General features: G+C 39.3%; 1 protein-coding gene across 1 annotated transcript; it reads left to right on the top strand.

The window, feature by feature from the left end:
* Positions 1 to 48,032: 48,032 nt before the first annotated feature.
* CTPS1 (CTP synthase 1) lies at positions 48,033 to 113,420 on the top strand. Its single transcript, XM_053704771.1, has 19 exons — positions 48,033 to 48,152; positions 56,806 to 56,979; positions 58,495 to 58,665; positions 58,762 to 58,862; positions 58,955 to 59,071; positions 59,619 to 59,702; positions 60,732 to 60,812; positions 61,000 to 61,151; positions 71,766 to 71,898; positions 72,093 to 72,181; positions 81,246 to 81,340; positions 81,487 to 81,549; positions 82,059 to 82,102; positions 108,053 to 108,149; positions 109,624 to 109,679; positions 110,960 to 111,056; positions 111,185 to 111,329; positions 111,413 to 111,498; positions 113,044 to 113,420. Exons 2-18 carry the CDS (start codon positions 56,814 to 56,816, stop codon positions 111,495 to 111,497), a joined length of 1,776 nt encoding a protein of 591 aa, XP_053560746.1. The 5' UTR covers positions 48,033 to 48,152; positions 56,806 to 56,813; the 3' UTR covers position 111,498; positions 113,044 to 113,420.
* The last annotated feature ends 30,759 nt before the right edge of the window (positions 113,421 to 144,179 follow it).

Raw genomic sequence — 144,179 nt, 5'->3', positions numbered from 1 at the left:
ATCCCTATATAGGCTAACTGTGCACCGCAGAACAAATACACTGCAGTTTATAATAAATATTCTCCCAACTTAGCAGGAAACTGAATGACACAGTTCCCAGCTATTGCAACGCTACCCTATCAATACTATTGAGGCTACACTCGAGTCACTTTGTGTTTTTAAAATACACACACTTACATGATTTTATACATTTTTTTGTGTTAATAAAAGTTATATTTTAATTCCAAAACTCCATCTATTGCTTCTTCTGTGCCAAATTTGATGTCTTATATTCCTTTGGGGTATCAAATCTTTGAGTCGCAATTCTTCTTGTGATTCAGATTAGGTTCGCAAAGTTTTCTGTTGTACAAGCACTCTAGCTCACTAAGTAGATTGATATTAAAACCTGACTGAGCATCCCCACTCTATCTCAGTAGTGCCTTTGCTATCTCCTTGAACTAAATTAACTATTAGTTATATTGTAGCTAGCTTAGGGTTTATTTTACATGTAAGTATTTAAATAGGAATTATTTAGGTAAATTATAGTAATTTTTATTTAGATTTATTTTAATTATATTAAAGTTAGGGGTGTTAGGGTTATGTTTAGACTTAGGGTTAGGTTAGGGGTTAATATATTTATTTAGTGTTAGTAATGTGGGAGGCCAGAGGTTTAAGGGTTAATAACTTTAGTATAGTGGCGGCGGCGATGTTGGGGGCGGCAGATTAGGGGTTAATAAGTGTAATGTAGGTGTCGGCAATGTCGGGGGGCGGCAGATTAGGAGTGTTTAGAGTGTAAACATAGATTTTGTTTCCCCATAGACATCAATGGTGCTGCATTATGGAGCTTTATGCTCCTTTATTGCAGGTGTTAGGCTTTTTTTTAGCCGGCTCTCCCCATTGATGTCTATGGGGAAATCGTGTACGAGCACATCAAACCAGCTCAAAGCAGCACTGGTATTTGTGTGCGGTATCGAGCTCAACGCAGCCATATCGCTGGGTTTTTGCAAACCTGTAATAGCAGATCTATTAAAGGTGAGCACTGGAAATAACTTGCAAGTTATTACCGAGCCACTCATAATGCAAAACTCGTAATCTATCTGAGAGTAATTGTAAAGAATTATACAATTAAGCATAAAGAACTTTAATTTGCGTTAGAAAATAATAGTTCTGCTTGAAATGAATTTTGATTAGATTGCATTTGCAACAGTTGAATTCTCATTCACACTAAATAACTTTATTCAAAATATCTTGAAAAATTATAAAAGAAAAACACACACACACAAATAGCTTGAGCTCAAATAGTTAAAAGCACTTAAACCAGCAGTAACACTGAGACTCCCATTCTGATAAGGTCGTTAAAAATAATATCAGCCAGCAGTGACTATATCAGACTATAAAAGCCCTTTCAATCCGAGAACTAAATTTAAATTATTTTGGTCATTATCATTTTAAGCTAACTGCTAGGATTCTATGTCTTTATATATACCGGGGAGATCAGTCTTTATGCATGGTAAGCAGAATTAAAACAACGGAGAGACAGAGCTGCTCCAAAGGACTCTATAGTCAGTGTTACACTTAAGGATGTTAGTGTCAGTGTCTGCTGTAGTGATCACACCATAACACTCTATTATTACTGCAGAACACAATAATTCAGCTAATGATGTTCTGTAAAAAAAAAATGTTCTTTAATTGATTTTTTTCTTTTGTAAACTACAATTCCCAGAATCCTTTGCCAGCTAAATCACTTCCTTCTAGTCAGATTCCAGAGATTCAAGAAGCTGCTATCCAGGTGATATACATCTCATAATCTAATCTCCTTGCTATATAAGGAGCTCTTATGCCGGTATTCACATAGAAGATTGAAAAAGGACTTATCCGAAACGCGTTGCTTTGATTTATGGTCCAGAGAGGCCACCGTAGTCTGTATCATCAGACCATTTCCACCACCCGGCTTTCTGTGTTGGAGCTGACGAGTGATCCACAGTCTGCATCGGGACCTGGCGTTGAGATCCCTGGAATAGAGAGCTGTTTACAGAGATCCTAAACTGTAATTTCAGATAGACATCTGTAAATATAATACTACCAGCATACTTTTAAGAAAGTTTTTCTCTATCTACATCTGCAGAGTTCTGACTCCACTTGTGAATTTGAGGTGTTAACTCCCTGTTGGAAGAAAATATCTGTTTGTCCATACATACAAAATTGGATATATTGTGGGCAACTCATATGAGAAAAAGAAATCCCCTTTAAAGAGACTACTTTGATCTTGCACAATAAATTTGCTCTTTTATGGATACTATATAGTACAGCAAATTTGCTGAGCCTCCTGCAAACTAACTTTGCCATTCTTTATCTAATGGTTTGGCTCTTATAACATTTACCAATGCTAACTATATTTGTTTGTGTTTAAACTGCTTGGGTTTTCATCTCAAATTGCTTGCCTTTAATTCCAACTGCTTGCTTTTTTAACCCTTTTAACCTTTTTAATCTCTATAATAGCTTCCTGAATATATGAATATATGAGTGTGTTCTAGGCAAAATTGTACGCTATATTTTTATCTTATATTTTACATGAATGCTTTTAAAAAGGAATATTCTTTTAATTACTTTTACCTTCTGGTATATTATAAATAAACCTTATACTTACATTTTTTTGATTGATTTGGTAATAATTAGCTTCAAGTGCACAGTATACTGCTGGTATTAGAGCGACAGACTACAATCACTTGCCTGGCCAGACTAGTGTATACGTTACCACTACACATTTCAGGGTCATGCCCCTTCCTCAGGTATAACTAACAGTCTCCCTACGCTCCCTTTTAAACTGATACAATTACCATTTTGACCAATGGGTCTATAGTCATCACACATGGAATCAGATAATCTATACTTAAATACATCTCTAGATGTTATGTACATAACAGTGATATTAAATCTTTAGATATGGCAATCTTAGTTGGCGAAAATTAAAAAAAATCTGTTCTAATAACCTTTTAGATATAAATATATACACATATCTCCAGAACATTTGTAATAATTGCACGTGCACTTTATTTTTATGCAAATTCCTTTTCTCTAAACATAGATATGTTAGTCATTTATATCAATATTTTATCGTTTTTATATATCTACTTGCAATGCCTAGTTCATCTTTCATACACTGATCAATGTCAGTATTGTTATTTTTCTTTATTTATATTTTAAACAAGCAATATCATGTTTGTATGTCCAGCCGGCTTGGACAGCGAAAATTGTATGGCAAGTTTCTATCAAATTATTTTGTCCCTAATGTCTAATTGTCTTAGAATAGACATTGCAAATAATACAGAAAAAAAAAATGAGAATTCATACATATTCTTTATCTTCTTTCCTGTCATGTTTTAGATAGTTCCATGTACATATGATAAAGCATTTTCAATATTCTTCCTACAAGTTATAAATCTATCTATGTTTTTTTGGTCCAACTACAACTTAACAGATAAATTTTAGCTAATACATTTTATCAATATATTTTATCGATAGAAACATCTGGACTTTTACAGACATATATATATATATATATATATATATAGATATCTAGTATCGTTATAAGAACAATACTAGATCAAAGTTCTCGTTGAGTCCTTTTGGCTGTATAGTATCTAGTCTGATGATCCATGAAGTCTCCCTTTGATTTAGTCTTCTTTCTCTGTCCCTTCTTCTTCTATTGATAGGGATATGTTCTATTCCTATGAACGCCAGATCTTTTCAATTTCTGTTATGCACCTGATTGAAATGACGGGAAACAGAATGTTTTAGATAACCTATTTTGATGTTATATAGATGTTCATAGATCCTTTTACGAAGGGGGCGTGTAGTACTCTCTATATAGTACAAATTGCAACTACATTTTAACATGTAGATTACGAAGGTAGAGTCATAGTTTAGAAAATTTCAAATTTTGTATTCTTTCCCTTGATAATTAAAAGACTGTGCTTTGTTGGGGCAATATATACAATAATCTCATCTCCCACACTTATGCCAGCCTTTAATTGCTGTTTTTTTTTTATATAATTTTGTTTTGGTCACAATCATTGTTATTTTCTTGCTGTTTTTTATCCCATTCTACAAATTTGGGAGTAAGGTCCGAAAGGGATAGAATTGTTTTTAAATTTCTTCCTTTCTTGCAGATGGTTTTATTTATTTTCGGAGCAATAGGTCCTAATAGGGGATCTTTACAGACTAAATGACAGTGCTTATTAATGGCTTGTTCAATTTACTTTTTATCTTCACTGTGCGTAGTTAACATTCTTTTATCAAATGTATTATCTCCTATCTTACAGATAAAGTATAGTCATCTATTTTATTAATTCAATGCTTTTTTGTTTTCATACTTACTAAATCTTTATTCTTTTGTAGCATTTTGTTTCGATTGAAATCCTCTTCCAATAGTGTTGTCTTGAAACCTTTCTCAATAAATCTTACCTTTAGACTTTCAGCCTGAGAGTGAAAGTCATATTCGTCAGTACAGTTCTTTTTAACTCAAATAAATTGTGCCTTAGGGATATTCTCTAACCATTTTTTGTCATGGCAACTGCTGCTGTTCAAATATATATTTTGATCTACCGATTTAAAAAAAGTTTTAGTTTTTATTTTAGTATCTTTTATTTTTTATAGATAAATCTAAAATTTGTTATTAAACAGTTATTATTTAAATGTTTTATTAAACATTATTTAAAGTTAATTAGTGAAGGATAGTCATTTTTCAAAATTAAAAAGACATCATCAATATATCTTTTGTATATAATAATGTCTTTCATATATTTCCCTTGACTCCATATATATTTATTTTCCCAGCTTGCCAAAACCAAGTTAACATAACTAGGATCAAAACAGGTCCCCATGGCGGTTCCTCATATTTGCCTATAGAATGTTCCATTAAAACAGAAAGAATTATTTTCCAATATAAATTTGATGCTTTTCTGTAGGAATTCGCTCTGTTTATAGCTTGGGAAACCATGGCCTAGATTTGGAGTTCGGCGGTAGCCGTCAAAACCAGCGTTAGAGGCTCCTAACGCTGGTTTTGGCCGCCCGCTGGTATTTGGAGTCATTGATTAAAGGGTCTAACGCTCACTTTTCAGCCGCGACTTTTCCATACCGCAGATCCCCCTACGCCATTTGCGTAGCCTATCTTTTCAATGGGATCTTCCTAACGCCGGTATTTAGAGTCGTTTCTGCAGTGAGCGTTAGAGCTCTAACGACAAGATTCCAGCCGCCTGAAAATAGCAGGAGTTAAGAGCTTTCTGGCTAACGCCGGTTCATAAAGCTCTTAACTACTGTACCCTAAAGTACACTAACACCCATAAACTACCTATGTACCCCTAAACCGAGCTCTCCCCACACCGCCGCCACTCGATTAAAATTTTTAACCCCTAATCTGCCGACCGCCACCTACGTTATACTTATGTACCCCTAATCTGCTGCCCCTAACACCGCCGACCCCTGTATTATATTTATTCACCCCTAATCTGCCCCCCACAACGTCGCCGACACCTGCCTACACTTATTAACCCCTAATCTGCCGAGCGGACCTGAGCGCTACTATAATAAAGTTATTAACCCCTAATCCGCCTCACTAACCCTATCATAAATAGTATTAACCCCTAATCTGCCCTCCCTAACATCGCCGACACCTAACTTCAATTATTAACCCCTAATCTGCCGACCGGAGCTCACCGCTATTCTAATAAATGTATTAACCCCTAAAGCTAAGTCTAACCCTAACACTAACACCCCCCTAAGTTAAATATAATTTTTATCTAACGAAATAAATTAACTCTTATTAAATAACTTATTCCTATTTAAAGCTAAATACTTACCTGTAAAATAAATCCTAATATAGCTACAATATAAATTATAATTATATTATAGCTATTTTAGGATTAATATTTATTTTACAGGCAACTTTGTAATTATTTTAACCAGGTACAATAGCTATTAAATAGTTAAGAACTATTTAATAGTTACCTAGTTAAAATAATAACAAATTTACCTGTAAAATAAATCCTAACCTAAGTTATAATTAAACCTAACACTACCCTATCAATAAAATAATTAAATAAACTACCTACAATTACCTACAATTAACCTAACACTACACTATCAATAAATTAATTAAACACAATTGCTACAAATAAATACAATTAAATAAACTAGCTAAAGTACCAAAAATAAAAAAGAACTAAGTTACAGAAAATAAAAAAATATTTACAAACATAAGAAAAATATTACAACAATTTTAAACTAATTACACCTACTCTAAGCCCCCTAATAAAATAACAAAGCCCCCCAAAATAAAAAATTCCCTACCCTATTCTAAATTAAAAAAGTTACAAGCTCTTTTACCTTACCAGCCCTGAACAGGGCCCTTTGCGGGGCATGACCCAAGAATTTCAGCTCTTTTGCCTGTAAAAGAATAAATACAACCCCCCCCCCCCCAACATTACAACCCACCACCCACATACCCCTAATCTAACCCAAACCCCCCTTAAATAAACCTAACACTAAGCCCCTGAAGATCTTCCTACCTTGTCTTCACCATCCAGGTATCACCGATCCGTCCTGGCTCCAAGATCTTCATCCAACCCAAGCGGGGGTTGGCGATCCATAATCCGGTGCTCCAAAGTCTTCCTCCTATCCGGCAAGAAGAGGACATCCGGACCGGCAAACATCTTCTCCAAGCGGCATCTTCGATCTTCTTCCATCCGGTGCGGAGCGGGTCCATCTTGAAGCAGGCGACGCGGATCCATCCTCTTCTTCCGATGTCTCCCGACGAATGACGGTTCCTTTAAGGGACGTCATCCAAGATGGCGTCCCTCGAATTCCGATTGGCTGATAGGATTCTATCAGCCAATCGGAATTAAGGTAGGAATTTTCTGATTGGCTGATGGAATCAGCCAATCAGAATCAAGTTCAATCCGATTGGCTGATCCAATCAGCCAATCAGATTGAGCTCGCATTCTATTGGCTGTTCCGATCAGCCAATAGAATGCGAGCTCAATCTGATTGGCTGATTGGATCGGCCAATCGGATTGAACTAGATTCTGATTGGCTGATTCCATCAGCCAATCAGAAAATTCCTACCTTAATTCCGATTGGCTGATAGAATCCTATCAGCCAATCGGAATTCGAGGGACGCCATCTTGGATGACGTCCCTTAAAGGAACCGTCATTCGTCGGGAGACATCGGAAGAAGAGGATGGATCCGCGTCGCCTGCTTCAAGATGGACCCGCTCCGCACCGGATGGAAGAAGATCGAAGATGCCGCTTGGAGAAGATGTTTGCCGGTCCGGATGTCCTCTTCTTGCCGGATAGGAGGAAGACTTTGGACCCTCTTCTGGACTTCTTCAGTGGATGTCTAGCCCCCGCTTGGGTTGGATGAAGATATCGGAGCCAGGACGGATCGGTGAACCTGGTATGGTGAAGACAAGATCTTCAGGGGCTTAGTGTTAGGTTTATTTAAGGGGGGTTTGGGTTAGATTAGGGGTATGTGGGTGGTGGGTTGTAATGTTGGGGGGGGTATTGTATGTTTTCTTTTACAGGCAAAAGAGCTGAACTTCTTGGGGCATGCCCCGCAAAGGGCCCTGTTCAGGGCTGGTAAGGTAAAAGAGCTTGTAACTTTTTTAATTTAGAATAGGGTAGGGAATTTTTTATTTTGGGGGGCTTTGTTATTTTATTAGGGGGCTTAGAGTAGGTGTAATTAGTTTAAAATTGTTGTAATATTTTTCTTATGTTTGTAAATATTTTTTTATTTTCTGTAACTTAGTTCTTTTTTATTTTTTGTACTTTAGCTAGTTTATTTAATTGTATTTATTTGTAGCAATTGTGTTTATTTAATTTATTGATAGTGTAGTGTTAGGTTAATTGTAGGTAATTGTAGGTAGTTTATTTAATTATTTTATTGATAGGGTAGTGTTAGGTTTAATTATATCTTAGGTTAGGATTTATTTTACAGGTAATTTTGTAATTATTTTAACTAGGTAACTATTAAATAGTTCTTAACTATTTAATAGCTATTGTACCTAGTTAAAATAAATACCAAGTTGCCTGTAAAATAAATATTAATCCTAAAATAGCTAAAATATAATTATAATTTATATTGTAGCTATATTAGGGTTTATTTTACAGGTAAGTATTTAGCTTTAAATAGGATTAATTTATTTAATAAGAGTTAATTTATTTCGTTATATGTAAATTATATTTAAGTTAGGGGGGTGTTAGTGTTAGGGTTAGACTTAGCTTTAGGGGTTAATACATTTATTAGAATAGCGGTGAGCTCCGCTCGGCAGATTAGGGGTTAATAAGTGTAGGTAGGTGTCGGCGACGTTGTGGGGGGCAGATTAGGGGTTAATAAATATAACATAGGGGTCGGCGATGTTAGGGCAGCAGATTAGGGGTACATAGGGATAACGTAGGTTGCGGCGGTTTACGGAGCGGAAGATTAGGGGTTAAAAGTGTAATGCAGGGGTGAGCGATAGCGGGGGCGGCAGATTAGGGGTTAATAAGTGTAAGGTTAGGGGTGTTTAGACTCGGGGTACATGTTAGAGTGTTAGGTGCAGACGTAGGAAGTGTTTCCCCATAGGAAACAATGGGGCTGCGTTAGGAGCTGAACGCTGCTTTTTTGCAGGTGTTAGGTTTTTTTTCAGCTCAAACAGTCCCATTGTTTCCTATGGGAGAATCGTGCACGAGCACGTTTTTGATGCCGGCCGCGTCCGTAAGCAACTCTGGTATCGAGAGTTGCATTTGCGGTAAAAATGCTCTACGCTCCTTTTTTGGAGCCTAACGCAGCATTTGTTTTAACTCTCGATACCAGAGTTAAATTTATGGTGCGGCCAGAAAAAAGCCCGCGGAGCGTTAGCAGCCCTTTTACCGCCGAACTCCAAATCTAGGCCCATATTTGTTAAATGTTTTTTGTATTCTTTTGATACCCTCTATATTATCTATCACTGTATATAGTGACTTAATATCTCCGGTTATCAGATACCATTTTGGATCCCATTCCATTTTTTCAAGTATATGTATCAGTTCAGTACTGTCTTTGAGGTATGATCTTGTTTTGGGATCCAAAGTTTGCAAAAATAGGTCTACATAAAGAGATACATTTGAAGTTAAACTGTCTATTCCAGAAATGATGGGTCTTCTGGGGGGATTATTAGTACTCTTATGTACAGGTAGCCCTCAGTTTACGCCGGGGTTAGGTTCCAGAAGGAATGGTTGTAAATCGAAACCGTTGTAAATTGAAACCCAGTTTATAATGTAAGTCAATGGGAAGTGAGGGAGATAGGTTCCAGGCCCCTCTCAAAATTGTCATAAGTAACACCTAAAACATTATTTTTAAAGCTTTGAAATGAAGACTTTAAATGCTAAACAGTATTATAAACCTAATAAAATAATTACACAACACAGAATATATAATTAAACTAAGTTAAATGAACAAAAAAAATTTGCTCAACAGCATTATAAACCTAATAAAATAATCACACAACAGAGACTTCACTTGCATTTTTCTGCAAACAGTTCTTTCTATGCATTCCAATCTGGACTGATTTATAGACAGGAAGATCTTGTTCCTTTGAAATCTGCTCGATAGCTCAGGTCTGGTTAAACTGATTTATTTCAGCTTGCTTGGCTTTGCTGCAACACAAGCGGACAGCTCCACCTACTGGCTATTTTAATCAATGCACTGCTTCTCAATGCTTTTCAATAGCAGTCACATGACTGGGAAAAAAAGTTGTTATTCTGAAACGGTGTAAATTGAACCGTTGTAAAACGAGGGCCACCTGTATTTTTGCAATGTGGTAAAATATGCGAATTCTAGGTTTTAACTAGAAGAAATTAGAATTATTGTTTATTTAATACCTTTGTGTTTACTCTAATTTCTAATAGTTTGAATAATTCTTCTATTAATTCCTTTGTAGGATCTTGTCTTATTTTTAAGTAACTTATGTTGTCTGTCAGGAGTCTTACGGCTTCTTTTTTATATACTTCTCTGTCTTGTATTATCACTACTCCCCCCTTATCTGTTTGTCGTATGACTATGTTTATATTGTTTTTAAGTTCTTTCATAGCTTGTATTTCATATTTATTTAGATTATTTTTAATATAATTTCTATTCTGTTCTATTGCTCTTAATTCTTGCATAGCTAGTATATTAAAGGACTCTAAATAGCCACCTCTATTTTGTACTGGATTTCATTTACATGTTTTTTTTTAATTTGTATTTAGCATAGTTTCATTTAATTGACCTATACTTTCTTTGTTGAGTTCTTCTAAAGTATATAGGTCTAATATGTCTATGTGATCTTTTCCCAGTATGTCCCATATTTTAACATTTTCAGTATTGGGATTTTTCTTTTTTTGAGCTTCCATATATCTCTCTATTGACAACTTTCTGATAAATTTCTGAAAATCTATAAGAACCTCTGTAATTTTTTAATATACCGTCGGTGCAAAGTTTAAACCTCTTCTCAATAGATTTATCTGGCTTATAGTAAGGCAAATAGAAGATAGGTTAAATATACCAAATTGTTTTAGATCTTCATTATTTAGTTCTCTAATTATTCTGTTATATTCTCTAGAGTGTTCCCTTCTTCTTCCTCGCTTACCTTTGAATCTGCGATTGTTTCTAAGGAAAATTTTCCTTTCTCTTTTAGATATAATACTTCTGTTCTCTTTTTTTTTAGTTTCCCGGATTGCCAAACTAGTTTTTTGCCCCTTTCATTTCATCCTGATGTTCTAATGGACTTTGTCCTCCATCTGCTCCTAAAATAGGGAGGTCATCATTAGTGAGATCCTCTAAAATTTTAAATTAATTTGTTGTATGATTGTGACTTTGTGTTTAACTTATTTGGAGAGCTTTAGGTGATTCTTTCATATAAGTGTTAACCTGTGCATTGGTTAATTGTGTCTTTTTGTGTTCTTTCTTTTTTTGATAAACTATGTCCCATTCACTATCCAAATCTACCGTGGAGGAATCTAATCTACTTGTGTTTGTTTTGAAAGGATATACAGTCATCTTAGTGTTTTTATCTACTTTGTGTTCATCGTGCCTAATACTTGTGTTTTTATGAAAAATTTAGTGTTTTTTGGTTCATAGGTGAATTGTTTTCTATCTTGTGTAGTCAATTTTTTTATTTTTATTCCATTTTTTCTGTGTGCTTTGTTTTTTTGTGTGTATTCTCTTGGCTATACCAGTGACCAAAACAAAATTATATAAAAAACCCCCCAGCAATTAAAGGCTGGCATAAGTGTGGGAGATGTGATTATTGTATATATTGCCTCAACAAAGCACAGTCTTTTAATTATCGAGGGAAAGAATACAAAATTAGAAATGTTATAAACTGTGACTCTACCTTCTTAATCTACATGTTAAAATGTAGTTGCAATTTGTACTATATAGAGAGTACTACACGTCCCCTTTGTAGTTGGATCTATGAACATCTATATAACATCAAAATAGGTTATCTAAAACATTCTGTCTCCCATCACTTCAATCAGGTGCATAACAGAAATGGAAAAGATCTGGAGTTCATAGGAATAGAACATATCACTATCGATAGAAGAAGAGGGGACAGAGAAAGAAGACTAAATCAAAGGGAGACTTCATGGATCCTCGGACTAGATACTATACAGTCAAAAGGACTCAACGAGAACTTTGATCTAGTATCGTTCTTATAACGATACTATATATATATATATATATATATATATATATATATATATATATATATATATATATATATATATATATATGTAAAAGTTCAGTTGTTTCTATAGATAAAATATATCGATAAAATGTATTAGCTAAAATTTATCTGTTAAGGTCTAGTTAGACCAAAAAAAGATAGATTTATAACTTGTAGGAAAAATATTGAAAATGCTTTATAATATGTACATTGAACTATCTAAAAAATGACAGGAAAGATGATAAAGAATATGTATGAAATTTCCTTTTTTTCTGTAATTACTTTCAATGCCTATTCTAAGACAATTAGACATTAGGGACACAATAATTAGATCGAAACTTGCCATACAAGTTTGGCTGTCCAAGCCGGCTGGACATACAAACATGATATTGCTTGTTTAAAATATAAAGAAAAATAACAATACTGACATATTGATCAGTGTATGAAAGATGAACTAGGCATTGCAAGTAGATATATATAAAAAAGATAAAATATTGATATAGATTACTAACATATCTATGTTTAGAGAAAAGTCATTTGCATAAAAATAAAGTGCATATGCAATTATTACAAATGTATATATTTATATATAAAAGTTTATTAGAATAGATTTTTTAAATTTTCTAATAGAAGAGAAACCAATGGCACTACTTGGATATAATGAACATTCCCATATAGTTATTTTATAATGTAATACAAATAAATCAGAAAGGGGACGGTGCTTGTACTGAACAAAGAATTCAAGACTAATCAGCAAGAAACTGAAAAAAAGAGTACAAATATAGCACTCGTAATGTCCAAATGTACTAGATACTATGGACCAAAGGTAAAAATGAAAAATTAAAACTTAACTTTTACTATATGAGCTTAAAAAAGGGGGGAACAAAAACAAATATGTGTTTAAAATATGCGAATGCCTGATTGGGATGGTGAAAATCAACAGAATAAGAAATCAACTGTTCCAATATCTCCTAAAGATTTAGGGTGGCTAGGATTTCTTCTCTGCGATTCAAGATATGGTCATTAGATAAAGGTATGATAATAATTTATTGGTTGTGTTAAAAACAAAGTGAAAATGTGTCCCAATAGGTGCAAGTATTTCTATTTGGCTCTTCTGGAAACACCAGAGTTGATATGCCAATTGATTATCACTGTGTAATTACTCAGATTATGGTCTACTAATATCAGAAATCTATATCTGTAAATATCATTATGGAAAATATATATATATATATATATATATATATATATATATATATATATATATATATATATATATATATATATATATATATATATATATATAGCCTCCAATTGAAAGCCCCTTATGGTATTCTCCTTATAGAAAACCTTCTGATAGAGAACCTTCTGAGGAGCGATGAATGCTCACTAATACTAATTGTCTATTAATTCATCATGGGTAGTGCCGATATTGAAATATCTGGTAATACCAGAGACCTATACCTTTTAAATACCGTGAAAATGGTAAACTTGGATGTAAGGTGCTTGGTTATTGCACCCAATAAAGGATTTCCAATAAAGTGCCTGTTACCTATTGTTACCGTTACCTATTAATACTGATAGTTAAATTGTGTCAAATCAGGCGTATCTATCTGGCTATACCAGAGACCTATACCTATTGAAATACCATAAGGATAGTAAAGCTTGAAAATAAAGGTACTTGGTAATTCTACCCAATAAAGGATTTTCAACAAAATGCCTGTTACCTCTTATTACCGTTACCTACTAATTTCAATAGTTATATCAAATCAGGCATATCTATCTGATGAAACGAGAGACCTATACCTATTAAATACCGTAAGGATAGTGGGCTAAAGGAAAAGAATACAGGATTGTTGCACTCAATAGGGGATTATTCAAACAAAGTACCTGTTACCTATTATTACCGTTACCTGTTAATACCATAAATAAAATTATGTAAAATCAGGCATTGCTATTAAAAAAATATATGGGAGAAGGGGAGGAGGGACGCCACTGACGCGTTTCGCCATTGTGGCTGTATCAAAGGGCAATCTCACTATCTTCTCGTGGGATTTATATACCCTAAGCTTCATTGGGATTGGCTAGATTCGACAACCTATCATAATGCCGTTAAAGGATTGGCTATTACACCTGTCAATCAAATATCAAAGACAGGAATTGGTTAATATAGTGTTTGTTTACGCCCATAGGTTTCCATAAAATAAATAAGCAAAAAAACGCTATATAAAATTATGTTACCACAGCGTTTCAACTATTATGTGTCATTCTAACATTAGGTTTCGTGTTATGTTAACTATTATGTTAATTCCCATATATAATCCCTTGGCAGTATTGTTACCACATATCATTGAGGTTATGCATTGTAAGTGCATTTTATTCACTTTTCTGTGTGTCCATTTATACATAAACAGAGTTGCACTATTATTGTGTACTACTTTTTTCTCCTTGTACTATTCGCTTCCAGTTTTGCCGAGACATCCTGATCTGGGAGAGACGCATATGCGGACATAGACACAGATAGAAGCAGATCGAGTTATCTAGGAGTATACAAGCTGTAACACAGTTCTGCATCATACTTGCCTCATACGATTGGGGTAATTATCTGTAAGTAGATCTCCTAAAGGGAACCTGCATGAGATTTTGGTCACGCTGTGTACACGGATTCCAGGTTATGTGAACTTTATCACTCCACCACTCACTGTGTAGTCTCCGGGCATCTGTTTCTATTAACAATTTTATTTTTATTTGTATCAGTGTATTGTGTATTGTATATTTTGTAATTATTCACGTTCATTAATTACCACAATTAATAGTTGCCAATACTTATAATCAGTTGCATTTTTACATATTTTTGCAGCGTTTTGGTTTCCTTATAGTGCAATCTGTATGATATTTAAATATATTTTTTATAGAAAGTGGTGATTTCTGTATATAGTGCTGGGTTCCTAACCAGTTTCCTTTCTTACTATTTTTTTACCTGTTAGGGATCTCTTGGAAAAGGCCCGCCCTATTGGTTAATAGGACCTATAGCAGCATATACAGTACACATGTACCCATTGTAAGTACATATCTTGTTATAACTACAAAGGTTTTGTATTTAAATAATTAGATATAGACAATTCCCATTATTTATATTTTTAGATAAGCCATTAGATACCTCATTATTTCATCATTTAGTTCAGTGTGTGTGTGTGTGTGTGTGTGTGTGTTTAGAAAGTTGTAAAGAAATGTTTGGTCCTTAATGCATAAATTAAATCTGCTTCTTAAGGGGATAACAATTGTGTGGGAGAGAAAAAACATTGTTGATGAAGTCTTGGAAGACAGCTGCAGCATTACAAAGATCAAAGGGTATAACTAAATACTTGGAATAGCTATTGGGGTATTAAAAACAATACTTTATTTGTCTCTTTTCTTGATCCTCACCAAATGTATAGACTTTAGTAAACTATCTTGCCCTGTATAGTGTAATTTTGTTTAAGTCCCTGTATTCATTGTAGGGTCTCTTAGAGCCTTTCTTCTTCTTAACAAAAAGCAAAGATTATCCTTTCGGCGGCGAAAAACTGTCAAAATGCACTGAGATATGAGGTGGCCTTCAAGGGCTTAGAAATTAGCATATGAGCCTACCTAGGTTTAGATTTCAACAAAGAATACCAAGAGAACAAAGCAAATTTGATGATAAAAGTTAATTGAAAAGTTGATTAAAAATGCACGCCCTATCCAAATCATGACTAGACTAAACTAGACTTTCCCTTTAATGTATTATCACTGTGCATGGGCATTCGGCAGCTTTGTTAGCTGCCGAATGCAGAAGTAGGCGGCGGCTCATGGTTTTGGCTATTTTCGGAGCTTGAATTATGTTTGTGAAAGATCACCACACTAAGGCCTAGATTTGGAGTTCGGCGGTAGCCGTCAAAACCAGCGTTAGAGGCTCCTAACGCTGGTTTTGGCCGCCCGCTGGTATTTGGAGTCAGTGATTAAAGGGTCTAACGCTCACTTTTCATCCGCGACTTTTCCATACCGCAGATCCCCCTACGCCATTTGCGTAGCCTATCTTTTCAATGGGATCTTCCTAACGCCGGTATTTAGAGTCGTTTCTGCAGTGAGCGTTAGAGCTCTAACGACAAGATTCCAGCCGCCTGAAAATAGCAGGAGTTAAGAGCTTTCTGGCTAACGCCGGTTTATAAAGCTCTTAACTACTGTACCCTAAAGTACACTAACACCCATAAACTACCTATGTACCCCAAAACCGAGGTCCCCCCACATCGCCGCCACTCGATTAAAATTTTTAACCCCTAATCTGCCGACCGCCACCTACGTTATACTTATGTACCCCTAATCTGCTGCCCCTAACACCGCCGACCCCTGTATTATATCTATTAACCCCTAACTTGCCCCCCACAACGTCGCCGCAAGCTACTTAAAATAATTAACCCCTAATCTTCCGACCGCAAATCGCCGCCACCTACGTTATCCCTATGTACCCCTAATCTGCTACCCCTAACATCGCCGACCCCTATGTTATATTTATTAACCCCTAATCTGCCCCCCTCAACGTCGCCGACACCTGCCTACACTTATTAACCCCTAATCTGCCGAGCGGACCTGAGCGCTACTATAATAAAGTTATTAACCCCTAATCCGCCTCACTAACCCTATCATAAATAGTATTAACCCCTAATCTGCCCTCCCTAACATCGCCGACACCTACCTTCAATTATTAACCCCTAATCTGCCGACCGGAGCTCACCGCTATTCTAATAAATGTATTAACCCCTAAAGCTAAGTCTAACCCTAACACTAACACCCCCCTAAGTTAAATATAATTTTTATCTAACGAAATAAATTAACTCTTATTAAATAACTTATTCCTATTTAAAGCTAAATACTTACCTGTAAAATACATCCTAATATAGCTACAATATAAATTATAATTATATTATAGCTATTTTAGGATTAATATTTATTTTACAGGCAACTTTGTAATTATTTTAACCAGGTACAATAGCTATTAAATAGTTAAGAACTATTTAATAGTTACCTAGTTAAAATAATAACAAATTTACCTGTAAAATAAATCCTAACCTAAGATATAATTAAACCTAACACTACCCTATCAATAAAATAATTAAATAAACTACCTACAATTACCTACAATTAACCTAACACTACACTATCAATAAATTAATTAAACACAATTGCTACAAATAAATACAATTAAATAAACTATCTAAAGTACAAAAAATAAAAAAGAACTAAGTTACAGAAAATAATAAAATATTTACAAACATAAGAAAAATATTACAACAATTTTAAACTAATTACACCTACTCTAAGCCCCCTAATAAAATAACAAAGCCCCCCAAAATAAAAAATTCCCTACCCTATTCTAAAATACAAATATTACAAGCTCTTTTACCTTACCGGCCCTGAACAGGGCCCTTTGCGGGGCATGCCCCAAGAATTTCAGCTCTTTTGCCTGTAAAAAAAAACATACAATACCCCCCCCCCCCAACATTACAACCCACCACCCACATACCCCTAATCTAACCCAAACCCCCCTTAAATAAACCTAACACTACCCCCCTGATGATCTTCCTACCTTGTCTTCACCATGCCAGGTTCACCGATCCGTCCTGGCTCCAAGATCTTCATCCAACCCAAGCGGGGGCTAGACATCCACTGAAGAAGTCCAGAAGAGGGTCCAAAGTCTTCCTCCTATTCGGCAAGAAGAGGACATCCGGACCGGCAAACATCTTCTCCAAGCGGCATCTTCTATCTTCTTCCATCCGATGACGACCGGCTCCATCTTGAAGACCTCCAGCGCGGATCCATCCTCTTCTTCCGACGACTAGACGACGAATGACGGTTCCTTTAAGGGACGTCATCCAAGATGGCGTCCCTCGAATTCCGATTGGCTGATAGGATTCTATCAGCCAATCGGAATTAAGGTAGGAATTTTCTGATTGGCTGATGGAATCAGCCAATCAGAATATAGTTCAATCCGATTGGCTGATCCAATCAGCCAATCAGATTGAGCTCGCATTCTATTGGCTGATCGGAACAGCCAATAGAATGCGAGCTCAATCTGATTGGCTGATTGGATCAGCCAATCGGATTGAACTATATTCTGATTGGCTGATTCCATCAGCCAATCAGAAAATTCCTACCTTAATTCCGATTGGCTGATAGAATCCTATCAGCCAATCGGAATTCGAGGGACGCCATCTTGGATGACGTCCCTTAAAGGAACCGTCATTCGTCGTCTAGTCGTCGGAAGAAGAGGATGGATCCGCGCTGGAGGTCTTCAAGATGGAGCCGGTCGTCATCGGATGGAAGAAGATAGAAGATGCCGCTTGGAGAAGATGTTTGCCGGTCCGGATGTCCTCTTCTTGCCGGATAGGAGGAAGACTTTGGACCCTCTTCTGGACTTCTTCAGTGGATGTCTAGCCCCCGCTTGGGTTGGATGAAGATCTTGGAGCCAGGACGGATCGGTGAACCTGGCATGGTGAAGACAAGGTAGGAAGATCATCAGGGGGGTAGTGTTAGGTTTATTTAAGGGGGGTTTGGGTTAGATTAGGGGTATGTGGGTGGTGGGTTGTAATGTTGGGGGGGGGGTATTGTATGTTTTTTTTTACAGGCAAAAGAGCTGAAATTCTTGGGGCATGCCCCGCAAAGGGCCCTGTTCAGGGCTGGTAAGGTAAAAGAGCTTGTAATATTTGTATTTTAGAATAGGGTAGGGAATTTTTTATTTTGGGGGGCTTTGTTATTTTATTAGGGGGCTTAGAGTAGGTGTAATTAGTTTAAAATTGTTGTAATATTTTTCTTATGTTTGTAAATATTTTATTATTTTCTGTAACTTAGTTCTTTTTTATTTTTTGTACTTTAGATAGTTTATTTAATTGTATTTATTTGTAGCAATTGTGTTTAATTAATTTATTGATAGTGTAGTGTTAGGTTAATTGTAGGTAATTGTAGGTAGTTTATTTAATTATTTTATTGATAGGGTAGTGTTAGGTTTAATTATATCTTAGGTTAGGATTTATTTTACAGGTAAATTTGTTATTATTTTAACTAGGTAACTATTAAATAGTTCTTAACTATTTAATAGCTATTGTACCTGGTTAAAATAATTACAAAGTTGCCTGTAAAATAAATATTAATCCTAAAATAGCTATAATATAATTATAATTTATATTGTAGCTATATTAGGATGTATTTTACAGGTAAGTATTTAGCTTTAAATAGGAATAAGTTATTTAATAAGAGTTAATTTATTTCGTTAGATAAAAATTATATTTAACTTAGGGGGGTGTTAGTGTTAGGGTTAGACTTAGCTTTAGGGGTTAATACATTTATTAGAATAGCGGTGAGCTCCGGTCGGCAGATTAGGGGTTAATAATTGAAGGTAGGTGTCGGCGATGTTAGGGAGGGCAGATTAGGGGTTAATACTATTTATGATAGGGTTAGTGAGGCGGATTAGGGGTTAATAACTTTATTATAGTAGCGCTCAGGTCCGCTCGGCAGATTAGGGGTTAATAAGTGTAGGCAGGTGTCGGCGACGTTGTGGGGGGCAGATTAGGGGTTAATAAATATAACATAGGGGTCGGCGATGTTAGGGCAGCAGATTAGGGGTACATAGGGATAACGTAGGTGGCGGCGGTTTACAGAGCGGCAGATTAGGGGTTAAAAGTGTAATGCAGGGGTCAGCGATAGCGGGGGCGGCAGATTAGGGGTTAATAAGTGTAAGGTTAGGGGTGTTTAGACTCGGGGTACATGTTAGAGTGTTAGGTGCAGACGTAGGAAGTGTTTCCCCATAGGAAACAATGGGGCTGCGTTAAGAGCTGAACGCTGCTTTTTTGCAGGTGTTAGGTTTTTTTTCAGCTCAAACTGCCCCATTGTTTCCTATGGGAGAATCGTGCACGAGCACGTTTTTGATGCCGGCCGCGTCCGTAAGCAACTCTGGTATCGAGAGTTGCATTTGCGGTAAATATGCTCTACGCTCCTTTTTTGGAGCCTAACGCAGCATTTGTTTGAACTCTCGATACCAGAGTTAAATTTATGGTGCGGCCAGAAAAAAACCCGCGGAGCGTTAACAGCCCTTTTACCGCCGAACTCCAAATCTAGGCCTAAGATCTTGATTTTCACAGATCTTAGTGTGACCTTTCACAAAAATAAATCTGACTCCGAAAATAGCCGAAATCCATGAGCCGCTGCCTATTTCTGCATTCGGCAGCTAACAAAGCTATTGAATGCACTTGCCTTATTATTAAAGCATTCTACACAGTATTTTTTGCCAGCTGAGTGGCATTTTAAAGTAGCCAGGTGAGGCTATTATAACAATGTTCAAATTAATTGTATAATTGAAGATAAATTGGGTTAATGATAATTTTTCAAAAGGAATTCTAAAAAAATGATTAGCTAATTTAAGCTTAATATTGGCTTAAATTTTAGCTGGGTGGTCAGTAAAATCAGCCATGTGGTATACACAGCTGGGGAGAACACTATCATATGAAGGTATTTAAAGTTAAAATGTATTAATTCTGGCTTAAAGGGACACAAAACACAAACATTTGATTTAATAATTCATATAGAGCATACAATTTTACAACTTTCCAATTTACTTATTATCTAATTTGCTTCCTTCTCTTTGTATCCTTTGTTGAACAAGCAGAAATGCATTGGGTGAGCCAATAACATGAGTCACATATGTGCAGTCACCAATCGGCAGCTCCTGAGCCTACCTAGGTATCCTTTTCAACAAAATATACCAAGGGAACAAAACAAATTATGCAATAGAAGTAAATTGGAAAGTTGTGTATAAGTACAAGCTTTATCTGAATCATGAAAAAAAATGGTGTTTCATATCCCTTTATGTGAATACATGATGAAGCCCCCACCACAAGAGATTATGGGGCAAAACGCACGTAGGTGGCAGTTTTGTGTGTGACAGGACAGACTACACAAAAGTTCTCCCTGGCCTTCTGCTGTGGCTGTGGCTGATTTTTCATGTCTGATGAACTGCAAGTGAGAGTGACCTTGAGAGCAGCTATATGTTGTGGTCCAAATTTTTGTATGACTGCACTTTAAATATGCTGCAGAGCTGTGAAGTTACTCATTGACCTTAAAGGGACAGTAAAGCCTTGTAATTGCAATACATTTCTGTTGTGCTGCTAAAGAATAACATATCAGCCAAGTCATAATGTTTTTAAAACAAATGAACATCCTTTTTTCTGCAATTATTTTTTAATAGCCAAACTCCACCCACCATTTGCCTTATTTGGAGGAGCCAATGTGGGCTCCAGTCAGCAGACTACAAGGCTAGCCACAGTCATAAAGGTAGCATGAAATGCATTTATTTTCAGTTGTTATCAGTTAAAGCCAATTAGGGACAAATATCTAGCAAAGTTAGCCTTGAAAAGTCAGCAGGGTCCATTTCAAGAAATTAGAAATTGCTCACTTTTCAGAGCCAAATTACATGAAATGGGGCAAAATGATGGAAATACATTACAAAGTTGTTTCATTATACATAACTATACAAAATCTTAAGGTGTTTACTGTCCCTTTAAGAACAGTCACGAGACTACAGTCAAGTGGAATATCAGCGCTAAATAAGCGACTAACAAACTCTGAGGATGGAGGGATGGAAGCTGTACAACTCTGCACAACGTGGGTACAGCCCTCATACTAACTGACAGCCTGGGCTATTGCTAATACTGACTTGTTATAACAGTATGGCCAAGTAATGTGTATGTGTGATTTAATTAATGACAGGACTGAGATGTATACATATTAGTGCCTTGCTGCATGTTCTTTATGAACAGTGCATGTATGCTTTATATATAACACAGCACACGCCCTCTATAGCTATGCTGTTTTTGTATTTTACAATAAATATTTCTCTATATATATTCTCTATATATATCTGTAAATACAATATATATTTATATGTTAATTGTTCATATAGATATAGTATAGATACATATTAAAAAAAATACAATTATATATATATATACTGTATATAAATATTTAAAAATAAAAAGAACATTTTCTTCTGTGTGATGAACAATGGAATGTAAAGTATTCCTGACTTAAGGTTTAGCTCAGTTGATCTAATGCAGTGTTGAGTGCGTGAGTGATAACTTTTAGGTCTTTTTTAATAGCACCTCAAAGAAGTTTATGGGTAGAAGAAGTGCGGTCACGGTATCCAAAGTCCTGAAGTTAGCACACCTTGGCCTTTTGCTCTCACGCTAACGTTTTACTTTTAGCTTGTGATACGCAAGCTAACCCGGCCATGATACATTTTTACTTTGAGCGCAGTTAGTGCAAGCGCGAAAAAGTTATTTAGCGTGCCACTTGTAATCTGGCCCGAAATATCCCCTTGGAGCTAAAACCAGCCAACCATTTATGCTTATATGAAGCAAAGCAGGAAAATATATAGGTAGAAACCCTTTATCCAAACTGCTTCGGATCAGGCAAAGATTTGGATTTTAGAATAGTTTGGATTTTTTGAATATTTTTATATTTGCATCTGTAAAATAGGACAGTTTGGAGTTGGGATGAAACCAAGTGTAAAAATAAATATCATAGGTCATTTAGGCAATATTTACATGCCATAATACATCTTATACATGCTACCTAAAATAGTTTTATATAATTTTTAATACTTTTGTATACATATTACCATCAGAAAGCTACTACAGTACTGTAATCAGAAAGGTAATATGTGTTAATTTAAATAAATATAGACTGTTATTTGCATTTAAAAACACAAAATCCAAACAAAAGACAGAGGATTGTGACTTACAGGTAGGCAAAAATAGTAATTTTTGATACTTTGTTTTTAAAAAAAATATGAATTAAAAAGTTTGGATTTTAGGGGGAGCTTCCGGGCAGCGACCAAGATGGCCGCTTATCTCAGAGTCTGAGCAAACGAGCTGATATATCTGCTGGATATCACTCATATGATCAACCATCCAGGATTTGTTTCTGACTACTTAGTTTAAGCTATACTGTACATTTTTGTATAAATATTATTTATCAACTTTGGCTCTGAGACACTGGGACAGAGAGTAGTGCAGCTGCGGCCTTCACCAAGACCGACTCCTACCCCCCCCCCCGGGACACCGGGTAATATAGCGACAGCTACCATACATATATGACATTCCAGTGAGACAATACCCCTAAAGATCCAAATCCTAGAATTGGTATAGCACTGGGTCAATTGGAAGAAATATTTAGTTTGTTTCGCAAGATCCAACATGGCTACGCTACAAAGCTTTAAAATGGAAATCACTCTCTGCAGCTGGAGCGGGCTCTCTACCAAGCTTTCTCAGAAACCCCAAATACTCACCGATGTTGGATCGGCAGTGCGCACATTCAGGGGAGCCCATTAATAGTCTTTTCTGCACGGACCCGCAAGATAACACTGACAAGCCATGGGTTACCGATTACAAGTCCTTACCTACAGCGCCATCCTCGCCAGAGGGATTGGTCAGTCAGGAACCCCTGCAATCTGTGATGACCGAGGATAAGGCAGTTGGTGCTGGAGTCCTGGCTGGGATAGGTAAAGCTGCGACCCCGGAGCCTTGATGCTGCTCAATTAGAGCGAGAGTGCCGATATTGAAGAAGTCGATAGGTCGGACTCAGAGAAAGACCCATCCGGGCGAAACTCACCTGCTTTCATATGTAAGCTGTTATGGAATCTCTGCAAAGGCTGTTACTGATCTAGGAGCCACAACCCCATGAGGACTAGATCTCCTTAATGGATTACTGCAGCCATCCTTATTCGTCTGGGTGCTGATTTGTATAACTCTAGGTGGTGGTGAGAAGGATCATGTGAATCCGTTTTTAAATGACTGGACTTACCTCTTTGCTGTCTCCTGGCGATCCGGGATAGGATAAACCCCTTGGGGTAGTCACACTGCTTGATGGAGTTGTCTGGCACATATTGTTATCTTTCGACGAGTGTACGTGGATACTTGGAACTTAAGCAGGTTTTGTGATTTGAGATGAGGTTCCCATGCAAACTAGGCCTTTTGTTTTATGTTTAAAAGACCCACTGTTACAATTTACTTGTTTATAAGTTTTGATTTATACATACTGATAACCTAGATAATGTATGTAGCACTGTTTTTGAAGTTGAGAATATAGTGTTTGCTTACAATATATAATACCTCTAGTAGGTTAAGACGGTCAATAGGTAGGTTTTGCTGTTTATACTATTATTGTGACTATTTTAGAGGATGCTTGCTGCTCATAGATACTTACTGGAGGAAAGTCCGCAACTTCAATATCTTAATATTGGTCATTATACTTGAACTAATACCGGGCTTCCAACGGCCGAGGCGGCAGACTTTGTATGTCTCATATTACCTGTATAATGACCACATGGTTTTGAGCTCTGGTTAATATTTATAAACTATAAAAGTCACATCACTTTTACCTTACATAGAACCTGACCTCCCATAAATGATGATAATGCATACGACCTGAGCTATAGTCTTCCTCCTACTACATAAATCCATATATTTCTAAACAATCAGAATGCTACAAGACCTCTTAATAATACAATTTCTAGTTAAATTATTTACATTTCAGGCCTTGATGATACCTACTCAGTAGGCTAGACGGACGACAATAATCCTTGAGCAAAACTCTATACTGTTTAACTTCAGCTCCTACCTCCATAATGCCACGTTTTAATATAAAAAAATAAATAAAAAAAATTCCTGGGCCATTTTATATAATTTTGGCATTTTACATGCTGTCTCTTACTAGTCCGTTTTCATATCACAGTTTGAGATATAAGGTAAAGAAACTTTTTGGATCAGTCGGGATCCAAAAGCGGTCCCCTACTGTTCATGGCTGTCTTCTGCCGTTTCATACCCTCTGTAGAACAGCGAGGTCCAAAAGTGGCCTCAGATATAATTTAGAAGACATACAATTACACCAGCAAACATGATGTTTACTGATTTCCGTTATTCAATGCCATATAACTATGTTATGTATATTTTGGTTAAACTTCTTTTACATGTATAACTTGAAACATTTTTGTGTATGGATTTTACTGAAAGGCATTATTTGTATGCTGTCAACTAAACCTCAATAAAAAAAAAAAGTTTGGATTTTAGAATTTGCGATTTGTATTTGTTTGGATTTGATTAGAGCTATTCATCCAGGCAAGTCAAGATACCTGTAAGTGATTGGAATCTTCTCATGATTCCATGCACAAATAATTAATCAAATGTATTACCAGTTCATATTAAAACTTTGCTTTTAGAGTACATATATAATTGAAGCCCAGCTAAGGCCATAGAAGTAAGGCTTTGTTTATGTTCCTGCTCCATGAGTTACATAAAAAATATAGGTTTTCAGTATTACATAGCGCTATGAGAAACCTACTTTATTATGACTAATTAATATATTGTTTGTAAACAATTGTCCGAAAAGCAGCTACATCGCTACTTGTTAATATTTTGTTCACAGTCTTGTAATAAATAAGTTAGTTCTGTGATTCTGTGGAAGGGGGGCAAAGAGCTGCGGGCAAGCCACAACTGTCTCACTGACATCATGGAGGAAAAAACGAGATGTAGGCTGACTTCAGTGTTGCTTTTGGGTATCATCACAGTGTTGAACCTGTAATGTTCCTGTTGAGATGAAACTAGGCTGAACATCTTCTACAAAGTGTTTGTAATCTAATGAGATGGAGAGCCTTCTGTGTGTGATGACTGTTATCTTTTTTCCTGCCAGTGTATCCCATCTTTAGCAACTAACAAACTATTAAAGGGTTAAAAAACAGAATTTATACTTACAGATAAATTTCTTTCTTTCTGGATAAGGAGAGTCCATAGGTATCCATAACATGTGGGATATATTTCCTGCCACTAGGAGGTCAAGAACCTTACAAGAGCTTTAATCCCTCCCACATCCTCTCCCCACTCAGTTTACGTATAGCTGAGCAGAGGAGAGATATAGAAAAGGTAGGAAAGACAAAAAGCGGAGAAATAAGAACTATTGCCTATCTAGTAAAAATGTGGGCTGGTCCTATGGACTCTCCTCATCCTGAAAGAAAGAAATGTATTGATAAGTACAAATTCTGTTTTATTTCATAAGATGAAGAGAGTCCATAGGTATCCATTTTATCTTGATGAAAAATCAAGAAGGGGTGATAAGAAGACAGGGCTGATAATTCAGGAACTCTTCTAGCAGAAGAAATGGGTAGAAGAGAACCTTCAATGACAATAACAATAGGTTCAAAGGGTGAATCTTGCAGAGCGGAAAGAACCAGATTTAAATTTAAAGGGGGAGAAATGGGTCTAATAAAAGGGTTCATTCTCACCAAGGCTTGGACAAAAGTATTTTGGCCAATTTTTGTGTGAAACAAAACTAATAATGCCAAAAACTGATGCTTTATCTAGTTTATCTAGAAGGAACTGAAGAATAGGTATTGTAAAAGATTTTCAAGAGAAACCTTTAGAAGAACACCAAAGTAAATAAGCTTTCCAAAACTTCTGCGAAACAGGCTTTCTGGCTTACAGTAAAATAGATAAGAGAATCTGAGAAACCTCGGTTTTTGAGAACTAGTCATTAAACCTCCACGCCATCAAATTCAGATTTGAGATCCGAATGATACAAGAGTCCTTGAGACAGCAGATCTTTCCTTAGGAGTAGAGCCCATGGAGGAAGAGATGACATTTGTATTAGGTCAGCATACACCAAGTTCTATGAGGAGCTATGAGAATTACAGAAGCCAATTCCTGTTTGATTCTTGCAATTACTCTTGGCAGAAGAACAAATGGAGGAAATAGATAGGCTAGACAAAAGTTCCAAGGGAAAACTAGAGCATCTATCATATGAACCCTTGGATCTCTTGACCTGGCGCAATAAACCGTAAGTTTGCAGCTCAATCTGGACACCATGAGATCTATTTCTGGAAGATCCCACCTCAGGACTAATTGATCAAACATGTCCTGAAGAAGAGACTATTCCCCTGGATGGAAGGACTGACGACTTAGGTATTCTGCTTTCCAATTACTCACTCCTGGAATGTGAATAGCCGGTAAGGTGCAGTGGTTTTCCTCTGCCCAAGACAGAATGCGAGATACCTCTCACATAGCTAAGGGACTTCAAGTCCCTCCCTGATGACTGATGTATGCCATGGCAGTGATCTTGTCTGACTGGATTCAAATACATTTTTCCTGTTTGATAAGTGGCCAAGATTGAAGGGCCAGAAGAATCACACAAAGGTCTAGGATGTTTATAGGTAACTTTGCCTCCAGAGGGGGCCATACTCCCTGAAACCTTTAAAAATCCTAAACAGCGCCTCAACCCATCAGAATTGAGTCCTTGTAAGGTTGGTGGTAACTGAGCCTGGGGGATAGGACCCTGCGTATTACAGGTAGTGTGAGGTAAATCTCCTGATTTTCACTTAAACTTACTTGGTTTGGGGATAGCCGCTAAAATCTCTATCATAGTCTTCTGAAGAATGGATTTAAACTCTAGAGAAAAGTCAGTGGATTCCCCCATGGCCACAAAAACAGATATGGTCACTAATTGTCTGCCAGGTATCATACTGACAGGATTATGGCTTGTGAATTGGAGATGTGGGATACAATGAGCACATAAGTGGTTCATTTTGGCCACTGGAACAGTTTTGCATTATAAACAGGGAAAATAAACTGCAGAAAGTTTTTGGGCTGCAGTATGTTCCCTAGGGTCCCCTTCTAATGGGTCAGTCAAATTAAGTGGGGGTACAGACGTGACTGCAAAATAATAATCAAAACTGCAGGTAATTGGAAATAAATATCAATTCCAAAACTTTAGATCATCAGTGTATCTGCACAAAATACAACAAAAACAGCCTATAAAAAACACCTCAGGACACTAGAAGATAGCTCCTATGAGGGTACTCACCCACCTCCTGGACATATAAAGGGTTGAAACTAGACCCAGATAGCTTGTAAAGGTAGGAGACAGGACCAGAGACATTTTTCAGTCACTTGGAGATCCGGTGAGGGAGAGAGAAATGGTGCCAAGGGGGGGGGGGGGGCAGAGCCTAACTCCAGAAAGATCTGCAGGCTAAGGGCTGTGAGAAAAAACACAAAAACACACATACTGTATTAAATAAAAAAAACATTTATCCATCATGAGCTGAACCACAAACTGCATAAGGCAAATAGCGGTTTTCTTAAAGAGACAGGGTAGTTTTTTTGTCCTGTGAGGAAATATAGTGAGTTAGGACTAAAACATATTGAGGGCTGCTAAGGGGTAATAAGGCAATGAAAAAAGAGGGATTTTAAATCTGAATTTCAGAATTGTCGGTGTTAAACACATAGATAAACTGCTATATGTAAAGGCTGAGAACCCCCAACTATATACAAGGAAAGTACTAGGGGTAGTTCCTGGGCTGTGTTTAGTGTCTGGGTCACTTACCTTGACTGCATCACCCCTCCACTATATCTTACCAGCTTGCTGAGGCCTTTCTCCCTCACAGAATGCTGATCCAGTAAATATACTGCAGAGGATACTTGCGGATATACCAGCAACCCCTCAGGTGGCGTTGGATCGTGACACGACTCTGGAGAGAGGGGCCCGATTCTGTGCATGTGTTCGTCATAAAAGTTTTTATGCACATGCGAGGCACCATGGTGTTCAACCTAGGTAGAACATCATAACTTGGCCCATATAATTAGAATAAAAGAGCATTTGGTGCACTGTTCATTTTATAACTAAAATTACAAGAAAACGAAAGAAAATGATTAACAGTTACCATTTACAAGTAGCATTATTATATATTGAAGCTTTGAATGTGTTAATATAATACAATTTGAATAGTGTTGAATAAATACCTAGGTAGGCATCTGGTGCAATACATGGTAGGAAATAGTACTGCCATCTAGTGCTCTTGCAAATGGATAACATTCTTGCAAAACTGCTGCCATATAGTGCTCTAGAAATGGGCCGGCTCTTAATATTACATCCGTTTTTCAACAAAAGATAACAAGAAAACAAAGAAAAATTGATAATAGAAGTAAATTAGAAAGATGTTTAACATTGCCTGCTCTATCTGAATCATGAAAGAAAAATTTTGGGTTTCATATCCCTTTAAGCCATTAATCAGAACCAGCAGGGCGTTGATATGATACCTCCCAGGTACAAAATGAGGGAAATAAAAGCCAAAAGGGGGAGTTATTGAAGTGTGATCAATCTATTTTATTACCTTTCTGATGCGGAAACCAAAGTATTAAGATATGGGCTAGAATCTATACCCTCTAAATGAATTACTTATTAGAAACTATCTTGGATATTACCATGCGTGAGCTAACCCTAAGAAGAATGTTATAATCAACAGGCTTTAGAGAAGGTAGAAGGAAGTAATTCATCAGGGAAATTAGATTTTTAAGATACAGATATGAGGCTCTAATACAACTAAGACATTTGGAAGCTATACAACGGGGAGCCACCAAGATTTTTCAGAATATAAAATATATTTTAGATGATGGATTGTTAGAAAGCTTTATTAATAGAGTTTTGTTGATTACCCTTATGCCTATTTTCCACAATCTTCCAAAAATTCACAAGGATTCAGAGTGTGTGGCAGGTTGCCAATTCTCTCAGGTTATAGACATAGTTGGATATGTTTTTTCATAGTTGGATATGTTTTTTCAGATTACTAAGCTATATAGAAGATACATATTGTACCTTTACTGTATTTGAAGGTTTTAAATGGACACAGGACTGAAATTGGTTAACTGTAGATGTGATCTCACTGTACTCTATTCCCTTAAATCAGGGGCTGATAGTGATGAAGTACTTTTTGGATAATAGACTGAGAGACTATTTTATTAAAGTGAATGTAAAGTTTAATGAATAAGTGCCCGGTATCTAAAAATAATCTTAAAAACAGGGGTACTTTAATTCATTAAACTTTACAATGAAGCTTCTTTTTAAAATACTTACCTTTGCTTTATGAAAACAGACTGGTGATCCTCCGTCCGCATCTCCTGCTGTAGTTAGCATATCGATCGCGAATCTGGCTTCCTCCAATCGTTGCGTACCCCACGAGCTGGATGCCAAAGGGGGCACGCAACGATTGGAGGAAGCCGAATTTGTCATCGATATGCTAACTACAGCAGGAGATATGCGCGGAGGATTACCGGTCTGTTTTCTATAAAGCAAAGGTAAGTATTTTAAAAAAGAAGCTTCATTTTAAAGTGTAAAGTGCCAGTTTTTAAGATTATTTTAGATACCAGCACTTATTCATTAAACTTTACAATCACTTTAAGGTTACCAGATTTTTGCTTGAATTGTATGTCCAATAGTTAATATTATCTACAGAAATGTGGTGTTGAAACGGGAACTTGTTTTGCCCCATTGTACGCCAACCTATTCATGGGCTGTTGGGAGCGTACCTATGTTTATGGAGGTAATAATCCATTCACTATATAATTCAGTAAATAAATTAGCTTTATATAGGTACGTTCACAGGCAGCTACATAATTTGAATAACAATACTGTGTGTCAAGTTTAATTATGAATTGCAGAAATTGAATATAAAGTAATTATATGTTATCCTTTTTGTTACAAAGCAAAGAACTATGTTGATGTATGTTGTCTATGGGACATCTTAAATGTGTTGTGGACAGGGCTTTAATGTTTAATAGTTTAATAAGAGAAACTATTTATTTTTTTCCAAAAAGGAAATGACAGGGTGATAAAGGCCTGATATTTCTGCAAACTATTCTAACCACTACCACAAGTTATGTGCTATAATTAGAAAAATATTTACCCATGCTTAATATACACCTTAGCAAATATTAAACATGAAATAAATGCTAGACATAATGATGTATTCAAAGTAATGATTAGCCTGAAGAAAATGTGCAGATGTATTTCTAAAAATTATTAGTTAAAATATTGAAAATATAAGTGTAAAGTGTCCAATAAAAAAGGTGTAATCTCTAGCGCTGTCAGGATGCCAGGAATCAGACTGAGACGAGAAGTGCAAAAATAATCACACCTTTAATAATAGCAAAAAATAATAAAAAGTCCACAAGTAAAATAACAAGCCAGGAATCAAAACCAAAGCTAGTAGTCAGACGAGCCGAGTCAGGAGCTAAAGCGAATAGTCAGACGAGCCGAGTCAGGAGCCAAAGTGAGTAGTCAGACGAGCCGGAATCAGGAACAAGCCAGAGATCAGGAATCAAGAGGGATGTCAGACAGCCAGGTAATACACAGGAGCTCTCACAAACAGGTCTGAGACAACGCAAGGGCGAAGCATACTGAACAGAGGCCCTTTAAATAATAAGTGATGACATCACAATTCTGAGACTGCATCCTGTCTCACACGGATGATCTACACCAGTCTGCCCATAAAAGGAAGTGCAGGAAATGAGCAGCATCACACAGAATGCACCAGCGTCAGCAAGAGAGGTGAGTAAAATGGCTGCCAGCAGCACATGGCAAACAAAACAGGGACACTACCCTCCCCTCAATGATCCCTCCCCCGCTGGAGGACAAAAGGCTTATTGGGGAAACGGGCATGGAAGGCACGGAGGAGGGCGGGAGCATGAACATCAGAGGAGGGAACCCATGAACGCTCCTCTGGACCGTAGCCCCTCCAGTGAACCAAATACTGTACGCGGCCCCTGGACATACATGAGTCAATAATGCTGCTGACCTCATACTCCTCATGGTTGTCAACAAAGATAGGACGGGGACGAGGCAACACAGTGGTAAACCGATTACAAACCAATGGTTTCAAGAGGGAGACATGAAAAACATTGGAGATGCACATTGCAGGAGGAAGGTCAAGAGTGTAGGCCACAGGATTGACCCGTCGGAGTATTCGAAAAGGACCAACATAATGGGGAGCCAGATTATTGGAAGGCACACGAAGGTTCAAGTTGCGGGAGGACAGCCAAACTCTCTCACCAATCTGGTAGGAAGGCACGGGCAGACGCCTACAATCAGCCTGGAACTTTTGGCGCTGCATAGAACGATGATGGCAATACTGAATCTGCACCCACGGGGAACGGAGTTGCCGGAGATGCTCCTCCAAAGCCGGAATACCCTGAGACATGAATGAATCGGGCAACAAGGATGGTTGAAACCCATAATTTGTCCATGAACGGGGATAACTTGGAGGAAGCATTAATAGCACTATTACGAGCAAACTCTGCCCAAGGTAACAGTTCACCAATTATTGTGGTGATCTGAGACATAGCAACAGAGGAACTGTTCCAGAGCTTGATTAGACCATTCCGCAGCCCGATTGGATTGAGGGTGATATGCCGAGAAGGAAAGCTGGATCCCCATTTGAGCACAAAAGGAACACCAAAATCTGGAGACAAACTGGCTACCCCGGTCCGACACTATCTCCTTGGATAACCCATGTAAACGGAGGACCTCCTGGGAAAAAATTGAAGCAAGCTCCTGAGCGGTAGGCAACTTCTTCAAGGGAATGCAATGTGACAATTTAGAAAAATGGTGAACCACCATAAGGATAACAGTATTGCCACCGGAAACAGGGAGCTCAACAATGAAGTCCATGGAAAGATGTGTCCAAGGACGCTCACCATTAGCAATAGGTTGAAGAAGACCTACAGGAAGACGTAGAGGATTCTTATTCTGTGCACAAACTGAGCAGGAGGCAACATACGCAGCAACATCAGAACGAAGACTTGGCCACCAGAATTGTCGAGTGACAGACCAAATCATTTGGTTCTTGCCTGGGTGACCTGCGGCTTTAGGATAGTGGTAAGTATGCAAAAGTTTAGTTCGAAGATTCTCAGGAACAAAACACTTACCACTAGGTTTCTCAGGAGGTGCATTGGTTTGTGCCACCAGGATCTCCTCCCCCAAGGGAGAACTCAAATTAGTATGTATGGTAGCCAAAGTATGGTCAGGAGGTATAACTGGAGTGGGTACAGACTCCTCCTTGGACAGAGGCAAAAATTGTCGAGAGAGGGCATCAGCCCTAACATTCTTACTACCAGGCAGGTAGGAGACCACATAATTAAACCGAGACAAAAATAGCGCCCATCTGGCCTGTAGGGGCGACAAACGTTTTGCTTCAGATAGATAAGTTAAATTCTTGTGGTCAGTAAGAATGAGCACTGGCACGCTAGTACCTTCGAGAAGATGCCTCCATTCCTTGAGTGCTAAAATTATGGCCAGTAATTCCCTGTCGCCAGTTTCATAATTGCACTCCGCTGGAGACAATTTCTTAGAGAAGAAACCACACGGATGCAAGGAACCATCAGGCGTAGGACGTTGAGACAAGAGGGAACCTACTCCAGTCTCAGACGCATCGATCTCAAGAACGAAAGGCAGGACAGGGTTAGGATGAGCCATAACTGAAGTGGCAGCAAAGGTAGTCTTAAGACTATCAAAGGCCTTAATTGCAGTAGGTGACCAATGGAGTGGATCATTCTCTTTACGGGTCATGTCTGTGATAGGTTTGACCAAGGAAGAAAAGTTTTTAATAAACTTTCGATAGTAATTGGCGAACCCCAAAAAACGTTGAATAGACCGAAGACCAACTGGGTGAGGCCACTGCAGAACTGCAGATAACTTGTCAGGATCCATGGAGAACCCTGCAACGGAGATAACATAACCTAGGAAGGTTACTTGAGTCTGATGGAACTCACATTTCTCGAGTTTACAAAACAGACCGTTCTCACATAGTCTCTGAAGAACCAGTGTAACATCAGAACGATAAGCCTCAAGTGTGGGTGAGTGTATGAGGATGTCGTCTAAGTACACCACAATACACTGTTGCAACATATCTCGTAGGACATCATTAATAAATTCCTGGAAAACAGCAGGAGCATTACATAGGCCAAAGGGCATTACAAGATACTCATAATGCATGCTCCTGGTGTTAAATGCTGTTTTCCATTCGTGGCCCTCCTTGATCCTAACGAGATTGTACGCACCTCTCAAATCAAGTTTAGTAAAGACCGTAGCTCCTTTGAGGCGGTCAAAGAGTTCCATAATGAGCGGAATAGGGTAAGCATTCTTAATGGTAAGACGATTAAGACCCCTATAATCGATGCATGGTCTTAACTCGCCACCCTTTTTCTTCACAAAGAATAAGCCAGCCCCTGCAGGAGAGCAGGATTTGCGGATTATCCCCCACGACAGAGCATCGGCAACATACTCCTCCATAGCACAATTCTCCTCAACAGACAGAGGGTCAAACCGGCCCCGAGGAGGAATGGCTCCGGGTTGCAAGTCTATGGCACAATCGTAAGACCGGTGAGGAGGCAACGTACCGGCACGCACCTTGTCAAAAACGTCTAGGAACTCTCTGTACTCCTCTGGCAATTGAGATAGTGAAGAAGTGCACAAGACTTTAACTGGTTTACGAAAACAAGTAGAAATACATTGCGGAGACAACAACAACATTTCGGATCTGCGCCAGTCGAGACTGGGATTGTGCTTTTGGAGCCAGGGATAACCCAGAACAACCGGAAAATGTGGAAAGTTTATCACCTGGAACTAGAGGGTTTCAAAATGGAGAGCCCCAACAGCCATGGATAACGGAGCAGTTTCGTGAGTAACGAGTGTGGGCTGAAAGGGCCTGCCATCAATAGCAAGCGGAACAGACCGAGTCAAAACAGGAATGGAGTGCTTTGATACAAAAGCACTGTCAATGAAATAGCCCGTGGCACCGGAGTCAAGAAGAACCTGGGTGACTATGGAGGAGTCCACCCAGGAAAGGACAACCGTGACCAAAGGTTTCTCCTTTAGCAGTTCCGGGGACGAGGATAAACCACCCAAGGTCTGCCCCCGACAGGACCTTAGGTGTGAGCGTTTCCTGGCCGTGTAGGACAAGACTTCAAACGGTGGCCCTGTAATCCACAATAGAGGCAGAGCCCCTCCCTCCTCCTAAAGGTCCTCTTCGACGCTTAGAGCTTGTACCTTGCTGAAGGGACATGAGTCGTTTAGCAGAGGAGGAGGAGCGAGCCGGAACATCAAATACCCTTCGAAAGGAGGCCACAAATTCAGGGTAATTTGAAATTACAGGTTTATTAGTCTCCCACAAGGGATTAGCCCAGGCAAGAGCTGTGTCAGAGAGTAACGAGATGAGAAATCCCACCTTAGCTCTGTCAGAGGGAAACGCCTGAGGTAACATCTCAAAGTAAATGCCCACCTGGTTCAAAAACCCTCTGCACTGATTAGGATCACCTCCATATCGCTGAGGTAGAGGTGCAGAACCGGACATGCTCCTGGTAGAACTAGGTGCAGCAGCGGAAACAGGAGCAGCCATAATTTGCGGGACACTTTGGTCCAAATGTGCAGTGTGAGTCAGCAGGGTTTGCAGGGCTAGTGCAAATTGATCCAAGCGGTGATCCTGTTCATCCATCCTGGGAATTATGGCAGGTAAAGGTGGATTATTACCACCATCAGGATTCATGGCCCTTGCGTAATGTCAGGATGCCAGGAATCAGACTGAGACGAGAAGTGCAAAAATAATCACGCCTTTAATAATAGCAAAAAATAATAAAAAGTCCACAAGTAAAATAACAAGCCAGGAATTAAAACCAGAGCTGGTAGTCAGATGAGCCGAGTCAGGAGCCAAAGCGAATAGTCAGACGAGCCGAGTCAGGAGCCAAAGCGAGTAGTCAGATGAGCCAGAATCAGGGACAAGGAGAACAGCAGAGTCAGGAACAAGCCAGAGATCAGGAACCAGGAGGGACGTCAGACAGCCAGGTAATACACAGGAGCTCTCACAAACAGGTCTGAGACAACACAAGGGCAAAGCATACTGAACAGAGGCCCTTTAAATAATAAGTGAGGACATCACAATTCTGAGACTGCATACTGTCTCACATGGATGATGTACACCAGTCTGGCCATAAAAGGAAGTGCAGAAAATGAGCATCACACAGAATGCACCAGAGTCAGCAAGAGAGGTGATTAAAATGGCTGCCAGCAGCACATGGCAAACAAAACAGGGAAAAAAACCCTGACAAGCGCTAAGTCAACAGTGAGTACACTATCCAAAACCACCCTCCCAGATGGAAGGGAACAAAGTGACCTCCTCCAAACCACTGTACAACTAGTTAGTGAATAAAGTAATGGATGTGCTCTAAAAAGCTAAAACTCATAATAGGACTGGGATAAAATATTAAAATTAATATATTATACAAACGATATAGATATCAGTAACTAATAAATGTGCCAACAAGTTCATATAAAGTCCAAATCCATATATCAAAATGTAATATCAGAGGGTAATTCTCACTAGAACGATGAACTAGTTACTTATAAATTTGAAGTAGTTTAATAATTTATGTGATTTTATACAATTAGCTTTTATTATAGTGTGCACACTTGGGGGCCGATTTATCATGCCCCGTAGGCACGTTTCTGCCTTCAGGCTTGCGGGAACCAGGAGTTAAGATGCAGCGGTCTTAAGACCACTGTTACTTAACTCGTCCGCCACCTCTGAGGCGGTGGAAAGCAATCCGCCCAATCAAATACGATCAGGATGACAACCCCTGCTGCGATTGTGCAGGGGGCGGCATTGCACAAGCATTTCACTAGTAATGCTTGTGCAATGATAAATGCTGACAGCGTATGCTGTCTGCATTTATCGATGTGCGGAGGACATGATCCGCTACAGTGGATCATGTTTGCTCGCACAATTATAAATCGGCCCCTATAGGTTATCCTTTATAATAAAAAAAAGTATTCTGAAATATTTGTACTATATCTGTTGCATGATATATTAATTTTTATATTTTATTCCAGTTCTATTGTGAGTTTTAGCTTTTTAAAGTGCATACATTACTAGATTCACTAACTAAATTGTCTATGAAGCAATGGGAGCCACCATGTTGTAACCAAGGTTTTACTTTTCCACTGAGGCCAATTGAGGACAGTTGTATATAGGTCACTAGAGTGTGCACCCAATGCTTGTGCCGAATACAGAAGTGTTAAGGAGTCTATACTTCCAGTTATAATAGGAACTGGAAAGCCCAACATAATTGTTTTAGTAAAAGAGGACAAAATAAAAGTATTTTGCAAAGTTTTTTTTTATTACACATTTTATATTACAATATAAAAGTGTTTAATTTCTTTTTAAGCAGGTAATTTATCAAGGTTGACAATTTGTTTATTCAAACAATCTCAATATTGGAAATCTTGTGTTAACAATTATGCTCAGGAAAGCTATATCAGTTTTAATATTGGCTAATAATTAAAGGACCTTTTAAATTTCAGAAGTGTAGGACATGTGTCTCTTAGGTTGAGCATTACAGGTGAAACATCTGAAACCAAGGGATGTATTTATTGTAGTAGAACCTAAGTGATTTATTAAACTGAATGCGCTTTATATTGTAGACAAGGGTTATTCAAACTTTTTTTCACCGAGGCTCAGTGCCATGATACCACATACCTTTGCGACCCTATTTTTATGCTTGAGTTCTCAGCAGGTGAATCATAAGAAAGTGTCTGTGTGGATTAAAAGTGCTTTACAATACTTTCACACATTGCAGGTGTACAGTAGCTGCTTGTTCTTGCTGTAATTCCCTAAGTGATTTATTTACCTTTGTATATTTTAATAAATGTAATACCTGGTATCCAGTTTTGCCAGAGGTTTTTTAAATAGAGCGCTATAGCCAGAGCTAATGAGAGCTCTGCACCACCTGAGTAGAAACTCTACAAAGTAAAAGTGTGCTAAATTATATTGAAAGCAGAATCACGCTATAGATGTTTCTGTTTCTTGTTCTCTTTGAGGTTCATCCTGATTGGAAGTTTTGGCACTAATACTGTGCTTTCACCTCACTACCTGACCCCTTGACCCTATCCCCTCACAGCTACTCACTTTCTGCTACCCTTACCCCTATACTAACACACATTTTCAACATCTCCCTCAGCACCGGTATATTTCCCTCATCGCTGAAACATGCACTGGTCACACCTAGCCTCAAAAAACCTTCTCTTGATCCTACCTCCCCATCCAACTACCGCGCTATTTCCCTCCTCCCTCTTGCCTCAAAAAACTAGTATATGCACGCTTATCCCATTTCCTTGCGCTAAACTCCCTTCTTGACCAACTGCAATCTGGATTTCGTCCCCATCACTCCACAGAGATAGCTATTGTTAAGGTTACCAACGACCTACTTACAGCAAAATCAAAAGGCCACTTCTATCTGCTTATCCTCCTTGATCTGTCCGCAGCCTTTGACACTGTTGACCACCCTCTTTTGCTCCAAACCCTCCAATCCTTCGGCATCTGTGACACAGCCCTTTCGTGGCTCTCTTCCTACCTGTCAAACCATACCTTTAGTGTAGCCTTCTCTGGGGCCTCCTCTGCCCCGTCACCACTTTCTGTCAGAGTACCACAAGGCTCTGTCCTCGGTCCCCTTCTCTTCACAATCTACACGTCATCACTAGGTTCCCTAATAAAGTCCCACAGTTTCCAATATCATTTGTATGCCGACGACACCCAAATCTACTTCTCTGCACCAGACCTATCTAAATCCTTGCTAACCCGTGTCACTAACTGTCTTTCTCAAATCTCTTCCTGGATGTCCTCTCACTACCTCAAGCTAAATCTCTCCAAAATTGAGCTCCTCATTTTCCCCCTTCTTCCAAAATCTCCACCCCCAATCTCTCTATATCTGTCGACAACTCCATCATTACCCCTACCCCGCATGCCCAATGTCTCTGGGTCACATTTGACTCAGATCTTTCTTTCACTCCTCACATTCAGTTCTTGGCTAAAGCCTACCGCTTCCACCTTAAAAAACAGAATTTATGCTTACCTGATAAATTACTTTCTCCAACGGTGTGTCCGGTCCACGGCGTCATCCTTACTTGTGGGAATATCTCTTCCCCAACAGGAAATGGCAAAGAGTCCCAGCAAAGCTGGCCATATAGTCCCTCCTAGGCTCCGCCCACCCCAGTCATTCGACCGACGGACAGGAGGAAAAATATAGGAGAAACCATATGGTACCGTGGTGACTGTAGTTAGAGAAAATAATTCATCAGACCTGATTAAAAAACCAGGGCGGGCCGTGGACCGGACACACCGTTGGAGAAAGTAATTTATCAGGTAAGCATAAATTCTGTTTTCTCCAACATTGGTGTGTCCGGTCCACGGCGTCATCCTTACTTGTGGGAACCAATACCAAAGCTTTAGGACACGGATGAAGGGAGGGAGCAAATCAGGTTACCTAAACGGAAGGCACCACGGCTTGCAAAACCTTTCTCCCAAAAATAGCCTCCGAAGAAGCAAAAGTATCAAATTTGTAAAATTTGGCAAAAGTGTGCAGTGAAGACCAAGTCGCTGCCTTACATATCTGATCAACAGAAGCCTCGTTCTTGAAGGCCCATGTGGAAGCCACAGCCCTAGTAGAGTGAGCTGTGATTCTTTCAGGAGGCTGCCGTCCGGCAGTCTCGTAAGCCAATCGGATGATGCTTTTAAGCCAAAAGGAAAGAGAGGTAGAAGTCGCTTTTTGACCTCTCCTTTTACCAGAATAGACGACAAACAGAGAAGATGTTTGTCTGAAATCTTTTGTAGCCTCTAAATAGAATTTTAGAGCACGGACTACGTCCAAATTGTGTAACAAACGTTCCTTCTTTGAAACTGGATTCGGACACAAAGAAGGTACAACTATCTCCTGGTTAATATTTTTGTTAGAAACAACCTTTGGAAGAAAACCAGGCTTAGTACGCAAAACCACCTTATCTGCATGGAACACCAGATAGGGCGGAGAACACTGCAGAGCAGATAACTCTGAAACTCTTCTAGCAGAAGAAATAGCAACCAAAAACAAAACTTTCCAAGATAATAACTTAATATCTATGGAATGTAGAGGTTCAAACGGAACCCCTTGAAAAACTGAAAGAACTAGATTTAGACTCCAGGGAGGAGTCAAAGGTCTGTAAACAGGCTTGATCCTAACCAGAGCCTGAACAAATGCTTGAACATCTGGCACAGTTTGTGTAGTAAGTTTGTGTAGTAAGACAGATAAAGCAGAAATCTGTCCCTTTAGAGAACTCGCAGATAATCCTTTCTCCAAACCTTCTTGCAGAAAGGAAAGAATCTTAGGAATTTTTATCTTATTCCATGGGAATCCCTTGGATTCACACCAACAGATATATCTTTTCCATATTTTATGGTAAATCTTTCTAGTTACCGGTTTTCTGGCCTGAACCAGAGTATCTATCACAGAATCTGAAAACCCACGCTTTGATAGAATCAAGCGTTCATTCTCCAAGCCGTCAGCTGGAGGGAGACCAGATTTGGATGTTCGATTGGACCCTGAACAAGAAGGTCCTGTCTCAAAGGTAGCTTCCATGGTGGAACCGATGACATATTCACCAGGTCTGCATACCAAGTCCTGCGTGGCCACGCAGGAGCTATCAAGATCACTGAGGCCCTCTCCTGTTTGATCCTGGCTACCAGCCTGGGAATGAGAGGAAACGGTGGAAACACATAAGCTAGGTTGAAGGTCCAAGGTGCTACTAGTGCATCTACTAGAGTCGCCTTGGGATCCCTGGATCTGGACCCGTAGCAAGGAACCTTGAAGTTCTGACGAGACGCCATCAGATCCATGTCTGGAATGCCCCATAATTGAGTCAACTGGGCAAAGATCTCCGGGTGGAGTTCCCACTCCCCCGGATGGAATGTCTGACGACTCAGATAATCCGCTTCCCAGTTTTCCACACCTGGGATGTGGATCGCAGATAGATGGCAGGAGTGATCCTCCGCCCATTGTATTATTTTGGTCACTTCTTTCATCGCCAGGGAACTCCTTGTTCCCCCCTGATGATTGATATACGCAACGGTCGTCATGTTGTCTGATTGGAATCTTATGAATCTGGCCTTTGCAAGCTGAGGCCAAGCCCTGAGAGCATTGAATATCGCTCTTAGTTCCAGAATGTTTATCGGGAGAAGAGACTCTTCCCGAGACCATAGTCCCTGAGCTTTCAGGGATTCCCAGACCGCGCCCCAGCCCACTAGACTGGCGTCGGTCGTGACAATGACCCACTCTGGTCTGCGGAAGCTCATTCCCTGGGATAGATGGTCCAGGGTCAGCCACCAACGGAGTGAATCTCTGGTCTTCTGATCTACTTGAATCACTGGAGACAAGTCTGTATAGTCCCCATTCCACTGTTTGAGCATGCACAGTTGTAATGGTCTTAAATGAATTCGTGCAAAAGGAACTATGTCCATTGCTGCAACCATCAACCCTACTACTTCCATGCACTGAGCTATGGAAGGAGGTGGAACAGAGTGAAGAACTTGACAAGTGCTTAGAAGTTTCGACTTTCTGACATCTGTCAGAAAAATCCTAATTTCTAAGGAATCTATTATTGTTCCCAAGAAGGGAACTCTTGTAGACGGAGACAGAGAACTTTTTTCTATGTTCACCTTCCATCCGTGAGATCTGAGAAAGGCCAGAACGATGTCTGTATGAGCCTTTGCCTTTGAAAGGGACGACGCTTGTATTAGAATGTCGTCCAAGTATGGTACTACTGCAATGCCCCTCGGTCTTAGAACCGCTAGAAGGGACCCGAGTACCTTTGTGAAAATCCTTGGAGCAGTGGCTAATCCGAATGGAAGGGCCACAAACTGGTAATGTTTGTCCAGAAAGGCGAACCTTAGGAACTGATGATGTTCTTTGTGGATAGGAATATGTAGGTACGCATCCTTTAGATCCACGGTAGTCATAAATTGACCTTCCTGGATAGTGGGTAGAATCGTTCGAATGGTTTCCATCTATAACGATGGTACCCTGAGAAATTTGTTTAGGATCTTCAAATCCAAAATTGGTCTGAAGGTTCCCTCTTTTTTGGGAACTACGAACAGATTTGAATAAAATCCCATTCCTTGTTCCGTTATTGGAACTGGGTGTATCACTCCCATCTTTAACAGGTCTTCTACACAATGTAAGAACACCTGTCTCTTTATTTGGTTTGAGGATAAGTGAGACATGTGGAACCTTCCCCTTGGGGGTAGTTCCCTGAATTCCAGAAGATAACCCTGAGAAACTATTTCTAGCGTCCAGGGATCCTGAACATCTCTTGCCCAAGCCTGAGCAAAGAGAGAGAGTCTGCCCCCTACTAGATCCGGTCCCGGATCGGGGGCTACTCCTTCATGCTGTTTTGTTAGCAGCAGCAGGCTTCTTGGCCTGCTTACCCTTGTTCCAGCCTTGCATAGGTTTCCAGGCTGGTTTGGGCTGTGAGGCATTACCCTCTTGCTTAGAGGATGCAGAATTAGAGGCCGGTCCGATCCTGAAATTGCGAAAGGAACGAAAATTAGACTTATTCTTGGCCTTGAAAGGCCTATCTTGTGGAAGGGCGTGGCCCTTTCCCCCAGTGATGTCTGAGATAATCTCTTTCAATTCTGGCCCAAAGAGAGTTTTACCTTTGAAAGGGATGTTAAGCAATTTTGTCTTGGATGATACATCCGCTGACCAAGACTTTAGCCAAAGCGCTCTGCGCGCCACAATTGCAAACCCTGAATTTTTCGCCGCTAATCTAGCTAATTGCAAAGCGGCATCTAAAATAAAAGAGTTAGCCAACTTAAGTGCGTGAACTCTGTCCATAACCTCCTCATATGGAGTCTCTCTACTGAGCGACTTTTCTAGTTTCTCGAACCAGAACCACGCTGCTGTAGTGACAGGAACAATGCACGAAATGGGTTGTAGAAGGTAACCTTGCTGTACAAAAATCTTTTTAAGCAAACCTTCCAATTTTTTATCCATAGGATCTTTGAAAGCACAACTATCCTCAATAGGAATAGAAGTGCGCTTGTTTAGAGTAGAAACTGCCCCCTCGACCTTAGGGACTGTCTGCCATAAGTCCTTTCTGGGGTCGACCATAGGAAATAATTTCTTAAATATAGGGGGGGGAACAAAAGGTATGCCGGGCTTCTCCCACTCCTTATTCACTATGTCCGCCACCCGCTTGGGTATAGGAAAAGCGTCGGGGTGCACCGGAACCTCTAGAAACTTGTCCATCTTGCATAATTTCTCTGGAATGACCTTAAGCAGTGCGCGGAGATGTTCTAATTTAAATTTAAATGTCACAACATCAGGTTCAGCTTGTTGAGAAATTTTTCCTGAATCTGAAATTTCCCCATCTGACAAAACCTCCCTCATGGCCACTTCAGATTGGTGTGAGGGTATGACAGAACAATTATCATCAGCGCCCTCCTGCTCTTCAGTGTTTAAAACAGAGCAATCGCGCTTTCTCTGATATGCAGGCATTTTGGATAAAATATTTGCTATGGAGTTATCCATTACAGCCGTCAATTGTTGCATGGTAATAAGCATTGGCGCGCTAGAAGTACTAGGGGCCTCCTGCGTGGGCAAAACTGGTGTAGACACAGTAGGAGATGATGTAGTATCATGTCTACTCCCCTCATCTGAGGAATCATCTTGGGCAATTTCATTATCTGTGGCAGTACTGTCCTTACTTTGTTTGGACGCTATGGCACAATTATCACACAATTTTGAATGGGGAGACACATTGGCTTTCATACATATAGAACATAGCTTATCCGAAGGCACAGACATGTTAAACAGGCTTAAACTTGTCAATAAAGCACAAAAACCGTTTTAAATCAAAACCGGCACACTTTATTACTGAATAAGTGAAAAAGTATGAAGGAATTGTTCAAAATTTACCAAAATTTCACCACAGTGTCTTAAAGCATTAAAAGTGTTGCACACCAATTTTCAGAGCTTTAACCCTTAAAATAACGAAACCGGAGCCGTTTACAAATTTAACCCCTATACAGTCCCAGCTACAGCCTTTGCTGTGACCTAACCAAGCCCAGAGGGGAATACGATACCAAATGACGCCTTCTAGAAACTTTTCCAACTACTTTCAGGTCCTCACACATGCATCTGCATGTCTTGCTCTCAAAAAGAACTGCGCAGTAATGGCGCGAAAATGAGGCTCAGCCTACAACTGGGAAGGCCCTCCCTGACTGGAAAAGGTGTCTAACATAGTGCCTGACGTTAAAAAACGTTCCCCAAATTTATAAGTGTGAATTATCAGCAAAAACATGTATAAAATGACCAAATAAAGCAATCGATTTAGCCCATAAAAGTGTCTACCAGTTGTATAGCCCATATTAAGCCCTTTATTCTGTTTGAGACTAAGAAAATGGCTTACCGGTCCCCATGAGGGGAAATGACAGCCTTCCAGCATTACACAGTCTTGTTAGAAATATGGCTAGTCATACCTTAAGCAGAAAAGTCTGCTAACTGTTTCCCCCAACTGAAGTTACTTCATCTCAACAGTCCTATGTGGAAACAGCAATCAATTTTAGTTACTGTCTGCTAAAATCATCTTCCTCTCACAAACAGAAATCTTCATCCTTTTCTGTTTCAGAGTAAATAGTACACACCAGCACTATTTTAAAATAACAAACTCTTGATAGTAGAACAAAAAAACTACATTTAAGCACTCTTAACCATCTCCGTGGAGATGTTGCCTGTGCAACGGCAAAGAGAATGACTGGGGTGGGCGGAGCCTAGGAGGGACTATATGGCCAGCTTTGCTGGGACTCTTTGCCATTTCCTGTTGGGGAAGAGATATTCCCACAAGTAAGGATGACGCCGTGGACCGGACACACCAATGTTGGAGAAATATCTCTAAAATTAGACACTTACTTACACAAGACACAACTAAGATTTTATTCCACTCTCTCATTCTTTCCCGCCTCGATTACTGCAACTCTGTCCTCTCTGGTCTCCCCACCTGTTTAGCTCCTTTACAATCCATAATGAATGCCTCTGCCAGACTCATCTTCCTTACATGTCGCTCTTCATCTGCTGCACCTCTCTGCCAATCCCTTCACTGGCTTCCTCTTGCCTCTAGGATCAAACACAAAATTCTCACTCTGACATACAAAGCCCTCAACTGCACTGCTCCCCCCTATATTTCAGACCTTGTCTCCAGATACTCTCCCTCCCATCCCCTTTGCTCTGCTCATGACCTCCTACTCTCCGGTTACCTCATGACACTCCTGTTTACAGGACTTCTCCAGACTGGTTCCCATCTTGTGGAACTCTCTGCCTCGCCCCACAAGACTCTCCCCTAGTTTTGAAAGCTTCAAGTGCTCCCTAAAGACTCTACTGTTCAGGGATGCATACAACCTATGCTAACCTTACTTTATACCAGTTACACTCCTCCATTGCTATCCCCTGAACCCCCTTAACATGTAAGCCTAAGAGTCCAGCTGTTTGTAGATCACCTTCCCTTCTTAAGAGCGGACTACAACAGTGCAACTCTTTGTTGTACTCCCCCTTTGTTTATAGCGCTGCGGAATCTATTGGCGCTCTACAAATAACCAATAATAATAATTGGAATTCCCAATAAAGATTGCATTAGACTCGTCATTAAGGACTTTTTAACATTTGTTGTTTCCAATCCTAGGTCTGTATAATACATTATTATTAGTTTTGTATAAACATTATTATTGATTTGGTAATAACACATTTTTATTCATATATTTTTATGCTTTGTCTGAAAATTTCTGACGTAATATACAAGATAGATGCAATTTTTGTCAAAGTGCGTAAAATGTGTGCATACTTTATTCCTGATTGTAGTCAAACTTTAAAGTGTTGTAAAACGTAATAACACACACACACTCATACTACAACACACACAAACAACACACACTCTCTCTAATACAACACACATTCTCTCTCATACATCACACACAATCATACTACAACAGACACAAACACTCTCATACAACACACACATACTCATACTACAACACAGTTATATGACACACACATACACCACACACTCTCATACAACACACAGTTATATAACACACACACCACTCTATCATACAACACACACTCTCCTGCAACATACACACACTCTCCTACAACACACACACACAAGTCGTGACCCAGTAAACATGGTGTGCGACCCAGTAATGGGTTCCGACTCATGGTTTGAAGAACCCTGTTGTAGACAGTACCTAGGGGCAATCACTAGGGCTATTGGGTACACTAAAGAACATTTTTCTTACATTTCGGGGGGGGGGGGGGATAAATGTGCAGCACGGTTGAAACAACTTATTGAGACACATCAACAAAACTTCAGAACATTTAAATGGCAAGATGTATATTTCATATTAATCTCATCCTCTTCCTTTCAGCATCACTGTAGGTATCACTGATTCTTGATGAGTTTAAATTGTGTATTATACTTGTTTGTGAAATGTTAAATGCAGGCAACAAATGCAGCCTTGCTGGCCCTAAATGTGGGCAAACAGTTTCCCTGGCCTGGAAACGTATCCGTTAATTGATAAACAGAGCCTAGTGAATCAGTATAATCAGAACAAGAAATAAAAAAACAGACTGTTCAAATTCCTTCTTGTGTAATTACTCAGGCTCATAAATCTGCATATTTAAAATATAATATGGTCTGTCATATCTAAAATCTAGTATGTGTCTGTCACACAGCATTAAAATGTTATTTAAATAGTTAACTATAGCATCACTACATTTAAAAAAACAAACATTAAAAATGCAAGACAGACTTATAGTTGATAGCTGTACGGTGAATCATCTTTTTTTAACATTTAATAAATACTTTATAAATACAATTATTTTTAAGATTTTACTAGTCTCTTGAAACATGTTATTTTCTTTTTTTTAAAAATATTAAACTTTTAATGCCGTTATGGCGTTCTATTCCGTCCTAACCGCGCTAGTTTTTAGCACCGATAGGACTGAATAGAACGTCCTAGCCGTTTGGCTGTCCTAAAGCCAACGGCGCTTCCAGGATGCAATCACGGTCTGGAGGGCGTGCCTTGCGGCACAGGGGTGCCCCCCTGACCTGATCCCATCATTGAAATCTCACGATCGCGTGCATGATTTTAATTTGTTTACAACTGCAAATTAACCCTGTTATCAAAGGGTTAATAACTTATACAGTATTAAAACAAAAATATTATTAAAGCAAATGTTTACTAATACAATTATCTACTTTTCAAATACTCCTGAGACATCTTATTCTCAACAACACAATAAGCAATATAATTAAAGGGATATGAAACCCAAAAACTCTCTTTTGTGATTCAGACAGAGCATACAATGTTTAAAATGTTTCCAATTTGCTTCTATTATACAATTTGCTTTGTTTACATGGCATTCTTTGGAAAAGGGACATTATACACCCAAAAAAATATGGGCCATTTAAATAAAGCATTAAAAGAAGGTGAAGTTTGTAATTGACATGATGACACTCCAGGAACAGTTTTGTGAGATTTCCTAAGTATTCTGCAGGAGATTGTAGTCAGGAAGAGCCAATTGCCTTTGCCATGCATTATCAATTACACAGGCAGCTCCAGCATGGGGGCTGGCTGTAAGCACACTAGTTACTAGGGAGTGTAGGAAAAAGCCTTGCTTTGTAGCTATTAAGTATTACGGACGTATTCATATGCATATCCAGTCAGAGGGCAACAAACTTTATCATAATTTTTAAGGGCTTTCGCAATAAAATTGATAATACATGTCAATTAAAAACTTCATCTTCTTTTAATGCTTTATTTAAATAGCCCATATTTCTTTGAGTGCATAATGTCCCTTTAAAGAGATACCTAGCTAGGTGTTTGGAGCACTACATGGCAGAAAATGGTACTGCAATCTAGTGCTCTTGCAAACAGGCAACATTCTAGCAGAACTGCTGCCATATAATGCTCCACGCATGTGCACCCTCCAGAGATTATTTTCAACTAAATATACCAAGAGAACAAAGAAAATTTGATAATAGAAGAAAAGTGGAAAGTTGTTTAAAACTGCATTAGCTATCTGAATCATGAAAGAATAATTGTGGGTTTTATGTCACTTTAAATAATGGTAAACAAACTATATTTCCACTAAAATCAGATATCAATTTAAAGGAATCGCTTATTATATTAATTTTCTGTGATACCACCAGAAGATATGAAAAAGTTTGTAGTCCTCCAAGCCTGAAGCAATTTACGTGATCAGCATATACCCGTGTTAAAATGTTGTACAAAATATGGCAATAAATCGTAAGGATACAACTTGGAGATGTCGGTGTATAATGTCTTTACAATGCAATTTGTAACGTACAGCTTTTGAAACCATTAGTTTTTAAAATGTGAATATCAGCTGCTTTAAACCAAGAGTGACAGTCCACTGTTACAAATATATATTAATGAATGCAGCATGGCAGATACTAAAAACTGCACAGTACACGTTTGACAGCATAAACTTTCCTAATCCTATTAATAAATTCATACGAGAGAACGTTGCCGCTCTCAACTTTCTGCACTTCCACCGGAAGTAAGCGGGCGATCTAGCCAGCAAAGCTGCCTCGCTGGTTACAGACATTCACAACACGTGGGACCAAAAACCGGTGTAAGAGCCCTCAACCATCTGTCCTTCCCACGTGACCGGTACCCGCCGTACTAAACAGGTGAGCCTTGAAGCCTCACTTACGACCGAACCATTACTAAAGTGGGGGAATAGGGGAAAACTAACAGAGCAGCGTTAGAGAGGAGCCTTTGTGAGCTATGAGCGCTTAATACCGGTCACGTTATATGAATCAGTGAGTGCTAAATACATGGTCTATAACATGTAGAGAGACGCCTTATAGAAAGCTTATTGTACAATTGATACATAATTACTATTCTCCCTGTATCAAGTAACAATGAGTATCGGCAACAATTACACAGCGTTTAGTAATGTAAACAAATGATAATCATTCTGTATTCACTTAGCACGTTTGATACAGGGACTCTATATTCATCCCATGTACCACGGTGCTTTGTAAATCGTATGTGTGTAGCTTGTCAGCATGAGCAATGAACAGTGTGCATATACATCTCGCACTGTACCAACCAATATATAATCTCTAATGTAAAATTAATTCAGCTCGTGAACTGCAACCCGTTAGGGTAAAGCAGTGGTTACCATTTTTTCCCCTGACACACCAGACCTTTTGAGATTACTTACGTTTTTATGGTGCCTGTTAAAACATTTCAACATCAGAGTGAATAAATATTGTGTGTGTATATAATATATATGTGTTCATTTTATTTATCATATCTCCATTGCTATTGCCAGTTAGTGACACACATACATACATAAGCTCCTGCACTGATTGTGGAGTATGTAGTTGGGTTAGAGCTGTAAAGATTGGAGGATGCATTCCATTGCTTTGTTTCCAGCGACTCCCTCATTTACAGGAAAAGCGGACACAGTAAATAACAAACCTATTGAAACGTTTTTTTTTTATTTATTGCTATGTATGGGGAATTACATTTTTCCTTAATTGACTTGTAATGGGCTATGTGGGGGTCAGAGATGCATGGTAGAATAGGATGAACAACCAGGCAGATATCCAAATAATTAATGCCTTATTGATGAGAACACCGGTTCAAATCCATAATTCCAAAATCCAAACTTATTCTGAAATGTAATATTTTATTAAAACTAAAATGATCAAAAAATATGTTTTCCCACCTGTAAGTCACAATCTTCTCTGCCTGTGTTTTTTTGTTTTGTTTTAATTTGTTCTAAAATTCAAGTGATATAAAACGACCTTTAGGTTGCATGTATAAACTGTATAATGACATGTAAATATGACATAAATAATATATTGTTCTTTACACTTGGTTCCATCTCTTCTCCAAACCGTCCCATTTTACAGATGCAAAACTGAATACATGTATACTTCACTTTACAGCGCTTCACTAATAGCGCTTTGTGAAGCTGAAGTTCAGCCTCCAAGGATTTTGAAACGGTGCTGTAATCTTCGTGAGATTGCAAAAAAAGTGACTGGCACCATTTTGTTATGTGCAGTTCACTCCGTTTACAGCATTGCAGTGCAATCTGTGTCTCAGTCCTATAGTCTGGCAAATTTTACTACAGTAATTGTCACTATTTTACAGGTACAGTGTTTATTGAATACTGTGCTGTGCTAGTGTTAAACTAAACATAGCACTATTGCACCCCTAATATACTGTATGTTAGTTCAAACGTGTTTTCAAACACACTGGCAAATGAAAAGAAAGCTAAAACCGCCTTGTTTCACTTTAAGGCGGTTTTCACTTTACAGCGGGGCTCTGGTCCCTAACTTGCTGTATGAGCGGGGTATACCTGTATATCAAGAATTACACATTCCTAGATGTGATGTTTTGTGGGCCCTTATTTACAATACTTTTATAGTGTTTTAGCAGTATAATATTCATGCACATTAGTACATAATACATACCTAGTGTTCTCCCAGGACTTTCAGACAAAAGCTTGCCCAAAATACCAGATCATTTTTAGCTTTTTTGCTATCAATCCATTTAAACAGAAATAGAGTCTTGATGTTTTTTTTTATTTATTTACCTTTCAAAACTATATATAATTTTTAAGTAGACAACCCAAGGTATTGATCTAGGCCCATTTTGGTATATTTCATGCCACCATTTCACCGCCAAATGCAATCAAATAATACAAAATAAAAAAATGGTACTTTTTCACAAACTTTGTGTTTCTCACAGAAATTATTTACATACTAAGTGTGCAATCATGGCACAGATATTTTGTAAAAGTTTCTCTGGGATCCCCTTTGTTCAGAAATAGCAGACATATATGGCTTTGCCATTGCTTTTTGGTAATCAAAAGGCTGCTAATTGCAGCTGCACACCAGACTTCTATTATTCCTGGCAATGAAGAGGTTAATTAGGTAGCTTAAAAGGTTAATTTTAGCTTTAGTGTAGAGATTAGCCTCCCATCTGATAACTTCCCACCCCCTGATCACTCCCAAACAGCTATCTTTCCTCCCCCACCGGTAACCCCCATCTTAGGTACTGACAGACAGTCTGCCAGTATGAAAATATAAGGCTTTTTTTTTTTTTTAATAATATATATTCTGTAGCGTAGTGTCCCCCAGATCCCCTTTTTTGTAGTGTAGCGGCCACATCCCTCCCTTTCCCCCTTTTTTTTTTTTTTTTCCCCCCGTAGCGTAGGGCCCTCCCACCTCCCCTGCTGGGCCGCCGGCACCAACAGAAGATTGTTACAGACGGCATCTGCCCTAATATGGAGCCGGAGTCCCGATCGCGCTCCGACTCCATATGCGACAGAGCTTTAGGAGCTCCAGCTCTCATCTGTAACTTAACAGCTGAGAGTGCTGGAGCTTCCTGAAGTGAAGAAGTGTGTGTGTGTGTGTGTGTGTATATATATATATATATATATATATATATATATATATATATATATATATATATATATATATATATATATATATATATATATATATATATATATATATATATATATATATATATATATATATATATATATGTATATATATATATATATATATATATACACTGCAAGACGTATATATACGTGTTTTTGGGTGAAGGGGTTAAAGGGACACTCAAGTCAAAATTAAACTTTCATTATACAGATAGAGCAGACAATTTTAAACAACTTTGTAATTTACATCCATTAACAAAATTTGCACAGTCTTGTTATATTTACACTTTTTGAGCAACCAGCTTCTACTGAGTATGTGCAAGAATTCATAGAATATACGTATTTGCATTTGTGATTGGCTGATGGCTGTCACATGATACAGGGGGGAGTGGAAAAAGACATAACTTAAATTTCTCAGAAACAAAATCTACTACTCATTTGAACTTCAGACTAAGTGGTATTGCATTATCTTGTTATTGTGGATTTGTTTATGCAAATCTACTGTATTTACTGGTCCTTTTAATAGACACATCACCTGGCTGATTTTACTACCCACCAGGCTAGAATTTAAGTCGATATTAAGCTAAAATTGGCTAATTTTGTTTTTCCCATGTTGTACAAATTATCATTAAAGTATGTTAAACTGAGCACTTAATTTGTGCTTTTGATATCTTAACTAACATTTATAAATATCATGAAATGTTATAAACTTACAATGTATTACACTAAACCTACCCAGCAACATTTTCTGTGGAGTACACTGCATACCTACCAAAAGCTATCATTTGTGAGACTGAGGAAAAATAAAAACTATTGGTCGAAGGCGGAGCTACGCAACACGTGTAGCAGAGTGCTCGTAGTTTGGGAGAGTGCACGCCATACAACTTGATGCGGAGTGTCCCCGTAGTGCTTGGCGGATCTATAAGCACTGGGTTTGAGTACTGCCTACGAGCTAAGGCATGTATCGTCGACTATATTGACTGACACACAGAGCCCCACTCGGGGACGGTCTTGGAAGCTCCGGGCCACAGACCCCCTAAAGCAACCACCGAGCAGCCGCAAAGAGGTCAAGGTAGCGGGGCCCGTATATCGAGCTACAATCTGCAGGCACAGGATCCTCCCATAATCTGTCGATAGTAGAGCACTAGGGTAAGGCGATCATACGCCAAACACTGTAACTTGCTCTCCAGAATAGGAGGTGAGCCACAAAAGGATAATCAATGGATATACAGCTATAGGGAGAAAGAAGAGCGCCTTGCTAAGGAAGAAAACTGGAGAAATACAGACCTGGGTCCTTATATTTGTGGGAGGCGAGACTCTAAAGTTACCAGCAAGCGGCAAATAACGGCCAGAAATAAGAGGAGCTGAGTACTTGCCAAAACATCCAGAAAATACAGTCAGCTACATGAAGGACATATCACGAACACCTGGAAAGATAAGTAACTTTACCTATTACTAAATTGCTCTGACTTGGGGATTGGATTTGTCGTTTTATAATCTAATACAAAGAACTGAGCTGAGACGCAAAGGGTTATAAAGCAGGGTCTACCTTTAAAAAAACGACACAGAAACTGGCTAGCAGGGGCCCAGGCTTAGAGAGGAGAGCCTGTGAGTGCTGATAATCTGCTAAAAATAGAGAGTTGGGGACATACTGCTATAGCAGTCCTTTATGGTTGTTTATGGTTGTTGGAAGCCTGAGTTAGAAGGCAAAACTGCAGGACTAAAAAAAAAAAAAAAAAGCTCTGGATTAACGAGTGTGATAAACCCGATAAGTATGGCCCTTTTTTCACTGCTTACGAGCCCTGACAGGAAATATTTTGGATAAACCCTTGAAAAGAAGCATTATATATTGTGCATAGAGCCTATAGTTTTTTTCTGTTTTGTTTATCTCTCCGGTTAAAGGGACACTGAACCCAAAATTTTTCTTTCGTGATTCAGATAGAGCATGACATTTTAAGCAACTTTCTAATTTACTCCTATTATCAATTTTTTTCATTCTCTTGGTATCTTTATTTGAAATGTAAGTTTAGATGCCGGCCCATTTTTGGTGAACAACCTGGGTTGTCCTTGCTGATTGGTGGATAAATTCATCCACCAATAAAAAAGTGCTGTCCGGAGTTCTTAAAAAAAAAGCTTAGATGCCTTCTTTTTCAAGTAAAGATAGCAAAAGAACGAAGAAAAATTTATAATAGGAGTAAATTAGAAAGTTGCTTAAAACTGCATGCTCTATCTGAATCACAAAAGAAATTTTTTAGGTTCAGTGTCCCTTTAACTTAACATAATCTAGTAAGGCTCAAGAGTATATTGAAATGTTGAAAATATTGTAGGAGCTAACAAGACTGAAGTATGTGTAGAGCAGTGCTTTCCAAACTGTGTGTCGTTACACATTAGCGTGTCGGCGGCAGTGTGTAGGTGTGTCCCTGCTTCAGCACAAATTTTTTTGAATTTAAAATTATTTTTAATTTTTTTTTTTTTTTTGGTTTCCGACTTTCTGCCTGCCTACTACGCATATCACGTGGTTGACACGTGATTAATACCTAGTGGGTCACAGATCATCTTAACCTATTGGCGCAGCTTAGCGGGAACTGAAACTATTCCAATTGACGTCACATTGGCTCCTGACTGCACGTGTAGTCTTCTCAATTGGCTCGTGGCTGCATATCTAGTCAGTGAGTGGGACAGCAGTGTGTTTGCAGTGTGGGCAGTAGTCAGTCGAACTTGCAGAGCTCTGAGGGCAGCAGCTTAAACGCTGAGCTGAAGTCAGAAGTCAAAGTGTTTTTATTTTGCAGCTAGCTCCCAGTAGTGCATTGCTGCTCCTGCTCTTGATATATGGATAGGAAGTGGAAGCTTAAAAATGCTTGATGATGAAATGCGAGTATCTTTATTTAATATTCCACCAAATATTCAGAAACTGTGTTCGTCCCATCAACCTCATACATCCCATTAAAATAGTAAGTAGCTATTGGTGTTATTAAACTTTTTGTAATTCTTGCACATACTTACTGTTACTTGTAAATACATTTTGTTGTTATATAATTTATGTTTGTGTCCGTATCTCTTAAAACAAGTTAGTTTAACCTCCTGTTTGCTATTGCAACTGAATTACTGTGTCGCAAAATGATGTTGGTCTAAAAAGTGTGTCCCCAACATGAAAAGTTTGGAAAGCTCTGCTCTAAATATTTATTGGAAATTCCAAAAAAAAATCCCTAGCCTACTGGAAATTCTAAGAATATATAGCTCCTTTTCAGGATATAAAATCAACATAACAAAATCGGAGATCTTATGGTTAAATAAAGATGAAAGGAGTATAGACTCTCATCCATTTAAAGAGGCAAAGGACCACATTAAATATTTAGGTATATACGTAAGTAGAAATCCGGCAGATTGGTACCTGATAAATTATAATAAGTTATGGAAATCAGTAATAAGTTTGAAAGGTGGAAACATTTTCCGTTAGCCCTCTCTGCCAAAATTCATTTGATCAAAATGATTATTCTCCCGAAGATGATGTTCCTAACACAAAATCCACCCTTACTGATAAAAGAAAAAGATATAAAGAATTTTTATTAAAAATTTACCCAATTTCTCTAGAAAGGGAAAAAAGTGAGAATTGCAAAGGGGAAACTAATGCAGAATAAGGACTATGGAGGATTAGTATTACCTAATATTAAATTCTATAACTGGGCATCTATGATTAAAGTTGCTTGCGATTGGATTACAGAGAAAAACATAATCACACATTTACAAATTGAAAGGGATTTGACTCCAGCAATTTCCTTACCAGGGCTACTCCATCTAACAGAAAAAGACATCCCAAAGTCAATTTAAAGTCAGAAAAAAACTTTTTTATATAATCAAAGTTTGGAAGAAATTTAGCAGAGAACTAAAAAAAAAATATATATATGTCAGTATATTTACCGATATGGGGGAATCCAGAATTTGTACCGAGTATAGTAACCAGCATTTTTAAAAATTGGAACCAGAAAGGCTTAATGTATTTATATCCGCTAGAAGACCGGAACTTGGGTACAATTAAATAATTTACAAGCCTAAGCCAAGAATACTTATTGCCAACTAAAGAATTGTATGCCTATCTCTAGATCAGACAGTACTATTTTAGATTGATAGAGAACTGGTAGGGATTGGTCTTTGGGGAGAATTGATCAAGTTATTGGTTTATATAAAGAGAATTTCCAGAATACTGGCTGGAGTAAAGACATACAATTGGAGATGCGCCACTGTCAAGGATGGGGGACGGGGGCTTTCTTTTAACCCCTCATTTTTTCCCCCCCCCTCTCCCTTCGGTCTGTTTGCCCCCTAATATAAAAACATTAATACTAATAATAAATACGTAAGAGTATTTTTGGTATAACTGCAAATTTGAGGGGTTAAAAACACAATTCATAATATTATATATGTAAACATGTCTATTTTGTGTTTTATGTTAGAATATATATGCAATTCTTGTTTTCAGTGGATACCAAACTCTGTATAATTCAATGTTTTCCTTTATATTTCCTTGTTATATGTAATCATATACTATGCTGGTCACAGTAAAAAAGATAAAATATAATGTATATGAATGAGTAAAGTAAACTTACTTATAAGAGTCCGTGTGGGGATAAAGCATATGTGCTAGTTGCAGATGTTTATTTGTCGCAGCATAATATTCATGTTAAATACATTTTACTGAACTTTAAAATATTAAGCACAGATTACTAATGGTCTCTTTAAAAATGTATACGCAAAGAAACATACCATTAACAATTAGTATTTCCCCTTTAAAGAAAACTGTGACAACACAGGGTTTCAAGTATCCTGCTTAAAGGGGCATGGAAGTCATAAACTGCCATACTTTTTATATACTTCTAATACCACATTTACTTTTGTTCTCTTGGTATATTTTGTTGAAAAACATATATTAGTAGGCACAGGATCACCATTGCACTACTGGGAGCTAGCTGGTGATTGGTGGCTTCACATATATTCCTCTTGTCATTTGCTCACCAGATATGTTCAGCTCCAAATGTGTTGCAGAGGTTAAACACATAGAACATTTTATTATTGCACTATTGATTTAAATACCTAACACTTTAGAGCATTTTAGTTTTGCACTTTAATGTTCTTTCAAAAATCAATGGTATATTGTATGCACCATATTTACACCTTCAGCAATATATCAAGTTAGTATAATGCGTAGACTTTATACACACCTCTTACACTGATTTGAGGTCAGTTTGTGTGTTTTAATTATGTTTGCATGTCTTTTATTGTATAACTTGCCAGTGTGTAGGATTAAAGGGACACTAAACCCCAAAAAAATATTTCGTGATTCAGATAGAGCATGCAATTTTAAGCAACTTTCTAATTTACTCCTATTATCAATGTTTCTTTGTTCTCTTGCTATCTTTATTTAAAAGGCAGAAATGTGATGCATAGGAGCCGGCCCATTTTTGCTTGAGAACCTGGGTTATGCTTGCTTATTGGTGGGTAAATGTAAGCCTCCAATAAGCAAGCGCTATCCATGGTGCTGAACCTAAAATGGGCTGGCTGTTAAGATTTACATTCCTGCTTCTAAAATAAAGAGAAGAGAACGAAGAAAAATTGATAATAGGAGTAAATTAGAAAGTTGCTTAAAATTTCATGCTCTACCTGAATAAAAAAAAAAATGCGGTTCAGTGTCCCTTTAAGAATTTGTCGAAACTTTTAGATATAACAGGAAACATATCATTTTTGTCCTATTAAGAGTTAGGCTCTTGGATTTATAGACTGATAAATACAGATATGAAAATTAGTCAGTGACTGCACAATATATGTCCAGTTTCTCATATCTTATTGGTTTATAATATCTATCATATACTTTGTTCTCGGCTTAGAAAACAAAATGAAGTATATCTTGGTGACGGGTGGTGTGATCTCCGGGATTGGAAAAGGGATCATTGCGAGCAGCATCGGCACAATCTTGAAATCCAGCTCTCTTCATGTAACTTCTATCAAAATAGACCCATATATCAACATTGATGCAGGAACTTTTTCTCCTTATGAGCATGGTGTGTATGTTTAAGACTTTGCATTGCAGAGTTTCAGGCAGTAAATGGGTTAAATCATTGCTGGGTTATTTACTGGTAATCAGACAGATATATCACTATTGTTTTGTATTATTGTCAGTCAAGATTTTGTGAGATACTGAATTCACATTTTTTTTTCTTTCATGATTCAGATAGAGCATGCAACTTTCTAATTTACTCTTTATCAATTTATTCTTCGTTCTCTTGGTATCTTTAATTGAAAAAAGCAGGAATGGAAGCTTACGAGCTGGCACCCTGGATAGCGTTTGCTGATTGGTGTCTGCATTTAGCCACCAATTAGCAAGCGCTACCCAGGTGCTGAACCAAAGATGGGCCGGCTCATAAGCTTCCATTTCTGCTTTTTCAAATAAAAATACCAAGAGAACAAAGAAAAAATGATAATAGGAGTAAATTAGAAAGATGCTTAAAATTGCAAGCTCTATCTGAATCATGAAAGAAAAAAAAAATGGGTTCAGTGTCCCTGGGGAAAAAAGGGTTAAATGACTGTATTGTATTAGTTCTTGATAATAAGGGTTGAATCACTTTATGTATTTCTGGTAGACAATGGATTAAGTCACTGGATAGTTCTGGCTTTTGGATTTAAAAAAAGTAAATACCTGTACAATGTGTGTTTTTTTTTTTTATTTTGTCCCAACATATGTCCCAACATATGTCATAGACAAGGTATAAGACTTCCTGTGGAATTTATTTTTCATAATAAGGAACTTTATTTAACGCTGAATTTATACCAGTTATCTGTGTTCTCCCCAGGACCTTTTTTAGCGGGTGCACCACATGGCTTATTTTGCTAAAATCTTAGCCAATATTAAAGGGACACTAAACCCATTTTTTTTTTCTTTCATCATTCAGATAGAGCATGCAATTTTAAGCAACGTTTCTAATTTACTCCTATTGTCAATTTTCTTCATTCTCTTGCTATCTTTATTTAAAAAGCAGGAATGTAAAGCTTACAAGCTGGCCCATTTTATTTTCAGCACCCTGGATAGCGCTTGCTTATTGGTGGCTAAATTTATGTTCTGAACCAAAAAATGGTCCGGCTCCAACGCTTTACATCCCTGCTTTTTAAATAAAGATTGCAAGAGAATGAAGAAAAAATGATAATAGGAGTAAATTAGAAAGTTGCTTAAAATTGCATGCTCTATCCGAGTCATGAAATAATTTTTTTTGTTTAATGTCCCTTTAAGCTAAAATGCTAATATTAATAATGTAACATTTCTATTGCACATATTATCATTAAATAAATCTATGTTAAATGATGCAATGAATTTGTGCTTTAGATAGCTAAAAATGATATAATATTAAAAAAATATTATAATGCCACCCGGCTGGCAAAATATTCTGTGGAGAACACTGGTTATGTTGCCACAGTGATAATGAATATACTGCAGTGTAATGTTAAATATGTGTACCCTTTTGGTGAACACACTGATGGATCAGTATGTTGACACTGTGTAATTAGTATGTTTGCAATCTCAGGTGAGGTTTTTGTGTTGGATGATGGAGGAGAGGTGGATCTTGACCTTGGTAATTACGAGCGCTTCCTGGACATCCGTTTAACAAAAGACAATAATTTAACAACTGGGAAAATCTATCAGTCGGTGATAAACAAAGAGAGAAAAGGAGATTACCTGGGGAAAACTGTGCAAGGTAAGCTTGATACAGAGTGCAGTACCTGGAAAGAATTATAGAGAGTTGTTATAAAGAGACGGCTTTCATATAAATAACTTATTATTTTGTTTTTAGTTGTCCCTCACATCACTGATGCAATCCAGGAGTGGGTGATGAAACAGGCCTTGATTCCAGTGGATGAGGATGGCATAGAACCGGAAGTTTGTGTAATAGAGGTATAAATTAACCCTAATCTATTTATATATTTTTTTTCTAAAAGTCACTGTATATCTCATTATCAACACCAATTTTTTAATTATTTTTCCAGCTCGGGGGCACTGTGGGTGATATTGAAAGCATGCCATTTGTGGAGGCTTTCCGACAGTTTCAGTTCAAAGTTCGCAGAGAGAATTTCTGCAACATCCATGTCAGTCTTGTGCCTCAGGTAAGCAATACATGTATTCGTTTAAACACACTAAAATTAATTACTTTTAGCACAGGGCTCGACAAACCCAGGAGCCTGGGAGCAACTGGCTCCTAGAATTTTACCCCTGACTCCTAACTTTTTGGGTTATCTATATACAAATCCCACTGTCTGGCTCCTAAAATATGACTGGCTCCTAAATATTCTTACTGGCTCCTAATTTTTAAACAGATTTGTCAAGCACAGTTTTAGCATTTTAGGACCAGATTGGCGGGTTCTTCAGAAAAATTAATGAAACTTTAGGAAAATAGTATTTATGTGCCAGAAGTAAATATATGAAACCCAAAAAATAAATCCCTTTAGGGGCTACAAAGTTAGCCTTCAATGCTTTTTATCAGGACCAAAGGTCCTCAGATAGTTTGTGTCTGAGCCATCGAGGTAGAGTGCAGGAATTTCACTGGAACTGTATAGCACTCAATATATATACATTCATCCTTGCGCCAGTGTATATTTTTGTTTGTTTTAAAAAAATAATAATAATAATTTCTCTATCTATTGCATGTTGTAGCCCAGTGCCACTGGGGAGCAGAAAACCAAACCCACCCAGAACAGTGTAAGGGAGCTTCGAGGATTGGGCCTTTCACCTGACTTGGTGAGTGTTAAACAGTCAGGACAATTTCCTACTACTTTAAAGGGCATTCCCTGTGTTTCAGGGTGCAGTGCATTATAGCACTGCGTGACATGATAGTTTTGTTACGTTTACACTTTGTGCTTTGTATTGTATATCTCTCTTGACTCCATATTCTGTCCTTTTTAAAGGGATAGGAAAGTCAATACTGAAATGTGCATGGGTGCTTTTCACTTTCATATAAAAGCATTTTTGCAATATACTTCCATTAGCAAAAATGCTTCTTGTAAAAGTTATTTTTCAGCACCCTACAATATGCTGTGTGGGCCCGTACACCAGTATTAAAGTTTAGAGAACCACGGGGTGTTTTATTGCATTTAAGCTTTTCACTTTCTATTTTAATGTATTTACATTCTGTAAATAGCAGTGTATTTAGGATGTGATTTTACAAATTCTGATTATGCTTTGAAAAGTTTCTGTGTAACTTTAAGAAATTAGGAATATACTTTGTATATTTCTGTGCATCTTTTACAAATTACATTGTACCTGACAGTTTTTAGAAAGTGGTATGGGTAGGAAACTGGGGGAGTTTCCAGTGTTTTCTGAATCTCTCACAATTCTCATGATATTCTCTTAAGCATTTTACACCTGCATCATCATGACTTTAATTTTGACTAGACTGTCCCTTTAATTTGAATTTGCTGCAAGCTGAGACTTTATCATTGCCAGGTGATTCCCTGTTAACTTCAAGATCACCTGTGAGATTCTCTTTTGCTTTGAAACTTTCTATGGGAGGCAGCTCTTTAATCTCTCTGGGACTTACATGTTCCTCCTTTTTTTTTCTTAGAGAATTTAGTGAGGTCATCCACTGTAAAGTCTGCACTATAATTTCCCTCTAACATGGGGAATTTTCGATAATTGGACCCTTGGGGAGAAACCGAGAAGACTTTTATGGTTCACTAGTGTTTTTTCATTGTACATATCTGCCAGTTCTATGTATTTACAACACACAACAATATACTGCAATGCAACAACTTGTCTGTTTTTTCTCAGGTGGTATGTAGGTGTACCAATCCCTTAGATACATCAGTGAAGGAAAAGATATCCATGTTCTGTCACGTGGAACCACAGCAGGTAAAAACAAAACTGAAAGGAGTAGACGATTTCAATCTATTATATACATCATGGTCATTTTTTTTAATGAACTAAACCATATCACATTATGATACCTTTGTACCACAATGATAATCCAATAAACACATTCTTGTCTTTATGTCACTTGTACTCTGATTTAAGTTTGATGGTGTACTTTTTTCAACAGGTTATCTGTGTACATGATGTCTCATCCATATACAAAGTTCCAATTATACTGGAGGAGCAGGGGGTGGTGGAGTATTTTCGAAAGAGGTTGGATCTTCCTATTGGGCGTCAGCCTCGCAGGCTGCTGATGAAGTGGAAGGAGATGGCAGACAGGTAAGAGATTCTATTTAATAATCTGGAAATATGAACACACCTCCATAACCAGTAATAAAGTAATTTCTTTCTAATGACACAGTGAGTCCACGCATCATAATCAATTACTGTTGGCAATATCACTCCTGGCCAGCAGGAGGAGGCAAAGAGCACCACAGCAAAGCTGTTAAGTATCACTTCCCTTCACACAAACCCCAGTTATTCTCTTTGCCTGCAGTGCAAGGAGGTGGTGAATTATAGGTTTCTGATAAGAATCTTCTTCAAACAAGATTTTATTATTTTAAAGCAGAGTAGGTTTGCTCTGATCTTTCCTTGGATCTAGCCGTAGCCCACGTCAGTCGTTTCAGTAGAGCAGTGGTGGCTTTTAAGCAATTGGGATCTTGTGGGGTATAATCCGCACTGTGCTTTCTCAATCAGTTTTGCTGCCCTATTCAGAAAGCCTGAGTAAGCTTACTCGGTTCTTTCTTTTTCCACAGGTCCATGTGAGGGATGACCCTCTCAAACCAGGTGAGCTGTCCTTCTGCCGGTTAGATTGACATTCAGGTAAGTGCCAAGATTATTTTTTCTTTATTATGGGAAAAATCTGACACTTCAGCAGTTAAAGCTGCATGGAGACGTTTATACATTGGCCCTATTGAGGGTTAATTGCATAGGCAGATAGAGCAGGCACTGTGGACGATAAGGAGTTATTAATAAGCTTTATTTTGGGCTCAGTTTATGTCCTTACCTCTGGTTTAGATCCGGTCAAGGACTATGTATGTGATGTACCGTTTTTTACATAGTGTTTAATACGTTATTGTAACTGCTCTGCTATAGACCCTAATGGCCGCTGGGACCGCCCATGACTATAGTGAGTCGGTTCCCTTCAGGCGGCAGGTAGTTTTTGCATGCCTTCTGGACTCACTTCCTGTGAGTTCCGGAGTTGTGACGACGGTTAGATTGGCGGCTCTGCTGAGATTGAAGATCTTCCAGCCGACTATATTGCGCAGTTCGGGAATAAAAACCGGATCGTTTGCAGATTGGAATTGACTTCGATCAGCAGGAAGGTAGGCCCCTCGGCAATATAGAGGTGTAGAGGGTGCCTGGTTTTGTTATAAGGACCGCTGCTCAATTTTGTTAAACAATTTTTTATTGAAGTCATACACAAATACAATGTAAGGAGAGTGTCCCAAAACAGTTACAGGAAATGCATATACAGTATTATTAGATAGATGTACATTATATATCCGTATGGTTCAAGCATTAATATAAATTTGGACAATCCATAGTGAGACTTCAGTTTTATGATAAAGGCAGTAAAATAACGAAAACAAAGGTGGTCCTCTCTGAGCTGTGTAGAAGATAAATAAGAGTATCTATTCAGATTAAATTAAGGCCAGGGAGGAGATAGCTTTTAAAGTTTTATGGGGGGGGGATGCAGCGGGCAAGAGCCGCTCGAGATGGAGTGGGGGGGGGGGGGGAATGGGAATGGAGGGCGGAGCCAGTTAGAATAACGAGTTGATAAACACAATTGGATTTCTGAGCTATCAAGTAAACTACTAATGGAGTTAACCTCTATATATAAAAGTCAGCCAGGAACACATGATATTTGATACCTAAAAATGCAAGGGCGCATAGAAGAGATTATGTAGTCAGGGGGTCCATACAATAGATGTAGGTTGTTAGCAGGAGGGATCATGAGTTATACTACTGAGGGAAATCTATAATATATTTTAAAATGAAAAATATGGGATGAGATAAGCATTATGCTAGCTTCTAAACCAGGGGGAGATAGGCATCTATGTCGAAGTGAGCTGGGCAAGATTGAGGGGGGGTAACGTAAGGAATAGTCTAGAGATGACTGTTACACTTTACTATACAGTAAATCTCAACATTCAACATCTGCTATGCTACAAATATTGCATGAGTTAAACAACATACAATGGTAAGTATGCAACAAGTAATACACTTCAATAATTTTTCGATAAACATTGTCGAACATATAAAGGCAATAAGAATAAAAAAAAAACAGCGAAGATTACAACTATGCCTGACAGCAACTTAGCTTCTTGAACCTCAAGTTTTTATTGATATATTAGCAAGGCTGGCTGACTAGATAGAAGGCCTCTCATGGGCCCATTAGCTAAAAGGGAATGGGAGATCATATGATAGTCAGATTTGCGGCCTCTATAGGGCCTAGGGGTAGCATATAGTACAAATATTATATGGGGGAGAGGAATGTCAGCGGGTGGGCGCCGCTTATTAAATGGGGGGGGGAAATGGAGGGCGGAGCCATATAGAAGTACCAGTTGTGAACAATGGTTAGAAATAAAATCTTATTGTCTGGAGGGCAGAAATAAGGCAAAACATCGGTAAGAGTCCCTTGGCATTGGCATGCTTAAAATTTATCGACACTTAAGTGATAATGCTCCATGCGGAAGTTTGGGATTGACATGCAAGTTGATATAATACTAGGGATATATACTGGATTTATCTATAATAGTCTCATCTAAGACCAATCAAAATATATAGTAAATAGCACGTTATACTCAGGTTGTTGGAATAGGTAGACAATTGCTAAACATATATACGAGTAGTAATACCCACATCTCATAGCTAGAGAGAAAGAGATCATTGTCATGATAGCAGATAATATGTACACGGAGATATCTAACTTTGTCACAATATAACTAGTATCATCAACATAAGCTAAATGGATAGCGAATTATAGAAATAATATATTTCTGTGAACCAGCAGTAGGGAAAATATTGTCAAATGGGATAGTCAAAACAGAGTAGCAAAAATCACAAAAGAGATGGCTGTAGGATGTAGTAAAAGTCCTAAAGATGCGTATGTAGGCAGAGCAAAAGGCTTTAGTGTATATAGAGGACCCCAATTACACAGCGACAATATTTATATAATCCACCATCTGACCTAATTTATATGTCTCATGAAGAGTAGATCTAGTAACGAGAATATAGGAGTGGTACTTAATTCCAGCATGCAGGTCCTGCTAAACAACCAGAATAAAAGACTAGGGCTACTGTAATTATGGGGCATGGCGTGTTTCACCTAATATTTGATCGGACAACTTATAGGAGTATATACGTCTCAATCATAGTCTCTCAGTATTAAGCTCATCGAAGGGGGGTCCTAATAAATGTTAAGTCTGGGAAAATATATGTAGCTACAAAAGTGTATGTTGTCTGAATGTGCAAAGAGTCAAAGCTGGGCATGATTGGAGGGTCTAATGCACTTCAAAAGATCTAAATAGTTAGAGGGCTATTTAAAACAGATCTAAAAAGACAAAAGCCAACTGGCATAGTTAAGTGCATCAATCAGGAAATTAAGTTATACCTACCAATAAACCAAGAAATAACCCTCATGCTGAATGAGATTTAACTCCAATTAAGTCATTAGAGGCAGCAGTAGACTCCACTAGAATAACCCACTCAAGAGCTCACATGGCCAGGCTTTGGCTGCAATTAAATATAAGTTGTCTATTTCAAAATTGTTAGGGCAGACTAGATAGTCAAGACAGAGGTATAGCACATACATAGAGATATACCGTAGGTTAGGAAGGTTATAAGGCTGGAAGGGGAGAAACAAAGACATCATCACAGACATCCCTTTCAAGGTAATAGTTTTAAGTGCTGACCAACAAAATATGTTTAATGCTAAAACACACACACACAAAAAAATAAAATAAAAATAAGGCTACCAGTGCAATTATATTTGACTACCTGTTTGACAAGAGATGTAAAAATACTGAAAAAACAAACAACAAACAAAAAAGAAAAACCTTGGTACATGGTGCTATGTAAGAGACTCCTAGTCATATGTTCAAGGGCATCAAACTACAGTTTCAGCATTTGCCTTAGCATGTATAATACAGAAACCGACAAACAGTTCAAACTATTTTACAAACTTTTCGCTGCGGTACAACATAGGTCCGTTATTGAGCGGTATTGTTCAATCCTGAGAGATAATATACCAATGCAACTGTACTCCTAGCCAACACCAGTTCTTTTAGATGGACTAGCTGCAAGTTGAGCAGGATGGACTCCGTGGCAAGCACCTTTGTACAGCTGTGGAAATGCTGGCTGAATTTGGGCGACATCGTATCGGCATGCTGATTCAGGGGTAAGAGAAAGTATCCCCCGTGAGGCTTTTAACTCCAGCAACCGGTATTGACTCCCCATCGGAGCCTGGACACCACTATTTTTATTTGTACCTGGAGGGCTCGCCTTCCAGCGAGGTAGTAGAGGCGTAAAGGAATTAGTGATAGTCAGGGCTGTATGCCGATTCAGCTGAGGGACCGTATTATGATATTGGGTAGCGAGGGGGTTTGCTGAGTGCTCCTCGCTCTGCCAACGTACATCTCGCTCCCTGTAACCGGTCGGCACCTCTGTAGGAGTCAGGTAGGGAGGATCAGCTGAACCACAAGCAACCGGTGTGGCATCCATGGTACTACTGATGTCCTTTAATGGATCTGCTCGGCAGAGCGCGGGCTTCTGATGGGCTGGGGAGATTATGTCACCTTTTTCCTCAATATTGCCTAATTCATCCCATGTGGTAGCACTGCACATCGCAGAATCCTGCTTTGTAAGAGGGATAGTGACATCCGATTCCTCCTTATTACTGAAAAGATTCCGCGTGCCCATGTCACGAATGTGCAGCAATAAGCTTTCAAATTGATCCTGCATGTCCTCTCTCAGTCGCAACAACAGGGCCCGTATTGTGGAATGAGGAATCTCCATTTTGTTAGCTCTGCTGACGTATCCTGACTTCTCCTCAAGACGTTAGGAGGACTTAAAACTCCATTAACTACTCACTGTTAGAAGTCCCAATCTCTTACTACTAATTGCACCAGTAAGCCGTAGGTTGTGTAGGGGCTTGAGGAGCTTTCAGGGGTTGTCTGCGTAGTTGGTTTCAAAAGATGATCCGGGTTGGCCCATAGGCCTCAATAGTCGGCCTTACCATGATGTGTGTACTGATAGACAGTTCTTGGGCCTCAAAAAATCGGTTAATGGGCTCACTCACTTTCTTAGTGCCAGTAGGTAAAATAAGTGTCCCATATAGTAAGTAAAAAACGGTGATTATGAACATAAAATCTTATTAAACGTTGGAGCTCAAGGCAGATGCGACTGCTCCCTTTGGCTGTTGGCTCCGCCCCCCCCGCTGCTCAATTTTGACTTTTACAAAAATTAAAATTTAAAGGGGCAGTATTGTTTCTGTGAATAATATTTCAAGGTGATATAAAAAGCTCAAAATAACTAGTAGTATTTGCGGCACCTGTTTTTTCTCACACAGTATACCAATAAACCTCTACTGGGTCGGCCCGTCAATGTATCTATTGCTCAAGACACTTAGCCCACATACAGTTAATGGTTTGCGGTTTGAATTATGGTATCTTCACCCCTGTTAAGAGATTGTCCAATCTATGTCTCTCCCCCCCGTGTCGTCTAATCACACACTGTAAACTAAAATGTTGTATTCAATATACAAGAAGATAGCGATTGCACTCACATGTGACGGTAGACGTATCTGTGCCGGTCTTTGGGGAAAGGTTCGTAGTTACCCAGTTCAAGATGTCTCCACTACGAGCTGTAAACTCTCAGAACGAGTTTTCCCTCTTTCAGCACGCCCTCTGTAAAACACGTCCATTGTGTTTGTCTTCCGTGCTGCTGCTGATCCTCCAATGGTGTGAGGGAGGGGAGGGGCTTGTCGTCTGCTGTATCCCGGAGACGCTGTTACTGATACCGGTACTCCGGAGCCAAATGCTGGGGCTCAAATAATCTGTGCTCTCTGTGTATCCAATGATGTAATCAAATAACCAACATGAAGAGAGCACCGGATTGGGAAAACAGAATCTCTTTATTCCTTTAAAACACACATGGAAAACAGGTTACAGCTGATAACCTTGGATCAAAAAATGGTAGGTGTGGGTATCCACGTACCCTATGACTGACGCGTTTCGGCTTCTGCCGTAATTGTAGCTACTGGGTACCTGTGCTTACACCTTTTAAATACTAAAACACTTTCTCATAGGTTAAAACAAAAACACATGACTATACATACACCTACACCTGTTTTTGAGAATACGCCCATTTGGAGGGCTCTAAATTATTAACCCTGTATCTGCTGGCCTACCCACATAACCTTCCTTATGAAGATTCTGCTATCTATATTATTCTTATGTCACTTCTGCCTTATGGCTTTGTTTTTAATAGAAGCTATAGGGTGGTCATATGTATTGTGATGTTTACCTTAAAATAATATAAGATTTATATATTATTTTCAGGTAAACATCACAATACATATGACCACCCTATAATTTCTATTAAATACATAAAGCCATAAGGCAGAAGTGACATTAGAATAATAGAGATAGCGGAATCTCCATTAGGAAGGTTATGTGGGTAGGCCAGCAGATACAGGGTTAATAATTTAGAGCCCTCCAAATGGGCGTATTCTCAAAAACAGGTGTAGGTGTGTGTATAGTCATGTGTTTTTGTTTTAACCTACGAGAAAGTGTTTTAGTATTTAAAAGGTGTAAGCACAGGTACCCAGTAGCTACGATTACGGCAGAAGCCGAAACGTGTCAGCCATAGGGTACATGGATACCCACACCTACCATTTTTTGCTCCAAGGTTATCAGCTGTAACCTGTTTTCCATGTGTGTTTTAAAGGAATAAAGAGATTCTGTTTTCCCAATCCGGTGATCTCTTCATGTTGGTTATTGGATATAAAAAGCTGCTTTTATTTTTCTCTTTTATTGGGTAAAAGATGGATCAAGAGGCCTTGCAGAATGCCACATGTAGCCTGTGTTTTGACTCCCAGGTGGAACCACCAGTCCCTTTTTGTTCTACATGTATTGAAAGAACTTTGTGTTACAGGGATAAACTTTTTGATACTGAGCCGTCATTAGCTAAGGTGGATAATGTTCAGGTGTCTCCTGTAGCAGATATAATCCGCAGCTTTCTCCTCAAACGCCTCGATCTTTTTAGTCTACACATGCAGTTCCCTGCATTTCCTCTCACGCTCCGGTAGGAGTTTCTTTGCAAGACATTGCAGCCCAGGTATCCTCTGCGGTATCTGAGGCACTGCAGGGAAAGTGCAAAAGGAAACCTGTCCTGAATCTCCTCAAGAGGAGTATCTGTTCGAATAGAATCAGACAACGCATCAAACCAGTAAGCTGCAGCACTGTTGACAGGGCAATACATACCGCAGGCTGCCATTTGAGACCCTGGTGAACATACATTTTCTTTAATAAGGCCTCCAACTTCTTATCCATTGGATCCTTGAAGGAACAACTATCCTTTATGGGAATAGTAGTCCTCTTAGCCAAGGTGGAAATCGCTCCTTCTACCTTAGAAACCGTCTGCCACGAGTCCTTGATGGAATCAGCTATAGGAAACATCTTCTTGAAAATAGGAGATGGAGAAAAAGGGATGCCAGGTCTCTCCTACTCCCGTGCAATAATCTCTGTTGCACGGTCTGGAACAGGGAAAACCTCCACCGTGGAGGGAACGTCAAAGTATTTGTTCACCTTACTGGACTTCTTAGGATTGATCACGACCGTCATGTCGGAGTAGTCCAGGATAGCCAAAAACTCTTTAAGAAGCATTCGGAGGTGTTTTAGCTTAAATCTAAAGGATACCACTTCAGCATCAGAGGATGGACTTATACTATCCAAATCTGAGATCTCACCCTCAGACGCTACCGAAGTATCTTCGTCCTCAGACTTCTGAGACGAAATACCCTGGGTAGCCACAACCAGATCAGAAACCTTATTTACCGATTCCTTAAGTTTACTTTTACGCCCCTTTTTTTTTTTAACATAGGAAAAGCAGATAATGCGTCAAATACCACAGAGGATACCTGAGAAGCAATGTCCTGCAAAGAAAATCCTAATGGATTGTGAGAGGAAACACAGGGCACTGCCTGTGGAGACTGAACAGATTAGGACATCTGAGGAGAAAGCTGCGGCATAACTACTTCAGAAGACATCTGGACACCATCCGCCTTAGCAAATGGTGGCTCAAAATCAAAACATTTTTCTCTATAACTTAAGGTTCTCTCTATACAAGAGGAACAAAAAGGAGCTGGAGGTTCCACCTGAGAATCATAACAAAGTTGACATGTTACAGACTCGAAGTCTTCTTGGTCCATTTTAATAAAAATAAGTGAACAATAAAACTTTTTTATTTCTTTGCGTTTAAATTATTATTTTTTTACTGTGCCTTTTAAATAGTCTGGACTTTTAATTAACTTACATTAGCCCTCAATTCCCCAGGCACCAAAACACCTCAGTTTTTTACTGAGGTGCCTACCAGTCCTGTAGCATGAAGATATATAGCCAGCAATCCGATCCGGACTCGCAATGGCCGCAATGATAACGGAGCTGACAAGTGTGTCACTTCCAACCGCCGACAGAGCCCAGGAAAGCGCGGCAACGGAAATATCCACCTCTTAACAGGGATCCTCCCCCTTTTTAGAAACGAGCGGATCCGTCGGCATAAAGGAGCCGATTCTCACACCGATTCTCCTGATTGTAATAAACACACAGCCCGGATCTTAACCGGAGCTTGCACTACTGAGCCACCAAAAAAAGTTTCTCCCCAGCACAGTCCACAGTGCCCTGACAAACTGCCTGATAATATTAACCCTTTCACCACAGGGTAAAATTAAACTTTCCTTTTTTCTCATAAGCAACATTTAGCTGCAGAAGTGCCAATATTCTCCCTCAAAGAAAATAAATATGGCACTTACCTTAAATCATCTGACCGGCAGCAGGGCAGCTCACCTGGTTTGAGAGACTCTCATACTTCACATGGACCTGTGGAAGAAGAAAGAATCTGAGTAAGCTTAATCAAGCTTTCTGAATAGGGCAGCAAATTCTTGAAAAAGGGCAGTGAGGATTGTACCTCACAAGTTCCCAAGTGCTCAAAAGCCACCACTGCCGTACTGAAGAGACTGATGTGGACTATGGCTAGACCCCAGAAAAGATCAAAGCAAACCTACTCTGCTTAAAATAATAAAATCTTGATTGTAGAAAAATTCTTGTCAGACACATAGATTTCACTTCCTCCTTGCACTGCAGGCAAAGAGAATGACTGGGGGTTATAGGTAGGGAAGAGATACTTAACAGTTTTACTGTGGTGCCCTTTGCCTCCTTCTGCTGGCCAGGAGTGATATTCCCAACAGTAATTGATGATCCGTCGACTCACTGTGTCATTAGAAAGAAAAGGTGTTCAGATGCAACAAACCAAATAGTTACATATCTTAAAACGTATACTGTTTAATTTGATAAAGTTTCAAAAAGTAAACTCATTGTTACATATAATATAAAACTGCATTCATAAATATGACTTTTCCTTTTACCAGTGTTTTTTATTCTCTCTAAGGGCCCAATTTTCTAAAGTTCTCTGGTCTGGCGTGATTATCTAAGAAGTCTTTTCAGTATTGCAGGGTTTATCAAAGAATTTTAGAAGGGCAAAGTTTTAGCTTGAGAGTTGGATATTGTTATATTTAGGGTTCCGAACGTAAAGGAGAGACATATAGTTTTAACTACAATGGGGGAAATAAATAACAAAGTTAATTGAGTTAAACACCATGCCCTGGCCCTCAAATGGGCAGACTTCACTCAATTCTCAAAAAAAAATAGCACAGAATCCTGGAGGTCCCAGAGTGTGGAAGAGAGTGAATGAAACGGGAAACACCTAGCACTGACATACAAATCAAATTAGAATATTCTCTTGCATTTCACATTCGTGTTTTTTGAAAAAGCCCACCCGTTAAAGCTGCAAAACTCATTTTACAATAGAAGACTAAAGTACCCTTTGTATTTTGTACTCTTGGTTAGGATTGTATATATATTTTTTGCGTAGTTTGCATTATTAAAGGGACAGTCAACACCAGAATTTTTGTTGTTTTAAAAGATAGATAATCCCTTAATTACCAATTCCCCAGTTTTGCATAACCAACACAGTTATAATTATACATGTTTTACCTCTGTAATTACCTTGTATCTAAGCCTTAGCAGACTGCCCCCTCATTTCAGTGCTTTTGACAGACTTGCATTTTAGCCAATCAGAGATGTCTCCATGGTAAAGTCACGTGCAAGAGCTCAATGTTATCTATATGAAACATGTGAACTAATGCCCTCTAGTGGTGAAAAACGATCAAAATGCATTTAGATTAGAGGCGGCCTTCAATTAGCACATGAGCCTCCTAGGTTTAGCTTTCAACTAAGAATACCAAGAGAACAAAGCAAAATTGTTGATAAAAGTAAATTGGAAAGTTGTTTAAAATTGCATGCCCTATTTGAAACATGAAAGTTTTTACGGACATTTTTACACCACACTTCCAAGTGCTTTATTACTTTAATGCATATATTTTTCCTTTTGAATATAGAAATGTAGTCTACTCTCATAGCAAGAAATACAACTATCGTGGAAGAATTTGCCTTTAGAGAATCCCGTGTAGGATCTCATAGGACTGATGGATCATTTTAGAGAATCTCACCTCAGTGGCGAGTTTTAGAGAATTGGACCCTAAGTAATTTTTACAAATTCTGTGGGGGATAAAAAAAAAAGTGAAAGCCTAATCTCAAGTGTTTGGTTTGACAGGTATGACCGATTGTTGGAGTCCTGCAGTATTGCTCTGGTTGGAAAATATACCAAGTTCTCAGATTCCTACGCTTCTGTCATCAAGGCTCTGGAGCATTCTGCACTAGCTATAAATCATCGTCTGGAGATAAAGGTATATTTACACTGACAGTAAATATATAATTTGATAATGATTATGACCCTCTGCATAATTATTCCAAAACATTATACACAGATAATAAGCACATTGCCTGCAAACTTCTACTGAATACTTACTGACTAGTAAAATTAAATAAAACATTCCATTCTACATTATGTTGATAAAATGTTTTTTTTCTCTCTTTGCAGTATATAGATTCTGCAGATTTAGAGCCAGCCATGTTGCAAGCTGAACCTGTACGTTACCATGAGGCCTGGCAAAAACTGTGCAGCTCTGAGTAAGTAACCTCTTATTCATCATTAAAGGGACATTCAAGTCAAAATTTAACTTTTATTATTCAGATAGATCATGCAATTTTAAACAACTTTCCAATTTACTTCTATTAACAAAATGTGCAGTCTTTTTTATATTTAAACTTGAGTCACTAGCTCCTACTGAGCATGTGCAAGAATTCACAGAATAAACGTATATGTATTTGTGATTGGCTGACTGTCACATGGTACGTGTATATTTTTGTGATTGGCTGATGGCTGTCACATGGTACAGGGGGAGTGGAAATAGACATAACTTTTAAAATTGTCAGAAAAAAAAATCTACTACTCATTTTAAGTTCAGACTAAGTGCTATTGCATTGTCTTGTTATCTTGCATTTGTTGATTATGCACATTTACTGTGTTTACTGGTCCTTTTAATAGCTATAACCAAATTATGACTGGGACACATAGTAGAAGAGGAAAATCTCTGGTTATCTAGTTATAAAAAGTGCAGTTTACAAGATAAACTATATGAAAATACAATATTTCTAAAAAAATAAATAAAAATAAAATAATGTTCTTCCCTTAACTGTGTGATATATATGAATGACACAAACATTGTGATTAGGTGGACATTTTATTTTGTTAAGAATGAGGAAGCAGATCTTTAAAAAAAATCAGAAAAGTTTGTTTGCATAAATATTCTGCAGAACATGCCTAATTCCTTTTTTAATAGTAAGAGAATTAATATATTTGCTAAAAATATACAGGAGCATAAATTGTTTATGAATAAACATTTAAATTGTGTTACATACTGCCGACATGGAATTTGTATAATAAAGACGTCACCCTTTATTAATAAACCTAGATAACCAAAGCAAACACATTCTGTTTTTTGGGCATTAAAATGTATATAGAACCATTTAATGCAAAAAAAGCAAACCACTTACCTAGGGATCCGTTCAACACAGAATATTGGAACAAAACAAATTTGATAATAGAAGTAAATTGGGAACTTTTTTTTTTTTAAAATTGTATGCTCTGAGTCACAAAAGAAAATGTTTGAGTTTCAAATTCCTTTAAGCTAACCAAATCACAAATGTAACTGACTATTTTAACACATGTATATGTGTGTGTATATACATTTTCCTTCTTAATATAAGGAGTCCACGGCTTCATTCCTTAATGTTGGGAAATACTAAACCTGGCCACCAAGAGGAGGCAAAGACACCCCAGCCAAAGGCTTAAATACCTCTTCCACTTCCCCTATCCACGTCATTTTTTGCCTTTCATCACAGGAGGATGGCAGAGAAGTGTCAGAAAATTTCGGAGTTGTTCCTCACTAGGGGTATATGCCTATCGTTATGGAACTGGAGTTTTTAGTAGTCTTGTCAGCTTCTCAGTGAGAGCATTGACGAAAGTTAGAGTCTGGAGATGCAGCGAGAGTCTTTCTGCGAACCCATCCAGACTGCCTGCTAACAGCTCCTTAAGCAACCAGTGTTCACGAGTTTCACGGTCTGCTTTCTTCACTCAAGTCCATGTCCGGAGCGATGCTACAAGACTGTCACACTTGAGAGGCTGTGTTTCTGTTCCATAGCACGGATTCTGGTAAGATCGTTTCAATTTTTACTTATGTTGAAATTGCTGAAGACAGGGTCACAGATTATCTTTATAGAATTGTGGGTTATCTCCTGAGGGAGGTTATTGAACAGTGGGGATTAATCAAATGTGTTTCTTTGATTTATGCTGCTATATGTGTGAGATTTATTTTGGGTTGTTATGCAGTAACGGAACATGCAGGTGTTTTACTTTCACTTTGAACGCTGCGCAGCTTGTAGCTTGGCACGCTTTTTCTCATAGCAGGAGCAGTCCTGCCTTGCGCACCATGTGACCAGGTGTGGTCACACTTTTCGTTTTCTCTTTCCTGACCAAGCGAGCTGTCGGAGAGATCGCTTCTTCTCTGGTTGCCTGGGTCTAGGAGGTGGTGAGTGCCCCAGTCATTGGGGGTATAAAGGTGCCGTTTATTTGTATCCTACTGTTGTTAGCGTAAGCTATGGAGGATCCTGATATGCTTGAGGGTACTCCCTCTATTTCTAATAGTAATACCGGTCTATATTGTGAGGAAGCCTTGGTGTGCGCGCCCTCTCAACTATGTTCCATATGCATCAACAAGGTTATTATGTCTAAGAAGGTTAACCCCTTTAGTACGACTGAGCCGTCCACCTCTGAGAACTTGCCGTCCCGTGAGGTGCATACCCATCAATCATCTCCATTGTCACATGCAGCCATTCTCCGTCTGGAGGAAGACTTTTACCATCAGAATTTTCAGCGCAGTTAAAGACGGCGGTGTCTGAAGCCCTTAGTGCTCTACCTCTTTTGCTAAGCGCATTCGAAAGGTTAAACATAGCGCTCTGGTCCAGGGGACATCCAGTGATTTACTTGATTTATCTGCCTTTCAAGTATCCCAGGATGGGTCACACTCTGAGTCTTCAGAGGGTGAAATTTCTGGATCGGAGTCTGCTACCTCTAGGCCTCTGACTGCGGAGGAGCCAGCCTTTAGATTTAAAATTGAACACCTACGTTTTCTTCTAAAGGAGATTCTGTCGACATTAGAGGTTCCTGAGGCCAAGTTGCCTGATGAACCTTTGATCCCTGAATTAGAAAGAGTGTACGAGGACAGGGTAGCGCTGCTAACTTTTCCTGTACCTGTAAAAATGGTGAATATTATTAAAATGGGATAGAATTGGATCTTCCTTTTCCCCCTTAGTCTGCCTTTAAAAAAAAATTCCCGGACTCTCTGCTGGAGATGTGGGGTTCCATCCCTAAGGTGGATGGTGCTATCTCCACATTAGCTAAGCGTACTACTATCCCTCTTGAGGATAGCTCGTCTTTCAGAGAGCCGATGGATAAGAAGATGGAAATTTTTCTCAGGAAAATGTTTCAACACATGGACATTTATTTCAACCGGCAGTGGCTGTTGCCTTGGTTGTTGGATCTGCGGCCTACTGGTGCGACTCCTTAGTGGAATTGATTGAGGTGGAAGGTCCTCTCGACGTTATCCAAGAAAGAATTAAGGCTTTGAGAATTGCTAATTCTTTTATCTATGACGCAAACATGCAGATTATTTGCCTGAATGCTAAAATCGCTGGTTTCTCAGTGCAGACACTTTGGGCGCTCTGGCTGAAGTCCTGGTCTGCGGACATGACTTCTAAGTCAAGACTACTTTCCCTCCCCTTTAAGGGAAACATTTTATTTGGTCCAGGCCTGGACTCATTATCCCCACGGTTACAGGGGGCAAGGGTGGCTTCCTACCGCAGGATAAAAAGAACAAATCTAAGGGACAAGGATCTAATTTTCGTTCCTTTTTGTTCTGAAAAGTCCCAATGTCAGCAGTCCTCCTCTAAGCCCGAGCACACCAAGAGCACTTGGAAGCCGGCTCAATCCTGGAATAAATCCAAGCAGAACAAGAAGCCCGCCGAGAACAAGTCAGCATGAAGGGGCGGCCCCGGATCCAAAGCTGGATCGTGTAGGGGGCAGACTGTCGCTGTTTAGAGATGCTTCGTCCAGGGACGTGCAGGATCCATGGGTCCTGGAGGTCATAGCTCAGGGATAAAAGATAGTTTTCAGATCTCATCCACCCAACGGTAGATTTCTCCTCTCAAGCCTGTTTTTAAGACCAGAAAAGAGGGAAGCATTTCTGGGGTGCGTGCGGGATCTGTCCTCCTTAGGGGTCATTGTCCCGGTTTCTATCGCAGAGAGAGGTTTGGGATACTACTCAAACCTGTTTATTGTCCCAAAGAAAGAGGAAACTTTCCACCCAATTCTAGACCTAAAGTGCTTAAACAAGTTTCTAAATATCCCCTCGTTCAAGATGGAGACAATAAGGTCCATTCTTCCTCTAGTTCAGGAAGGTCAGTTCATGACCACTATAGATCTGAAGGATGCTTACCTTCACATTCCAATCCACAGGGATCACTTCCAGTTCCTAAGGTTTGCGTTCCTGGATCAGCACTTCCAGTTCATTGCACTTCCGTTTGGTCTAGCTACGGGGCCCCAAGAATCTTTACAAAGGTTCTAGGAGCTTTCCTGGCCGTCGCCAGAACCCAAGGTTTAGCAGTAGCTCCCTACTTGGATGAGATTCTCGTTCAAGCTCCATCTTTTTGTCTAGTAGAGGACCATTTGGTATCTCTTCTTTCTCTTCTTCTTTCAATCACATGGATGGAAGATTAACTTAGAGAAGAGTTCTCTCTTTCCAAGCGCCAGGGTAGAATTCCTGGGTACTATAATAGATTCAATATCCATGAGGATATTTCTAACCGTCCAGAGACGGGGCAAGCTAGCTTCGTCATGTCTTGCCCTCCGGACCTCCTTAAGGCCATCTGTGGCTCAGTGTATGGAGGTAATTGGTCTCATGGTGTCCAGCATGGACATAATTCCTTTTGCCAGGTTCCGTCTCAGACCGCTACAGCTGTGCATGCTGAGGCAGTGTAACGGCAATTATTCGGATCTGTCTTAACCGATTTCCCTTGACAACCGGTCGAGAGAATCGCTCTCTTGGTGGCTCTGTCCAGATCATCTGTCCCGAGGACATCTTTTCTCAGACTATCCTGGGAGATTGTGACTATGGATGAGAGCCTCTCAGGATGGGGAGCTGTTTGGGGTGCCAAGAAGGCACAGGGCCTGTGGTCTCAGGAGGAACGCTCCCTCCCGATCCACATTTTGGAACTTCAAGCAATCTACAATGCTCTGACGGCTTGGCCTCTTCTGGGTTAGTCCCGGTTTATCAGATTCCAATCAGGCAATATAACCTCGGTGGCTTACATCAACCATCAGGGGGGAACGAGAACCTCCCTAGCAATGAGGGAAGTATTTCGGATTCTGGAGTGTGCGAAGGCCCACAGCTGTTCACTGTCAGCAATCCACATTCCGGGTGTGGACAACTGCTAAGCGGATTTTCTCAGACAATTCTTTCATCCGGGGGAATGGTCTCTCCATCCCGAAGTGTTTGCGGAGATATGCAACATGTGGGGGACGCCGGAGATAGATCTCATGGCGTCTCGTTTCAATACCAAGCTACCCAGATATGGGTCGAGGTCCAGGAATCCTCAGGCGGAGCTAATAGATGCATTAGCGGTGCCTTGGAGGTTCAGTCTAATCTACTTTTTTCTGCCATTACCACTCCTTCCTCGGGTAGTGGCCCACATCATGCAGGAGCAGGTGTCAGTAATACTGGTTGCTCCATCGTAGCCGCGAAGGACGTGGTTCGCGAACCTAGTGAGGATGTCCTCTTCTCCTCCATGGAAGTTACCTTGTCGCAGGGATCTGCTGGAACAAGGTCCTTTTGTTTATCAAACTCTTGATTCTCTTAGGCTGACTGCGTGGAGATTGAATGCTTAGTCCTAGCCAAGAGAGGTTTTTCTGAGAGAGTTATTGATACTCTCATCCAAGCTTGTAAGCCAGTTACTCGTCTCATCTATCATAAGGTGTGGAGAACCTACTTATTCTGGTGTGAAGAGCGTGGTTTTCCTTGGCATTAAGTTAAGGTTGCCAGGATTCTGTTATTTCTCCAGGATGGTCTGGAGAAGGGTCTTTCGGCCTGTTCCCTGAGAGGACAGATTTCGGCCTTGTCTGTTTTACTGCACAAGAGGCTCTCTGAGCTTCCAGATGTTCAGTCTTTTGTTAGGGCTCTGATTAGGATCAGACCTGTGTTCAGATCTTTGGCTCCTCCTTGGAGTCTGAATCTGGTTCTTAAAGTTTTGCAACGGGCTCCGTTTGAACCTATGCAGGAAATTGATATTACATTGTTGTCCTGGAAAGTTCTCTTTCTACTAGCTATTGCCTCGGCGTGCAGAGTATCTGAGATTGCCGCCTTGCAATGTGAGCCTCCTTATCTGTTGTTCCCTTCGGATAAGGCTGTCCTACGTACTAAGTTAGGGTTTCCTTCTAAAGTTGTGTCAGACCGCAACATCAATCGAGAGATTGTGGTCCCTTCTTTGTGTCCTAATCCTTCTTCTTCAAAGGAACGTTTACTTCATAATTTGGACGTGGTTTGTGCCTTGAAGTTTTATCTTCAAGCTACTAAGGATTTTAGACAAACTTCTTCCTTGTTTGTGGCATATTCTTGGAAGTGTAAGAGTCAGAAGGTCTCTTTGACTTCCTTATCTTTTTGTTGAGGAGTCTTATCCTCTTAGCCTATGAAACAGCGGGACATAGACGTCCTCGGAAAATTACAGCTCATTCTACTAGAGCAGTGGCTTCCTCTTGGGCCTTTAAGAACGAGGCCTCTATGGATCAGATTTGTAAGGTGGTTATCTGGTCCTTACACACTTTTTCTAAATTCTACAAGTTTGATGTTTTTGTTTCAGCTGAAGCAGCCTTCGGGAGAAAGGTTTTGCAGGCTGTGGTGCCCTCAGATTAGGGTCCGCCTCTATTTTTGCCCCTCCCGTTATCATTCAGTGTCCTCTAGAGCTTGGGTATAAGCTTCCCAACAATAAGGACTGAAGCTGTGAGCTCTCCTTATATTAAGAAGGAAAACATAAATTATGCTTACCAGATAATTTCATTTCCTTCTGTGTAAGGAGAGTCTACGGCTCCCGCCCCTGTTTTTCCGATGGGCAGCCCCCTAAATTTTGTGTTTTCTTCAGGAACCTTTCATACCCTGATATTTCTCCTACTGTTCCTTGTTCCCTTGGCAGAATGACTGGGGGATAGGGGAAGTGGGAGAGGTATTTATGGCTTTGGCTGGGGTGTCGTTGCCTTCTCCTGGTGGCCAGGTTCAGTATTTCCCAACATTAAGGAATGAACCTGTGGATTCTACTTATACAGAAGAAAATGAAATTATCTGGTAAGCATAATCTTATGTTTTTGTCTATAAATATATTATATATATTTATAGCACCAAGCACTTAAACTACACTAGCTGTGCACATTTAAAAAATATTTTAGTATGAGCTCTTACACATTATTGTATAAAATATTAGTGCTCTGTCTAGTAACCCCTTAACGACAGGTTACATCTTCAGTCGTTTATCCGTTAAGGACAGACGATGTACCCTGTAGTGACAGCAGTGAGACTGCGATAGTTCTGCATGCAGAAATATTATTATAATTGTGGCCATCCTAGGCTAAAGGTCACAAGGATAGGGTGTACCTGAGATTGCATGCCTGTCAGTGGGGTGCCTCAGTTACATGTGATACATGCTGTGATACTTGTTTGATCAGTGTGTATATCATACTGTTGCTGAATGCCTGCATGTGAGGCTATCAGGCAGCATTACAGTAACGGTCAAATATGATTTACTGTGTAAACAATCACTGTAGCAGCCAGTTACAGTGATTGCATACTTAAAATGGAACCTGGATGCTCTGCAATATATGCTGGTGTGAGGAGTGAGGCAGTCCAGTGATGCCCAATTGAGTGCCCCATGGTCATATGATCACTGTTAAGTTTTTTTATTTTTTTGCCCTTGGTAATAAAATGGGGGTAAGTAGGTAGCTTTAGGTAAATACCCTGGGGTGTCTAAATTGTACAAATTTATACTTTTGTGTAGCGGTTTTGGATTGGGTGACTGCTATTAAAGGGACAGGAAACCCCAAAATGTTCTTTCATGATTTGGATAGAACATATCATTTTAAACAACCTTTTCCAATTTACTTCTGTTATTAAATTTTGTTTCATTATCTTGTTATCTTTTGCTAAAGGAACATCATTGCACTACTGGCAGCTAAACATATCTAGCTAGCCAATCACAAGAAACAAATGCGCGCCGGCCCAAATCAGCGACTAGCTCCCACTAGTATAGGATATGTGCATAGTCCTTTTCAACAAGGGATACCAAGAGAATAAATAACAATTAAAAATAGAAATTAATTTAAGTGTTAAGTCTTAAAATGATATTCTCTATCTGTATCTGAATCATGCAAGTTTAACTTTGGTTTCCTATCCCTTCAAGCTTATATTCCAAGCACATTTTTTTGCATTAAAGCGATAATCCAGACTTGTAGTATTTGGCCTATATTTGCTGTAAAATATCAAGTCATATGGGGTATTCCTAAAATTAGGACAACATATTATTAGATTATATTATTCTTTGGCGACACTAGTTGTGTAGAAATGGTTACAAAGAAAACTGCCCCAAAATGCTTTTTCAGTATTAAATTCCAATTTAATGTTTTATTTACCCATATAGGGTTTTACAAGAAAGCCCTGTTTGTCTGTCTGTTAAAAAATGTTATATAATATGTATGGGTACACATAACAATAGAGAGGATAATTATGGTTAAACCAATACTGAGAAAAAATTCCAATATTGCCTATCATCATCAAAGGGACAGTCTAGTCAAAATGAAACTTTCATGATTCAGATAGGACATGCAATTTTAAATAACTTTCCAATTTACATTTATCATCAAATTTGCTTTGTTCTCTTGGCATTCTTTGTTGAAAGCTAAACCTAGGTAGGCTCATATGCCAATTTCTAAGCCCTTGAAAGCTGCCTCTTATATCAATGCATTTTGACAGTTTTTCACAGCTAGACAGCGCTAGTTCATGTGTGCCATATAGATAACATTGTTCTCACTCCTGTGGAGTTACTTATGAGTCAGCACTGTCTACAATGCAAGTCTGTCAAAAGGACTGGAATAGGGGGCCGCAGTCTGCAGAGGCTTAGATTCAAGGTAATCAGAGGTAAATAGTGTATTTATATAATAGTGTTGGTTATGCAAAACTGAGAAATTGGTAATAAAGGGATTATCTATCTTTTTAAACAAAAAAAATAACTCTGTATAAGACTGTCCTTTTTTAACAACGAAAACTGGAAAAAAAACTCTGTCCTTAAAGGGTCCTGACTGGGATAATTTGTTGTTTTTCTATTCATAATGACACATCAGTGAATTAGACACTATTTTAGGTACTATGCCGTTTATAAAAATCAAAAGTAATTTAATATGTGCTTTATAAATTGTTTTGATGCTTTTGTATTTTTGCTTCCCTTACAAAAAAGAGTGATTATTATAAGAGGATATTGAAAATGTATGTTTGGGTCATATTGATGATTTTTATGCAAAGTTTGTTTCCTTTTCCCTTAGAGGTGTTTTGGTCCCAGGAGGATTTGGTGTACGTGGTACAGAGGGGAAGATTCAAGCTATATCCTGGGCACGCAAACAGAAAAAGCCATTTTTGGGTAAAATTCTTAAACATTATTTTGTTTTTGGCAAAGACCATAGACTTTATTATTTCCACATAAATGATTTATTTACCAGTAAACTCTGACTGCTGTATTATATACTGTCAGATAATGGGCAATGCCTATGTTTTCCTGTTTTGTAGGAGTCTGTCTGGGGATGCAACTGGCTGTTGTTGAAGTTGCACGGAATGTTTTGGGCTGGGAAGGTGAGTCTTTCTCTTGCTTCTTAGGGAACAAAAGGAGATTGACACAGTGACATTGATTAAAGGGACACTGAATAAAAAAAAATTCTTTCGTGATTCAAATAGAGCATGCAATTTTAAGCAACTTTCTAATTTACTCCTATTATCAATTTTTCTTCGTTTTCTTGCTATCTTTATTTGAAAAAGAAGGCATCTAAGCTTTTTTTGGGATTCAGAACTCTGGACAGCATTTTTTTATTGGTGGATGAATTTATCCACCAATCAGCAAGGACAACCCAGGTTGTTCATTAAAAATGGGCCGGCATCTAAACTTAAATTCTTGCATTTAAAATAAAGATACCAAGAGAATAAAGAAAATTTGATAATAAGAGTAAATTAGAAAGTTGCTTAAAATGTCATGCTCTATCTGAATCATGAAAGAAAAAATTTGGGTACAGTGTCCCTTTTAAAGGGGGAAACATGGTCATTTAGTTGTTTGAAGTTCTTTAACCACTCACTTTTTTATTTAATAGATGCCAATTCCACTGAGTTTAATCCCAAAACAAATCATCCAGTGGTAAGTTTTTGATGGCGCTTGTGCAGTAGGTTTATGTTTGCAGTGTTTGAGTTATATGAATTATTAATTTATTGGATATGTAGTTGAGTGGTGTATACGTGGTGTATATGTGTCATAAGCACAATTATCTACAGGATCTGCAGACTAGTAAGGAACAATCAATAAAATATTAAAGTGATTATTAAGTTTCTTAATTTAAAGCACAGTATATACAATTTAGTCTGCAAAACAGCGGGACTTTCATTGATTAAATCTTTCTAACATGCTGTATTTGAAAAATATTTACCATTTTGTGAAGGTAAAGATTGCGCCGTTCCTCCGTCCGCACCTCATCCTTCATCTAGCTGAGTGATGACGAATCCGGCTTCATCCAATAGTTGCGTGCCCCACGCACTGGATGCCATGTGGGGCACGTAACGATTGAATGAAGCTGGATTTGTTATCGCTCAGCTAAATGAAGGATGAGATATGGGCGGAGTAACGGCGCAATGTTTACCGTCACAAAATGGTAAATATTTTTCAAACACAGCGTGATAAAAAGATTTAATCAATGAAATATGTAGAGTTGTCACTTTGACTCATTACAAGAGCAAAGCATATCTGTATATATTATTAATAATTCAGTTTAAAATGGTGTAATCTAATAAACAGTAATATCTTAGAAGTGGATTATAGGTAATGCGACAGTTAAACATAGAAGTAGTCATACAAATTAACAAAGTGCTTTATCAGATATACTTATATCCTTAAAAGTAATAATTCAATTGAGTGATGAATAATTAGAACGTTTATGTAGAGGAATAATTCAACAGGCACCACTCTTAAATCTTCATGTGGTGTGGTGTAAATCAATACGGTACACTTAAGACATATCACCCACTATTCCCCCAAGCAAGGTAGTGTTTGCATCTTTTTGTTTTACTAATAAGGGGATGATTTATCAATCTGCGGCAGACAGGGGCGTACATACGCGCCCCTGTCCGCCACAGCTTGCCTCTGCCGGGCTGAATTTCTCTGGCAGAATTCAGCATTGCACACAAACGCTATTTTGCGCTCGCATGCAATGCCGCCCACGCACAGCCAATCACGCGGGCAGGAGCTGTCAATCTTCCCGGGTTGGACGAAACCGTCGGGGAGATTGAAATTCGCCACCTTAGAGATGGCAAAAGGTTAGGAAAGCAGCGGTCTGATGACCACTGCTCGTTAAATACGGCGCGCAGGATCTCTTGTGAGAACCTGCAGTTGTAGGGGGTCGAAAAGGCTTGCAAAGCCTTTGATAAATCGACCCCATAGTATTAAAAACCCACTTGTTAATCTCGCATATTTAAGGAAAATGCTACCACCATCTAATACTAATGTATTACTTAAAGGGGCATGAGACAGAAAAAAAAATTAAATTTCTTTAATGATTCAGATAGATCATACAATCTTTTAAATAACTTTTTTCAATTTACTTGTATTATCTAATTTACTTCATTCTTTTGGTATCATTTGTTGAAGGAGCTGGGAGCTAGTTGCTAGACATTGACAAGTTATATTTATATATATATATATATATATATATATATATATATATATATATATATATATATATATATATATATATATATATATATATATATATATATATATATATATATATATACTGTATGTGTATATATATATATATATACATAATATTTTATTATATCTTTTAATGTGACAACACTGAAGAAATGACACTTTGCTACAATGTAAAGTAGTGAGTGTACAGCCTGTATAATAGTGTAAATTTGCTGTCCCCTCAAAATAACTCAACACACAGCCATTAATTAATGTCTAAACCGTTGGCAACAAAAGTGAGTACACCCCTAAGTGGAAATGTCCAAATTGGGCCCAATTAGCCATTTTCCCTACCTGGTGTCATGTGACTCGTTAGTGTTACAAGGTCTCAGGTGTGAATGGGGAGCAAGTTTGTTAAATTTGGTGTTATCGCTCTCACATTCTTTCATACTGGTCACTGGAATTTCAACATGGCACCTCATGGCAGAGAACTCTGAGGATCTGAAAAAAGATATAGTAAATCCTTCTAGTTATAGGTTTATTATCCTGAATGATAATCTCAATGACCGACTCAGAAATCCACGCTTGGATAAAACCAAGCGTTCAATCTCCAAGCAGTCAGCGTCAGAGAAACTAGATTTGAATGAAGGAAGGACTTTGAAGGAGAAGACCTTTGCTCAACGAAAGTCTCCAAGATGGAAGAGATGCATGACCATTAGGTCTGCATACCAATCCTGCGGAGCCATGCCGGTGCATTAAGGTATGCAAGACTGAAAATCGGAAGGTATCGCCAGAGCATCCATCGGAATAGTCTGAGGGTCCCTTGACCTCAACCCGTACTTTGAAAGACTAGCATTTTGCCAAGATGTCACGAAGTCCAAATCCGGCTGGAAATCCATTCCTGGAATGTGTATCACCGACCTACTGGAACTTCCATGTTCCCTGAGTCTTTATGGAGCCCCCTGCTGCCCATCCCAGAAATCTGGTGTCTGTAGTCACAATCACCCGAGAGGGTCTGCGAAAGCAGGTTCCCTGGGAGAGATGATCCTGAGACAAACACCAAGGTAGAGAATCCTTGTCTCCTGTTTCAGCTTTAATCGCGGAGACAGATCCGCATAATCTCCGTTCCAATCATCAGCCGAAATACCTCCGTGCACTGAGCCACTGGTGGCCGAGGAGAGAACTGAAGTGCTAGGCAAGAATCGAAATCTTTGATTTCCTGACTTCTGTCAAAATAACTCTCATTGATAAGGAGTCTATTATGGTTCCCAAGGAAACTTTCCTTGTAGATGGAACTAAAGAACTTTTTTCCAAATTCACCTTCCATCCGTGAGACTGTAGGAAGGATAACATTTCCGTGTGTGATCCTTGAACCAGAATGTCGTCCAGATAAATAACCACTGCAATGCCCCGTGATCGGAGCACCACTAGCAGGGATCCCAGAACCTTTAAGAAAATTCTGGTAGCTGTGGCAAGCCGAATAAAAGAGCCACGAACTGGAAGTGTTCTTCTTAGAAACTTGTGATGGTCCCTGTGGATTGTAACATGCAAGAAGATGTCCCTTAAATCCACCATGGTCATAAATTGACACTCGGACCAAAGGAAGAATGAAACAAGTAGTTTCCATCTTGAAGGGGACCGCACTCTCTGACAAACTTGTTTGGACTTTGAGATCTAAAATTGGTCTGAAGGTTCCCTCCTTCTAGGGAACCATAAACAGATTGGAATAGAATCCCAGACCTCGTTCCTGCATTGGAGCAGGAACAATCCCTCCCAGGTCGGAGAGGTCCCGCACACAAAGTAAGAATGCCTGTTCTACAGATAATCTTGAAAACTGAAAACCTGCCCCTGGGAGGAAAGGTCCGAACTGTAGTTTGAATCCCTGGGACACGATGTTTCCACCGCCCAGGGACCATGAACATTTCGAACCTAAGCGCGAAGGAAGAAGGAAGCCAGCCCCCCACAAGATCCGATCCGGATCAGAGGCATGCCCTTCATGCTGTCTTTGATTCAACAGTAGGCTTCTTGGATTACTTTTCCCTAGTCCAATACTGAATGGGTCTCCGGGAAGGCCTGGACAGCTCATGCCTGTAAGAGGGAGTGGAAAAAATTTCCTAGAATTTTCGAAAGGAACTAAAATTACTCTGACCTCCCTTTTATTTATTTCTCTTATCCTGAGGGAGGGAATGTCCCTTAACTCCCGTAATATCAGCGATTATTTCTGTCAAACCAGGTCCTTCCCTTGTAAGGAGTCGTCAAAAGATTAGACTTGGATAAGACATGCGCAGACCAAGATTTTAATCATAACGCTCTGCGGTCCATATAACAAGCCTAAAATCCTATCTCCCTTTTAACAAACTGAAGGGAAGCATCTGTAATAAAGGAATTGGCTAACTTAAAGGCCTTTATCCTATCCTGTATTTCTTTGAGGGGAGTGTCTGTCTGAATAGAATCAGACAGCGCATGAAACTAGTATGCTGCCGCACTAGTGACGTTAGCACCGCAGGTTACCATTGTAAACCCAGATGTACATACATTTTTTTTATTATTATTATTTTTTTTAGCAACCCCTCTAACTTCTTATCCATAGGATCTTTAAAAGAACAACTATCCTCTATGGGCATAGTAGGATTCTGGTAAGTGTGGACATTGCCCCTTCTGTCAAGACTCCTTAATAGAGTCCGTTATAGGAAACATCCAGTTAAAAATAGGGTATGGAGAGAAAAAAGGGATACACAGTTTCTCCCATTCCTAGCAATAATCTTTGTAGCCCTTACTGGTACAGGAATTACTTCCACATGAGGGGCTTTTTAGGATTGACTACGCAGATAGTCTCAAAGTCGTCAAAGGTAGCTAAAACCTCCTTAATTAAAAAAACGGAGGTGTACAAGCCAAAACCTGAAGAAACCAACTTCAGTATCAGATAAAGGTTTACACTGTCTGTCTGAGTCTGAGATTTCCTCCTCAGATACTACAGAAGTATCTTCTTCTTCAAGCTTCTGGAAAGAAAACTTTCGGAATAGCCACTACTGTATCAGAAACCTTTAATTGAATACATTTCCTCTTACATTTTCCCTTTAGCATGGGAAAAGCAGAGAATGCCTCAGATACTGCCAATGACATTAGAGAAGCGATGTCTTGCAAGGTAACTCCACGTGGAGTTTGAGAGGAAGGTCAGGGTACTGCATGTGTGGGCGATAACATTTTTTGGGACACTTGAGGAGAAAGATGCGGCATATATTGAACATTGTCATTAGACTCCTGAACAACATCCGCTTACAAGAAGTTGGCTCAGAAAAGTCTATCCCTATTTTTTAAATACTCTCACCACATGAGAAACAGAAAGGGATTGGTGGTTCCATATTGGTATTAAAACATAAAGAACAAGAGACACTATGCAGGGCCTCTTGGTCCATACTGACTCACAATGGATGATTAATCAAATAAAAGTCTTTTTAAATTTTTAAATATAAATTAACACAGAATAAACGGTACTGTCTCTTTAAATTTTGAAACGTAAGTTTTTTTTATTTTTGTGTGCAGAAAATAGGGTAAATTGGTACACAAATACTGTAGAACCCTGCTACCCCTCAGCTAAACTCTGCTGAGGTTCCCATTTTGCTTTCTGACACCAGATAGATTCCCTCAGAAAAAGGACCGGAACTCGGCTGTAGCGCTGTCCGGTCCCAACGCATGTTTAAACACTGAGAGCTCAATTTATATAGCAAACTGTCTGATCCTTCCGATCCTTCCGATAACAGGAAGTGTTAGGGAGTGTAAAGGACGTGGTGTGCAACCCAAATTAGCGCCACACATAGCTCCGCCCATTATGGGCGTTTCCAAAGGCAATCTCCCGGTCGCCATTTTAATGTTTAAAGTTGTCACCGGGAGATATTATCTGCAAAGCCTGGAAGTAAACAGAGTCGGCAGTTTCTAGACCGCTGCTTAGCCCTGTGAACAGTGAACCACCTCTAATGACCCTGTCTCCTCAGTCCCAGTGATATAAGCCCCCGGGAGCACTGAACAATCACCTAATTATGAGACTATCTCCTCAGCCCCAGTGCCTGCTTAAAAGGTGCTGTCTATAAATCCCCTCCTTCGGTATATAGGAGGCTCTATGTCCCAGGAAAATAAAGTGTTCCACTTCCTCTGAATCCTTTTATTATTTTCCCAGACCCATAATAAAAAGTCAGCACATACCTTGTAAATCTCCCAGGCAGCTCAGCAAGTTTGAGAGGTCCTCTCCCTCACATAGTCCTGTGGAGAAAAGATAAAGCCTGAGTAATCTTACTTAGGCTATCAGGATCAGGGCAGCATAAATTACATGGGAGACGCAGTGAGAATTATGTCCCACAAGTTCCCATTGCTCTAAAGCCACCACTGCTCTACTGAAGAGACTGATATGGACTACGGCTACAACCCTAGAACAAAGCAGCACAATCTTGCACTACTTGGTAAAAGATTCTTCAATCAAGAGTTTAATATTTTATAACACCTCACTTTACCACTTCTTTGCTCTAACGTAGGCAAAGAGAATGACTGGGGTGGGAGGGAAGGGATGTGATATTTAACAGCTTTGCTGTGGTGCTCTTTGCCGCCTCCTGCTGGGCAGGAGTGATATTCCCAACAGTAATTAATGATGATCCATGGACTCATCATGTCATTAAAAAGAAAAAGAATTGTTGCTCTACATAAAGATTGCCTAGGCTATAAAAAGATTGCCAAGACCCTGAAACTGAGCTGCAGCACGGTGGGCAAGACAGGCCTCGCCATGGTCCGACCAAAGAAGTTGCATGCACGTGCTCAGCGTCATATCCAGAGGTTGTCTTTGGGAAATAGACGTATGAGTGCTGCCAGCATTGCTGCAGAGGTTGAAGGGGTGGGGGGTCAGCCTGTCAGTGCTCAGACCATACGCCGCACACTGCATCAAATTGGTCTGCATGGCTGTCGTCCCAGAAGGAAGCCTCTTCTAAAGATGATGTACAAGAAAGACCGCAAACAGTTTGCTAAAGACAAGCAGATTAAGGACATGGATTACTGGAACCTTGTCCTCTGGTCCGATGAGACCAAGGTAAACGTATTTGGTTCAGATGGTGTCAAGCGTGTGTGGCGGCAACCAGGTGAGAAGTACAAATACAAGTGTGTATTGCCTACAGTCAAGCATGGTGGTGGGAGTGTCATGGTCTGGGCCTGCATGAGTGCTGCCGGCACTGGGGAGCTACAGTTCATTGAGGGAGGGAACCATGAATGCCAACATGTACTGTGACATACTGAAACAGAGCATGATCCCCTCTCTTCAGAGACTGGGCCGCAGGGCAGTATTCCAACATAACGACCCCAAAGACACCTCCAAGACGACCACTGCCTTGCTAAAGAAGCTGAGGGTAAAGGTGATGGACTGGCCCAGCATGTCTCCAGACCTAATCCCTAGTGAGCATCTGTGGGGCTTTCTCAAACGGAAGGTGGGGGAGCGCAAGGTCTCTAACATCCACCAGCTCTGTGATGTTGTCATGGAGGAGTGGAACAGGACTCCAGTGGCAACCTGTGAAGTTCCATGCCCAAGAGGGTTTAAGCAGTGCTGGAAAATAATGGTGGCCACACAAAATATTCACACTTTGGGCCCAATTTGGACATTTGCACTTAGGGGTGTATTCACTTTTGTTGCCAACGGTTTAGACGTTAATGGCTGTGTGTTGCGTTATTTTGAGGGGACAGCAAATTTACACTGTTATACAGGCTGTACACTCACTACTTTACATTGTAGCAAAGTGTCATTTCTTCAGTGTTGTCACATGCAAAGATATAATAAAATATTTACAAAAATGTGAGGGGTGTACTCGCTTTTGTGAGATACTGTATATACACACCAATCAGTATCTTCTGAACCTACCTAGGAATAGGTAGAAGAGAATGAAACATTGGATAATAGAAATACATTGGAAAGTTATTTAAAATTGCATGCTCTGTCTACACAAATTTAATGTCCATTTATGACCGCACCTCACTGATGAGGCCCAATGAAGGCTGAAACAATCATCTGGGGTTGCCGTGTTCCTTTTTTAGAAAGGAATTGCCTGGTATTTCGGCGCTGTACTTACCTTTTAATAGGCAGGATCAGACTGATATTCTACAGGACATTTCTACTCCGTGAAAAGCATTACGGGGCTAAAAAAAAGTTGCCCCCAGGTGGTAAATCGCCATAGAACAAGCTAACAAGTTATTCAGCTGGTTGTTCGCTCCTGAGAGTGTGCTTATCTGTGCATATGTATATGTATATATATGTGTGTGTGTGTGTATGTGTGTATATGTGTGTATATATGTGTATATATATATATATATATATATATATATATATATGTATATATGTGTGTGTATATATGTATGTATGTATATATATGTTTGGGGGGATGTTGTACTCTGTTTTATCATCCATACATAGGAAACACAATGTATACTTGACTTTTTGCCTGCAAAATATAAAGACAAAGTTGTTTTAAATTACAAAATGCCTTGTATATTTTGTTCACTTCCTACTAATTGTCCATGAGTTCTTCTTAATAAAGCTTAATTAACATAAGCAGGAAGTAAATAACTGATATTTCTGGGGGGTTTTTAATTTAAAGAGACCGTAAAGTGAAAATTAAGTTGAAAGTAAATCCTAGCGTTTTACAAAGTCTAGGATTGACTATTGAAACAAATAAAGGGGACTTTTATTCATGAAGTATAAGATACTTCACGTAGAAAGCTCCTTTATTTGTTTCAATAGATTGCCGTTTTTAGCTGCTACATCAGCACACGGCTAAAAAATTTTTTGCTAAGAGGTGACGTTTTCACCTCTTAGCCAATAGCCATGCGGTAAATCCGGCTCTCATGGGTGCCAAGCCAGATTTAACACACGGTCATTAGCTAAGAGGGCTGCTGTAGCAGCTAACAACGGCGATCGATTGAAACAAAGGAGCTTTCTACATGAAGTATCTTATACTTCATGAATGAAAGTCCCCTTTATTTGTTTTAATAGTCAATCCTAGCGTTTGTAAAACGCTAGGATTGACTTACACTTTAAACTTTTATGATTCAGATAGGGCATGTCATTTTAAACAACTTTCCAATTTACAAATTAGCTTTGTTGAAAGCTAAATCTAGTTAGGCTTATATACTGATTTCTAAGCCCTTGAAGGTCACCTCTTATCCCATTGCATTTGACAGTTTTTCCACAGTTGATACTGCTAGTGCATGTTTGCCATATACTGAATATAACATTGCACTCACTCTCATGGAGTTATGTACAAGGCTAAAATGCAAGTTTGTAAATAGATAAGGGGGCTTCAGAAGCTTAGATACAAGGTAATCACTGAGGTAAAAAGTGTATTAATATAACCGTGTTGGTTATGCAAAACTGGGGAATGGGTTTTTAAAATGATTATATATCTTTTTAACAATAACAAATTTCAATTAGACAGTCCCTTGAAATTTAAACAGGCAAAAAAAAAATGAGCTGCTGTTCTTTCATATGAATGGCAAAACAAATTTGAGTACAGAGTCCCTTTAAAGGGACACTAAAGTCAAAATTAAACTTTCATAATTCAAAAAAGAGCATGCCATTGTTCTAAAAAAAAACAGTTCAAAGTATATGCATACATGAGTCTGTGATTGGCAGTTGGCTGTCATATGATACAGGGGACATAGAAATGGAAGGAAACATAAATATTAAAAACAAAACAAAAAACTGCTCATTTGAAATTCAGATTATGTTATTACATTGTCTTTTGAGTGTGCCTTTGCTGATTATTTAATTGTATTTAATGGTTCTTTAAGTTGTTTAGTTGTCTCTTAAAGGGGTAGTCTACTCAAAATTAAACTTTAATGATTCTAATAGAGCATGCAATTTTAAGCAACTTTCTAATTTACTCCTATTATCAATATTTATTTGTTCTCTTGATATCTTTATTTAAAAAAGCAAGAATTTAAGCTTAGGAGCCGACCCATTTTTGGTTCAGCACCTGGGTTGCGTCTGCTGATTGGTGGCTACATTTAGACACCAATCAGCAAGCGCTACCCAATAGGAGTAAATTAGAAAGTTGCTTAAAATTGCATGCTCTATCTGAATTATGAAAGTTTAATTTTGACTAGACTATCCCTTTAAAGATACAGTCTAGTCAAAGTTAAACTTTCATGATTCAGAAAGGGCATGTAATTTTCAAATTTTTCAAATTTACTTTGTTCACTTGGTATTCTTTGTTAAAAGATAAACCTAGGTAGGCTCATAAACTGATTTCTAAGCTGTTGAGAACCGCCCCATATCTCAGTGCATTTTTACATTTTTTCACAGTTAGACAGTGCTAGTTCATGTGTTATACAAAACTGAGGAATGGGTAGTAAAGGGATTGTCTATATTTTTAAACAATAAAAATGTTCAAATAGACTGTCCCTTTTAATGGAACTTTAAAATGTATGATCCCCTCAATATGCTGCATACAAGCATACAAGCACCGAAAATAAAAATGAGTGCTCTGCCTTGCCTGTTTCAGTGGGTTATATATATATATATATATATATATATATATATATATATATATATATATATATATATATATATATATATATATATATATATATATATATATATATATATATATATATATATATACAAACTAGGCAGATTTTTTTTTTTCTCCTTAAAGAAGTTATAAGAAAAATAAATACAAATGTAATGTTGCACAGTCAGCCTGTCTCTCTTGTCTATTCTGGTGTGACCAATGTCAGTACCCAAAAAACAAAATTTATGCTTACCTGATAAATGTATTTCTTTCTTGACACGATGACTCCACGGATCATCTAATTACTAATGGGATTCAATACCCAAGCTAGAGTACACAGATGATAATGGAGGGACAAGACAGGGAACCTAAATGGAAGGCATCACTGCTTGAATAACCTTTCTCCCAAAAGCGGCCTCAGCATTCAAAAGTATAAAATTTATAGAATTTAGAAAAAGTATGAAGAGAGGACCAAGTTGCAGCCTTGCATATCTGTTCCACAGAAGCTTCAATTTTTAATGCCCATGATGAAGCAACATCCCTCGTGGAATGAGCCGTAACTCTCTCTGGAGGATGTTGTCCAGCAGTTTCGTATGCAAAGCGAATGATACTCTTCAGCCACAAAGAAAGAGAACTAGCCGTAGCTTTCTGTCCCTTACATTTTCCAGAGAAAAACACAAATAAGGCAGAAGTCTGACGAAAATCCTTAGTCGCTTGTAAATAGAACTTTAGGGCACGAACCACGTCCAGATTGTGCAGTAGTCGTTCCTTCTTAGTAGAAGGATTAGGACACAAGGAAGGAACAATAATCTCCTGATTAATGTTCCTGTCGGAAACTACATTAGGTAACAAAAAAAAAAACAATTTAGTATGCAAAACTACCTTATCCGATTGAAAAATAAGATAAGGAGAATCGCACTGTAATGCCGAGAGCTCTGACACTCTGAGCAGAAGAAATAGCAACAAGAAACAAAACTTTCCAAGATAACAACTTAATATCTAAGGTTGCATAGGCTCAAACGGAGCCCCTTGAAGAACTTTAAGGACTAGATTAAGACTCCAAGGAGGAGTAACTGGCTTAAACACAGGCCTAATCCTGATTAGGGCCTGACAAAATGATTGCACGTCTGGTTCATCCACCAGAGGTTTGTGTAACAAAATCGACAAAGCAGATATTTGTCCTTTTAGGGAGCTTGCCGATAAGCCCTTCTCCAAACCTTCTTGGAGAAAAGACAGAACTCCAGCGATCATAACTCTACTCCAAGAGTAGCCCTTGGATTCACACCAATGTAGATATTTACGCCATATATTGTTGTAAATCTTTCTAGTCACAGGTTTGAGTCACAAGCCTGAATCATAGTGTCAATGACCGATTCCGAAAATCCATGCCTGTACAAAATTAAAGGGACACTGAACCCAAATTTTTTCTTTCATGATTCAGATAGAGCATGCACTTTTAAGCAACTTTCTAATTTACTTCTATTATCAATTTTTCTTCCTTCTCTTGCTATCTTTAGTTGAAAAAGAAGGCATCTAAGCTAAGGAGTCAGCAAATGTTTGGTTTCAGAACCATGGACAGCACTGGTTTATTGGTGCTGTCCAATCAGCAAGGACAACCCAGGTTGTTCACCAAAAATGGGCCGGCATCTAAACTTACATTCTTGCTTTTCAAATAAACATACCAAGAGAATGAAGAAAATTTGATAATAGGAGTAAATTAGAAAGTTGCTAAGAATTGCATGCTCTATCTGAATCACAAAAGAAAAAATTTGGGTACAGTGTCCCTTTAAGCATTCAATCTCCAAGCAGTCAGCTTCAGAGAAACTAGATTTGGATGAAGGAAGGGCCCTTGAAGTAGAAGGTCCTTCCTCAACGGAAGTCTCCAAGATGGAAGAGATGACATGTTCACCAGGTCTGCATACCAAGTCCTGCGAGGCCACACCGGTGCAATGAGGATCACTGACGCCCTCTCCTGCTTGATTCGGGCAATGACCCAAGGTTGCAGAGCGAACCGAGGAAATAGGTATGCAAGACTGAAATTTCAAGGTACCGCCAGGACGTCTATCAGTACAGCCTGAGGGTTGACCTCAATCCGTTCCTTGGAAGCTTGGCATTCTGCAGAGATGCCATGAGATCTAATTCCGGCTGACCCCATTTGAGAATCAGGCTGGAAAACACTTCCGGCTGGAGTTCCCACTCTGTCTGCTCAGGAAGTTCGCCTCCCAGTTGTCTACTCCTGGAATGTGGATCGCTGACGGACAACAATTGTGGGTCTCCGCCCACTGAATTATCTTGGCTACCTCTGTCATGGCCAAGGAACTCTGCGTTCCTCCCTGATGGTTGATGTAAGCCACTGAAGTTACATTGTCCGACTGGAACCTGATGAACCGGGCCAAGGCTAACTAAGGCCAGGCCAGAAGAACATTGAAGATTGCTTTCAGCACCAGAATATTTATGGGAAGAACAGACTCAGACTGAGTCCAAGTTCCCTGAGCCTTTAGAGAGCCCCAGACTGCTCCCCATCCCAGAAGGCTGGCGTCTGTTGTCACAATCACCCAGGAAGGTCTGCGAAAGCAGGCTCCCTGGGAGAGATGATCCTGAGACAACCACCAAAGAAGAGAATCCCTTGTCTCCTGCTTCAGCTGTATACGCGGAGACAGATCTGCATAATCTCCGTTCCACTGACTGAGCATGTCCAACTGCAGAGGTCTGAGGTGTAAACGAGCGAACGGGATGATGTCCATCGCCGCTACCATCAGACCGATTACCTCCATACACTGAGCCACTGATGGCCGAGGAGAGGACTGCAGCGCCAGGCAAGAATCGAAAATCTTTGATTTCCTGGCATCTGTCAAAAATGTTTTCATTGATAGGGAATCTATTATGGTTCCCAGTAAAGTTACCCTTGTATTTGGAACTAAGAAGCTCTTATTCAAATTCACCTTCCATCCGTGAGATCTCAGGAAAGATAACAATATTTCCGTGTGGGATCTTGCTTGTTGAAAGGATGGCGCCTGAAACATGATGTTGTCCAGATAGGGCGCCATGGCAATGCCCCGTAATCGGAGCAGGGATCGCAGAACCTTTGAGAAAATTCTGGGAGCTGTGGCAAGGCCGAAAGGAAGAGCCACAAATTGAAAATGTTTGTCTAGAAAGTCAAACCTTAAAAACTTGTGATGATCCCTGTGTATGGGGACATGCAGATACGTGTCCTTTAAATCCACGGTTGTCATAAATTGACCCTCTTGAACCAAAGGGAGAATGGAACCAATAGTTTCCATCTTGAAGGACGGTACTCTGAGGAATTTGTTTAGACTCTTGAGATCTAAAATTGGTCTGAAAGTTCCCTCCTTTTTGGGAACCATGAACAGATTGGAATAAAACCCCAGACCCCATTCCTTCATTGGAACAGGAACTATCACTCCCAGGACGGAGATGTCCCGTACACAGTGTAAGAACATCTATTTTTTTTTTTTTGTCTGGTCTACCGATAATTTTGAAAGCAGAAACCTGCCTCTGGGAGGGAAATTCTTGAACTCTAGTTTGTATCCCTGGGACACTATGTCCACTGCCCAGGGGTCTTGAACATCTCAAACCCAAGTCTGAGTGAAGAAGGAAAGCCTGTCCCCCACAAGATCCGGTCTTCATGCTGACTTTGATTCCACAGTAGGCTTCTTGGACTTCTTTCCCTTGCTCCAAGACTGACTGGGTCTCCAGCAAGGCTTGGACTTTTCTTGTTTGGAAGAGGAAGTGGAAGAATTTCCCTTGAAATTTCAAAAGGAACAAAAATTACTCTGACGTCCCTTTTTGTTTGCTTCTCTTATCCTGAGGGAGAAGATGGCCCTTTCCTCCCGTAATATCAGAGATTATTTCCATCAAGCCTGGTCCACACAATGTCTTACCCTTGTAAGGAATCGCTAAGTTTAGACTTGAATGACACATCTGCAGACCAAGGTTTTAACCATAAAGCTCTGCGGGCTAGTACAGCAAAACCTGAAATCTTTTCTCCCAGTTTGATAACCTGTAGGGAAGCATCAGTAATAAAGGAATTAGCCAACTTAAGGGCTTTAATTCTATCCTGGATCTCATCAAAGGGAGTGTCTATTTTAATAGCATCAGGCAACGCATCAAACCAATATGCCGCCGCGCTAGTGACGGTAGCAATACACACTGCAGGTTGCCATTGTAAACCCTGGTGTACATACATCTTCTTGAGTAACCCCTCTAATTTTTAAATTTTCAAAATAAAGCTTTATTGGCGAAATGTGAAAAATACAGGGCATTAATATGCTTACATTGCAAAGTCAGTTGTACAAAATTTCAAACACCTGTACAGTTAAGGTTTGATTATGTCATTTCGCAGATAGGAATTAGTTCAAATCAAACAGCATTAGAAAAAACTTCGTCAGATACCACAGAAATGTATACTGACTATATAACAATAACGTCTAACATCAGCTGCTTAGTGATACAAATTATAAATACATAGAAGATATCAGAAAGAAGGATAATCACAATTTCTCGAGTACAGATCACATGGTATTTATCGATTTTAGCAGCTTACTCATATCACACTGCTGCCTATAATACTGTACTCCTAAAAAAAAAGTAGATATCTAGAGAGGTAGAATAAGTGGGTAAGGGTTACAGGATGTAGAGATGAGGGAGGGAAAAGGGGAGGGGGGAAAAAAAAAAAAAAAAAAAAAAGGGGGGGGGGGAGGAGGAAACTCTTCCCCTTTAAACTGTGTACCAGCTCAGGCCATTGCGACACCTCGTTAATTCATAATCCTCTTCCCTCCCAGATCATTAGCATCATCTCATGTGTACCTAGTTTTCCTATTTTAAGGTAGTGGTATCTTTCGAGTCTCAGCAGGTCTGCCACTTTAGCTCTCCACTCTTGGACACTGGGGGTGGTTTGTTTTTTCCAATACATGGGAATCAAGCTTTTTGCTCCATTGAGCATCACCAGAAGAAGCCTATACTTATCTTCCCTCGTGATCTTAGGCAGCTGATGGTATAGTAAGTAACTTGGATTAGGAGGGATGATCACCTCGAGGACCCTACTCATTTCGGCCATTATGTCATTCCAATAAGGTGTTAGTAGGGGACAGGTCCACCAAATATGTAGTAGGGTGCCATTTTCTCCGCATCCTCTCCAGCATCCCCCATTTGTGTGGGGGTATATGTGTTTTAACCTTTGTGGGGTCAGATACCACCTGCTCATCAGTTTGTATTGTGTTTCTTGAACCCTAGCTGAAATTGAAGCTTTCTTTGTTTTGTCAAATATCTTGTTCCATTCCTTAGGTCCTATATCTAAGCCTAGCTCATTTTGCCAAGTCTGTGTGAAACCGGGAAGGTAGTCTTCTCCACCTTGCTGTAGTAATCTATAAATCTGAGAGATCAAATGAGAAGGGGGCGTGGTCGTTGTGCACAGAGTTTCAAAGTGAGTTCTGCGTCTAGTCAGATCTGACTTAGCTTTATGAGTGGTGAAGTAGTGCAGAGTCTGTGTCACTGTGAACCATGAGGTAAATGCCTCTCTGTTCCATTCAACTAGTTCTTCTTGTGACTTCAATTTGTCCCGAGTGAGTATGTTATATATTGCTGCTTCGCTTAAACTATACGTCTTGTTCGGGAGATTGAGTCTGGGCAGAAATTCCATCTCAGGATTTTCATTGAGAGATGTAATCGGTGAGGGTAGCGTAGAGACATAATTGGCATTTTTAAGTAGTTTATCCCAAATCGAGAATACCTCCTCGATCATTGGGTATAGACTGATCACTGGGGGTCTGTTATTAGCAGGGGTCCACGCGAGAGCTCCCACATTGCCCCTCTTTAGAATTACACCATCTATCTGTACCCATGCCTTTTGGGCCGAGTTGTGACACCACTCTACTAATCGCTGGAGGGATATAGCTGTGTGGTACATTCTTAAATCTGGTATACCTAGTCCGCCTCTATTCCGAGGTAGGAAAGTAGTTTTCCTGTTGATTCTCGGTTTCAGATCTCTCCAAATATAGGACTCTAGAGCAGACTGTATCTGATGAATAATGTGTGAGGCCATCGATAAAGGGATGGTTTGCATGACATATAGCACCCGTGGTAACACATTCATCTTGACCACCCCTATGCGCCCCAGCCAAGAGATGGTTTTATTTCTCCAGGACGATAGGTCCTTAAGGATTTCGTCTCTGATGTTTTTATAGTTCATATCCACTATCTCTTTTATGTTTGAAGTTAGATGAATACCAAGATATTTCAGTTTGCCCTGTGCTATTTTTATCGGGCATGAGCCTTCCAACGCCTGAAAATCAGGGTGTGGAATTGTGACGTTCATGATCTCTGATTTGGTAGGGTTCAAAAGGAAGTTTGATACGGTGCCAAAGAGTGTGAACTCTTCTAAGGCCGCCGTCAGGGATCCCTTCACATCCGATATCATAAGTAAGACATCATCTGCGTACATGGCGAGCTTGTGTTCATCGCCTCCCACCGGAATACCGTGTACATCTGGGTTTGCCCTGATCCTACTCGCTAAGACCTCAATTGTCAACGCGAATAAGAGAGGGGACAGGGGACATCCCTGCCTAGTCCCGTTGCGAATTGTAAAGGCGCCAGAAAGCACTCCATTCACTCTAACTCTAGCGTTCGGAGACGAGTACAAGGACATGATTCTGTTTATAAATTTGGAGCCCAGGCCGAATTTCTCTAAAGTGTGTCGCATAAACACCCAGCTGACCCGGTCAAACGCTTTTTCTGCGTCTGTAGAGACCAGGGCCAGCGGGGTTGTGGTGATGTGAGCATGTGTTATAATCTGGAGGACCTTGAGGGTATTATCCCTTGCCTCACGTTTTGGAATAAAGCCCACTTGGTCAGTGGAAATCAGCTGCGGTAGGTATTTATTGAGACGATTGGCTATAACTTTCGCCAGAATCTTGATATCTGAATTTAGTAATGAGATAGGGCGGAAGTTCTCTGGTTTATTGTCAGGTTTGTTGGGTTTAGGGATGACTGTGATATGCGCTTCGAGCATGGAATGGGGTAAAACCGGGGAGTCAGACAATTGATTAAAAAGAGTCTGCAGTGCCAATATATCACCGAATGTTTTATAGTATTTGGTTCCAAATCCATCCGGGCCTGGGCTCTTCCCGGTTGCCAGATCTTTAATGGCTTGTTTAATTTCTGACAGCGTGAACGGAGACTCCAACGCTTCAGAATCTTGTTCAGAAAGCTGAGGGATCTTTACCCCTTCTAGATATTCCAGAATCTGTTGCGATTCTCGTGATCGGAGGAGGGGCTCGTCTCCTACATTAGGCATTCTCTGTATGTTATACAGGCCATCATAGTAGGATCCAAAGATCTCAGCGATTGACTTGCCATCCTCTCTCGATTCCCCGTCTGGGTGGATCATACTATATACATAGTGTTTGGTTTTTTTCCTCGCTATTGCTCTGGCCAGTAAGCGTCCAGCTTTATCACCTTGTTCGTAAAACTGTTGCCTTAAAATTAAGGCCGCTTTTTGATAGTCTACTTGAAGGAACTTCATAAGTTCCGACCTCTCCTGAGCTAGAGTCTTGGTTAATGCGATATCAGTTGGCAATCTTTTATGTGCTTGTTCAGCTGTTTCTACTGCATCAAGCAATCTGCGATATTTCTCTCTCCTTCTCCTGACTAGTCCAGCCTTTTGTTTGAGAAAGAGGCCTCTGATTGTACATTTATGAGCCTCCCAGATCACAGTGGACTGGGAATCCGAATCTCTATGTATTTGGAAGTATTCTTTTAGAGCCCTTTCAACTTCCAGTTTAAATACTGGATCCTCCAGGAGAAGGTCATCCATCTTCCAGATGTAAGGTGTGGCCGGGACATTAGACCATAATACGGTACAAGTAACCGGGGCATGATCTGACCATGTAATGGGTAGTATTTTACTATTGGTGGAGAGTGTGAGTCCGATAGTGTCTGTTAACCAGTAATCTATTCTGGAGTATTTTCTATGTGGATGGGAGTAGAATGAATAGTTCTTGGCTGTGGGGTGGTGTATTTGCCAAATGTCATGTAGTGCTGCGTCCTTAATAGTAGTCAGTAATCGTTTAAGCGATTTATGGGGGACGCTGGAAAGTCCATCGGAGGTGTCAAGGGTTGGATCCAGGGAGATGTTTAAGTCCCCACCCAAGAATAGAATCCCAGATTGGACCTCAAGCATTTTGTGGATTACTTTTTGAAAAAAGACCTGCTGAGATTGATTCGGGCAGTAAACGTTAACTAAAGTTAGAGGTCTGTTGTATAGTGAGCCTGTGAGAATCAAGTATCTACCTTCTGGGTCTCTGCATATTTGTGCAAGTTTGAAAGGTATGTCTGCACTAAAAAGGACACCTACCCCATTTTTTTTCTGGGGGCCTGAGGCAAAAAAGGCAAGTGGATATTGTCGGCTAAACCAGCGGGGTTCATGACCTATTGCGAAGTGTGTTTCTTGGAGGTAGATGATGTTACCTCCCTGTCTATGTAAGTCTCTCATTACCATAGAGCGTTTAGCTGGGCTGTTCAGGCCTTTTGCATTTATAGAAATTAATTCTATGGGACGAGATACTATTCCTAAGCGCTGGTTCGCCATTTTTCCCTATTCTTTTCAGAAGGGAAGAGAAAAAAAAAAAAGGAGGGGGTAGAGGGATATGATAAGGAGGGAGGTAGAGAGAACAGAGGGGATAGAGGGAGAGTAAGAGAGAATAGATGAAAGTTAGAAGGATGAATACGTAAAATCTAATCTGATAGTGTAAAGAAACCAATCTGTTAAGAAAGAACAGATAACAACAATAAACAGTAAAAGCAGGGGTAGTGTTCCCCGCCTACTTACACTACATATATATTACTTAGAAAAGATAAACAACAGTAATAAGTGCATTTAATGATAGCATTTTCACGACCTACCCACCATATCTCTATGTGTGCGCTCCTGTGTTGAATCTCTTATCGGATGTCAGGGGGGGACCTAACATAAATCAGTAGTCTATGTGTTGAAGAGGTCCTTGTCTCTTCTATACCTTGGTGATTTAGGTGATTGTTTTTAGGTGTTCTCTAAGCTTGTGGCCAACCATGTTGTTCTTGTCTAACTGTGCGCTTATTGGGTGCTTTCTACTTCGAGTAGGCAAAAGGCGTCTATTAAGATTGGTCGAGAGGTATCTGGATAAAGGGAGGCCCAATTTTTGTAGCACCTCTGCTTTCCACTGATTTGATTTAGGAGCACAATAGGATTATTATACTATGATGTCATCTCCCTCTGCTCTAGTCTGTTAATTTAGGGAGCTAAGATATATTTTCCCCCTTTTCTAACAACTCCTAATAATTATTTAGATAAGCATAAATGTTACTCCACATATTTAGAAAGAGACTTAGATTAAGGACTTCCTGTGATTGCTCTAGAAGGGTCTTACTGTAGAACCTATACTTTGTAACCCAATGTGTTTTCATTGACAGATTAAATTCTATAAGCCTCATGCTAGCTGGTGTGTTCCAATTAGGCTTTGAGTGCTGATCTATCTGAGTCAAGTGATCCGTGTTTCAATCAAACCTTACTAATACACGGGGGTGATGTGATTGTAGTTCTAGACTCTAACTTTGAAACGTGAGGCAATGTCAGGTAATAATTCAAACATGTGTAGATGCTACAAGACATTATTAGTACAAGAACCACATACATTTATCCAGTACTGCTAACAGTATAATTCTTTGGATTGATCACATGGGTTGGGGTCAGTCTACTCTTGAGACAGACCCAGGCACCTCTGCTCCCCACTGATTTGTCTTATGGACTTGATATAATTATTAATATAATCCACTCTAATCCCTAGAACCATGAGCAACAAAGTACAATTATCCATACATGTGCAGTTATAACAGAACATCCTAAGTATAGGGAATACATGTATTCATCTATCATTATTACCAGTATAGTTCTAAAGATTGACCACATGGGCTATTATCAGTCAAGTCTTGAAGTAAATTAAAACACCATTAGATCATAACTTATCTGAGACGATTCTCAATGTCCAGGATATTGCAACCCAGGTTCAGGACTGGTGCTAGGATAGGTAGGTCACAGCATAAAAATGTTAAAGAAAAAGAATGTTCCTTATAATCCTTCTGCGGATTGCTACAAGCCACTGGGTTCTCCATCAGCTGGGCCCTCTGGGGCCACGGGAGCCTTCACAGGAAGTCTTATGTTAAGATCTAGTGCCTGGTTGAAGGAAGGGAGGTCAGCTGGGTTCTTGAGGACATGTGTGACATTATTTTTTGTGACCATGAGGCTGGTGGGAAATCCCCATCTGTATGGGATTCTATTAGCTTTCAAGACAGAGGTAACAAATCTGAGGTCTCTCCTCTTTTGGAGAGTAGTTGGGCTTAGATCTGAGTACACTTGTAGCTCCACGCCTCTAAATTCTATATGTTGCTTATTTCTAGCCAGTTTAAGCACTTCTTCTTTTTCTTTAAAGGATAGCAATTTTAAGATGATGTCTCTAGGTGGAGCCCGACTAGGGGGTTTAGGGCGCAGCGCCCTATGCGCTCTTTCAATCTGGATCTCAGGGCCTACAATATAATTTCTAAGATATTTGACAAAGTCTTGGATATATTCCTGAATAGCAGGGGGTTCAATTGGTTCTGGAACTCCTCGCAGTCTGAGGTTGTTCCTCCTACTGCGATTCTCAAGGTCTTCAATTCTATCTAATAGCGTGTGTACAGTGCTCTCTTGTGCTTGTAAAAAGCTGGCTTGATGTTGTAGGTCAGAGTTGAGTGCCTCATGTTTTTCCTCTACTTGAGTTACCCTGCGGTCAACAGCTGAAATGTCTTGTTTAAGTTCATGAAACATAGATTTGAATTCCCTCATGGCCTCTTTTATGTCTGCTTTGGAAGAAAGAAGCTTTATATCCTCTTTAGTCACACAGTTTTGGTGGGTAGACATTGTTTCAGAATTATGAATCTGTGCTGTTACTCCTTTCTGGTGTGTCTCAGGCCTCCCTAGGGGGGTTGCAGGATCATTTGCTATTAAAAAGTTGTCCATCACTGTAGTTTGGGAATTCTTAGGCAGTCTGGTTTGTCTTCTATTAGACATTACATAGGCACCCTCAGACTGAACCTTATGCGTCTAGATTGGTGAGACAGACCCAGCAGTAGGTGATTACAAACAGGGATATCGCTGTGAAGTAGCAGTGTTAGATTATATGCTGCCTGTATATTACTATAAGTGGTTGTATTTCTTTCTTCAGATCTAAGGCACTAGAGTTGTTGGGGAGATCTGTTGGATAGGCCCTGTTTTGTGCTGTATATGGTTTATCAGATTTTCTATGTGCGTGGTGCGCTTATCAATTTTGCGGCCTACTCAGGTGTGGCTATGACAGTTCCACTGTTCCCTTGTGATAAGCCTCCACCACAGGGTCCATAAAAATAAATCCGGTAAGGGTATTAAAGTTCAGTACCTTATAAATAGAAGACAGTGGTCCCTTCTACTGCGTGGCCCTTCACAGAAGTCTGGCGAAGCGATCTTGCCTGGGCCCGTTCTGCTCTCAGACCAAGGCTCTGTCACGTTTGTTGCTCGGGGTCACTGTGAAGGAGGCTGGTGTCCGGTGAGTGTGCCCTCTTAATCGTAGCTTGTATTTAGGCTCATTTAACTCAGCCGTTATATCCCACGCTGCGTATGTACAGCGCCTAGGCTCACCTCCGCCGAGGACAGCTCCGGGGTTGCGATAGTACCGTTCGGTTCCGGTGCTATACTGCTACTTTCTTGATCCGTTGCTAATTCGGTGAGGCTCAAAGCTGTGCAGGGGTGTCTGAGTGTATCCACTACCTCCGTGTATGTTCAGGCCCAGCAATGGCGGTGCCGCGATCGAGTGCGGTTAAGCAGTGTATTAAGTAGCCACAAAGTTGTTAAAGGTGTCTCCAATTAGAGGATTAGCATTAGTATGATAGAAAATGCTAATTTCTGCTTAAGGTTATAAAGTTTATGCACTTATTTTAGTGTAAGCTCGGCAGGGACATCAGAGCTTTTTTAGAAAGCAGCCATGTTCAGCTATGGCCAGGCTCCGCCCACCCCCCTCTAATTTTTTATCCATAGGATCTTTAAAGGCACAACTATCCTCTATGGGGATGGTAGTCCTCTTGGCCAGAGTGGAAACTGCCCCTTCCACCTTAGGTACTGTTTGCCAAGACTCCTTGATAGTCTGCTATGGGAAACATCTTTTTAAAAATAGGAGATGGAGAAAATGGGATACCCGGTCTCTCCCATACCTTAGCAATGATCTCAGTAGCTCGATCTGGTACAGGAAAAACCTCCACCAAGGAAGGTACATCAAAATATTTGTTTAGCTTACTGGATTTCTTAGGATTAACTACGACCGTGGTGTCGCTGTCGTCCAATGTAGCTAAAATCTCCTTGAGTAACAGACGGAGGTGTTCTAGCTTAAACCTGAACGATACAACTTCAGTGTCAGCAAGAGGAATTACACTGTCGGAATCTGAAATTTCACCTTCAGATGCTACCGAAGTATCCTCCTCAGGCTTCTGGGAGGGGGCATTCGAAATGGCAACAACTGCGTCAGAAACCTAGCTTACTGAAAGTTTGTTTTTTCTCTTACGCTTTCCCTGCAACATGGGAAAAGCAGACAACGCATCAGAAACTGCAGAAGACATGAGAGAAGCTATATCATGTAACGTAATCCCAGGAGAAGTTAAAGAGGAATTGCAGGGCACTGCATGTGTGGACGTTAAACTTTGGGACGCTTGAGGAGAAAGCTGTGGCATATATTGATCATTGTCATAAAAAGAAAAGAAAATTTATGCTTACCTGATAAATTTGTTTCTTTTTTGACACAATGAGTCCACGGCCCGCCCTGTTCTTTTAGACAGGTTGTTAATTATTGTAAACTTAAGACACCTCTGCACCTTGTCTTTTCCTTTCTCTTCCTAACTTCGGTCAAATGATTGGAGTGGGAGGGAAGGGAGGAGCTATTTAACAGCTCTGCTGTGGTGCTCTTTGCCTCCTCTTGCTGACCAGGAGGTGAATATCCCATAAGTAATGAAGATGATCTGTGGACTAATCGTGTCTAAAAAGAAACAAATTTATCAGGTAAGCATAATTTTTTTTTTTTTTTACTTAAAACTGCAGAAAGCTGTATTAAGCTAAATAAATGAAAAGAAACACCTCTACACCTCAGCTGCTCTGCTGAGGTGCCTACCTGCCCTGCAAACACTGGAGTTTAGTCCCTGTTAGTAGCCAAATGATCCGGACTCCAGCAGCATACAAGATGAGCCGTTTTCCGGTCCTAGAAACGTAATGCTTTGAGAAAACCATGCGTTTCTAGACAACCCCTTGAATTCTGTCTCCTCCACACTCGGAAATAAGAAAAAAAGTAGCGCGCAATGCAGATTGCCGCCTCGCTTAGCTCTGCCCCTCGTGGGCGTCTCAAAATAACAATCTCCCGGTTGGCATATTGTTTTATAGTTTAACCGCCGGGAGAAGTGAAACCACCAGTATATACCAGCCAAACAGACTATTCTCAGCCCCCAGTACCTGCATAACCTGCTGTCTGAGAGTCCTCTCCAGTATAGGAGAGTTTAAGTGTCCCTTCAAAATAAAGTGCTTTGACTTAAAATAGCCCATCATTTTGACTTTCTCTTGTCTTTGAATAAAGTGCCCACTTGTTCTGAGTGCTTCATCCCAGAAATAAATAAGTCAGCACTTGCCTCATAAATCTGCCCGACAGCAAGGCAGCTCACCAGGTTTGAGAGGTCCTCTCCCTCACATAGACCTGTGGAAAGAAAAAAGACTGAGTATTCCCCTCAGGCTTTCAGAATAAGGGCAGCATGCGTTATATGGGAGGGGCAGTGAGAATTATGTCCCACAAGTTCCCATTGCTCTAAAGCCACCACTGCCCTACTGAAGAGACTGTTGTGGGCTACGACTACACCCTAGAGCAAAGCAGCACAATCTTGTACTACTCAAAAAATAACAAACTCTTGATTGAAGAATCCTTTTCTAACACCTAACTGTCATGGATACCAGACAGCTAAGGCTATCCCCTACAACCTCACCCCTGTTGATTCTCAGTGGTTTTGGGCTCCTCAGAGCAACCACAATCTCTTAAAGCTTTTGTTTGCATGGTTTTGTGTTACAAACTTGTTTAGAAAAGAGCTGGTCTATGACCTGGAAAACCCTCCTAGGCTGGCTGGGCTCCTGGAACTCCCGGTCGCCCGCCTAACAACGGACACCCGCCTAACTCCTCTCAGGCTGTCCGGGCTCCTGGAACTCCCGGTCGGCCACAGGACAGCAGGGCACCCGCTAACTGTACCCCTGGTCGCTCCAGCAACCATGTGCCCCAGAGCTCTGCTCTTTTGGGGATTAGTAGCCCCTAGGGAGGACAAGAGATGGGGAAATTACCGGAGGGGAGCTGCTTTGGGAACCAAGGTTTTTGGACACCCCTACCCCCATAACTTCAACGGGCTGTATCTCCGGTCCCCAATAACGAATCACTCCGCTTTTTGGATTGCGGCATCTGGGGACGGAGAGCTTTCAAATGACACCCCCCGGGATCACCCCAAAACCGTCACCACTGTGTACTGGGATTCTGTGGGACTATGGTTGCTATGGAGGCACCGGTCAGTCTGGAGGGGCGGGAAAACTGTGTCATTGTCTCCCTGTTTTATCAAGATGTGTGTGTGTGTGTATAAAAGATGTGTGTTTGTCCCAATAAAGTCAGTTCTTGTTGCACCTGAATGCTAGTCTGTAGTTGTTATTTGGGTGGGCTCCTGCTAGAATTACTTTCCTGGGCTACATAGCCGCTTGTTCCAGGCAGAGGAAGGACCCAGTCGACGGCGCTGCCCAGTGGGGGTAGCGGGGAGTCCGTCACACTAACTTTACCACTTCCTTGCTCTAACACAGGCAAAGAGAATGACTGGGGTGGGAGGGAAGGGAGGTGATGTTTAACAGCTTTGCTGTGGTGCTCTTTGCCACATCCTGCTGGGCAGGAGTGATATATCCCATTAGTAATTAGATTATCCGTGGACTCATCGTGTCATTAGAAAGAAATATACATGTCAAATATACTGACATCAGAATTGGAAACACGAGAGCAGAATAATTTCCAGAATTGGTATAAACTCCATATTGACATAACTTGCAAATTCATTATGTATTTTGATCTGATAATGAAAATAAATCAGAGCAGCAATGCATTGCCAGTCCAGAATTGAACATGAGACAATTACGAACGGCATGTGTGTGTAGCCACCAGTCAGAGTATGTTCTGCTTAGAAGTTGGAAGTTCATTGCCGCTCTAGAGTTGAATTTATGTTAAACTACTTAGTGAGGGTTTAAACACTGTTTTATTTGAGCAACTGTTTATCTACAGTTTTGAAAATCCACCACCATAAAGCTTTATGTCTCTGGACCTACTGCTTGTTTTTAATCATGTCAGAAAAAGAGCAAACTACTCCATGAGAGAGATCTCCATACTAAATGTAATAACAATAGTTATAGAAATGTCTGCTGTAGCAGAGCTTCCAACTGCCCTACAGTTTTCTGGGCAGTCTCAGTTTCTTAGTTTTGTCCAACCACACCAATGCAATTATACCACATACCTTCGGGACCCTATTTTTATGCTTGGCCTGAAAATTTCTGAAGTAATATACAACAAGATAAAGTGACTAAAATGATTCCTGATTGTAGTCATACTTTGAAAGTGTTGTAAAAGGTAATAACACACCCACTGATCTTAGCAATATTATGTATATATATTTTTTTAATTAACTTTTGCTTTAACTCTTTTATATAAGTGTGTATATACACAGTGGTTTCAGATCAGTTGTGAATATATATTTTTCTTTTATATAGGTGATTGACATGCCTGAACACAACCCAGGACAGATGGGGGGAACTATGAGATTAGGGAAAAGGAGGACGATATTCCAGAAAGAAAACTCTGTCTTGAGTACGTTATTGGCTGTAAACGCCTGGCAAGCAATGGAAAAAAATTAACTTCTCTTGTTGAATATATAGCAAAAGTAAAACAAGGCCAAATTAAATGCAAATGTATAAATAACAGTAGTGTACCAGTGATAATCCCAGTAAGGTTAATGTCTTTTTAAACTAATGTATCCGTTCCTCAGGGTCTTCTTTAGTGATATATTTTTTTCAGTGCACCACAGATAAAATATAAAAAGTGTGATACTGTTTCCAAAAGACTCAGTTTTGAGAATGAAGCCAGCTGATCACAAGGAGGGCAGACTTTGAATTGTGTAAAAGCTTACCCAGAAATCTGAGGGGGAGACACAATGACCGTGTGATATTCTCTCCTATAGCATTTAGCAGCTTTGAGCAAAAAGCTATAGTCTCTGTGTCATTTAACCCTGAGTGACCATTTTATTTGTCATAAATGTTTTGAAATGATTAAAACTATTGGAAGATCCAACAAGCCTTCTTGACCTCTCAAAATTGTGTCTTTTCAAAACAGTGTCACAGAATATGGCATTTTTAGGTTCATAGGAAGATAACCAACCTTTCCATTTTTGCTTTTAAATCTTAGCTGAGAGCTTGTGAGTGCTGGACTTTCTCTGTGTGTTGAATTAATTTGTTTTGTAATTTTCCCTATGGTGCACCCAGACCTGTCTGGGGTTAACTGCCTGTGACTCTGGGGACAGAGTACCCAGGGCTGAGCATGTTGCAGGGTCACAGGATGTGTACCCGGTCCGGTATGAGAGTGCAGTCCCCTTCCGTGTTTTGTGTATGTATGTGTGTGTGTGTGTGTGTGTGTATGTATGTGTGTGTGTATATATATATATATATATATATATATATATATATATATATATATATATATATATATATATATATACCAAGCAGTAAAGTAGAGTTTGTGGAAACCCACACAACCTTGTTAGTATATTTTATTGCCTGTTTTTATATCTATCCCTAATTGTTTGCAGCAAGACAGTGAAATAAGAGGAAAATTTAAATTTAGAGTGACATGGCTGTGTTATATTACAGGAAAACGGGACAAACTAAATAATCAAAGTGTGTTACAACTTTTTTTTTTTAATAAACATAATTAAACATGTTATTACATTCTCATATTGCTTAATAGCCCTTTAAAGGGACACTGAACTCAAATTTTTTCTTTTGTGATTCGGATAGAGCATGAAATTTTAAGCGACTTTCTAATTTACTCCTATTATCAAATTTTCTTTATTCTCTTGGTATCTTTATTTGAAATGCAAGAATGTAAGTTTAGATGCCGGCCCATTTTTGGTGAACAACCTGTGTTGTGTGTATGTATATGTGTGTGTATATATACACACACACACAATATTGACAATGTAAATGCAGAAGGGGATGACATATGGTGAGGGGTATTGCTCATCTTACAAGTTTTTCAGTCTCATACTTATTCTTTCTTATGTTTACAGAGAGATTATATGGGGGTCATGATTATGTGGAGGAGAGACATCGACACCGGTATGAGGTAGGGCTCTTGCATGCAAATATCACAATCTGTTTTTTATTTGTTCGTTACAATAGTTTAACCACATGATCGCTTCAGCACAATGTATTAAACTCCATGGCTTCTTTTGATTTATATATTTGTGCTTAAGGGGACACTAAACCCCAATTTTTTTTTTCGTGATTGAGACAGAGCATGCAATTTTAAGCAACTTTCTAATTTACTCCTATTATCAAATTTTCTTCGTTCTCTTGCTATCTATTTTAAAAAGAAGGCATCTAAGCTAAGGAGCCAGACAATTTTTGGTCCAGCACCCTTAACAGCACTTGTTTATTGGTGGGTGCATTTAGCCTCCAATCAGCAAGCACAACCTAGGTTATGAACCAAAAATGGGCCGGCTTCTAAACTTACATTCTTGCTTTTCAAATAAAGATAGCAAGAGAATAAATAAAAATTGATAATATGAGTAAATTAAAAAGTTGCTTAAAATTGCATGCTCTATCTGAATAGTGAAAGAAAAAAATTGGGTTCAGTGTCCCTTTTTAAAGGGACAGTCTACACCAAAATTGTTTTTGTTTAAAAAGATAGATAATGCCTTTACTACCCATTCCCCAGCTTTGCACAACCAACATTGTTATATTAATATACTTTATAACATTTAAACCTCTAAATGTCTGCCTGTTTCTAAGCCACTTCAGACAGCCTCTTATCACATGTTTTTTTTATTGGCTTTTCACAACAAGGACACTGCTAGTTCATGTGGACCATATAGATAACATTGTGCTCACTCCTGGAGTTGTGCACAACACAGCACTAATTGGCTAAAATGCAAATCAATAGATAATAAAAAAATAAATAGCCTTGTGATCAGGGGGCTGTCAGAAGAGGCTTTGATACAAGGTAATCACAGAGGTTAAAGGTATATTAATATGACTGTGTTGGTTATGCAAAACTGGGTAATGGATAATAAAGGGATTATCTATCTTTTTAAACAATAACAATTTTGGAGTTGACTGTCCCTTTAAGTAGGGGTCATGAAATTGTGTTCCCCAGTGGTCTACAGATTTCTTTTGTTGGTGTGACATGAGACCATCTTTGAGCAGTTTTGTACATATTTTGTATAACAGATTTATTAGAAGTGACATTTGCAATGTGTATATCAGACAATTTATTCCCCCACATCCAGAAACTCAATCTCACGTTTCCAATTGTCCCCCCCCCCCATAAGTAGCTTTTGACAACTTTATGCTTTTAACTCCAGTTTACAGAATGTCTATATTTTGTTTTGTGTTATTGTTTAGGTGAATCCAGATCTAAAAGAACAATTGGAGGCAAAAGGTCTAAAATTTGTAGGACAAGATATAGAAGGAGAAAGGATGGAGGTGGTAGAGTTAGAAGGTAAAAATGATTTATATTGGTTAAAAACGCCAGTTATTTCCGTATACACATTTTTTTTCTATTACTGTTTGTGATTGTATTGTGTCACTTCATATAGAAGTAATATTTGCAATTCCTGCCATATACAGATCATCCATATTTTGTTGGTGTTCAGTACCACCCTGAATTTACATCTCGGCCAATCAAACCCTCTCCTCCATATTTTGGCCTGCTTCTTGCCTCTGCAGGGAGACTTGCACAGTATTTAGACAGAGGATGTCGGCTTTCCCCCAGGTAAAAGGGTAGACAAATAATTACACTAAAACCACATACGGTTTTATACTGTTACTTTAAATCATGTATTCTTTCTTCTACAGGGATACATACAGTGACAGGAGTGAAAGCAGTTCCCCAGACACAGAAATAGCAGAACTCAAGTTACCAGTGTTAAATCATGATTAAGGTAACATTTAATTTATTCATTTTGTATATGTCTGCTAAGGAGTTATGATGCCAAAACAAGAATTTAGCTGCTCTTAGAAAAAGAGGATCTGCTTAAAGGGACATTAAACCCCAACATTTTTCTTTAATGATTTAGGTAGAATATACAATTTTAAACAACTTTTCCAGTTTACTACTTTTATCAAATTTGCTTCATTCTCTTGGTATACTTTGTTGAAGGAGCAGCAATGCACTGCTGGTTTCTAACTGAACACATGGGTGAGCCAATGACAATCTGTATATATTTGCAGCCACCAATCAGCAGATAGAACCTAGGTTATATGCTGCTCCTGAGCTTTCCTAGATAAAACTTTCAGCTAAGAATAACAAGAGAAGGAAGCAAATTAAATAGAAGTAAATTGGAATGTTGTTTAAAATTGTATGATTTGTCTACATCATGAATGCATAATTGTGACTTTACTGTCCCTTTTAAATTCAGTGTTTTTTACATAGGCTTATTGGGACCTTCCTCTACAACTCGTAGTTGGATATTCAATACTTAAAGGGACATTGAACCCACATTTTATCTTTTGTGATTCAGAAAGAGCATGCAATTTTAAGCAACTTTCTAATTTACTCCTATTATCAAATTGTCTTTATTCTCTTGGTATCTTTATTTGAAAAGCAAGCATGTAAGTTTAGATGCCGGCCCATTTTTGGTGTACAACCTGGGTTGTCCTTGCTGATTGGTGGACAAATTCACCCACCAATAATAAACAAGTGCTGTACATGGCACTGAACCAAAACTTGTCTGGCTCCTTTGCTTAGATGCCTTCTTTTTCAAATAAATATAGCAAGAGAACGAAGAAAAATTGATAATAGGAGTAAATGAGAAAGTTGCTTAAAATTGCATGCTCTATCTGAATCAAGAAAGAAAAAAAATTGGCTTCAGTGTCCCTTTAATATTGTAACATGCTATTGTTAGTATGTGTGTGTTGCTTACATTGCTTGTTGCCATGTACAAAGAGAACCAATGTATACAGAAGTGCAGAAAATTACGTTAGAATTGTAAAAAGGTCTTTAGCACAGGGTAACCATAGCTTAGTAAAGGGGGTAAAATTTGAGCTTTTTCTATGTGTGTATTTATGCAGTGTGTGTGTATGTATATGTGTGTGTGTATGTGTGTGTGTGTGTGTGTGTATATATATAATGTATTTATGTGTGTGTATATTATGCGGTGGTTAATCATAATGGACACAAAAGGGTTGGGAAATTAGTCAGTGTCTAACCTTTTACTAGGTGCTGCAGTACTTTAATAAGAGGCCACAATGCTACTGTAATCATTATATACGACCTTTTTATTTTCTTTCAGTTATGTCTTATATTAATAGACTTAAAAAACCCAATTAGAACACGCCACCTATGTCATATTTAGCACTGCAGACATATGTATAGCCCGTTAAGTAGCAAGCATAGTAACTCCATACAAATTGGCTGTACTTTGTGGGGGTTAATGTATATATTTGCAGTTTATATGTATTTAATATTTTTTTCTTCTTTATTTTAGGCTTCAACTCTCCACACTCAGGATCTTTCTTCTGAAGAATCCTCCGACTTGCTTTTCTTTTAAGTTATAAGGATTTTTTTTATGCTTCAAAATCTACAGACTTTTTGTATGTTTATATTTTGTTTCATGTCAACAAAACACACATAGTCTTCTTTTTTTTTTATTGTGAACTTTTTTTCTCCTTCCCAATATATTCTAAGCTGTGATCAGTATTAAGAAAAACTTGGAGTGTCTCAGAAAGAAAGGGGGGGAGGAAAGGGGGGGACTACACAAGTATTAATACAGGAAGAGACTATGCTTTCTATGTTATGTATGTTAAATCTATTCAAAACCTACTTCTCTAAATTAAACATGATGTACTGTATAACAATGCTGAACATCTGTTACCAACATTTTTATTGCTGGAATCTCGAGAAAATGTCAAGTAGGATTATAGAATGGGACTTTAATGCCAGTAGCACCAGGAAAAAAAAAACATCTGAACATGGGAAACAAACTATTATGACACTATTGTTTTTATGTTACCAATTTATGCGACTTTCAATAGCGTACTATAATCGCCTAAATGTTAAAGGGACATTAGACTAAAATCTACCTATTGTGCATATGAACACTATATTTAAGAGACCTAAAACCCAAATGTTTCCTTTCATGACTCTGGTAGAGTAAGTGATTTCTTCTATAAGATACGACGAGTCAACGGATTCATCCTTTACTTGTGGGATATTAACCTCCTGCTAACAGGAAGTGGCAAAGAGCACCACAGCAGAGCTGTCTATATAGCTCCTCCCTTGACTCCACCCCCCAGTCGTTCTCTTTGCCTACTCTAAGTAATAGGAAGGGTAAAGTGAAAGAGGTGATAAAATGTTAGTTTTTATTTTCTTCAAGCAAGAGTTTTTTATTTTAAATGGTACCAGTGAGTGCTATTTTCTCCCAGGCAGCAGATGGATGAAGACTTCAGCCTGGAGGCTGATGATCTTAGCAGTTGTCACTAAGATCCAGAGAAGTTCCCACAGAATGGCTGAGGAGTACTTAAGAAACTTCAGTGTGAGGAACGTTTTTCATGCTATAAACAGTGAGGTATGTTCAGTGATTTTTTTCTGGAGAGACTGTGTTATTTCAGAATTGGCTGACAGTATCCCCATGAGGGGAAGGGTAAGCAGTAATCCTAAAGTATACAGAGGGGTATTACTGGACTTGCATATTGGGCTATAAAAAAATGGTTGACACTGATGTTATGATGTTTGTGGGCAAACGTTTTCATGACTGGGAGTTACAGATAACGTTTTTTATGAAATAGACGTTTTTTCTACTTTATTAAGTATAGAGGGTACACATGGCTTCATTTATGGGTATATGAACCCACATGGCTAGGTTTTAGACCGCTCTGGTGCTGTTATTTTGGGCTGTGAGACATCGAGTGAGATGGGCGGGGCCTATTTTCGCGCCTCAGTTGCGCAGTTGTTTTTCCCAGACAAGCTCCAACTCCGGTGGGCCTTTTAGAGCAGTATTGGGCCTAATCGAAGGTTTAATCCGATTTTACAGACCCCTGAGGGCAGGTAGGCGCCAAGGTGCAGGGGGTGTTTTTATTTGATAGTAACGTTTTTATAGCATAACGTTTTTTTTGGTAAGGGTTAAGTATTCCTTTCCTTGTGGGGCAAACTTAGCTGTCAAGTTGGGATGCTTTTATCATAAAATTGGGATAATTTTATCGTTTTAAAGCAGATTTGGAAAAATTGTATGCTTTTTTTTCTCTTAAAGGCGCAGTACCGTTTTTTCAGATTGTTATTTTTTCACTAAATAAAGTGTTTTCAAGCCTGTTTGTGGTCATTGCTAGCCTGTTTAACATGTCTGACATTGAGGAAAGCCAATGTTCCATGTGTTTATAAGCCATTGTGGAACCCCCACTTAAAATGTGTCCCTCATGTACTGAAAGGGCCTTACATTGCAAAGAACATATTTTAGCTGATAAAAGTATGTCTCAGGATGATTCTCAGTCAGAAGAGAATCAGGTTATGCCATCTACTTCTCCCCAAGTATCACAACCTTTAACGCCCGCCCAAGCGACGCCAAGTACTTCTAGTGTGTCTAATTCTTTCACCCTGCAAGATAAGGCCGCAGTTATGTCTACTACCCTCACAGAGGTATTATCTAAACTGCCTGGTTTGCAGGGGAAGCGCAGTAGGTCCGATATTAGAGTAAATGCTGAGCCCTCTGACGCTTTATTGGCCATCTCCGATGTACCCTCACAATGTTCTGAATTGGGGGTAGGGGAATTGCTTTCTGAGGGAGAGCTTTCTGATTCAGGAAAGATGTTCCCTCAAACAGACTCAGATATGACGGCCTTTAAGTTTAAGCTTGAACACCTCCGCTTGTTGCTCAGGGACGTTTTAGCGACTCTGGATGATTGTGACCCTATTGTAATTCCACCAGAGAAATTGTGTAAAATGGATAGATATCTAGAGGTCCCTACTTACACTGTTTTTCCAGTCCCTAAGAGGATTTCGGACATTGTTACTAAGGAATGGGATAGACCAGGCATTCCGTTCTCTCCCCCTCCTACTTTTAAGAAAATGTTTCCCATATCTGACACCATTCGGGATTCGTGGCAGACGGTCCCTAAGGTGGAGGGAGCTATTTCTACCCTGGCTAAGCGTACAGCTATACCTATTGAGGACAGTTGTGCTTTCAAAGATCCTATGGATAAAAAATTAGAGGGTCTCCTAAAAAAATTGTTTATTCATCAGGGTTTTCTTCTACAACCTATAGCGTGCATTGTTCCTGTAACTACTGCAGCTGCTTTTTGGTTCGAGGCTCTAGAGGAGTCTCTTAAGGTTGAGATCCCATTAGATGATATTTTAGATAGAATTAAGGCTCTCAAGCTAGTGAATTCTTTTATTACAGATGCCGCTTTTCAAATGGCTAAATTCAGGTTTTGCCATTTTAGTGCGTAGAGCGTTATGGCTTAAGTCCTGGTCTTCTGATGTGTCATAAAAATCTAAGCTATTAGCTATTCCGTTCAAAGGTAAGACCCTATTCGGGCCTAAACTGAAGGAGATCATCTCCGACATCACTGGAGGTAAAGGCCATGCCCTTCCTCAGGATAAGACAAATAGAATGAGGGCCAAACAAAATAATGTTCGTTCCTTTCGAATCTTCAAAGGTGGTCTCTCTACCCCCTCCCCTGCCACAAAGCAGGAGGGGAATTTTACTCAATCCAAGTCAGTCTGGAGACCTAACCAGACCTGGAATAAAGATAAACAGACCAAGAAGCCCGCTGCTGCTACCAAGACAGCATGAAGGGGCAGCCCCCAATCCGGGACCGGATCTAGTAGGGGGCAGACTTTCTCTCTTCGCTCATGCTTGGGCAAGAGACATTCAGGATTCCTGGGCTTTAGAAATCGTGACCCAGGTGTATCATCTGGAATTCAGATTCTCCTCCAAGGGGGAGATTTCATCTTTCACGTTTGTCTGTAAACCAGACAAAAAGAGAGGCGTTCTTACGCTGTGTAGAAGACCTATATACTATGGGTGTAATCTGCCCAGTTCCAAGAGCAGAACAGGGGCAGGCGTTTTACTCCAATCTGTTCGTGGTTCCCAATAAAGAGGGAACCTTCAGACCGATTTTAGATCTCAAAATTCTAAACAAATTTCTCAGAGTCCCATCCTTCAAGATGGAGACCATTCGGACAATTTTACCAATGATCCAGGAGGGTCAATATATGACCACCGTGGATTTGAAGGATGCGTATCTTCACATTCCTATCCACAAAGATCATCACCAGTTCCTCAGGTTCGCCTCCCAGAATTTTCACAAAGGTGCTAGGGTCCGTTCTTGCAGTTCTGAGGCCGCGGGGCATAGCAGTGGCGCCCTATCTGGACGATATCTTGATTCAGGCGTCAACTTACCAGCTAGCCAAATCTCACACGGACATCGTGTTGGCTTTTCTAAGATCTCACGGGTGGAAGGTGAACATAAAAAAAGAGTTCACTTGTCTCTCTTACAAGAGTTCCATTCCTAGATATCCTCGGTAGACATGAACATTTTTCTGATGGAGGTCAGAAAATCAAAGATCTTAACCACTTGCCGAGCACTTCATTCCATTCCTCGGCCGTCAGTGGCTCAGTGTATGGAGGTAATCGGACTAATTGTAGCAGCAATGGACATAGTTCTGTTTGCTCGCTTGCATCTCAGACCACTGCAACTATGCATGCTCAGACAGTGGAATGGGGATTATGCAAATTTATCTCCTCAGATAAATCTGGATCAAGAGACCAGAGACTCTCTTCTTTGGTGGATGTCACAGGATCATCTGTCCCAGGGAATGTGTTTCCGCAGGCCAGCATGGGTCATAGTGACGACGGACGCCAGCCTCTTGGGCTGGGTTACCGTCTGGAATTCCCTGAAGGCTCAGGGTGTATGGACTCAGGAGGAGGCTCTCCTTCCAATAAATATTCTAGAACTGAGAGCAATATTCAACGCGCTTCAGGCGTGGCCTCAGTTAGCTTCGGCCAAATTCATAAGATTCCAGTTGGACAATATCACGACTGTAGCATATATCGATCATCAAAGGGGAACAAAGAGTTCTCTAGCGATGCTAGAGGTTTCAAAAATAATTTGATGGGCAGACACACTCTTGCCATCTATCGGCAATCTATATCCCAGGGGTGGAGAACTGGGAAGCGGATTTTCTAAGTTGTCAGACTTTTCATCCGGGGGAGTGGGAGCTCCATCCGGAGGTGTTTGCACAATTGATTCATCAATGGGGCACACCAGAATTGGATCTGATGGCATCTCGTCAGAATGCCAAACTTCCTTGTTACGGGTCCAGATCTAAGGATCCTCAAGCAGTACTGATAGATGCTCTAGCAGTACCGTGGTCGTTCAACCTGGCTTATGTGTTTCCTCCTTTTCCTCTCCTTCCTTGTCTGATTGCCAGAATCAAACAGGAGAGGGCTTCGGTAATTTTGATAGCACCTGCATGGCCATGCAGGACTTGGTATGCAGATCTGGTGGAAATGTCATCTCTGCCACCATGGAAACTGCCACTGAGACAGGACCTTCTCGTTCAAGGTCCGTTCCAACATCCAAATCTAGTTTCTCTGCGGCTGACTGCCTGGAGATTGAACGCTTGATTTTATCTAAGCGGGGATTCTCTGAGTCGGTCATAGATACCTTTATTCAGGCTCGAAAGCCTGTCACTAGGAAAATTTATCATAAGATATGGCGTAAATATCTTTTTTGGTGCGAATCCAAAGGCTACTCATGGAGTAAGATAAAGATTCCTAGGAATGTCTTTTCTCCAAGAGGGATTGGAGAAGGGGTTATCAGCTAGTTCCTTAAAGGGACAGATTTCTGCTTTGTCAATCTTACTGCACAAGCGTCTGGCAGATGTCCCAGTCGTTTTGTCAGACTTTGGTTAGAATTAAGCCTGTTTTTAAACCTGTTGCTCCGCCATGGAGTTTGAATTTAGTTCTTAAAGTTCTTCAAGGGGTTATGTTTGAACCTATGCATTCCATAGATATTAAACTTCTATCTTGGAAAGTTCTGTTTTTAGTTGCGATCTCTTCTGCTCGGAGAGTTTCTGAGCCATCTGCATTACAATGCGACTCGACTTATCTTATATTCCATTCTGATAAGGTGGTTTTGCGTACCAAATCTGGATTCCTTCCTAAGGTTGTTTCTAATAAGAATATTAATCAGTAAATTGTTGTTCCTTCTCTGTGTCCTAACCATTCTTCTAAGAAGGAGCGTCTGTTACATAACTTGGACGTGGTTCGTGCCTTGAAGTTTTACTTGCAAGCGACCAAGGATTTCCATCAAACATCTTCTCTGTTTGTTGTCTATTCTGGAAAGCGTAGAGGTCAAAAAGCTACGGCTACCTCTCTTTCTTTTTGGCTAAAAAGCATCATCCGTTTGGCATATGAGACTGCTGGACATTCTACTAGAGCGGTGGCTTCCACATGGGCTTTTAAAAACTATGCTTCTGTTGAACAGATTTGTAAGGCTGCGACTTGGTCTTCCCTTCATACCTTTTACAAATTTTACAAATTTGATACTTTTGCTTCTTCGGAGGCTATTTTTGGGAGAAAAGTTCTTCAAGCAGTGGTGCCTTCTGTTTAGGCATCTGTCTTGTCCCTCCCGTTTATCCGTGTCCTGTAGCTTTGGTATTGTATCCCACAAGTAAAGGATGAATCCGTGGACTTGTCGTATCTTATAGAAGAAAAGTAAATTTATGCTTACCTGATAAATTCATTTCTTCTATGATGCGATGAGTCCACGGCCCGCCCTGTCAATTTCAGACATATTATATTTTTTGATTTAAAACTTCAGTCACCTCTGCACCTTTTAGTTTCTCCTTTTTCTTACTATACCTTCGGTCGAATGACTCGGGGGTGGAGTCAAGGGAGGAGCTATATAGACATCTCTGCTGTGGTGCTCTTTGCCACTTCTTGTTAGCAGGAGGATAATATCCCAAGTAAAGGATGAATCCGTGGACTCGTCGTATCATAGAAGAAATCAATTTATCAGGTAAGCATAAATTTACTTTTAAACAACTTTCCAATTAACTTCTATTATCTAATTTGTTTTGTTCTCTTAGTATCCTTTGTTTAAAATGATACCTAGGTAGGCTCAGGAGCTGCTGATTGATAGCTGCACATATGTGCCTCATGTTATTGGCTCACCCAATGTGTTCAGTTAGCTAAAAGAGGTGCATTGCTGCTTCTTCAACAAAGGATACCAAGAAAAATAAGAAAATTAGATAACAGAAGTAAATTGGAAAAGTCTTTAAAACTGTATCTTCTATATGAATCATGAAATAGAAATTTAGGATTCATATCCTTTTTAAGGGCAATTATAGTCCAAAAATTGCATACTATTAATTTGTTAGAGCATGTCATTTTACCACTAGCAAGTTTGTGTGTTTAATCCCGACAAAGATACCGCTCAGGAGCCGCAGGGCACTGCTGGTCCCTAGCAAACATGGTGGGTGAGCCAATCAGCAGTGGTAGTCACATGACCCAGCTGTGTGATTTTCTTCGGCACTAGACCACTTGGTATTTAAATATATTTGTGATTTAGGTGGTTATAAGTGTTCCTGTAGCCTACAATGAATGCAATTAAATCTCATGCATATGAGATTCATGTATTATTGCAAGCCAGAGATTTGTAAGCAGAAAACAATATTATAAAGTTTAGCAGGTCTACCCTTAATTTTATTCATACATTGTCCAGACTTAATTTGTTTGAGTTGCCACAAAATGGAATATGATTTGTTTACAATGCGTTATACACTAGAACACGGTTAAATGTTCAGAAATACACCAAATCATCTTCTTTGCAGATTTTCTTTTAGATCATTTTGGTCAGCGCTGTCATCAATAAAGCTGCCTTATGACTGGTTAATTTGTAGTTGTCCATTCTTGCAAGAGAGAGAGGAAAAACCTGAAATAGAATGACCGTATTTTACCACAAGATGATACAGACAAAATGCTACTTAAATGGACAGTCTACTCCAAAAATTTTATTTAAAAAAAAAAAAAAGATATATAATGCCTTTATTACCCATTCCCCAGTTTTGCACAGCTAACATGGTTATATTAATACACATTTTACCTCTGTGATTACATAGTATCTAAGCCGCTGCAGACTGCCCCTTATCTCAGTTCTTTTGACAGACTTGTATTTTAGCCAATCAGTGTCCTCTCCATAAGTAACTTCACGGGCGTGATCATGTTATCTATATGGCACACATGAACTAACGTCCTCTAGCTGTGAAAATTTTACAAATGCATTCAGATAAAAGGTGGCCTTCAAGGGCTTAGAAATTAGAATATGAGCCTACCTAACTTTCAACAAAGAATACTAAGAGAACAAAGCAAATTTGATGATAAAAGTAAATTAGAAAGTTGTTTAAAATGACATGCCCTATCTGAATCATGAAAGCTTAATTTTGACTAGACTCTTCCTTTAAGCACATGTAATTCCTCTATAGGATGAAGAAAGATCACAACATCATTCAAAAATAGCAATGGTCCATCAGTTATAACACTGTATGCAAAAGTTTCTTTATTCCACTAGTGGAATAAGAGAATGGATCACAATTTTTTTTTTCAATTTGAACTCTGGAAGCAGTATATCGCTGCTTCTTGGTATAGATCTGCTTTCTGTATTTAAATATATATATTCACGATGATACAGAGCATGTCATTGTAATAACCAAACTTAGTTCTGATTTCCGGCAACAACTCCTGATAGAGAGAGGCAGGAAGAGAGGGTGAGAGAGAGAGTGAAGGAAAGATGGAGATAGGAAGGGAACAGAGGAGACATGGGGGGGGGGGGAGGAAGAGTGGGGAAAGGAAAGAGGAGTGAGAGGGAGATCAAATTATTGCTCTGTACAAGAGGCCCAGGGGAAGTAAAATCACTTCTGTTTTGTATATTAGCAGACAGAGGGGTAAAATCACTGAATTGTTTGTTACTGGCAGCTAAGAGGACACAATCACTGCTCTGCTGTGCAAAATATAGTAGATCCAAAGTTAGAGGTTTGTTGTGGGGCTTTACATATCTCCACTGTTTGCCGTTACACAGTTTCATGCTGGTTTCCCAGTATATTTGTTCATGAGAGCTGGCAAGCCTTCTTATGCTCATTACTAAGTAGCTATATAGATATGAGGTAGGTTCAGATGAGTCTTACACAAAAGGATATGCTCATCACTATATGAGACCACTGCTATATTTTGATATGGTTAAAGGTTTTACAGAGCAGGTGTAATGTCTTCCTACATCATTTTAAAACACTCATCTAGTCTTAGAGTTGTACTATTAGGAATACTGTTGTTAGTAACTAATTTCTATAGGAGGAAATTAGCTGTTCACGTACTTTCATCAATAAAGAGCTAATGCAGACATAGAGCCCTGAAATGGGTCATACTGATTTGTATAATATCTAATCAGTAATGTCATAAGGTTCTGAAAGAATTCACATTTAATCAGTGAAACAGAGACCAAGTGTAATCAGAATGAAGTTCTTTTTACTGTATTTATTTCTGCATTGGTTCCATTATATACAGTGTTTGTGTGGATATTAATATTGTGTGAATACATTGCAAAGATCTCCGTTACAAGCTATGACATATTCAGACTTTCCCAAAGACAAAACTTGAAAACTGTAAGATGTATAGCTTTTATGGAATGATTATTACATTTATCTTAAAGCAAAATCCCTCTATAATGCCCCTTTGAGAAGTTAGTACATTCTAAACTATGGTTAAATTGTCTTGTCTTTTGAGATGGACAACTATTTATTTTTGTATAATTTACCTGTCCTCAGTATGTGGTCCTTTAGTGCTCATTCACCATCTGTACCTGTGGAGATCCACCCCAGATGCACTTTAAAGATTGGAGCGTCCGGGCACACAGGTGGCAGCGGGAGGAGCTGTGTTTATATCAGTTGCAGCACTAAGTACAAAATTCAAATGAATAACCTGTGCTGTATGTCTTACAACACTCACATTTCCCTACCCTCCACTATCCATATCAGATTAGGTTTACCTTAGAGGGAACAGTGCTGGGCAGCAGAGTAGACAACCACACTCATCAACACTGTTCCTTCTACATCGGTCCTGTGTGTTTCTAAAAGCCTGAGCACAGTAGTAGAGCTCCACAGTAATTTAAATAAATATATTAATTAAATAAACTTGCAGCTGGTCATCCTGTGCTCCTGGGTGCAGTGAAGACCCGTGGCCCTGGAGAGCCCCCCTAATGATGCATTACCTGTTTCCCTGAGAAGGCAGCCTTGCGTGTGTATGTATGTATATATATATATATATATATATATATATATATATATATATATACTCTAGTCACTAGCTGCATGTTAATATGGATTAGCACTGGAGCACAAATTTGATCGTGTTGAATTCCCTGTGTGAGAAGGAATATTACAAATTAAGCATTTTATTAACTAACAAAAAGTTACCTGCAAATAAAACCCACATCTTTTCTTTCATAACACAGATAGAGCATACAGTTTTAAACAACATTTCAATTTACTTTGATTATCTAACTGGCTTTTTTTTATCCTTTGTTGAAAATCATACCTAGGTAGGCTCAGGAGCAGCAATCCACTACTGGAAACTGTTGATTGGTGGTTGCATATAGATGCCTCTTTATTGGCTCATCCAATGTATTCAGCTAGCTTACAGTAGTGCATTGCACTTTCAGCAAATACTTCCAAGAGAATAAAGCAAATCTGATAATAGGAGTACATTGGACAGTTAGTACTGGGAGAATACCAATGGCACTACTCAAATTAATCTCTAAATACCCTGATCTATAGCATATAAATACATGCTTATCTTGGATTATAGGTGCTATGTATCTAGAAAAGTAGTTTACAGATTAGTAGGACGATCCTACTAAAAAGGATACATATGTGTAGCACTCATGGGTTCAACAATATCATAACTTTATCTTATTGTGTTCAAACACAATGTGTGATGTTTGGGTGCAACTTAAAACCAATGTTTAAGGGTGGGCGGAGCCTATCGTCGAAGCATCAGGACGTGTTTTGGAAGAGCTCCTCACTATATGCTAAATGTAAGTGCCAATTTCTCCATTTACCTGCAGTTTCCATATTATTAAGACTGCTGAAGGAATAGGGAACCTACTACTCAATTTCTAACCCGACCAAGGCTCTTCAACACAGCTCCTCAGATGACAAAAGAGCTGCCTAGTAGTGCAGCCTAAGTGGTTAGACTAGATGTTGCTAACTGATGGAGCTTGGGCTGCCACGCATTAATCTCACGTGAACACTACTCTGTCACAAGTATGGCTACTCTATTCAAGCTTTCATATTACTTAATATGGAGGACATTTCGCAAATCCTGCAAGCCCTCTTTGTAAACGTTGAAGTGGCATTGCTTAGAAACATAGACAACCTCCTACCGACAACGCAGAATGAGAAGATGGAGACAAAAGCTCCTTTGAAACCACCTCAAGAAGTGCTGACACACCGAAAAACAGAGGCTGGGTGAATTGAACATGCTGTACATGGGGAAACCTGACCTTGTGGTATGCGGCTGATCCCTGGGAGCGGTTTTCAGAATATCTAACCTACCAGACCGAAGATTTGGCTGATACATGTGGTGAACCACAAAACAACTTAGCGTCCCCATCTACTATGACAAGGTCGGGGGTAAGGGGCCCTAGCTTTTTGACCGTAGAACGTCCACTACCTGTCTGGCAGATAACCATGGAAGAAACTGCCTAGTGTCTACATGGAGAAGAAAGATGTGATGCCGCAGCTCTATTACTAGAGCACTATCTCCAGAAGGCTAGGGACACTGACCTACAAATATGGAAGGCATTCTATGCCACTCTTCTGAAACAAATCACCAGAAAAGCCGGTGTGGGGTTGGACACTAAGTCCCACTTAGAGACTGCATCATTATGTTAATGTAGTTGTTTTCTTGGCCTTTGATTTAAAATACAGTTGGCTAGTACCTTGTATTTAGTTAATTTAACCAGATACTGTACATGTATCATATTATAAGTTCAGCACATGCCTGGACTTAGTTTAACTTATTAGTCATCTATAAGACTTAATAAAGTCACTTTTTATTTAGTGAGCTAGTTTGTTTTACAAGCTTTCATTGGAGTGTTTATATAGGATATGCTAGCATATACAGGGAGTGCAGAATTATTAGGCAAATGAGTATTTTGACCACATCATCCTCTTTATGCATGTTGTCTTACTCCAAGCTGTATAGGCTCGAAAGCCTACTACCAATTAAGCATATTAGGTGATGTGCATCTCTGTAATGAGAAGGGGTGTGGTCTAATGACATCAGCATCCTATATCAGGTGTGCATAATTATTAGGCAACTTCCTTTCCTTTGGCAAAATGGGTCAAAAGAAGGACTTGACAGGCTCAGAAAAGACAAAAATAGTGAGATATCTTGCAGAGGGATGCAGCACTCTTAAAATTGCAAAGCTTCTGAAGTGTGATCATCGAACAATCAAGCGTTTCATTCAAAATAGTCAACAGGGTCGCAAGAAGCGTGTGGAAAAACCAAGGCGCAAAATAACTGCCCATTAACTGAGAAAAGTCAAGCGTGCAGCTGCCAAGATGCCACTTGCCACCAGTTTGGCCATATTTCAGAGCTGCAACATCACTGGAGTGCCCAAAAGCACAAGGTGTGCAATACTCAGAGACATGGCCAAGGTAAGAAAGGCTGAAAGACGACCACCACTAAACAAGACACACAAGCTGAAACGTCAAGACTGGGCCAAGAAATATCTCAAGACTGATTTTTCTAAGGTTTTATGGACTGATGAAATGAGAGTGAGTCTTGATGGGCCAGATGAATGGGCCCGTGGCTGGATTGGTAAAGGGCAGAGAGCTCCAGTCCGCAAGGTGGAGGTGGAGTACTGGTTTGGGCTGGTGTCATCAAAGATGAGCTTGTGGGGCCTTTTCGGGTTGAGGATGGAGTCAAGCTCAACTCCCAATCCTACTGCCAGTTTCTGGAAGACACCTTCTTCAAGCAGTGGTACAGGAAGAAGTCTGCATCCTTCAAGAAAAACATAATTTTCATGCAGGACAATGCTCCATCACACGCGTCCAAGTACTCCACAGCGTGGCTGGCAAGAAAGGGTATAAAAGAAGAAAATCTAATGACATGGCCTCCTTGTTCACCTGATCTGAACCCCATTGAGAACCTGTGGTCCATCATCAAATGTGAGATTTACAAGGAGGGAAAACAGTACACCTCTCTGAACAGTGTCTGGGAGGCTGTGGTTGCTGCTGCACGCAATGTTGATGGTGAACAGATCAAAACACTGACAGAATCCATGGATGGCAGGCTTTTGAGTGTCCTTGCAAAGAAAGGTGGCTATATTGGTCACTGATTTGTTTTTGTTTTGTTTTTGAATGTCAGAAATGTATATTTGTGAATGTTGAGATGTTATATTGGTTTCACTGGTAAAAATAAATAATTGAAATGGGTATATATTTTTTTTTGTTAAGTTGCCTAATAATTATGCACAGTAATAGTCACCTGCACACACAGATATCCCCCTAAAATAGCTATAACTAAAAACAAACTAAAAACTACTTCCAAAACTATTCAGCTTTGATATTAATGAGTTTTTTGGGTTCATTGAGAACATGGTTGTTGTTCAATAATAAAATTAATCCTCAAAAATACAACTTGCCTAATAATTCTGCACTCCCTGTAGAACAGGTGATGAATATCCCTCTCTAGGTTTGTTAAACTATAATAAGTAATTACCTTAATGAGGTCTAAAATATTTATCATGTTACCCATATGTTTAGAAGTCTTTCACAGCCACAAATGTTATTACGTTATATATTTGTTAGGGCATGATACTATGTTGTAATTGCAGAACTATGTGAAACCCCTAAGGAATTCTGTATTTACACTCAAATATAATTTACTCTTCTTAATCCAGTTTGAAGATTCTAGAAGGTACATACAGTGGTAGATAGAGTCTTAGTAGTGAATTATTTTGAAATCTAGCATAAATCCCAACTCTCACCACTAGATGGGAGTCAAAGCTTAGCTACAGACCTATACGTAAAGCAGAATGCATTTAGTTATCTATATGTTTGGGAGTGATTTTGACTTCTGTGATAGCTCTTTAAATATTTAAAGAGTGGCTCTAGTGACCTATATAATGTGCATTCTTTGCTATTCCATATCCCATGACTGAAGTTGATAGATTCAAATTTAATACTAATAGATTCTCTTACATTACCTATTATATATCACATTACATGTTGTAACTTAGTTAAAGGGACAGTCAGCACCAGAATTTTTTTATGTTTAAAAAGATAGATAATCCCTTTTTCTTTTTTAAGACACGATGAGTCCACGGATCATCTTAATTACTAATGGGATATTCACCTCCTGGTCAGCAGGAGGAGGCAAAGAGCACCACAGCAGAGCTGTTAAATAGCTCCTCCCTTCCCTCCCACTCCAGTCATTCTCTTTGCCTACGTTAGTGATAGGAAGAGGTAAAGTGAGGTGGTAGATTAGATTCTTCAATCAAGAGTTTATTATTTTTAAAATAGTACAAGATTGTGCTGCTTTGTCCTAGGGTGTAGCCGTAGTCCATATCAGTCTCTTCAGTAGAGCTTTTGGTGACTTTAAAGCAATGGGAACTTGTGGGACATAGTTCTCACTGCGCCTCCCATATACTGATGCGCTGCCCTTGCACTGAAAACCTGAGTGATTTTACTCAAGGCTTTCGTTTATTTACAGGTCCATAGGAGGGAGAGGACCTCTTAAACCTGAGAACTGCCTTGCTGCCAGGCAGAAGATGAGGTAAGTGCTAACTTTATTTCTGGGGGTAGAAAACTCCGGATAAGTTTGGGCACTTTATTTTTCTATATACAGACCTCATGGTAATAATGGTAAGATTCTCCTAGCGTACTAGGGGTTACTATGGCAGTATGAATTGTGACTCTCCCGGCGGTTCTCATGACTAATAGTAACCGACCAGGAGATTTGATACGGGCAACGATGCAGAGTGCTCAGTGACAGATTCACAATTGACATTTATCAGATGATGTCCTGTAATGCGAACTCAATGTAAGGGTGCTTCACTGTTAGATTGGCAAGCAGGCTAAGCAAACTTCCTTACTGAGACTGCTCTGTTGGTTATTTCTCCCGGTGGCTCAACTTATTAAAAGAATAATGGCGACCGGGAGATGACTATAGATACGCCCACGGGAGGCGGAGCTTGTGTGTGTGTGCTGTATTGCATGCTTCACGTTTAGACTTTGAGGACAAAGTAGTTGTATACGGCAGGTTTATAGATGACTTAATTCTGATTTACAAGAACACAGAACTTACCATCCAAGAAATCATCAATCACTTCAATAATAATACACTCAATTTGACATTTACACATCAAAATGATGACCACATCATCAATTTCTTAGACCTCACACTAGAACACAACAGTGTAGGAGAAATTATAACTAGCACATTCAGAAAACCTCTAGCAAGAAATACGATACTAAGAGCAGACTCTTGCCATGCTCCACACACACAAAGAGGCATCCCTAAGGGTCAATACCTCAGACTGCGGAGAAATTGCAGTTCTCTCCAGTCATACACCAAACAAGCAGATGAACTCACAAATAGACTAGTAGCTAGAGGCTACAAAAAAAGCTTGCTTCTCAAAATCAAATCTCAAGTAATGAGAATGGATAGGACACTATTGTTAACCAGCAAAACAGTCAAAAGTACATCCAACAGAAATGATACAAAAGAAGACATATGTTTTGTCACGAATTATAGTAACCAATTTTACACCATCACTAGAATTATTAAGAAGTATCTACCTGTTCTCAATAGTGATACCACGCTAAGGGATAAATTACAGAAACGTATTAGATTTGTAGCTAAAAAAGCACCAACAATACGAGATAAGATTACACATAAGTTTCACAATAAAACCCCATCAATCACTAACTGGCTCACCCCCATAAAAGGAAACTACAGATGTGGCCGCATACCATGTAAAAGCTGTAAACATACTGATAAGTGCCTAACATTCACTTCCTCACAAACCAACAAAACATACCCCATTACCACTAGGATGGATTGCACATCAACACACATAATTTATTTGATTACATGTTCATACTGCCAACAACAATATGTTGGTATCACCACACGCCCCTTAAAAGACCGCATAAGGGAACATCTCCTATCCATAGAGGAAGAATTCCCCAGAACACCAGTGGCCAAACATTTTCATACACACTCACAAAAACTGACCCATTTTACATTCAAAGCAATTGAACATATAATAAATAATCCTCTGGGAGGAGATAGGAATAAAACATTATCCAAAAGAGAAGTATACTGGATCTTCATGCTGCAAACTAGGGCACCACAAGGCATGAATAAAAGATATGATGTCAATCTATACATTGAGTGAACAGGACACCCTTTCTCCATTCATCCAAGCTGTCTCTAGATCTTAAATCCCCTGACCAAAGATAGAAAATCTCAGAGTAGAGAAAAGAAAGTAACTAGAAGAAATAATTAAGAGACATATACATAAAAATATAAAATGTTCTTAGTATAGGTATAGTTAGATTTATCGCTCTTTCAATAATAGATTGATTATTATTTCTCCTTTAGCTTATCTATTGTAATAAGAAAAAAACACAATTTTTTTTTTTATCATGCTTATCTAATAGTCCTAATTCCTTACCCCGCGTTGTTATTCACAACAGGTAAGGTAGCTAATATACACCAGTATTCCCCTATAGTATCATATAACAGAACTTCTTCCTTCAGTATTGGCAATACTCATTTTAGAGTAATTTTCCATCTACTGTTTTTCATTTAACACCATTTGTGGCACACAACTATGAGCCAAATAATATTATTAGGGGACTCCAGGTACATAGTAAAGTAAACATATACTTTCCTAGTGGCCTTACAGAAGTAATTCACAAATACAACTTATTAAAGCTTGTTACAAATGCTATTAGACCATAGAATGTTATTAATTATTAATCATTTTTATGCATGATGATGTTTGGAGTAGTACTGTAAGTCACTTTAAAGGCTATTGTTAATTTTTGTCTCAGTTAGGCCACATATAATCCCTTCAAGTTTAAATCTCCCTTACTGTTTAACTTCAATATGTGCTTCTCCTAAATGTGAAAATATAGAAATCAAAACCAAAGCAAATTATACAATAAGCACTTAGAGCAGGCATTCGCCTTTGTGACTTTATTCAGTACTACACCTACTGAGATATATATATATATATATATGTTTGAAACATTATGTAAAATCAAGCTCTATTTTTAAAACCATTTAACCATTATTTATCTGTTCTTCCCAGTCTTCTGCTGCACAGGATCGATGTAAACATAGCAGTGAGTGGCCACTAAACCATACACCTGCTGGCAATTTTCTCACCTGAAGAGTAAAGGACTACACTTGTCCTGATAGGTCACTCACCCCTTTATATGGATCCTGAACAGCAGAGACCGATATCTCTGATGAAGCACATGTGCTCATGCGCGAAACGCGTAAGATTGGAGCTTACCTTGCATCCAGAAAGCCTATCTTGCAATAAACCTTTTTCCTGACACTTGGACTCAGCTTTCCTTCTTCCTCATTTCGTATGCTTCACTGTTAGATTGGCAAGCAGGCTAAGCAAACTTCCTTACTGAGACTGCTCTGTTGGTTATTTCTCCCGGTGGCTCAACTTATTAAAAGAATAATGGCGACCGGGAGATGACTATAGATACGCCCACGGGAGGCGGAGCTTGTGTGTGTGTGCTGTATTGCATGCTTCACGTTTAGAGTACACACAGCTAAGCAACTACTTAAACTAGGAGCTCTTCACAGCTTGTTATTTCTCCCGGTGGCTCAATTTAACAAAATAACGATGGCGACCGGGAGATGTTTTCTGACACGCCCATGGGGCTTATGTGTGTGCTGCAATGCAGAATATGAACTCAGTGTGACGGTGCTTCATGTTTACAGTAAAAAAACGGTTTAACAGTTACCTAATCTGAGAATCTGCACAGTTTGTTATTTCTTCCGGTGGCTCAATTTAACAAAATAATGATGGTGACCGGGAGCTGTTTTATGACATGCCCACGTGGCTTATGTGTGTGCTACGATACAGAGTATGAACTCAGTGTGACGGTGCTTCACATTTACAATAAAATGCGGTTAAGCAGTTACCTAATCTAAGAATCTGCGCAGTTTGTTATTTCTCCCGGTGGCTCAATTTAACAAATAGTGGCGACCGGGAGATGACTTTTCAAATGCCCACAAGGGGCGGAGCTTGTTTGGCACCAATTTAGTTGCGCTTTCCTTTACTAGATTTATGGTTACGGAAGGAACAGGGTATTTTTTTACTCAGAAAGTGGTCAGTTTAGTAGAAGCACCTCTTGTGTTTCCGGTTATCGTAATGACCTGCAATTTTCTGTCAGTTTTTGAGCTTGAATGACAGTGTTTCAGCAGAGCCACGAATTTGAGCAGAGGGGCTGACGGACACCTCATCTGGGTTAAGCTGAGGTGTATAGGGGGTTTGCTTTACTTATCTGCCTCTCGTTTTCTAGTCAGCCATTTCTGCCAATTTAAATAAAACAGTTACTCTTTCAGATTTAAAGAGACAGTAACAATCAAAATTGTTAAGTTGTTTATTTGATTCTCATCCATATGTGAATCCCATAGAGACCCCAAAAAAATGTCTCATGTTTTTGGAACAATGTGGCACTACCATTTCCCTTCTTTGTTCATTATGTTGTAAAGTGAACTTTCCTTAGGGGATAGAGAATTTTTTCCTCAAAAAAAAAGAAAAAGATTTTTGGTAGCCACACATGCAGTGCCCTGCGCTTCCTCGCAAACTCCTTCTGGAGTTGCTTTGCAAACATCGCTTCTATAGAGTCATTAGCGATATCTGTTGCATTATCTGCTTTTCCCATGCTAAGCAGGGAATACGCTTGATGAAGTGTATTTAATTCCTAATGTCTCTTCCCTGAAGACTGAAGTAGGAAGATACTTCGGTAGCATATGGAGGGAAAATCTCAGACTCCATCTGGGTTGTACCTTTATCTGCTACTGACGTTGTTTATTTCACTTTGTTCTTGAACACCTCCGTTTGCTACCTAAGGAGTTTCTAATGATTCTGATCTACTCTAACATAATCGGGGTAGTCAATCCTAATCAGTACAGTTAAACTAAACACGTATTGTTGGTATCAGAAAGATAGGGTACCCCTTTTTTTCCATTTCCTAACTTTAATGGATGCTTCCTATGTCAGACTCTATGGAGGAGTCTTGGCAGACGGTTCCCTAGGAGGTAAAAGAAGGTAGTACACTAAGGTTTTCAATGACTACCTGCAGTGGTAGTATCACTAGTGTGGAAACATAATGGGTTAATGTGCTGTCTATCTCTAGAGACAGACACTCCCCTCAAGAATATCCAGGACTGGATAGGGTCATTGATGTTATCCATCCTTTTTTTCTGCAGATGCTTGCCTTCAGTGGGAGTCAAGATTTCAGGCTTCCTATATTGACTCGCAGTGCCTTAGGGTTAAGATCCGGGTCTGCGGATGTGTCATTTGAGTCATTGACAGTGATATCTCTTATATTACGGAAATATAAAGCGGACATCAGAGTAATTTTCTTTCCTTGCAAATTTCAAGGAAAATCCTTCTACTCCCTTTTCCAAGTCCAAGTCTTCATGGAGGCCCACCTCCGATCCGAGACCGGATCTTGTGGGGGGCAGTCTTTCCTTCTGCGTTCAAACAAGTTGCAACTGGAGTTTACGATTTTTCCTCCCAGGATCAGCTTCGGCCTTCAGGATTTTCTACAGTCCAGACAGAAGGAGAGGCGTTTTTTGCACTGGTATGGAACTTCTCTGACCTAGGAGTGATAGTTTCTCTTCCAAGGCAGGATCGAGGTCTAGGTTTCTATTACGTTCTGTTCGTGGTTCCCAAGAGGGAACCGTCAGTCTAATTTTATTTGTGAGTTTTTTCAAGATGGTAACTATTCGTTCCATTCTTCCTTGGGTCCAATAGGGTCAATTCATGACAACCATAGAATAAAGGATGTGTTCCTATATATTCTTATTTTCAAGGATGACCACAAATTTCTAAGGTTTGCCTTTCTAGTCAAACACTTCCTATTTGGGACTCTTCCCCTTCGCTGTTGGTGGTTCTTCGGGTTAAAAGGCATTGCAGCAGCGCCCTATCTGGACGTCATCCTGGTCCAGGCGCCATCCTTTCAACTAGCAAAAATTCCTTTTCTCCAACATTGGTGTGTCCGGTCCACGGCGTCATCCATTACTTGTGGGATATTCTCCTCCCCTACAGGGAAAGGCAAGGAGAGCACACAGCAAGAGCTGTCCATATAGCTCCCCCTCTGGCTCCGCCCCCCAGTCATTCTCCTTGCCGCTCTGAACAAGTAGCATCTCCACGGGGATGGTGAGGAGTTTGGGGTGTTAGTTGTAGTTTTTTATTTCTTCTATCAAGAGTTTGTTATTTTAAAATAGTGCTGGTATGTACTATTTACTCTGAAACAGAAAAAGATGAAGAGTTCTGTTTAAAAGAGTATGATTTTAGCAGCAGTAACTAAAATCGATTGCTGTTCCCACACAGGACTGTTGAGATGAGAGAACTTCAGTTGGGGGGAACAGTTTGCAGACTTTTCTGCTCAAGGTATGACTAGCCATTTTCTAACAAGACTGTGTAATGCTAGAAGGCTGCCATTTTTCCCTCATGGGGATCGGTAAGCCATTTTCTTAGACTTAGAAAGAATAAAGGACTTATTATGGGCTATTAACTGGTGGACACTCTTAAGGGCTAAATCGATTGTTTATTTAAGTTTTTATTTAAAGTTTGAAGTGGATTTCACACTTTTATTATTTGGGGAACGTTTTTTATCGCCAGGCACTAGTTAAGACACCTTCCCAGTCAGGAAGGGCCTTACACTGTATTAGGCAGAGCCTCATTTTCGCGCCATTATTGCGCAGTTTCTTTTAAGTACAGTGCATGCAGATGCATGTGAGAGGGTCTGGTGTCCACTGAAAACGTTCCTAGAAGGCTTGAAATACCCCCCTGGGATAGTTGAAGTCACAACAAAGGCTGTGGCTGGGACTGTAGTGGGGTTAAAATTGCAAACGGCTCCGGTTTCCACATTTTAAGGGTTAACAGCTTGGGGTGCAATACTTTGAATGCATTAAGACACTGTGGTGAAAATTTGGTAAAGATTGGATAATTCCTTCATAGTTTTTCACATATTCAGTAATAAAGTGTGCCCTGTTTAACATTTAAAGAGACAGTAACGGTTTTGTTTTAAAACGGTTTTTGTACTTTATTAACCAGTTTAAGCCTGTTTAACATGTCTGTACCTTCAGATAGATCATGTTCTGTATGTATGGAAGCCAATGGGGTTCCCCCTTCAAATATATGTGATAATTGTGCCATAGCGTCCAAACACAGTAAGGACAGTATTGTCACAAATAGTAAGGTTGCCCAGGATGATTCCTCAGATGAAGGAAGTAGAGATAGTTCTACATCTTCTCCTTCTGTGTCTATACCAGTTATGCCCGCGCAGGCGACCCCTAGTACTTCTAGCGCGCCAATGCTTGTTACTATGCAACAATTGACGGCAGTAATGGATAACTCCATAGCTAATATTTTATCCAAAATGCCAGCATTTCAGAGAAAGCGCGATTGCTCTGTTTTAAACACTGTAGAGCAGGAGGGCGCTGATGATAATTTTTCTGTCATACCCTCACACCAGTCTGAAGTGGCAATGAGGGAGGGTTTGTCAGATGGAGAAATTTCTGATACAGGAAGAATTTCTCAGCAGGCAGAACCTGATGTTGTGACATTTAAATTTTAATCAGAGCATCTCCGCACATTACTTAAGGAGGTGCTATCTACTCTGGATGATTGTGACAATCTGCTCATCCCAGAAAACTTGTGCAAGATGGACAAGTTCCTAGAGGTCCCGGTGCACCCTGATGCCTTTCCGATACCTAAACGGGTGGCGGACATAGTGAATAAGGAGTGGGAGAAGCCAGGCATACCTTTTGTCCCTCCTCCTATATTTAAGAAATTGTTCCCTATGGTCGACCCCAGGAAGGACATATGGCAAACAGTCCCTAAGGTTGAGGGGGCGGTTTCTACACTAGCCAAACGCACGACCATTCCCATCGAGGACAATTGTGCTTTCAAAGATCCTATGGATAAAAAATTGGAGGGTTTGCTTAAAAAGATTTTTGTACAGCAAGGTTACCTCCCTCAACCTATTTCGTGCATTATTCCTGTCACTACAGTGGCGTGGTTCTGGTTCGAGGAACTGGAAAAGTCGCTCAGTAGGGAGACTCCGTATGAGGAAGTCATGGACAGAATTCACGCACTTAAGTTAGCTAATTCCTTTATTTTAGACGCCGCTTTGCAGTTAAGAGAGATTAGCGGCGAAAAATTCAGGGTTTGCAATTGTGACACGCAGAGCGCTCTGGCTAAAGTCTTGGTCGGCGGATGTATCTTCCAAGACAAAATTGCTTAATATCCCTTTCAAAGGTAAGACCCTTTTTGGGCCAGAATTGAAAGAAATTATTTCAGACATCACTGGGGAAAAGGGCCATGCCCTCCCACAGGATAGGCTTTTCAAGGCTAAGAATAAGTCCAATTTTTGTTCCTTTCGCAATTTCAGGAACGGACCGGCTTCTAACTCGGCAGCCTCTAGAGAAGAGGGTAACGCTTCCCAGACTAACCAGCTTGGAAACCAATGCAAGGCTGGAATAAGGGTAAACAGGCCAAGAAGCCTGCTGCTGCTACCAAGACAGCATGAAGGGGTAGCCCCCGATCCGGGACCGGATCTAGTAGGGGGCAGACTCTCTCTCTTTGCTCAGGCTTGGGCAAGAGATGTTCAGGATCCCTGGACACTAGAAATAGTCTCTCAGGGTTATCTTCTAGAATTCAAGGAACTACCCCCAAGGGGAAGGTTCCACATTTATCTCTTATCTTCAAACCAAATAAGTAGACAGGCATTCTTACATTGTGTAGAAGACCTGTTAAAGATGGGAGTGATACACCCAGTTCCAACTGTGGAACAAGGTCAGGGGTTTTTACTCAAATCTGTTTGTAGTTCCCAAAAAAGAAGGAACTTTCAGACCAATTCTGGATTTAAAAATTCTAAACAAATTTCTCAGAGTTCCATCGTTCAAAATGGAAACCATTCGAACAATTTTACCTACAATCCAGGAGGGTCAATATATGACTACCGTGGATTTAAAGGATGCGTATCTACATATTCCTATCCACAAAGATCATCATCAGTTCCTATGGTTCGCCTTCTGGACAAACATTATCAGTTTGTGGCTCTCCCATTCGGACTAGCCACTGCTCCCAGAATTTTCACAAAGGTGCTCGGGTCCCTTCTAGCGGTTCTAAGACCAAGGGGCATTGCAGTGGCACCTTATCTGGATGACATTCTAATTCAAGCGTCGTCTCTTTCCAAGGCAAAGGCTCATACAGACATTGTTCTAGCCTTTCTCAGATCTCACGGGTGGAAGGTGAACGTAGAAAAGAGTTCCCTTTTTGGGAACAATAATAGATTCTTTTGAAATAAAGATATTCCTGTCAGAAAGTCAAAGCTTCTAAACGCTTGTCAAGTTCTTCTCTCTATTCTGCAGCCTTCCATAGCTCAGTGCATGGAAGTAGTAGGGTTGATGGTTGCAGCAATGGACATAGTTCCTTTTGCTCCAATTCATCTAAGACCATTACAACTGTGCATGCTCCAGTAGACAGGATCACCTGTCTCAGGGAATGAGTTTCTGCAGACCAAAGTGGGTCATTGTCACGACCGACGCCAGTCTATCAGGCTGGGGCGCGGTCTGGGATTCCCTGAAAACTCAGGGTTTATGGTCTCGGGAAGAGTCTCTTCTCCCGATCAACATCCTGGAACTGAGAGCGATATTCAATGCTCTCCGGGCTTGGCCTCATCTAGCGAAGGCCGGATACATAAGATTCCAGTCAGATAACATGACGACTGTAGCTTACATCAACCATCAGGGAGGAACAAGGAGTTCCTTGGCGATGAGAGAGGTATCCAAGATCATCAAATGGGCGGAGGATCACTCCTGCCACCTATTTGCAATCCACATCCCAGGAGTAGACAACTGGGAGGCGGATTATCTGAGTCGTCAGATTTTCTATCCGGGGGAGTGGGAACTCCACCCGGAGGTGTTTGCCCAGTTGACTCAATTATGGGGCATTCCAGACATGGATCTGATGGCGTCTCGTCAGAACTTCAAGGTTCCTTGCTACGGGTCCAGATCCAGGGATCCCAAGGCCACTCTAGTGGATGCATTAGTGGTGCCTTGGTCGTTCAACCTAGCTTATGCGTTTCCACCGTTCCCTCTCCTTCCCAGGCTTGTAGCTAGGATCAAACAGGAGAAGGCCTCGGTGATTCTGATAGCTCCTGCGTGGCCGCGCAGGACTTGGTATGCAGACCTGGTGAATATGTCATTGGCTCCACCATGGAAGCTACCTTTGAGACAGGATCTTCTAGTACAAGGTCCATTCGAACATCCAAATCTAATTTCTCTGCAGCTGACTGCTTGGAAATTGAACGTTTGATTTTATCCAAGCGTGGGTTTTCAGATTCAGTGATAGATACTCTGGTCCAAGCCAGAAAACCTGTGTCTAGAAAGATTTACCATAAAATATGGAAAAGATATATCTGTTGGTGTGAATCCAAGGGATTCTCCTGGAGTAAGATTAAAATTCCTAAGATCCTCTCCTTTCTCCAAGAAGGTTTGGATAAGGGATTGTCAGCGAGTTCTCTAAAAGGACAGATTTCTGCTTTATCTGTCTTGTTATACAAACGACTGGCAGCTGTGCCAGAGGTACAAGCTTTTGTAGCACAAAAATTCAATCCGAGGATTGATAGAATTGTACACCTAGGTAGCACTCATCCCCCTATCATAAATGGCATAAATTGGATAGAGACTGAATATCTAGGGAGGAGGAGTGCTTTGAAATTTTAAAATATAACCTTTATTGGGTAGTTTAAAACAAAAACAGAAACTCAAACACAATCCACATATTTACAATGTTAAAAACACAGGATTTGGTCGGATTAATTTTAATCCAATATTATCTTATCAAATAAAGTAGTTGTATTATCTTTCAAAATGATTTAATTGATCTTAAGTCTGTAGTTTCTATGAGGGTCTGTTTGATCTGATCCTCTGGATATTTGAATTATATATATAGAGCTTGTACTACTGTAATAGTGAGTAAAGTGTTTAGAGTAAACACCAAGTTGCACAGTTTAGGACTGGTCTGGAATTACCTATTACTGTGTCTAGTTTGTATTCTGTCTTGTTACTTATATTGTAATTTGGCTATGCTGTTTTACAGGTCCTTAATAACTATTAGTATAGAGGATTAAATCCTATGTTTGGTATGAAGTGGGCAGTACTGTCAATCTGTAACCACTGTTTGGTGATAACCTAAATTCTGTCACTGTTTCAACTGCTGTTTAAATATGCTGACTGCTTAATTTACTGTATTACTAAAATGTTTATTGCACTATCTGGCAGTTTGACAAAAAAAAAATAATATATATATATATATATCTCTTATGATTTCTTATGGTCTCATCTGATTTTAAGATCTTTTGTACTTTATAGTAAATATTTTTCTTACAGTCTCATGAAATGTTAGATCTTGTATAATATATAATTGTTTCTTTTGCTTAAAAATATATATATTTAGGCTCCTTCATTTGCCAGTAGATAATTCTATAGAGGGATGGTCAAGGCTTAGCTTAATCTCAGTTTATATTTTTTTGGTGTGTTTGAAATGGAGTGTTACCCCTTCCTTGTAAAGTACTGGTTGTAGTGGCAGTACACGTTAGCAGACTTCTTAATAAGTTGCTTTGTAATTATTTCATTATGTTAGAGAAATATTTTGTGACTGATTCCTCTCAAATGGTTATAACCAAGCACTGCTAGTACCACTCTAGTATTGCACAACTAAGCAAGTTGCTTTACTCATAGATTTTACTAGTAGCTGAATTTGTTAATGTGTATTACTGGCGTGTTTTTTAACAAAGGATAAACAGAGTACTTTGATGAATCTTCGCTATCCACACTTTGGATTAAATTAGATATTTGGTATGTTTGATCCAAATGTAATGGTTGCAGCGGTTAAACAAGTTTGCTCTAATATTGTTACAGACTTAATATGTATTAGTAGCGTTTGTCTGCTTGACTTCTACACACAATATCTGTTATTTCGTATTATCTAACTATAGCTTGCCGTTCAGCGTTTTTGTAATCACCATTTATTTGGTATTAAGGGTATTATGTTTGTTCCCCTTGTCCCATATTGATAACCTTGTAATAACGCTTAGCTGCAAGTGCCGGTTGCTAGTAATAACAAGTAAGCGAAGTTAGACTTATTTCTAAGTTTTGTAGTTTAGCTGTAAGTACAACTACTTAAATTTTTTTAAATTAAAGACCAAGTTTCCTGCTAGTTAAAAATGTTAGGAGGCATTCACAACAAACACACAAGTCCCTAACATGTTTCGCCACTAACGTGGCTTTTTCAAAGGGTACGGCGCGGCCAAAATTGTGTCTTTTTATTGGCTCGCACTCCTGTTCCTATTGGTTGTCATTGGTCGAATCCTGAGGTTCTTTACAGAGAGCCAATTGCTCAATGTGAAATATACATTATTGATGTGAGGGGAAGTATGATTGGATGAGGTGGTTAGTTCATTCATATATTGTGTACAATTGAGAATCTTGTGAATGAATCTTATTATTTAGAATACAAGCGTAAGTGAAGCCGTGTTTTTTCCTTCATATGTTATTTTTTAAAAGATAAGAATCTATGGTACATGAGAAATGTTGCGTTTGCATCAACACTGTGATGTTTGAATTTATCACGTAACTTGTTACTCTAACATGTATTGCCAGAAGCTTGTAACAATAAGAGCTATACGAAAGAGGACAAATTAACTAAAAGGGATTTATCTTAAGAATAAAAATATAAATCCAGATCTGATTGTGAATTAAAATCTCTACTGCTCTGATAGTAGGGAACATATCTATTCTTTTAAGAGTAAGTAATATCGTTGGTATCGATGCGTAACAGGATTTACAATATCATCTTGTACAATTAATAAGGTGACCTGCTGATATTCCATGCTCTTTTTTGGGGATAACAAGTGTCTTGAACAATAATAATTATGGATCCATGTTTCTATGATAATAGCTATTATGTTTGTGTACTAATTCTGTACCGGGAATAGGCTGTACAGTTGACAGCATTCAAGCTGATCTATTACTTATTCATCTGTTTGGGAAATATTCTTTCTTAATGTTTTAGGTTGAGCTGCTCTGGATATTAAGATGTTGTAATCTACATGATAGGCATGATAGGATGCAATCTATCTTGTGTTTCTTTAATAGTGACTTAGTGACTATGGTTGGAATAATACTTATGGAGAGACAAACCATTTACTACGATGTATAGATTGGTATATCCATATTATTAACTGATTAATTCTCTCTTGTTTCTTATTTTGAAATTTTGAAATAACTATACTTAGATGTAGGGAAGGTGCTTTATATAACGTGACCTACTACTTATTCATTCTCAGTGTGTTTGTGTGATTATATGGGACTTCTTGTGATTAGTGAGAAATAATAATGGTAGTGTTTTTAAATAAACAGGGGTAATCCTATTTTTTATTTTTTTATATTATTTTGGACCTCTATGAATAATAAAGTGAGCTAAAGTGAAAATCTAATTTCTACCAACTGGGTGCTGTTTGGAATGAAGGGTAATAAAATTTATAGAAAGTGAAAAGGTGACTACAAAAAACTAAAAAAATTGGGCTAGACTGAAAAGTGGGGATGCTCTGAATTTGTGATACATTATTGAGTGCAACATAATCTTGTGTTGTAATGGGTGATACATCTAAGGCAAATAAGCCAGTTGTGGTGTGGTGTTAAATTATTAATTATTATTCCTGGTGTTTCCTTTCTTATTTTGTAAGTCACAGAAGATTCGCATCTTTTTCTAATTCAGAGGTATGAGAAGTAATTATTATGTTCATTTAGGCCGTTAGGTTGTATAGAATTGAGCAAATAGATCCATCTACTTTCATGTTGAAGTAGGCTTGTTTCCTTGTCTCCTCCTCTAATTCCAAAATTAACTTTCTGTATACCACAGCATTTTAAGCCTTCAGCTTTTCCTTGATGGAATTTATAGAAGTGATGTGCTACTGATGAAATAGCCTTTTTGTTCTTTAAATCTTTGGCTGCATTTCTGATGTTGCGCACATGTTCTTGTAGTCTCGTGCGTAATTTGCGTGTAGTCATGCCTACATAGATTTTTGCACATTGGCATTGTAGGACATAGATTACACCGGTGGTATTGCAATTAATGTAAGATTTGATTGGGTGTTTTTTATCGAATCTATCTGTGATTGTAGTTGTTTTTTTCAGAAATTTACAACTGATGCAATTCCCACAGGGGTATGATCCATTTGGTATACTGCTGGCAGTAGTTTTTTTCTTTTTGCGAGTATAGTGACTGGGGCTCACTAGGTCTTTTAGATTTCTTGTACGTCGATAGCTGATATCTACTTTAGGTCCTATGAACTGACCCAAGGTGTTATCTGCTTGTAGAATGTGCCAGTGTTTGTTAATTATTTGGATTACATCTTTGCTTTGTGCATTGTAAGTTAATATTAATCTGGTTTTGTTGTCATTTGTGCGAATCTTGGGTTTCAATAGGTTCTCACGTTCAGTTTTTCTTGCCCTATTCTTGGCTTTTTTAATCAAAGATTTACTGTACCCCCTCTGGCTAAGGCGATCTGTTGTTTCTTGGGCTCTAATTTTGTATAAATCTGGTTCTGAGCAATTTCTTTTGACCCGTAAGAATTCTCCAGTGGGAAGGGATTTCACTGTGCTTGGGGCATGTGCGCTTGTATTGTACAGAATCGTATTAGTAGCTGTTTTCTTTCTGTACAAATCTGTTCCCAACATGCCATTACTTTTTTTGAAAATTCTCAAATCCAAAAAGGAGATTTCCGTCTGACTGGATTCATAAGTTAATTTTATATTCAGATTGTTAGAATTCAGGATCTTTAAAAATCTGTCTAGTTTTTCTTTGGGTCCTTCCCAGATTAACAAGATATCATCTATGTATCTTAGCCAGAGGGGGATGTGTTGAGTAAAATCATCATTCTCATCAATGAAGACAGTATTGTGCTCCCACCATCCTAGAAATAGGTTGGCGTACGTTGGTGCACAAGCTGTCCCCATCGCTGTCCCTCTTGTTTGCAGATAGAATTGGTCATTAAAAACGAAATAGTTCTTCTTCAGCACAAATTCTAGCAGTTTCATCACCAAATTGTTATGATTTTCATCCTCTTCTGTTCCCAAATTTAAATAATATTGGACTGCTTCTAGTCCCAATTCATGTCTAATGCTTGTGTAAAGGGCCTCAACATCCGCGGTGACAAGCCAAGATGTAGATCCTAATTGGATGTCTTGTAAGTGCTGAAGTGTTTCCATAGTATCTTTTATGTACGAAGGGATTTCTGTTAGAAACTCTCTTAATCGCTGATCAATATATTTGCTAGCTTTCTCCGTTAGATTTTCGTTGCCTGATACTATGGGGCGGCCCGGGTGGATGTTTAGCATTTTTATGTACCTTAGGGATCAGGTAGAAGGTGGCTACTTTAGGATGGTTCACTGTCAGGAATTTTTTCTCTTTTTCACTGATGGTGTTGTTCATTTTGGCTTGAGTAATAAGATCTTTGTATTGTTTGAGAAATTGCTCAGTTGGGTTGCTCCACAATTTTTTGTAACAAGTTTCATTTGTTAGCTGTATGTTAGCTTCTTTTAAATACATCTCTGTGGGCCAAAGAACAATATTGCCACCTTTGTCCGCTTGGCGGACTATTACATCTTCCCAGTTTTGAATTTCAGCTAAAGCACGCTTCTCTCCTTTAGTTAAATTCGGTAAAGGTGATTTGACTTGTAAGTTGGAAATTTCTTTGCAGACAATGTTATTAAAAATTTGAACACTTGGGCTTGTGGAAGATTTGGGTATGTATTTGGATTTATTAATTAGATTGTTTCGCCAATTTGTGCTGCCTTGTGTTTCATTTTCTTTTAATAAGTCTTCCAAGTCTTGCAAGGCTGTAAGATCTTCTATAGTCCATTGACTTTCTGAGCCTGGTTCTTTCTGATTTTTTACATCTGCATATTGTTTGCGTAACAATAATTTTCTTAGATATAATTGTATATCCTTTATGTTTTCAAACTTATCAAGTGAGGTGCTTGGACAGAAAGACAGACCTTTAGCAAGTAGAGATTGATGGTCCTCTGACAACATTTTATTAGATAAATTTAACACTTTCATTGTTTCATTTTGATTTTGGAGAAAGGACTGGGGCTCCTTTTGTATGGCTTGTTGATGTGTCTGGTTTCTCTGACACTTCTGGTTCTTGTTATTTTTTTGTTTGCCCCCCCTACCTCTTCTGGTGGGTCTGGGTTTATGGTGGTACCTTCCTCTAAAAAACCTTTCCTCTTTCTATTTTCAGATTGTACTGGGGCAGAGTTAGCAGATCGTTCTGGAGTTGCTTCCTCTATAGGGTTGTCAGATTCTTCACCTTCAGTTTCTGTGTCACTTTGTATGATAGTTACTCTTTGACGGTTTGTAGAGGTACTGGAATTGAATTTTCTTTTCCATTTATACACCCTATTATTTTGGAAATCTTCAACATCTCTGTTTAGTTTCCCCATTTTTGTCTGTTTAATCTCTGCTTCATATCTGTCTAATTCTTTTTGGTATTTTTTATAGGAGGTTTCAAAATCTTTAAGTGTCTCGAATTGTTTCAGTTGTTCATTTTGGGATTTTATCAATTCTTCTAGTCTATCAAATTCAGCAGTGTCGTGTTTGATGAGGATGTTCATTAGTTTGTTTGAGCACTCAGACAGAGCTTCTTCCCATTCTATAGTTAGTTCTTTTTGCTTAAACTCAAATGCAGGGAAGAGTTGTATTCTGAGTCCTCTAGGAATCAATTTCCGTTCTATGTACTTATCAAAGAAATGATGATTCCACCATACTTTATCTTGTTTATAAAGATTTTTATGAAGATCCCGTAATAATTGATCCAATCTATCTGATGTTGGTTCTATATTGCATGGCTGTGATTCGTTAAAGACCTCTTGGAAGTCTATTAGACGTTTATTATTTCTGGTTATCCTGTCTTGTTCCAATTTGTTAGCCATATTGTTAATATTTTATTCAAAAGTGCGTGCTCTATTAGTGTAACCTAGAGGACTAGGCAAAGAATTCAACAAGGAACAACACAAGAACTAATGGCACTGCTAAGGTAGAGGATTGGGGTAGCCTATTAATCTCTGGATTTATAGATAATATATACACCTATTTGTGTCTATAATCCAGGTTAATTATGGTATGGCTGAGGTGCTGTGTACTGGTATAATGGAACACAAAAATTCAATCCGAGTATTGATAGAATTGTACACCTAGGTAGCACTCATCCCCCTATCAT

Source organism: Bombina bombina, chromosome 3, assembly GCF_027579735.1.
Source record: "Bombina bombina isolate aBomBom1 chromosome 3, aBomBom1.pri, whole genome shotgun sequence".
In the NCBI taxonomy this organism is placed as follows: domain Eukaryota; kingdom Metazoa; phylum Chordata; class Amphibia; order Anura; family Bombinatoridae; genus Bombina; species Bombina bombina.
This window is presented reverse-complemented; position numbering and strand designations above follow the sequence as displayed.

Coding starts and splice junctions, on each gene's coding strand:
- CTPS1 (XM_053704771.1), top strand. CDS start 56,814: ATGAAGTATATCTTGGTGACGGGTGGTGTGATCTCCGGGATTGGAAAA. Junction 81,341..81,486: donor ACAGAAAAAGCCATTTTTGG/GTAAAATTCTTA, acceptor CCTGTTTTGTAG/GAGTCTGTCTGGGGATGCAA. Junction 82,103..108,052: donor CCAAAACAAATCATCCAGTG/GTAAGTTTTTGA, acceptor TCTTTTATATAG/GTGATTGACATGCCTGAACA.